The following is a 131266-nucleotide window of genomic DNA, read 5'->3' on the forward strand; positions in this document are numbered from 1 at the left end:
TCAAGCATTATTGAGTCTTTCAGTGGTTTCCTTTTGCCTGTTTGGACCTCTGGAAGAGAAGCCTGGAAATCGGTGCAAGCCAGGGTTTAGGGGCACACAACAGTTGTTTTCAGATTGTTGTTGTTCCCACGGCTCCTAAAAGTGGCTCTCCGTCTATCAGTATTACATCCGCACACTGGTTTTGTTTTTAGGTACTTCTATCTCACCACATGACCACCGGCCACAGCAACGAAGAGCGCTTGGAAAGCCCACGACCACACTACCTTCAGCAGCACTACTGCCCCCGGCCAAAGGGGAAGTGGCAGGACATCCGCCCGGCCCGAGCCAGTTCCGGAAGTGACGTAGGAGTGTCAACATGCAAGATGGCGGCCCATCACCGGCAGAACACGGCAGGGCGGAGGAAAGTGCAGGTATGGAAGCCTGGCTTCTCGGCCTTCCGGACGCAGCTGGCAGCTCCGGGCCTGCCTCCATCGAGCAGATGCCTCGGGCCGCGGCCGGGCCAGGGTAGCGACTTGGGGCGAGCGGGGCGGGACGCGACTGGCGGCGAGGGGTGGGGCCGCGGCGCTAACGGCTTGAGGAAGGGGAGGCGTGGGGGACGGCCGACTTGGCAGTTGGGGCCCAGTCCGGGAACCCTTGCGTGCGGCGTTCTGAGCCCGGGCTTGTTGGTTGCCGCTTTCCTACTGTAGGAAGGGGCTGGCGAGGTCGGGATGAGTTCGTTCCCCGCCCACCTTCCTCCCTCTTCCCCTTCCTTTCTTAAAAGCGCCGTGCCCCCGCCTCGTCGGAGCCGAGGCCTCCAAGCGCTTCCCGGCAGGTGGGCGGCGGCAAAATGGGTGGGCTTGTGCGGGGGCGTGGCGAGGCGGAGGAGAGCTGACTGCCCTAAGGGGTTTCTACGCCGGGTTCCGCACGTGGGAGCCCCCAGCCTTCACTTTTGTGAGAGCCATCTCCTGGGTGAGGTGGAAACGACGGTGTTCGTGGACAAATTATAATTTTAATTGTCTTGGAATTTAATTTCATTTTCACCATTTCTTCATCTGTGTGCATCATTGGATTTTTGTTCCTATGATTTGTCATCCAAGAGTCAAGAGTAATCTAAAATAAAGAGTGCCTTATGCCTTCTTGAATTCACTTTTGTTTGGGGTACATTTCAGAGTTATTGTCACTTATTGTTTTCGGAGAGTAGAAGCCCTATTACAGGTGTTTACCTGCAGGTATAGTGTATGTACTAGTGACAGTATGGTGCGTTTAATGAATAAACATTTACCGAACACTTGGATTAGCTCTAAAGGGGGAAAAGGATTGAGATGGTATAGGAGTAAGTAACACCCAGGCTTGCATTATAAAACACAGGATTATATATAGTTCTACAGCTTCACATCGACGAGTGTTTGATAGGTAGTCAGGACAAAGTAGTCCTTTACTGAGATAACCCCAGCAAAGGGCTGTAGGCCATAAAGTCTTTTGAGTAGTTCACATTTTTGATTTGTTGATGACATTGATCAGTGTCTTCAGCACTCACTAGACATTTGTTGGATTGAGTAAAATTAATAAAACTCTGAAATAACTTACCCTGTTAAATGATTTTTTAAATATATTAGTGACAGGATTTAAGTAACCCCAGTATCCAAGCCAGTTGGTAAGAATATCTCCTCAGGACTAAAATGTAACTCGAAGCTGTAAGGTAGTTGTATTGTGGACTATGTGGTAGTATATGCCTTATGGGAGTACGGGTAGTTAAAAAGCTGTCTCAATTCCTTACATTAAGACTTAAAAGGCAATTTTTAGAAAGTACAGGATGGGTAAATTAACGGTAGCAGGAGTGGAAAAACTGAGTGTTTTAATAAGCTGAATGTGAGCCAGGGCATGTAGAATGAGGGAGGTGATAATTCCACTCTACACTAGTCTGAGGACAAAACTGGAGTTTAGTTTTCAGCACTTAGCCCTTTTGTTCTTCATAGGTATGTCAGTCACATTGAAGAACTGGCTAAAAACTACTTCCTATGAGGAGCATTTGAAAGAGCTGTTTAAGATTAGCTTGCAGGCTGGGCATGGTGGCTCATGCCTGTAATCCTAGCCCTCTGGGAGGCTGAGGCGGGCAGGTTGCTCAAGGTCAGGAGTTGGAAACCAGCCTGAGCAAGAGAGAGACCCCGTTTCTACTAAAAATAGAAATAAACTAATTGGCCAACTAAAAATATATAGAAAATGTTAGCCGGGCATGGTGGTGCATGCCTGTAGTCCCAGCTACTCAGGAGGCTGAGGCAGAATGATAGCTTGAGCCCAGTAGTTTGAGGTTGCTGATGCCATGGCACTCTAGCCTGGGCAACAGAGTGAGATTCTGTCTCAAAAAAAAAAAAAAAGATTAGCTTGCTGAAGAGAAAATTCAGGGAGCTTTCCCTGAATATGTGGGGAATTTGTCCCCATATATAGAAGCAACATGAGAAGCCACAAGAATTGATTTCATCTCAGACGTCATTGTGTATGGACGTGTTTTAAACTACTGCGTGTTTGTTGCAAAAAAAAAAAAAATGCAAACAGTACAAAAGTATAAATTATGTTTGTCCTCCACTTCTCAAAGAAAGTTACTGTGGGCAGTGTGATGTATAATCCTAGACCAGGGCTTCTCAACTTGAGCACTGTTAACATTTTAGGCTGGATAATTCTTAATTTGTCAGAGGGCGGGGGCTGTCCCATGCATTGGCTTCTACTCGCTAGATAGATGTAAGTAGTGCCTTCCCAGTTGGTGACAACCAAAAATGTCTTCAGACATTTTCAAATGTCCCCTCAAGGGCAAAATTGCCACAGGTTGAGAACCACTGTTCTATATACCTCTTCCTGTTTGTATACCTGACTTGCATGATTTTTTACTATAAATAGAGCATGATTTTTTTACTATAAATATTAACTGTTTTGTATCTTGCTTAGTCAAAATTTTAAATAAGCATTCTTTTTGACCCAGCATTCCTTACCTAAAAATTTATTCTACAAAGTATGTATACATATATCTCTATTGGTGCGATGGTGTTTGTTGTAGCAATGTTGTCATTGTGAAACACAATATATAAATATCCATAATTGGAAATCTAAGTGTCTAATAATCTAAATTGTTAGACAAGTTACAGTGCATTCATGTAGTAGACTAATTTGTAGTTGTTAAAAAGATAAGCTAGATCTGTATTATTAAAAAGTAAATGTGTCCAGAAGTCAAAAAAGCAAGTCAACATAATATGGTCCATTTTCCACAAGGAAATAATGCATTTAAGTCTGGAAGGGTAGTTACAGTGATTATCCCTTTGGGATTAAATTATGTGATCATGGTAAAACAGGACATAGGATATCTTTTAACTTTATATGTACCTTTATATTTTTGAAAGGAAATTTTTATAACGTTATTTGCCTTTATAAGTAAAATCCTGCATTTTAGAAAAAGTTTATAATGGGTACTTGGGAGGAGTAAATATATTTTGCCTCTTGAATGTCTGTGTCTTGGAGCAAGAGACAGTTGCCCTCTGCTCCATTGTCAAGTTGTAGGCCAGGATGAACCCTTGAGACTTACAATAGTGCTAAAATAATCAGTGGGTCCAAACATACTGCTTATTAGTTAGAGACATAATGAAAAATGAGCACGTCTTAGCATCTTTAGCTTTTAAGGAAACTGGAGGTATGAGGAGGAAGGGATGGATTTGTAATTGTCAGAAACATCAGACAATCAAATATTTGAATTCAGATCTGATGCAGCTTTCTTCTTGGTAACAAAGATTTCAAAGCAAGTCTTTTTAGTCCTGGGCGGTCCCTTAGTGCTACAATTTTCCAGCAACCTGAGTCTGTTAATTGGCTCTCTCTGCCTCCGTCTTTCCTCTTGTTATGGTCTCTTCCTTCACTTGGTTCAAGAATATAAGTACTTGGCCTTCCATAACAAGAGGATTCTTTGGCTGGTAATGTCCCCAAATCCAACTTAACCAGGCTCACATAATAAAAGACATATATTGGCTCATGGAAATGAAAACTCAAGAATTAGTGCTAGATTCATGCAACTCTTGATCCAGCAGGCTCACCGTGACTCTCTACCCTAAGAAGTATTGTAAAGTCAGCTTTACCATGGACAACATACAAGTTGTCCTCTATTCCCAAACCCCAGTTCCAGGCCTTCCCTCTCAGTGGCATGGTGACTGCACCTGCCCCAGACCTCATATTCTTTCACCACACTATCTAATATAGCAGAGAGTTTCTGAAGTAGCCCCTATATATGTTCTGCTAGGATTTGTTTGCCTTGAGAGAAATTTTGGGAGCAGAGGTAGAGAATGGGGAGGCAACCAACAAATTTTTATTCTACCACTACTTACTCTCTTTCCCTGCCAAACATTTAGTCCTTTCAAAGCTTAAAGTGGTCTTTACTTCTGGTTTTGATCTGGGTTGATGATTTAATCTTTGAGACTTTTTTAAGGAAGTCGAATGCTGCCAACTACTGGTTTCTCAAGGAGAGACTCTTACAGAAATAGCCATATGTCCAAGGTGAATTACTTTTTATGTTAAGATAGGTAATAAAAAATATGCCAGTTTGGCATCTATTGGAACTGGTGACAGCAAACTTTTTCTGTAAGGGGTCAAATAGTAAATATTAGGCTTTACAGGTTATTCTTCTGTGTTATAACCACTCAAGTCAGTGTCCTTAGCATTCAGATCTGCCATTACAGCTTAAAACCAGCCATAGATAATACCTAAATGAATAGGTATGGCTGTGTTCCAATAACACTGGTTTACAAAAACAGGCTTTGAGCTTAATTTGGCCTATAGGCAGTTTTTTTTTTTTTTTTTTTTTTGCTAAACCCTGGTTTAAAAGAAGGCTGGTTTGAAGGTATCCTATTTTTATTTGCAAGACTGTTTTTTAGAATATTTTTAAAAATCAATAGTATTGAAATATAGTTACTAGCACAAAGTCATAGTTCACAAGGTTGGACAGGAAAAACAAATGTGGGAATTATTGATATTTAGCCAGATTTTCTTAGAATAGGCTAAACTAGCCTGATAGCTAGAAGTAGCCGTACATAAAAGAGCTATGTGACTACATTTATAGCAGTGGTCCCCAACCTTTTTGGCACCAGGGACTGGTTTCATGGAAGACAGTTTTTTCATGGACTGGGGGTGTAAGGTGGCAAATGATGGGGAGCAGCTGTAAATACAGATGAAGATTTGCTCACTTGCCCATGGCTCACCTCCTGCTTTGCAGCCCGGTTCCTAACAGGCCACGGACCAAGCACAGGGATTGGGGACTGCAGATTTATAGGATGTTGTAGAACAGACAGAACTAATCTTTAGTGAAAAAAGTCAGATCTAGATTGCCTGGGGGTGGGGTGTGGAGATTAACTGGGAAGAGAAGGAAGGACCTTTTTAGGGTGGTGATAATGTTCTATATATCTTGGTAGGGGGTTGTATTACACAGATGTATTCATTTGTCTGAAGTATCTGTGGTACACTTCAGATTTGTATTTTTCACTGTATACAAATTTTACCTTAAAAGAATTAATATAAACACATAACTCTAGTTAATAATATACGTGCAAAAGTATTTAGGAGGAAGTATTATTGATGATGTGCAATTTATTTTGAAAGGCATCAAAAAATAAGATGAATCAGGCCGGATACGGTGCTCATACCTGTAATCCTAGTACTCTGGGAGGCCGAGGTGGGAGGATCACTCAAGGTCAGGAGTTCGAAACCAGCCTGAGCAAGAGTGAGAGAGACCCGGTCTCTACTAAAAATAGAAAAATTCATCGGCCAACTAAAAATATACAGAAAAACTTAGCCGGGCATGGTGGCGCATGCTACTCGGGAGGCTGAGGCAGAAGGATCGCTTGAGCCCAGGAGTTTGAGATTGCTGTGAGCTAGCTAGGCTGACACTACGGCCCTCTAGCCGGGGCAGTAGAGTGAGACTCTGTCTCATAAATAAATAAGATGAATCAAATGAATGGTGTGTAATAAAGCAAATATAGAAAATGTTAATAAGAAACAAAAAATGAATGTTAATTGAATATAAAGGAATATATGTGGTGAGTATAGGCCTGTTGGCTATATAATTCTTACAATTTTTGTATGAGCGAAATTTTTCATAATAAAATGTTGGGGGGAAATAGGCTTTAAAGATTAAAAATAGTTAGATGGGAGGCCTAGGCAGGCATATTGCTAATGGTCAGAAGTTTGAAACCAGCCTGAGAAAGAGCGAGACCCCATTTCTACTAAAAATAGAAAGAAATTGGCCAACTAAAAATATATAGAAAAGTTTAGCCCAGCATGGTGGTGAATGCCTGTAGTCCCAGCTACTTTGGAGGCTGAGGCAGAAGGATTGCTTGAGCCCAGGAGTTTGAGGTTGCTGTGAGCTAGGCTGACACCACGGCACTCTAGCCTGGACAACAAACAGGGTGAGACTCTGTCTCAAAAAAAAAAAAAAAAAAAAAGGTTAGATGGTGATAAGCAGTAGAAAAAGGGGAAGTGAAATTTTAGTTGTGGTGGCTAGAGAAGGCCTTGCTGAGAAGCTGACTTTCGAGTAAGGATCTGATTGAAGGAAATGATAGCCACACAGGCATCTGGGGGAAGAGCATTCCAGTGAAGATAGCAAATGCAAAGGTCCTGAGGTGGGAATGTACCTGGCCTATTGGTTGAACAATAAAGAAGCCTTTGTGGCTGGCATATGATGAGTGAGTGAAGAGGAGTAGAAGATGAAATCAGACAGGTGACTGCAGGCCAGATCATATAGGGCCTTACAGGTCATAGTAAGCTCTGAATGAGATGGAAAGTAGTTGATATATTTTGAAGTAAGGAATGTTATATATGTGTTTTAATAGGATCTGCCTTGCTGCTTTATTCAGAACAGACTGCAGGGCAGAGCTGGGAGACCAGGTAGAAAGCTATTTTAAAAATCCAGATGCTATGTGATAGTCATTCCAACCAGAGTGGTGAGAAGTGCTTGAATTCTGGATGAGTCTTGAAGGTCAGGCTAACAGGCTTGCTGACAGGATGTGAGATGAAAGAGAAGTAAGGATAGCACCAAGGTTTTGGGCCTGAGCAACTTGAAGAATGGAGTTGCCAGTAACTGAGATAGGGAATGCTACAAGAAAAGTTAGTTTGGAGAGAGCTATCAGGAGCTCAGTTTTGGACTCGTTGTGGTTGTCAGTTAGACATCAAAGTGGAGGTGAGTTAATGTACATCCTGAAGGAGCCCAGAAGATAGCCCAGAGTGTCCTCTTTGTGAGCCTGATAGGCTTTGGAGTCTCTCTTATCTTTTATCTTTTTTTAAGTGAATTTTGTGCTTATTCCATAATATATCCACATTTGTTTTCATATAAAAAATTGTTTTGTTGCTGTGGTAAGCAGAGTGGAGTCCCCCTAAAAATGTTTATGCCCTAATCTCTAGAACTTGTGAATATGTTATGTTATATGATAAAAAGGATTTTGCAGCTGTAATAAGGTTACAGATTTTTTAATAGGATTATCCCTGTGGGCCCGTTCTAATCATATAAGGCCTTAAAAACAGAGTACTTTCTCAAGCTAGAGGCATTGAGTCTGAGAGATTGTGAATGGTGAAAGAGAGATTTGAGTTGTGAAAGGATCTCAACCATTCATTGCAGGAGAGGACCACTGGAAAGCATGAGAAGGAATGCAGGCACCCTCTGGAATCAAAGACAGACCCTTGGCTGACAGCCATCAAGGAAACAAAACAAGGACCTCAGGCCTACAACTGCAAGGAACTGAATTTGACCAATAACCTGAATGGGTTTGGAGGCAGACTCTAGCCTCTCATAAGGAGCACAGACCTGCTGACTCTTGTCAGTTTGGGCCTTATAAGACCCTAAGCAGAGGACCCACTTAAGCCCAGCCTGGACTTCTGACCTTCAGAACTGAAATAATAAATGGGAGTTGTTTAAGTCATTAAAGTTGTAATTTTTTACAGCAGCAATATAAAACCAATCTGATTACCTTCAAATAAAATGATCAAGGAAAGATAAGTTTTTCTCTTGATTGTTTCTACCTTATCACACTACCAGTAACTCAAGGGATGTTTAAGTTTGAAATGTAGAGACAGAGCATAAAAAGTGAGTGGATCATTCCTACCATCTGACTTCTTTGTTTTGGTTCCCAGATAGTTGCTGGAGACATCAATCAAACAATGCTTGCTGAACCAGCTATAAATGCTTACAATGTAACTTAACTGGATACTTGTGGCTAGGGAACTACCCTATTATTTTTCTCCCTGTTGGAGTCCCTTTAATTGGCTCTTCCAAAATGTTGTTTCCCACTAAAGGCCTGGCTTCCTATCCCCTTGATCCCCTTGCAAAGCTCATATAGTCCCCCACCCCATTTTTTAAGCAAATCAAGATAGTCTGATATGAATCCTCATCTTCTGTGCCTTAGCCTGTATTCTTGGCCATATAAATGTTTTTCCATGACATGTCACTCAGTTATTGCTTCTATCTCTAGCACCTTCTACTTTTATCTTTCCTTTACTTCCATTACTTCTGTTTGCAAAAGTTGCCTGTATCTTGGGAAAAAATATTAATACTTTACTTGACTTATTGTCCTGTCCAGTTATGCTCTTTCCTCAACTAGAGTGTAAGTTCCAGGAAGACTTTTTTGTTTTTGTTCTTGCTACTGTATCCTCAGCATTTAGAATAGTGTCTGGCAACTAGTGGGTGCTTAATCAATATTTGTTGAAAGAGTTAGATTCCGTTTTCTTCTATCTTTCTATAGCCAGACATTTTTTCTTTAACAAGTTTTTAATGCAATGTGTCTTTGAACATATCAGTGTATATAGTTTATTTTCATTCCTTAATGACCACATAGAAGGATGTACTTTAGTTTAACCATTTCCCTATTGAAGATACTGTCTCTGTTTTTTCTATCATACTATATAATTGGCTACAAAAAAGCTAATAGAGTTATTAAATAGTAAAGGAAGTCTTACAAAAGTAAACAAAAGGACAAACATAGATAACGTAGAATGGGTAAAAGATGAGGGATCAGTTTGAAAGTACCAACATCTGATTTATGGGAATTCAAGAAAGAACAAAGAAAACAGATGATTATTTATAATGGATACAAGAAAATTTCCCAAAGCTGAAGTACCACAAGTTACTAGATTGAAAGGGCTTTCTAAATGTACAGCAAAATTAATGATAAAAGGACCAAATCAAGAAATGTCTTAACACCAAGAACAAAAGAGAAGCTCCTAAAAGCTTGGGGAAGAGGGTGGCACAGTGGTTAGGAAGAGCAGGAGAAGGAAAATGGGATCACTTTAAAGTTGAATGGAACAGAATGGCACTGATTACAGTGGCAGCATTGGACACTAGAGGAAGTTAGAGCAATGCCTTCAAAAGCTGAGGGGATTTTTGTACATAGACTTCCTTATCCTGCTGAATGAAGTATAAAGGTAGAGGAAAAGGACCTTTCCTAACATACAAGGACTAAGTCACCTCCCATATACCTTTTCTTATGTTACTTTCTTAGGGTTCTGGGGATGTACTTCAGCAAAACTGGGGAGTGAACAAAGAAAGAAAGCAGCATTGGAATTCTGGAAACAATGGCTCTAACCCAGAAAAACAGTAAAGGGAAGCACCAAAGGTGATAGCTGTGCCAGGCAGACCTAGAGGGCAGCCAGCCCAGACTGCAGTGAGAAGATGGAGGGTTCCAAGGGGGAAACCGTATAGGAAGAGGGGGGCAGGTGAGTTCTGTGGTACAGCAACTGAAAAAAATTGAAGTTAAAGTAGAGGAAAACATTGAAGAAGGAAAGCAAGACACTGTAGGGAAAACAAAAAGCTCTCTGAGGAAGGAAATGTATTCGTAATATAGTACTTAGTAGACAGCCTTACAAAGTCACAACAATGTTGCACAGATTATTTATTCAACCCCCAAAATGAAGTATGTATGTTAGAAGAGTAGAGGGAGGAAATATTGAGGGTAATTTCAGAGCTACATCCTAATCTACAATAGCGTGAGTAAATCAGTAATGTCCAAAGGACTAAGTTGTAGGATAAGCATGATATTTAGAGAAATGCAGTGACTATCCAGGAGAAACAATGAAGAGTTGAAGTTTGTTACCTTTAAGGATGAAAACTGGGTATGGGAAGTCTTTTTTTTTCTTCTAAACATTATGCTGTAAGAAGTAAGAGTTATTTTTCATTATAATCTTCAGTACTATTTGATTTTCTAAATATAGGCAAGAATTACTAGGATAAAAATTAAATTATAAAATTCAAAAAACAATATATGCCCATTGCAAAACATTTACCATATAAAAAAGACATGAATGAGTGAACATCACAATAATCCCATCACTCAGGAATAATTCATGGTAGCTTTATACATGTGTATCCTTCCAAACTTGTATATTTATTCTAAAATATGTATTTAATATTTTGAAACATTTTTACAATAATGGTTATTGTATACTGCTGTGTTGGACCACTTATATTTCACTTAAAATATATGATGACTTTCTTTTTTTTTTTTTTTTTTTTTGAGACACAGTCTCACTCTGTTGCCTGGGCTATAGTGCTGTGCAGTCAGCTTAGCTCACAGCAACCTCAAACTCCTAGGCTCAAACTCCTAAGTGATTCACCTGCCTCATCCTCCTGAGTAGCTGGGCCTACAGGCATACACCACCATGCCCGGCTAATTTTTTCTATTTTTAGTAGAGCCAGGGTCTCACTCTTGTTCAGGCTGGTCTCGAACTCCTGAGTTCAAGCAATCCTCCCGCCTTGGCCTCCCAGTGTGCTAGGATTACAGGCAGGAGCCACCATGCCTGGCCTGTTGACTTTCTTCCTATGTCAGTCAGTCTAGATCTACATCAACATTTTTAATCATTGAATAATATTCTCTTTAATAGGTGTGTATGCCAAAATTTATCCTAGGATACTTCTAATTATTTTACATTTTTAAATGTGTATTACACATCTGTATTAGATACTCTTGAAGTTGGCCCAGACTTATTTTGCCAAGAATTACTTTACACCTAGAATGATGAGAACCGGACAGACATGTTATTCTATCACTCTTGCCTACCGGACCAGTCAGGTAATCTCCCAGAATCCTGGATATTGAGATTTAGTTATGCTACACAGTCTCAGTTAATGGAAATGTACTCCAGATAGGCAGCCTTGGAACCCCTGTGGAAAAAAAAATTGAGAGATGCTAAAGTGAACATTGAAGCCAACTTGGTTCCTGATGGCTTTCCAACGTCCAATTCATGCAACAAATGCATATGCCTTTTATATGCAGATACTATAATGGGGATACAGTGGTGGGAGGAACAAGGCAGACAAGTTCCTTACCTTCTTGGAGCTTTTATTCTAATGGAGATGATATAACAAAAAAGATTATACAGTGTGTGGTAAGAACTGTGAAATAAGTAGGGTAAGTGAGAGGATAATGCCAGTGAGGGAAATGGAATGAGGAAAGGCCTTTCAGAGAAGGTAGCCTTTCTACTGAGACTTGAAGAGTAAAAGCATGCAAAACAAGATAAAAGCTGGGGGGAGCATATTGCTGTGGGGGGTTGGAGGGGTGGGGATTCTTCTTGGCACAGGGAACAGTAAATGAAAAGGCCCTGGAATTAGGAAAGAGCTTGATGCGTTTGAGGGACAGAAAGGAGTTTGGGGTGACTGTCATAAAAAAAAAAGCTAGGGGCAGTTTGTGGGATGTTTGAGGAAGCAGAGTTGGAACCAAACAAAGTAATTAAGGAGTTTGGACTTAAAGTTGAAGAAAAGCCATTGGAAGATTTCCACAGAGAAGTGCCATGATTTGATTTTTAAAATGTCTCTTATGGCCGGGCGCGGTGGCTCACGCCTGTAATCCTAGCTCTCTGGGAGGCCGAGGCGGGCGGATTGCTCGAGGTCAGGAGTTCGAAACTAGCCTGAGCAAGAGCGAGACCCCGTCTCTACTATAAATAGAAAGAAATTAATTGGCCAACTAATATATATACAAAAAATTAGCCGGGCATGGTGGTGCATGCCTGTAGTCCCAGCTACTTGGGAGGCTGAGGCAGGAGGATCACTTGAGCCCAGGAGTTTGAGGTTGCTGTGAGCTAGGCTGACGCCACGGCACTCACTCTAGCCTGGGCAACAAAGCGAGACTCTGTCTCAAAAAAAAATAAATAAATAAAAATAAAATGTCTCTTATGAGTTATGGCCAGGCGTTGTGGCTCACACCTGTGATCCTAGCACTCTGAGAGGCCGAGGTGGGCGGATTGTTTAAGCTCAGGAGTTCAAGACCAGCCTGAGCAAGAGTGAGACCCCCGTCTCTACTGAAAAAAAAGAAAGAAAGAAATTAGCTGGACAACTAAATATATATAAGCCAAGCATGGTGGTGAGTGCCTGAAGTCCGAGCTACTTGGGAAGCTGAGGCAAGAGGATCGCTTGAGCCCAGGCAGGAGTTTGAGGTTGCTGTGAGCTAGGCTGACCCCACGACACTCTAGGCTGGACAACAAACAGTTGAGACTCTGTCTCAAAAAAAATGTCTCTTATGAGCTATGACTATATTTCCTGCCCTTAGGCTCTGTTAGATATCTTTGTATCCTTATGTTAAATTCTCCTTTAAAAAAAAATAACAAAACACTTAAGCTGGTTTGAGTAGATAGATCTCAGTTACAGTAACTTGCACCTAAAGCCTGACTTAAGACAACATCTTTGTAGCTATTTGTGTCTGTGGCCCTAACCCTTTTTAAAGGATAAATTTATTGAAGTAGAATTTCAAAGAGCATTTTCAAGAATTTTAAGCTTTTAATAGATATTTACAAGTTGTCTTCCAGAAAGGTAATTATTTATACTTGTATCAGTGACATATGAAAGTGTTCACTTACCCTCAGGGAAAAAATAATGGCAGTTATTTTTTTAAAAATCTTCCTGCGTGATAAGTAAATAATCTCATATTAGCATATCTTTGATTATTTATGTTTATCACCCATTTTCTTTTTAAAAAATTTCCTCTTTATGATCTTTGCTCCTCTTTCTGTTGGAGAATTTAACTTTTTCTTATTGTTTTATTTTTTTTTTTGAGGACTATTCATTGCAATTTCTTATTGTTTTATAAAGAATTTTTTTATGTTGAGTAAAATATCTTTCATATTATTTCATTTTCTTAGATGTTTGCCCTTTAACTTTGCTCGTTAGTTTTTGACATTCAGAAGGTTTTCTTTTTTTAAAATAACAGCTTTATTGAGAAAATTCACATACTATAAAACATACCCTTTCAAAGGGTACAGTTAATTAATTTTAGTATATTCACAAAGTTGTGCTTTGGTCACCTAACTCCAGAACATTTTAATTATCCCATATCCATTAGCATTCACTCCCCATTCCCCCTTCCTCCGAGCTTCTGGCAATCATTAATCTACTTTCTGTTTCTATTGATTTGCCTATTCTAGACATTTCACATAAATAGAATCATAAAATTATGTGACCTTTTATAGCTGACTTCTTTCACTTAACATAGTGTTTTCAGGGGTCATTCATATTGCAGCATGTATCAGAACTTCACTCCATTTTATGGCTGAATGATATTCCATTGTATGGGTATACCACATTTTGTTTATTCATTTCATTCATTGATGGACATTTGAGTTGTTTCTACTTTTTGTCTATTGTGAAAGCCACAGTGCTGTAGACATTCTTATACGTACAAAAGGTTTTGATCTATATTTGGTAAGATTACCATTGCTCTTTTCTTTTGCAAAGATTCCCATCTTATGTTAGAAGAGCCTTCTCTAACTAAAATCTATGTAAATATTCACCTGTCTTTGAAAAAATATTTTTAGAATTATTAAATTTCAATGTTTAGGCTGGGTGTAGTGACTCACACCTGTAATCCTAGCACTCTGGGAGGCTGAGGTGGGAGGATCACCTGAGGTCAGGAGACCAGTCTGAGCAAGAGCAAAACGCTGTCACTACTAAGCAAAAATTAGCTGGGCATGGTGGCGAGTGGCTTTAGTCCCAGCTACTTGGGAGGATGAAGCAGGAGGATCACTTGAGCCCTAGAGTTTGAGTTTGCAGTGAACTGTGATGACACCACTGCACTGTAGCTGAGACAACAGAGGGAGACTCTAGTCTCGAAAAAAATAAAAAGAAAAAAACTTTTCAATCTTTAATCAATATGAAAATTAATTTTGGTTTGAGATGTAGAGAAAGGATGTAATTTTGACTGATAGAAATACTAGGTGCTCCTAAATTATTTATTTATTATAAGTTGTCTCCATTGATTTAAAACACTATATTTGTATCAAATTAAAAAATTATAACAGAAAATGTTTCCAAATCTTATTTTATTCCATTGATGCTTTTATATATTTATTGTGGTACTCCAATGTAATTCTGGTAGGTTTATAATACCTTTTAAGATCTTTCAAGAATATCATCTCAGTTACCTTCATTTTAAAAAATGTCTGGGTATTCAAAAAAAATTATACCATTAACTTTTAGAAAGAACTGTGGTGGTATTCTCACCAAAGTTGGGTTAAATTTAGAGAGTTAGGAAAGAATTATCAATTTTGAATCTTCCTATGCTACAATATGGCATGTCTCCTTCAAGTTTTTCTTTTGTGTACCTATTCCTGTCAGTTACATATCTTCCTTGTGAAATGTATTTCTGGGTACTTTTTATTATTGCTTTGTAATTGGTTCTTCTCTCCCACTCTGCCATTATATTTTAAACTGGTTATTTCATTACATTAGAAAAGTTTTGCTTTGGGTTGCCTGCCAGCTTACTGACTTTTTCTTAGTTGTAATTGTTTTTTGTTGATCTTTGTGTGTTTTCATAAGGAACAGAGGTCACCAATAGTAACAAAGTAAAGTACCTAAAGAAAAAGTTTAGTATGTTATAGGAACTCAAAACCTCATTTCGCGTGACAAATCAGGGAAGGCCTTTTTGAGAAAGCATCATTTAAACAAAAACCTGAAGGTTGTAGTAGGAGTTAGCCAGACAGGTGGGAGGAGGAGCTTCCAAAGCGAGGGATTCCAGCATGTGTGATTGTCTGGAAGCACAGTGTAGGTAAGAAGCTGGAGCAGAGCTGAATGGCCAGAAAGGTGAACAAGTCCATGTTAAGGAGTTCATATCAAATCATGAGTCTAGTAGTAGTCAGCAATTGGAGGTTTTTGAGCAGAGGTGAGACATATTCCAGTTTACATTTTTAAAAGATTACCCTAGCTGCCTTATGAAAAATGGATGAAAGACAAACAGGAGTGGGCAAGAAGTCCAATTAGGAGGCAGTTGCAGGAGTTAAGCCGCAAACTTGCCCGTCTTGGACTAGGCTGTCATTAATATCATCCTTCTCTTCAGTCTTTAAATAGTAAAATAAAAATTGAATTTTTTTGGACTGGAAAATAAGTTTTATATTTGAAAACATAGGATTTTCAATTTCAGATTAGCCACTAGTAGACTACTTTCGTTATTGGATGGCTTGTAACTTCATAAAAAGAATATTTTGAAATATTTGTCAGGTTTCCTATGTTATTCGAGATGAAGTGGAGAAGTATAATCGAAATGGAGTCAATGCCCTGCAGCTGGATCCAGCACTAAATAGACTTTTCACAGCCGGTCGAGACTCCATCATAAGAATATGGAGTGTCAATCAGCACAAGGTAAGGCTGGGATTAAGTTTACAATTCAAATCTGTACTCTGTATATTTTAGACGAATGGTTTTCAGTGTCTAATAGGATGCCTTTGACAGTTTCAGATTTAATCCCTTTGAATACGGAGTTACTTGGTACACTCTATAAAGACATTGCAACCTGAATTCTGTAGACCCCTGAGAAAAACCATCCCTAGGAAAGTTTAAGAAAGTTTTAGCTAAGGCGGGAATTCCATAAACGTGGTTTGCTGGAAGAGCTCTCTGCCACAAAGGAACAGAGATTTGGCTGATAGGGGGATTATTTTCAACAATTTATTGTTTTGTTTTAAATGTTTCCCCCAAACCCTCTTGGCAACCCTATTAAAAAAGGCTGAATATACTTTTATATTTAATCTTGAAAAAATATTTGCTTTTCTTCATTTAAAAGTGATTAGGGCCCCCATAAAACCCATAAGGCCTTATTAAATAATATGGTTGGTATAAAACTGTGAAGACAATATGTTCTCATTCTTTAGGAGTTTAAAGTCTGCTTTTGTTTTTTGGGTTTTTTTGTGTGTTTTTTTGAGACAGACTTTCACTCTATTGCCCAAGCCGCAACCTCAAAGTCCTGGGCTCAAGTGATCCTCTGCCTCAGCCTCCTGGGTCGCTGGGCCTATAGACACGTGCCACCACACCCAGTTAATTTTTCTACTTTTTTATAGAGATAGGGTCTCACTCTTGCTCACACTGGTCTTGAACTCTGACCTCAAGCAGTCCTTCTGCCTCGGCCTCACAAAATGCTAGGATTACACATGTGAGCCAGTACTGTAAAGTCTACTTTCTTAAACAGAAAAGAAGATTTGAATGTATGTAAAACAAATGCCCAGTCAAATGAGAAGGACCTCTTTTGATATTTTGTTTCAATGCCTATTTGTGAATGACATAGAAAAGAAGATTCAGGGAAGGAAAAGAAGCATTTATTGAGCTCCTAACTATGTGCCAGACACTCTTGGAATTTTTATGTTCAACATGATTTTAATTCTCACAGTATCCCTCAAGGCAGCTGTTATGATCTAGACTCCAGACCTTTTTTTGGAGAGATAGCTATGTTGCCCGCCCAGGCTGGAGTGTGATGGCACAATAATAGCTCATTGCCACATCCTCAAACTCTTGGGCTCAAGCAGTCCTCCCGCCTCAGTCTCCCAAGGTGTTGGCATTATAGGTGTGAGTCACTGCACCCAGCCAGATCTTATATTTTTAAAAGGCTATGTCTTTATAAGTCTGATGTTCAATGCAGAAAAAGAAACACTCCTCTATATAGTTGCTAGATAACACTTTTTTTAAGTGGACTTTATTCCAGTGGGCTTTGAATTCTTTAGACAGTGAAAGTAGTGGTGGCCCAATGTCAAAAGCATGGAAATTAAAGACAACTATTTATATTTTGCTTTAAAATGCTTTTTGATACTTCTATTTAAATTAGAATGTCTTTCTGGGAATTCACAGTATTTAAAACTAAGGAAAATACAAGAACTAACCTGGAAGAATCTGGAAATCTGCCTGTCCTGCCCTAAAAATATTTTTTGTGGTCTTTGTTCTCTAACAATATTGAATAGCATTTCTCAAACAGACTTGTAGAGAGCTATTCTCTTTACCCATGACGTATCTCAAACTTGCCTGTTTTAGGTGTAAGATGTAACTAAATACTCTTCTTTAAAAGGCCTCTCCTGGTAACTAAGCCCTATGAGAGGAGTAAAACAATCTCAAGTTACCTCATTGAAATGGTTACACAGGTAGTACTCCCTCAGCTCTGGGTTCCATTTCTTCTCTGAAAGACTGTAGATATCATGAGGAAAACATTTAACTCCGAAGGTAAAGGCATCAGTAGGAAGCTAAAAGCAGAAGTGTTCTCTGCCATGAGGCCAGTCTCCTCACCACACGTCAGACTCATGCCTGCCCCTGCTGTCAGCTGTGAGCCTTCACCACCACTGACTGATCCCTCCAGCCTGCAGGTGCTGTCAAGTCTTATCCTTTCCAGTAAAGCCCTTTCTATAGTACTTCATGTCACACTTAGTGCCTAGCCTAGAGCATCTTGCCTTCACTACCACTACCACAAGGCCTAAAAATGAAGCATTTATCCTGGAAACCTTCATTAATAGTAAAACTATCCTGAAACAAAACTATTAACCTCTGTTATCTGGAAGTATTATCTATTGGTAAAATTCTACTCTGAATTCAGTTGTCAATTTAATACCTTTGAGCAGTATGTCACATTAATTGAAGAATTTAAACATATCTATAATTTGTAGTATTTTTCATCCTTGAATTTAAATTTTCATGATTTTTCTTTTAATTTCAGCAAGATCCATATATAGCGTCTATGGAACACCATACCGATTGGGTAAATGACATTGTACTCTGTTGTAATGGGAAAACATGTGAGTATTTCTTTGGATTATTGGGCTTCTGGAAATTTTTAATTCAATTTGATATATTTTTCATTTCTTTATATAAGCTTTTTTGTTGAAATATAACATACATATAGAAAAGTACGCAGTCCTTGTGATTGCAGTTCATTAAAATTTTATGCATTGATTACCCAAGTCAACAAACAGAATATTACCAGATGTTCCCTTGTGCCGATGTCTCCATCAGTACCCCTTACCCCAAGGTAACTGCTCTCCTGTCTTCTGAACACCATAGATTAGTTTTTCCTGCATTTGAACTGTATACAAATAGACTCATACGATACATATTCTTCTTTTGACCTTATTAATACCTCTTTTTGTTCTTATTTTGGTAAGATCCATTTCTTGGTTTATAGTTTGAGTTAGAGAAGTTTTTCTCAACCCAATTAGTTGAGCCTTCAACTGGAACATTAAAAAAGATTGCCCTTCCTATTTTAAAAAATATGAGGCAATATATAGTAGATTCTAGAAAGAGCTTTTAGGGGTGGGAGTGTGTGTGAGAGAGAGAGAAATAATGTTACATTGTTTTAATATGATACAAGTTTTCAAAGTTGTTAAAAGTCATACTACTAAGGGATTTGTTCATTCTTTGCCTCTTCTAGTAATATCTGCTTCTTCTGACACGACAGTAAAAGTATGGAATGCACATAAGGGATTTTGCATGTCAACATTAAGAACACATAAGGTAAAACAACTAATACAGTTCTCAGTGTCTTTAGTGTAATATTGGGATCTCAGTACATTGTGTGGCTCCTTTTCTTACTGATGTACAGAGTAGATCATAGTATATCCTTTCTGTTACAGGATTATGTAAAGGCCTTAGCATATGCCAAGGATAAAGAACTGGTAGCATCAGCTGGGTTGGACAGACAAATATTCCTTTGGGATGTGAATACTCTAACAGCATTGACTGCCTCAAACAACACTGTCACAAGTAAGGTGTTTGAAAACAATTTCTTTGAAAGTGATCCAAGTTGACATAAATAAAGAATGGTTTATAAAACATTTTTGATAGGTTTGCATCGAGACAGTGGTTCATATTTTGAGAGTGCTTCTACCTACAGCGTTCTAGTCCCCAAGAGTATGATTGAACAACAAGGAGCTAGTTCCTCACTGCAGTCTAAAAATGGTAACTTCTCCAGGTATAACCTGGTTATTTTTTGTACATGTGCATGTCTTAGCTCCCTAGCAAAAGTATAAGTCCCTGCAGGATAGGAGAGTCTGTCTTTATCACTACTTTCTATCTCCCACAGCATTGCCTGGCCTAAATCCATACATTCAGCAGGTATTATTGAAGGAGGTGATGATTACCTGACAAAGTAGGCAGTTTTAAAAGTGTTACTATATAATTTAAAAGCTTTTGAGTTAGTGGCCAAGACGAAAAATACCCAAGGGAAAGAAAGAAAAGGTTTTCTGTACCAATTTAATAGGACCCTTTCAGAACAGCCCTAAAGAATCAAGCCAAGTCCAGAAGAGCCCAGGGATTATAGGGTGCTTCTATAGGCAATTCAGAGACGTTCACAGCAGGTTAGTAGCATGGATGCTTCATACACTAAGAGATCTCAGACCACCAAGTCAAACTCCAATGAGTCTAGACTTGATATGCAGCCTCATGCTTGGCACAGCCTACTAGAGTCTTCTATACCAGGTGTCAGAAGGGACTCTTAGGAGCACATTTTTGGCTAAGCGTGGCCGGAAAGTCTGTGTTGAAGAGACATGGGCCTAAATTATTTAGATACTTACATTATACATCTAGTTCGTCATGACTCTATAGTGTTCACATTGACATAGATAAAACAGTTCTGCTAATATATGGTATGTGTCAAGAAGGGCAAATTGGGAGACTGGCATTTATAATCTTTTGAGTTTTGTTTTGCCCTGTTTGCTAAGAAATATGTGAGAGTCTAAACACTATGCTCCCCTTGTTCTTCTTGATTCTTCATCTATGTACACTATCTTGGTGATTCAGCAGCTGGTCCCTACTGGGGGCTGTCATCATCATTAGACTCTAATTCTCTAGATGTAAGGCCTGCTTCAAAGAGACACTAATGGGAGGGAACAAAGCAAAAAAAAAAAAAAAAGCAGATGCTTACAAAGTCAGAGACCAGGCTTAGTGGATACAGATTCTACTGTAGATACCTCTTGCTTAGAATTGTTTAGAGAAGTTGTCACACAAATTTTTTGTTACGATTATAGAAATAACACTAATAATAGCTAACATTTATTGAGTACTTACCACAAGCAGGCATTTTTCTAAACACTACATGTATTAACTCCTTTATCATAACTTTCAGTATGTTTGTGTATATTTATTTATTGTAAAATTAGGATTATGCCATATAGACGGTTCTATACACAGCTTTCTTCACTTCAGTGATACTGAGTTCTGAATCAAAAGGCATGAACATGATTTTTGCTACGCATTGTCTGATTTCCTTCCAGAAAGGTTGTACTAATTTATCTTCCCAAAAGTAATGTATTGAGAGTGCCATTTTACTGTATTCTTTTTAGAATTAAGTATTACCTTTTTTTTGTCTGATTTGGTATATGAATGTGGTATTTTTGTTTTGATTTGTGTTTCCTTGAAAATTAAGTGAGAGTGAACATTTTTTCATATTGGCACATGTGTATCTTTAAAAATACATTACTTATGTGGATTGTTTTTAAATGGCAGTACAATTCAATTTAGCAGATATTTATTGAGCACTTGTATATACTTAAATCCAAGAAAGATGTAAATTTTGATAATGATACTATTGTTCAGAATTATCTCCATTATAAGTAGAATTCTTCTAGTGTACTAATAAAGATAAGAATTTCTAAATGGAATAATTAATCTTATAGTTTTTGCTGACTAGTTACTTAAACGGCTCATGATTTTGTTAACATTTAGTTCCATTTATCCTCAATAGCTTCTTCTTTAAGTGGGAACAAAGATTCCATTTATAGCCTGGCCATGAATCAACTGGGAACAATCATCGTATCAGGGTCCACTGAGAAGGTAAGGGGGAGCTTAAAGAGTGTGTTTCAACACTAGAAAACAAACCAAAAATAACTTGATCTATATAATTTTTTAAAATATAGACAGTGGTTTTGCCTAGTGGATGATGCTAAAAGAGAAGTTTTATTTGAATAAATAAAAATATGACTATATAACTAGCGGATGTGTAGTGACAGGAGGGTGAGGGGTCTGTGCATTGTTGACGCTAGAAAGGCTTCTTCCCTAAGGGTTAGAGCTTTAGACAGTATCCATTGGCAGAAGCAGCATTTCCTTCTTAGAATTTAATGGTTGTCATTTGACTTATGAAGGTCATCTACTTAAATTTGATCATGTAAATATTCAGTTTGTATAATCTGTTAAATTGTATAATATTCTGTTAAAATATTGCAGGTATTAAGGGTATGGGATCCAAGAACATGTGCAAAACTAATGAAGCTTAAAGGGCACACGGATAATGTAAAAGCATTGCTGTTAAACAGAGACGGCACACAGGTATGCAGTTTCATTTGGACATTTACCTTATGACCTTGTCAGAAATTTATACCACTTTGTATACCATTGCATCGGTTGATTTGAAGTGAAAGCCAACATATATTATAAATTGTGGTCTAATTTTAAATCTTTTAAAACTAAATTGCAGGCCAGGTGCAGTGGCTCACACCTGTAATCCTAGCACTCCGGGAGGCCAAAGCAGTGGATCATTTGAGCTCAAGAGTTTGAGACCAGCCTGAGCAAGAGCGAGACCCCCGTCTCTACTAAAAATAGGAAGAAATTAGGCCGGGCGTGGTGGCTCACGCCTGTAATCCTAGCACTTTGGGAGGCCGAGGCGGGCAGATTGCTCAAGGTCAGGAGTTCGAAACCAGCCTGAGCGAGACCCCGTCTCTACCAAAAATAGAAAGAAATTAATTGACCAACTAAAAAAATATATACAAAAAATTAGCTGGGCATGGTGGCGCATGCCTGTAGTCCCAGCTACTCAGGAGGCTGAGGCAGTAGGATCGCTGAACCCCGGAGATTGAGGTTGCTGTGAGCCAGGCTAATGCCACGGCACTCACTCTAGCCTGGGCAACAAAGTGAGACTCTGTCTCAAAAAAAAAAAAAAAAATAGAAAGAAATTAATTGGCCAACTAAAAATATATAGATAAAATTAGCCGGGCATGGTGGCACATGCCTGTAGTCCTGGCTACTCAGGAGGCTGAGGCAGTAGGATCGCCTGAGCCCAGGAGTTTGAGGTTGTGTGAGCTAGGCTGATGCCGTGGCACTCTAGCCCAAGCAACAAAGTAGGACTGTCTCAAAAAAAAAAAAAAAAAAAACTAACTAAATTGCACATATAATAAGCCACGTTTTAAAACTATTCATTTGTATCACTTTTAAGTAAAGGCAAAACAAGAAACTTCCTTAGAATAATTCTAATACAGATGTGTAATATGCATTTATGGTTCAGAGAGGCTAAAATAACTGATGTTACCTGTGTAAAGCATAAGGAAGCTTTGGTATTGAATGCTTTTTGCCTGTATAGTAAGTGGAAAATTTCCTCACAATGGGTTTGACTTTGGGGCAGGTTTTGTAAGTTGTCTGTGTACATACTTTCTGTAAGTTTAGTTTTCTAACACAATGCTTAGAGGCAGCATTTAAAGAAGACCATTTTGGTAATATTCATTAACTCTGTTGCTACATCGTTTTTGCATTATAAATCACAATTCTGTTTATTCTGTAGCAGTGGAAAAATAATTTGTCATCCATGGGATAATAAAAAGCAAGAAAAACTGAGCACCATTTTATGATAAGACATACCTCTACCATATACCCTCCCTCCTCCAGCCTTTTTTTTTCCAGAAGGCAGTGATAAGTTCAGAGATAACTGGAATGACTATGATGGGGTTAGAAAAGCTGGAGTAGAAAGATGATAAGATGGGAAATAACCATCAGTCTGTTACTCTTGTGGAAATTATGACATAGAAACTGCCTCATGTTCACGCCTGTAATCCTAGCACTCTGGGAAGCCGAGGCAGGTGGATTGTTTGAGCTCAGGAGTTCGAGACCACCCTGAGCAAGAGTGAGACCCTGTCTCCTCTAAAAATAGAAAGAAATTAGCTAGACAACTAAAAATATATAGAAAAAGTTAGCCGGGCATGGTGATGCATGCCTGTAGTCCCAGCTACTCGGGAGGCTGAGGCAGGAGGATCACTTGAGCCTGGGAGTTTGAGGTTGCTGTGAGCGAGGCTGACGCCACGGCACTCTAGTCCGGGCAACAGTGAGACTCTGTCTCAAAAAAAAAGAAAGAAAGAAAGAAACTGCCTCACATGTAAATCAGAGAAACCTTTATCTCTAGGGGTGAAAGAGAGGTTTGAAAAACCAGCCAAAAGAAGGGAATCATTTTTTCAGAACCAGAAGAAAAGCTTGAAGGTACCTATGGAGGTCTTTGGAGATGTGGAAGGGTTTTGATTTACTTCATGGCCTTAAGGAGAGCACTTTACTAATTTTGTTCATCTACAAAGTGGGAATCATAATATGTAGTTTGTATGGTCGATGAGAGAGAGAGAGAGAAAGAAAATGAATGTGTGTGTTTGTGTATTTTCTTGCCCATAAGCCATGGCATTTTCTAGAGCTCCCAAGTTCCTTTTCAGCTCCATTTTCATGTGAGTCTAAAAGCCCAGTGCAGTCAGCTCCTCACTGTTTTGCAGTATAGCTGCAAGGCTGCGCTTGAGATGGTTGCTTATGCCTGTGCAGTTAGCTTTGTTCTAGGATCAGACTGGATTACATGGTCTCCATGGTTTCCAGAAGTGGGCTGTAGGCCTGGCAGACCTTCTGAAGCTCCTCCTATCTGCTACACTCTATGCCTTGTTTTCTGTCTATACAATAATTAATATGAATATGCTTCTTTATAAGAGGATTTAAATATCACATGTACAGTTACAAATGCACATCACCTGAAGTCAGCTACATTGGTTGTAAGCAGAGGCAGTGATCTGGCTCTAATTCAAAAACTGTCCGTCAGAGTGCAAAATTGATAGGTATCATTCTTTATCTAGTTTCTCTTCCATTCATTTTCCCTGTTGACAGCTGTAAACTAAATGTAAATCTAACTACCAACAACCCAACATATTTACATTAGTGAATTGATCAACAAGACTATGGTAACTACTTATTTGAGAAAAAGAAGAGGAGAAAAAAGAAACCTTTACTTGATACTTGAACTGTTGTAATATAGAAGAGATATTATCAGTTACTGAGCTAGAGTTTATATTACATTCTGCTGAAATGCCCTCTAAGCTTGTAATATAGGGTCTGTGGTAGCATTAAGTCAGGGGCTTGTGGTAAGAATATATTTCTAATAAGCCAGTGAATCCCATGAACCATCTGCCTATTGCCTCACCCCTTTGTTGTAGAGTAAGGTTCTTACTTACCAAATCTATTTGAGGTTCTGCTCAAGGGAGTTCTGCCTGTGAAGAGGTCTGTCAGATGGCAGTTGCTTTGATTATTGCCAACATTAATAGACAGAGCCACCCCTCTTCTCATTCCTTGTACGCAGGCAGTTAATTGCTTGAGGAGCTGGGACAACCTGCCATCTTAGTTTGAGTCATCCACATCCTTGTATAGTCCTTACAGGGTTTTTCTGGTAATATTAAATACAAGTCCAGCTGAACCCAGTTTATGAGTCTGGGGGTCTCAGAGCCACTCTTTGTCCCGACTTACCTTGCCCACTTGGCCTGCTCTCGATTGGCATTTGAGATTGTGTGTTAGTGACCATCCCAGGAATACTCCTGTTGGTCAGCAGCAAGTTGGCCCCAATAAACTGGCACTTTCCATCTTCATTGGCAAAAAACACAGAGCACTTGATGAAAGCTACAGAATCGGTGCCACTGAGTCTCACTTAGCAGAACCATTTGGGACCGTCTGTCCTAGTCCCAGGAGTCACCTCATAATGGACATCTTCATGTTTATCCAGTGGAAGAATGGAGGCAGTGGAAAATGTTCCGGTGACCCCTCCAGCTCCTACAAGATATCAGCACTAGAATTCCTATAAAATGGACATTATTTAATCATACTACCAAATGCTGCAAAGAAGTTGGCTAACATATACTTTCAAAGTGGTTGCTCTCTGCTTGGAGGCCTGCTTTTTTGTAGTGTTAGAATACCAACTGCCATCAGAGATTATTTTGTATTCTATATCAGGGTTGATACAACTCTGTGATTCCTTATCTGCTTCCAACTGTGCACTCTGGGTTTGGGACTCATCCCTTTCCTTTTGCAAGTTGCACCATCATCTTTACCTTTTTTATCTTCTTTAAGTTGTCAGACCTTTCTCTCTGTAGATGCACTGTCTGGAATCTAGGGATCAAAGCTTTACTAACAGCTTTGCTGCCTCAGTAGCATCTCTTCCTGGAATGGGGAGCCCCTGCTTGACCCATACCTCATCAGATTGCCACACTTTTCCCATACATGCTTGAAATCTTACCTCTGACCATTTCTTTATTGGACTAGTCTCTTGGTTCCCTTTTCAACTATTTGGTATAGGTAATTAAACCACTGATGCTTCTGGCAGCTTGCGAGGGAGTCTGTGTTCACTTCATTAAACATGCCTAGAGTTCCAAAGGTCCTTTAAAGTCACAGGGCAGGCCAGTAAACCCTTATTCCTGAAGGTCTCATATATTTGGATATCTTTAGAATCTTAAAGACCACAACTATCTTCCATTCTTTTAAGCTCTTTACTTACTTAACGTTACACTCCAGCACCAGCTGTTGCTTTCTCCTTAGAGCCATTCTTTTTCCCAAGGAAATGAAGTTTTTATTTTCTTCTGCAAGTCACCACATTGACATGTTGAGTGTGAATGGGGGGTGGCTAATTCAGCTTGTTTCTGTCAGACTCACAGTGTGCTCAGCCCTAATTTTTGTGCCAGCAATTTCTATGTAGTTGACTTTCCTGAGCCTTTGGAAATTGTCAGAATTGCAAATGTTAACTCACTTGAGGCTCATATGGAAGGTGTCCAAGGTTACAGAGAGTGAATGGTAAACCTGAGACTAGCTCTTGGCTTCTGACTCCCTTCGGTAGAATCCAAGGCTGGCAGGCCATCAGAAGTCCAGAGCCACGAGAGAGGGGATGAGACAGATGTGTAATCCAGTGCGACAAAAGGCCTAGTGTAATGCTTGTGTACCAACTTAGTGTACGTCTGAATCACCTGGAAAGCCTGTTAAAGCACTGATTGCTGGGCCCCACCAGAGCTAATGGGCCTCTCATTAGCTCTCGGTAAGACCCAAGAATTTACATTTTTAACAAGTTCCTAGAGGAGGGCTGATGCTGCTGGGACCACACTTTGAGAACCACAGGACTAGTACAGAGTGCTGTCTTAGTTTCAACCACTTACTTTCAAACTCCATCTCCCTTAGTAGATAGTCTGAATAGGACTTGCCTATAGGATTGATAATCAACAGGTGGCCAAGTAGGGAGAACAAAGTTTTACTGAGAAGTTTCCTCTGCTTAAGCATGCACTATTGACTTTGCTCCTTTCAGCCTGTGATGCATGCTTGTCAGAAGCCTTTATCAGAGGCAGAAACACAAGTTGTTAGAAGGTGTATGTTCAGCAGTATAGAATCAGAGGAGAAGCCAAGCACAAAGCACAGGAAAGCAGAAACTTTTTGGCAGGTTTCTAACCTGACCCTTCTTTGTCTGCAGTGTCTTTCCGGCAGTTCTGATGGGACAATTCGCCTTTGGTCCCTCGGCCAGCAGAGATGTATAGCAACATACCGAGTCCATGACGAAGGTGTTTGGGCCCTGCAAGTCAATGATGCCTTCACACACGTGTATTCTGGAGGAAGAGACAGGAAGATTTATTGTACAGACCTAAGAAACCCTGACATTCGGGTGCTAATTTGTGAAGAAAAAGCACCAGTTCTCAAGGTATGTCATATATTTTAGTTTTGTAATTAAGGTTGTTATATATGTTAGCCAAATAAAGCAAAATATATTTTAAAACAAGAATGAACTGTGGAGTTATAAAAAAGATATTTCATAATAGGTAGAACCTGATAGGATAAGGAATAATGGGCACCTGTCTGGTGGAAAAGTGTCAGTGTTAGATACTCAGGGTCAGTGCTGGGAGAGTTTGTGTTTGTGTTTTTCTTTTTTTCCCCCTTTGACAGTTTTGTAAGTCACGTGCAGAAGAAATTGTGACTTCTTAGGTATATCAGTGATACTCATCTTTCCCTCTGGTGAAATTGTCTCACACATGCTCCTGAGCTTGCGTGGGTTTCCTGCCTGTCCTTAGGAGGAGGAATACGAGGAGTCACAGTTAACTGTGAGCAGACAGCATAGCAGAGCGAGCTGTGGGAAATGTGTCTGTGGTCTCAGGAGTAAGGATATGGAAGAGCACTCCTGAAGGAGAAAAGGATGGGGAACCTGTGGCCTTTGATTTCAGGATTGTTCTTTTTTTATTTATTTGTTTATTTTTTTTGAGGCAGAGTCTCACTCTGTTACCCTGGCTAGGGTGCCGTGGCATCAGCCTAGCTCACAGCAACCTCAAACTCCTGGGCTCAAGCAATCCTCCTGCCTCAGCTTCCTGAGTAGCTGGGGCTACAGGCATGTGTGCCACCATGCCCGGCTAATTTTTTCTATATATTTTTAGTTATTCAGCTAATTTCTTTCTATTTTTAGTATAGACGGGGTCTCACTCTTGCTCAGGCTGGTCTCGAACTTCTCACCTTGAGCGATTCACCCACCTCAGCCTCCCAGAGTGCTAGGATTACAGGCGGGGAGCCACCTTGCCAGCCAGGATTGTTCTTTTTTAAGCAGCAAAGGAGGCCAGGAAAGCTTCATCTTTCTCTGCTGCATCCCTTTTAATAAAAGGATTTGTTATGTAAAATTTGGATTCAGTCAAAAGGCGGCACTTAAGGACCCAGAAATGCCACACGTTTCCTTGAGGCCACAGGTTTCCCACCCCACCGTGAAGCCTAGACTAAAAAATGGGCAGTCGGCATGCAACAAGATGTTCAGCCTCACTGGTAATCACAGAATTGCACATTAAAACAACTGTGAGGAAGTTTTAAAATTTAAAATGGAGACATAAAGACAGCACCACCCTCTTTTCTCAGAAATCATCTGAAAACAAGAAAAGCGAGGAACAGAATAACAAATACACATTATCTACAAAACTACGTGATATCTGACACCTCAGACCACTGTATACAGTGGAGGAAGGGCTGAAAAGGGAGCAGAGCTCAAAAGAGATAATTAAAAGGATCCCTATGACCTAGGAGCTCAGAAAAATAGTGTCCAAATATGGTTCTTTAAAATAGATAGCATAGGCTGGGCGCTGTGGCTCAAGCCTGTAATCCAAGCACAATGGGAGGCCATGGTGGGAGGATTGCTTGAGGTCAAAAGTTTGAGATCAGCCTGAGTAAGAGCTAGACCCCGTCTCTACAAAAAAATAGAAAAATTAGCCAGGTGTTGTGGCACATGCCTTAGTCCCAGCTTGGGAGGCTGAGGCAGGAGAATGACTTGAGCCTAGGAGTTAGAGGTTGCTATAAACTAGGCTGACACCATGGCACTCTACTCAGGGCAACAGAGTGAGACTATGTCTCAAAAAGTAAAAAAAATAATAAAATAGAATAAATCAACTAGATGGCATACCCTAATGGACCAAACCAGTAATCCTTTAGAGAAGAAAGCAGTTGAGGCTGCATTAGTAATCATATATACACAGCATGTATTCAGGCCACAGTCTGATGGAGAGAAACAAGCATGGAGGAGAAACACTCTGCATTGTGAATCCTGCAGCTGCCAGGATCACTTGACCATGAAGAAAAGACTGAAAGAACTTGGTGCAAATATAACCATGTGTTATAAAGGAACATCGTTTTGAACTGAGGAGGATTACTGCTGGCTGAGAGTCCAGCTCTGGCCCCATCACTCTAAATGGCAGTTTCCGGTACAAGAAGAATATTGGATGAATATAGAATGATTCCATTTGTATAATAGATACATGCATATAAATATATATTTTTATATATACAGTATTTTAAAAATACAGAAGAACATACAGTAAACTGTTCCCAGATATCCTGTCCTTAGGGAGAGGGATACTTTTTACTTTTGCTATGTTGTTAGAATGTTTCTTACCAGAAGCATTTTCAAAGAAAAAAGAAATTTATTTCCTTGTTATTCACAAAGAACATAAAAACTAGTATAGCAAAAACAAAAAATTAATGGAAAGTCTTCATCCTTTTGACTGTATCCATTTAGGTCCCTCAAGTTAACCACACTTAAGACTATTTTTGGTGAGAAATCACCCCTATATACTTTTTTTAGGGCACCGAATTCCTTTAGCAAAGAGACTCCCTCATTTTTCTATATATCCCTAATTTTTCACACATGCCCAGGTATAGTCAACACATAATTGTTGGATGAAGGAGCTGATATTTAATAATTTATAGCTAGTCCTGGCAGTTCAGAAAAGTTGACATTCCACAAAGCAATATTTTGTACTTTGTTTCCAGATGGAGCTTGATAGATCTGCTGATCCCTCCCCTGCAATCTGGATTGCAACAACTAAGTCTACAGTAAATAAATGGGTAAGTGAGCCACTGAATACCTGGCAAAAGCTTATAAACATGTGGTTTGTTATCATAGACCTACCAGATTCCGATAGCAAATGCTCAATGTGTTACTGACTCTAGCATGGTTTGAGGCAGTGGCAAAAACCTATGAACGCAGTTCTGATGCTAAAGATCATACTAAAATTAAGATAATAGTCAGAATGAAGCTTCTGACTTCTTTGTTAGGAGCCAAGATACGTATCTGATGTACCTAGAATAAGCACTGTTGCCAGGTTAAAACCAGCAAGTATAGCTTCTGACCTCATGAAGCTGCATCTGAAAATAGGCAGCCCAAGTACCAACAAGGCAGGGAAACTCATCAGGATTCTAATGTTTCTAAACATCACAGAAAGCAGAAAATTGTGTTTTCTAATTCATTTCCTTTTTCTTTGTAACATGAAGAACAGGGATAGAAATAGAAGATAAATAGAAGTCATCCAAAGCACTGTTGTTAGGATATTAAGTATGGAATGTCCGATTTCCTTAAGTACTAAGTTTGACAGTTGATATCTCTGACATTTCATTTTGACACTTGTTTTATTTATTTGTGTTGTGAAGGTACATCCTCATTCTTTCAAACGCACGTTTTGGCTTGTGATTATCTTTCAGATTTTTTTAAGAGCAATTTTTGTGAAACCATGGATAAGTCAAAAAGTTGTGTTACTTTTTAATATGGGTTCCGTTGCAGAACCAATGCAGCGCAGACAGATCAAAATAGCAACAAAGCCTGTCTGGGAAGGATATGGCTAATGCACGCACAGTATGTCAATGGTTGAAGTTCCATTCTGGTGATTTTAATCTTGAAAATGAGCCAGGTGAGCGACCTGAGACCAAGGTGATAGTGATGAGCTGAAAGCTATAGATGAAACGAATCCATGTCAATCTATGCGTGAATTAGCAAGGCTTGACATTACTATCCCAACAATATTGGACCATTTGAAACAAATCAGCAAGGTAAAGAAGCTGGATAGGCTCAGTGTGGTGGTTCACACCTGTAATCCTAGCACTCTGGGAGGACGAGGCAGGAGGATTGCTTGAGCTCAGGAGTTCGAAACCAGCATGAACAAGAGTGAAGACCCCATCTCTACTAAAAATAGAAAGAAATTAGCTGAATAACTAAAAATATATAGAAAAAATTAGCCAGGCATGGTGGCACATGCCTGTAGTTCCAGCTACTTGGGAGGCTGAGGCAGGATGCTCACTTGAGCCCAGGAGTAGGAGGTTGCTGTTAGCTAGGCTGACGCCACAGCACTCTAGCCCAGGCAACAGAGTGAGACTCTGTCTCAAAAAAAAAAAAAAAAAAAAGAAGCTGGATAGATGGATACTGCATGAATTAAAGAAGCATCAGAAGAGAAATCATCTCAAAGCTTGCCTTTCTTTGCTGTCATGACATAAGGGCAAACCATTTCTATACCATATTTTACATGTGATGAAAAATGGATTCTTTTTGACAGTTGCAGATGTTCAGCACAGTGGTTGGATAAAGATGAAGTGCTGAACATAGTCCAAAATCGAATATTCATTAAAAAAAAGCTAATGGTGTCTGCTTGGTGGTCCAGCACTGGTATTATCCACTATAGCTTCATGAAACCTGGTCAAGCGATTATAGCTTGACCAATTGGTTGAAATGATGGGGATACTTGTGATTAAGCAGCTGAGATTGGTCAATAGAGACAAGCCAATCCTTTTGCAAGCCCACATGTCACAAAAAACAATACTGTTTAAACTACAGAAGCTGGACCTGGAAACTCTCTATCATCTATCATATTCACCAAACCTTGCACCAACTGACTACCACTTCTTCCAGGCTTTGGGCCACTTCTTGCAAGGAAAAATACTCAATTCTCAACAAGTTGTGGAAAATGCCTTTCATGATTTCATTACCACTCGTGCACCTGCTCCAGATTTCTTCGCTGCTAGCATAAGCAAGCTACCGTTAAGATGGCAAAACCATGATGATAGTTTAGGCGCATACTTTAATTAATTATACTGCTTCTTGTTTGAGATACAATAAACTGAACTTTTGATTCGAAATCGGACTTTTCATATTTAGTAACCTAAAAATTCTTAAATCTTAATTAAAAAAGATTTAAGCTTTCTTGCTACCAGTCTATTTGTAGATAACAAAAGAGAAAGTGTTTGCCTTTATTCCTGTTTATATGTAGGTCAAGTTCTCTTTCTGTGTACTCATAAAAGAGTGTTATATATCTTGTCTAAATTTCATTGTGCCGACTTGGTAATCAACATATTTACATGGAAGAATATTCCTGCTTCTGTATCTAGTTTTCTCTCCCAAGGGACATTTCCTTCTTGATATTTGTTTTTTTTAATGATGGGAGATAATTATACTATAACGAAATATATGTTTTGGTTGATCTAGCAGTTGTTGAGATTTTCTTTTTCTTTGACTTTATTTTTCTTGCCACTTTAAACAGACTGGCAAAACTTACAGAACGTAAAATGATTCAGTAACAAATTTTGTTCCTTTAGACATTGAAGGGAATTCATAATTTCAGAGCCTCTGGAGATTATGACAATGACTGTACAAATCCTATAACACCCCTTTGTACACAGCCTGACCAGGTTATTAAAGGTAAGAAAATTGGAAGGAATTGTACCTTTTATCAAAATTAATTGCAGTTACTAAGAGATTGACAAAAATAAAGGCAATGACTTTTCTTTAAATGTAAATATGATGTAAACAAAAGACTAATATACTGGGTTATGATTAATACAAGAAAAAGTTATTTTTAAAAGTGCTATTTAGTGCTATTTAGACTTTAAAAAGTGAGCTTTCTTTAGTTAATTTTTTTGCCCAACATCCAGAATAGAACCAACAGCCACTGTAAAATATATAGGATTTAATGTTGTCTTTGGCACATGGCAGAAGAGGACAGATATAGTCCTTAAATTTGTAGCTGGTTGTGGCAAAAAAAAAACAAAAACAAAAAAATCCAGGGTGTGTTTGTCAGAGCTTGGAATTAGAATTCTTTGTGCCACATTCATCTGTAGTCCATAGATGTCCATGTTATAACCTTTAAAACAGAATATCCATTCAGGAGGCATAAAAGAGATGGATGATGGGAAGCAAAAGTTTATGCAAGGTGGAACTAATTGAGAGATTTCCTGTTATCATTTGGATTTTCCCTGTGGGTAAAACTGTTGCTTCTCAACAATTTTCCACTAGGAACTCTTTGAAGTGAAGAGCCCTTTAATCTATAATCTGTTATTAAGATCAGGTTTTGTTTGAATGTTTATAAATGAACATAAATAGTTGAATAGCCTTAAATTGTCTTAGATATAATTATATAGTCTTCTGGTTCACCTTCTCCTTTCTGGTGGCTGGTATGGTTTATGTTCCTGTTACATTCGAGTTAACAATTACTGGCACACTGTGAACTTTGACATAGAAGGATTGTTTTGCTAACTGTGTGTATTTTTTTTTTCTGTTAGGGGGTGCTAGTATTATTCAGTGCCACATTCTTAATGATAAGAGACATATATTAACCAAAGATACCAATAATAATGTGGCATATTGGGATATATTGAAGGTGAGTATCTTTTTTGGATTAAATATATAGGTTGTTGGATCATGCGCCCCTTTTATTTTTCATATATATATTTTATATATATTATAATCAAGATAATATATAAATAAAGATTTAATTACAGTAATACCTTTTTTGGGGATGGATGCTTTCTTATACAAATATTAGATAAGGCCATAGTTTATCTTTAAGCACCTAAACTGTTTGAATGGAACTATTTTCTCTGGTTACTACATTGCATACAGCGTTATATAGTGTCTTGCCTTAAATGAATACATCAGTGTTTCTCATCCTGGACTCTATTGACATTTTGGAGGAGAGTGGTGAGGGAGCTGTTCTGTGCATTGTAGGATGTTTAGCAGCATTCCTTTCCTCTACCCACTAGATGCTGGTACTACCCTCCTCCCCTCAGTTGTGAGAATCAAAAATATCTCCAGATATTGCCAAATGTTTAGAGAGAGGAAGGAAAAGAATGGTGCGAAATCACCCAAAGTTGAGACCCACTGGAGTGCACAGAATAAGTTTGGCTGTTTCTTGGGATTTATAACTCTCACTTTGAACATAAGTTACAACTATAGGTCATATTATGATGACCTCTTCTGTAACAGTTGCCTTATGCTATTTAACCACATTCTAAATAGCATTGAACACTCTGGAAGGCCGAGGCGGGCGGATTGCTCGAGGTCAGGAGTTCGAAACCAGCCTGAGCAAGGGCAAGACCCCGTCTCTACTATAAATACAAAGAAATTAATTGGCCAACTAATACATATAGAAAAAATTAGCCGGGCATAGTGGTTGCATGCCTGTAGTCCCAGCTACTCGGGAGGCTGAGGCAGCAGGATTGCTTGAGCCCAGGAGTTTGAGGTTGCTGTGAGCTAGGCTGACGCCATGGCACTCACTCTAGCCTAGGCAACAAAGCAAGACTGTCTCAAAATAAATAAATAAATAGCATTGAAGAATTTGTAGGCAGATAGAAAAAAGTAAGTCTGCTTTTATGATTCTCACCAGTGTCCATCCCCGTTAGTGTTGATGATGTATTTGTTCATTATTCTAACAAATATTTCCTGGATTGAATGAATATTGTATGCAGGGAACTACCTGTGTTTAAGGGTCATAAGTGATGGAAAAAATCTGTACCATACCATGATCCTTTCTGGTAGGAGGGACAAGAGTGCCTCTTGTGAAATGTGAGAACCTTGTAAAGAATAAACAGATCACAGGATAGCTCATGGACAGGGGCAGTTATTTACAACTGGAGAAGTCAGGAAGCTTCATGGTGGAGAAATTATTTGAACAAGGGCTTAAGAGTTTCCAGCAGGCTGGGCGCGGTGGCTCACGCCTGTAATCCCAGCACTCTGGGAGGCCAAGGCAGGAGGATTGTTCAAGGTCAGGAGTTCAGAACCAGCTTGAGCAAGAGCAAGACCCTGGCTCTACTAAATTAATTGGCCAACTAAAGATATATAGAAAAAATTAGCCAGGCATGGTGGTACATGCCTGTAGTCCCAGCTACTCAGGAGGCTGAGGCAGAAGGACTGCTTGAGTCCAGCAGTTTAAGGTTGCTGTGAGTTAGGCTGACGCCACGATACTCTAGCCTGGGAAACAGAGTGAGACTCTGTCTCAAAAAAAAAAAAAAAGTTTCCAGCAGATGGTAATGAGGAAGGGAAGAGGAAGTGAATGGCAAAGGCACAGACAAGGGATGGTATATTTGTATTTAGGGCAAGGTGAGCAGTTTTGTTTATTTGAAGACCAGACTAAATATAAGGGAGTGGTAGGGGTGAAAGGATGAAAAGATGACATTTATAGGTCATTTCCCAAAGAGTCTTAAATTGTAGGCCCCAGAGTTGGCCTTTCTTTGGTACTCCTAGAAGAATCATAGATAATTTTGAGCAGAAAAATCATACGTGTAGAGTAGTAATATTATATATAACGGGAAACCAGAAGTTGGAAGTCAGTTGTCTTAAGCATAGTGATTTCAGGATCTAAAGGAAGAGACAGATGTTGTGTATATCATAAAGGAAGAATTGAGAAGAGCTGGTGTTTTGGTTAAGATCCTGGTTATAAGAAAGAGAGATTGGCTTATGTTAACTTCATGATTGAAACAATAAGATAAGCAAGATTCTTGCTGGGAAAAAGGGATTCTCTCTCAATAGAAATCTTGGCCTGACCACCACTTTCCCTCCCTAGAGGGAAGCTATGTGAGAAGTCCATTATGAAACAGTTGCTTGGTGAGCATGGTTTCAGAACAAGACACTTTAGTTATTTGAGTAGAAGGTTTAATTGCAACAGGCTCCAAAAGTCTGATTAGTTTTTCTCTATAATACAAAGATGCCTTTCAGGGGGCTGGAAACTCACATTTATTTCAGAGAGGGGTCCCGTGGACACTAGGAGGATCCAGAGCAGCCCTAAGGAACTCATCAGCAGAAGTTTTTTATTCTTCACTTTGATGCCACTAATGTAGCCCTAGTTCTGTCCTGTGGCTGGACTTCATTCATTTCATGCTGCCCAGCACCTGATTGTCTCCAGAATACCCAAGAGAATCTGACCAGGCCAGCTATTCTTTGAGAGTTGACCTATTGATTTTCTGTGTATGGATCTGTTGTCCATGTCTTGACCTAGTTAGCTGAAGCCTGAATAGAGTCCTGCTATCTGAATGGGAGGTATAATAGTTTTACTGAGGTGTCTAGCATACACCACGATTGGCATTTCTGTGCACCTAGCAACTTCCTATATCCAAATACTAGACCTTGAAGTTTGCAGACCAAATGATCAGTGTTAATAGACACGAAATTAAACTGCTGGAAAGTCAGGAATGTTTAGGAACTAGGCTTATGGGTTGGACAGAGCTGCATTCTAGTCTTGGCTCTGTCATCTATTGGCTGAGTGGTTTAGGGCATATGCTGGACTTCTTTAAACCTGTTCTTCATTCCTAAAATGTTGGCGATACCTGTTTCTTGGTGATATTGAGAAGTATTTATCACAGTGTCTGGTACATAGCAGTTAGGAGGCTGTTGCACTAATACAGGTGAAAGATAATATTTGTCTAGACTAGAGTGGAAACAAGGGAGAAGGAGAAAATGAATGATTAGAAGACTATTTAGGCCTAGGAATAAAAGTGATACTTTAATGAAAGGAGTATGACAGAAAGAAGGAAACAAGAATCAGTCCCAGGTTCCTGGATTGGATAGTTTGGTGAATGGAAGTGATAAAGGGAATATAAAATGAAAAATGGGATATTAGGAGAAAGGAACATGCTGAGAAAGATGACAAATTTTGAGTTTATATAGGATATCTGGGTAGAGGTGTCTGGTAGGCAGACAGCTGTACAGTCTAATGCATAGATTAAAGAAGGTTGGAGAAAAAGGTTCTGCAGTCATCAGCTTATGAATTACAGTTGATGTCATGAGAAATGTCAGAGTCTCCAAGGGACATGTCTAGACTAAGAAGAAAAGAAACTGGGTCATCTTTCTTTTAGGGATGTTGGGAAAAGAAGAGGCCACAAAGGTATATGATAAAAATGGGTAAGAAAACCAAGAACCCACAACAGCTCAAGAACTAATTGAGTGTTTGAGAAAGGAGCCTATTGTTAATGGCATCAGCCTGCTGAGAGTTCATTTAAGATATGATTATAACATGCACATGGATTTAAACAATAAAGTCCTCAGGGCAAAAGCCAGATGGAGTGATGTTGAGTTGTGATTGGGAAATGAAGAAATGGAGGATTTGATTGGAGATAATCTTGAAGAAATTTGACTTTGCTGAGGTGTAACTGGAGAAGATTTGGGGATAATAGAGGGCTAAGGGAGTGTTTTGTTTTGGCATTTGGGTATTTTTTAAATGGAAGAAATTTGAGCATGTTTCACTGCTTAAGGGGGGAAGCCAGTAGAGACATGAGAGGGTACATGATAGTACAAGGTCCCAAGAAGCAAGAGGTGAGGGGAACCAGCGCACAGCCAGAAGGGACACCTTTTCCCTTGCACTAGGAAGAACAGTAGCAGAATGTTACAGGGATTTTGTCAATGCTTCTCGCTTTTCTTGAGAAGAGTCAGAGTCATGTGCTGATGTTGGTGGGGAGGTGGCAACTTCAAAAGTATGAGTAGAAATTTGACAAACTTCCTATGGAGAGCTGACTTTGGCAACAAAAGAAATCCCAGGTAGCATTAGTAATCCAGTTGAGGTTGGAGACCATGCATTTATAGTGGCAATATTATCAAGGAGTTGAGAGGCCAGTAAGTCATACATGTCATCCATGTAGACAATAATGTTGTCCAGGATGAAGGCAAGAACTTGAGGTGGACTGCAGGACAGTGAGCCAGGGCTCGTCTCCAGTAAATGAGGGAGAGTGACCATGAAGGTAGCTAGATGGCAATGAAGGAAAGTTTATAGCAGCTAAATGACATGAGCCTCAAAGAAATAGGAGTTTTTACATGGAGATGGTGGAGTAATGGTCTCCATGCGGCATTGGGGAGCAATGGGATATGGGAGAATAAGCACAGTCTCCCTTTGAAAAGATGCCTGACAAAGTGGGGCCCTCAGGAAAGAGCCAAGTTGCTGTTAGGATAAAGAGGAAGAGAGTGTTCTGTGATACATTTCAGAATTGAAGTGAGCTGCAATTAGAAATACCACTTGGCATCAGAGAATGTTCAAGACATACTTTTGGGTAGCACACATATTTAGGGAATGAGAGAAGGAATAAGGAAAGATTATAATAATCAAAAAGAGAAACTTCTAAAATACCACCTACTAGCACCCTGGGAGACCGAGGCGAGAGGATCACTTTAGGAGTTCGAGACCAATCTGAGCAAAAGCAAGACCCCATCTTTAGAAAAATAAAGCTGAGTGAGGTGGTGCATGCCTGTAGTCCCAGCTACTCAGGAGGCTGAGGTAGGAAGATCACTTGAGTCCAGGTGTTTGAGGCTGCAGTGAGCTATGATGATGCCACTGCACTCTACTTGGGACAACAGAGTGAGACACTGTCTTAAAAAAAAGCAAACACACACACACACAAGGGAATTAAAATACTGCCTGTAGCTGTTGTCTTCAGCTATAGAATAACTTCACAGTTCTCTTAAAGTAAGCCGTTAGTAGCTTATTTGTTTTTTGGAGGTTTTTTTTCCCCCTTACTTTTGAGTTTCATTGCTTCTAGGTAAGTGTGGTAATAAAATTAAATTATAATCCCCCCCAAAGTAATATTTGGGGGTTTCTTAATTTAAAATTTTAGTAGCAGCAAATAGTTACTTTTAAAGGCAAATACTTAAAGATTAAAAAAGAAATCGACCACTTTCTTTTGAATTGTAATTTAGACTTTTTCATTTAGGCAAATGTGAAAATGTGTAAACTTTTGAATAACAAAATCAGAATCAAATGAATTAACCACTTAATATTGATCGGTATACTTTCTTTTTGATGTATAGGCATGTAAAGTTGAAGATTTGGGCAAAGTAGATTTTGAAGATGAAATTAAGAAAAGATTTAAAATGGTATATGTGCCAAATTGGTTCTCAGTAGACTTAAAAACGGGGGTAAGTTAAGCAGTCGATATTTTTATAATTTGGGGTAGTTGAAGATTTCCCATATAGCTCATAATTATTATTGGTTGCAGAGTCCTTTGTTTTTAAGTATGAAAGAAAAAAATTTTTGTGTTGATACTTACAAAATGCAGTTTAAATGCCTTTGCTATCCCAATAAACTAAATTGTATTAATAGTTGCATTGAATCACATGAAACACATTTTGATCCCTGAATATATGGCTTAGCACTTCAGTCAAATAGTACAAATAAATAAAGGTGTAGAGACTTATTTGGAGAATATATTCAAAGGCATGTCACTAACAGCTTTTTCCTCTGACAGATGTTGACTATTACTTTGGATGAGAGTGACTGTTTTGCTGCTTGGGTTTCTGCAAAAGATGCTGGTTTCAACAGCCCTGATGGGTCGGATCCCAAATGTGAGTTTAAGTGTTCTTCCATTTTCTTCCTCCCTCTGAAAGAGAAGTGGATCTGTGCTGTTTTATTGCTATCATCTTTGTAAAAGTCCTTTAGATTTTGTTAGTTATACCCTTGGTAAGTATTCTTCTAAGAATATGGTATGTAGAAATACCTGATGTATATAAATACAATTTTAGTGGCTTCATATGGAAATAGCCCTTTAAAGAACGTAATTTTTGTTTTTGTTTGTTTTAAAGAATGACTGTATCTGAACAATCAAGTAGAATATCTGTTTGCTCTGTAATATCATTGCTTTAAACACACTAAGGTAAAATTTTAGCATACTTGGCAAAATCTCTAAAGTTTTGATTTTAAATATCATTGGCATTGGATTAAGATTTTAACATCAGAATATGTGGAAACTTAAAATTTTTATTTCTTTTCTTCTATTTTTAGGTTAAAGCTAATTAACTCTTTTCCTTTTTTTTTTAATCTTTTTAATTAAATTTTTTGCAGTAAATTTAGGAGGACTTTTACTCCAGGCACTCCTAGAATATTGGCCAAGAACACACATAAATCCAATGGATGAAGAAGAAAATGAAGTAAACCATGGTTAGTATTTTTAGATTCAGATAATTGGTTAAGAATTACTCAGAACTAAAAGATACTTAAACTGTTTGCTAAATTGTGACATAATAAATATTTGTGTTGTGCCCAATTTATTATCCTCCCTTCCACATCGCAAAGTTAAAGCATCCATCCAGTCTTAACTGAGACTGCGAATCCAAGAGAGCCGACTATCTTGTGTGGCTTTCACTTAGATTGCTCGCGATAGATAAAATAAACCCTATAGATACTCAAATTACCTTTCCCTTAAAATTAGGCACCTTAGCAGGCTTATTCCAAAAATATTCCTCAGAGTATCTGTGACCTTTTGGATTTACCTCCAAAGCTAGCTAATTAGCTGTCCCAGAAAGCCAGGTTTGTCATTACATGGTCATACTTCATGTTGGCTTGAAATGTTGGTATTTCCTTAGCTTGATAATCTACCTGATTTTTTGACTCTGAATGTTTAAAAAAAAGAGTGAAAAATCCCAACTCAGAAGTGGCAGGATACATGAACAAGTGTGTATAAAGAATTAATGTCATTGAGGACATTCAAAAGATGTGTGTGCTACAGGCAGTGGCAGTAACTTGCACTGGGCAGCAGAGGAGGACATGTTTTGAATGTATGTACTTGGCTCAGTTTTATTAAAGGAAGGGGGAAAGAAAAGAACTTAGAATTTCACATCTCATGTAACCTACAGCTGGTTGAGGAGTCATTGAGTCCCACCTACTGAGGCTTAATCTACTGAAGATTCTCTGCTGACCACCAGGAGTGAGCAACAATGGCGAGTACCTCCTGCCAGGGACTTTGTTCTGGCTGATAGATTCATTCATAATGATTTGTAGAATATAAATCTCTCACAAGAGGATGACATGCTTCCTTAAACACCAGTCTTCTGATGTCCCTGTCAGAGGGCACTGGCCCCATCCATGGTGGCTTTTCTTCTACATCACCCGAGCCCACTTTGCTCCCTGTCTGAATTGTACAGTGGACTGTGAGCCAGAGAAACTTATGGGAAATCTTTCCACCTAGGGTCAAGAAAGCTAGGTTTTGGTGTGGCTCTGTTGATTAACAGCTATGTTGCTGTGGGCAGGTCATTTCCAGTTAGGCAGGATGCCCTCAGAGGCCCAAATAAACAATAAAGATTAAGTAATCAAAAACAGTGGTAAAGTCAGCACCCCTTGGATCCAGGCTGGGAAAGGGTGGAGCGCAAGGAAGAAATCACCAAAAACCCCACATCATCCCCGTATATCAAACTGTCATGGGAAAGAAGGCAGGGCAGGGCTTGCCCACCTCCTCAGCCAGAGCTCAGGCTGTGGCATCTGCACCGTGCCTCAGTGGACACTCCACAACTGTTCACATGGTGTTTGGTTAGCAGCTCGAGTATTCAGACCCCTTAGCAAGCTGTAGGTGGGGGTACTAAGGACACATGGGCATGGCCCTTGTCCTTTAGGGGGCTTATGTTCTGGTAGGGCAGAGGGCTACTTACGGAGAGTATTCTGAGAGAGAGAGGGAGAGAAAGAAGTATTGGGTGCTAGGAGAGAGATTCCACAAGTGCTATAGGACTTTAGAAGGTGAGAATTGCTTCCAATTTCAATAGGGAAATGGTCATGAATGAGTTGGCGCTTGAGTCGAAGTCAGCTGCACTGGATCAAAAGATTACAAAGAATGCAGAGTGGAAATGAAATCCGCAGAGAACAATAAAAGTAAAATTGTGGCCTCTTTGAGGATTTTATTTTTCCCTCATACCTCTGTCATTAGCTGTGGCTGTCCTTAAACATGTTTTCTTTTCTCAGGAAATTTTTCTGAGTGTGACATTCTACAAAAGAAACCCAGATCATCATTTATAAACAGGCTGTCCTAGAATTCCTTGTGGCTGAAGTAGTTGTTTATGTTTTTGTTTTGAATCTCAAACATTAAACTCCTTTTATTAAAATCCTCCAAAATGTAGTCATTTCTCATGAAGTACACTATAAGTTGCCATGTTTCTTATTTTCAGGAATTTAACTTTTGCTTGTTTTTAACCTTTTTTTCTGACTGGCTGACTTATAGGACTTTTGACTTTAAAATCCCTGCAATTTTTGAAGCTTGTGGAAGTAACATGTCTGGAATCTGTGTTTTTAGTACTAATCTGGATACTAACATCACCTGCATCTTTTCCTAGTAAATGGGGAGCATGAGAACCGAGTACAGAAGGGAAATGGATATTTTCAAGTGCCCCCACACACACCCGTGATCTTTGGTGAAGCTGGAGGTCGCACACTGTTCAGGTATGGGTAGGAAGGGCCAGAGGCCCTGCCTGAGAAAGCTTCCCGTTTGCTAAGAAGTATTGACTCCAACAGATGTTAGAAGTTGTTTATTTGTTAACTTTTAGGGATGCCAGAGATTGGAAGCTTTCCCACGTCCATGAGATAGTGAAATGCTTGTTGCTATTAGACCACATTCTATTAATAATTCTATCTAATAATTGAGAGGACAACCTCTAGTGTTAAAATGAGATAGATACCTTGCCTGAAGGCAGCTCCTCTGGTGGTCTCTGCAGGAAACTCACTTTGTCTTACTCTGCCTGTGTGACTGCAAGGGTCAGGGAACAAATGGCCTCACCAGAAGTCCACAGATGAGCATCAGAGTAGGTTAATACTTTCCTTTGGGCTGGGCCAGCAAAGAAGAGCTGGGCAGCTCCTGGGAACTGTTGTGGTTGATGCTGGCCTGACCTGGGGTGCCAGGCAGTCATGTGTAGGGCCTTGCAGGGAAGGGCTGGACTGATTGACTTCCCAAGTTGCCACTAAAGCCTTGATAGAGCCAGGGGGAGAGCCTTCTAGTCTTCGATAGGTGGCAGAAGTAAGAAAAATGCTTGTCTTACCCTTGAATGCAGAATTCACTTTTTTTATAGTAGTTTCCTGAGAGTGGTTATCAGAAATATCCTGGCCCCCATTGCATGTGAAGGCCTTTGCCATGCACTGTAGCACTGGCAGGCAACCTTTCTTGAGTGCTTTGCTTGCACCCAGGTTTCCTGTCGTCACCCAAGGACTCAGAGAAGCAGCTATAGTGTAGATGTGTGGCCTTGTAATCTGGGGGCCTGAGTTTTAGGGCCTGCTTGCCCTTTTAGCTGAGTGAGTGATTCTGTTGGGCTGTACTTTATTTCCTCAGCTGTTGAGTGAGCATTATCCTAAATGAAATCCATGAGGGTTCCTGCCTCTAAAGTTTGTTAACAGTGATTTTGTCATCTGCATTTGTGCCACTTACTACCTGCTCTACCTGCTGGATTATGTTTAGGCTGCTGTGCCGGGATTCTGGGGGTGAGACTGAGTCAATGCTTCTTAATGAGACGGTGCCACAATGGGTAATTGACATCACTGTGGATGTAAGTGTCCTCCACTCTCGCTTTGTCCTTTTATTTTTTCCAACTTAATAAATTAACTGATTTAGACAATATAATCTTAAATCTTAAAAAACACTAGATTCCCAAGTGGAATCCCTATCTGCTTCCTTGTAGTTCCAGAGTTGCAGAAGTAGTATTGATAATTATTTATATAGTTATCTTTGTTGAGTTTTAATTATAAAAATAATAAATGATTTATCAGTAAATACTAAATGAATGAAGTAAAACTCCCATTTCTTCTGCATTCATTCTTGCCCATTCATTCCCTATCCTTCCTCTCAGAGGTAACAACTATTAATAAGTTAATGCATAGCCTTCAGTACTTTTTTCTTTGCATACACAAGCATATATTATTTGTTTACATATACGTATAGTTCATTTTATTTTGCACAAAATCTCTTATACATACTGCTCTGCAACTTTTTTCACTTAAAAATGTATCTTAGCCATCTTTTCATGTCTATACATATGGACCATTCCTTTTTAATGGCTGCATAATATTCCTTGTTATAAATGGTACCATAATTTATTTAATCAGTCCCCTATTAATGGACATTTAGGTTGTTTCCAATGTTTTCTATTACAAACAGTGCTTCAGTGAACATCCTTGTACATATATCTTTGTGTACTTTTTAGGATAAATTCCTAGAAGTGGAATTGCTGGATCAAAGGGTATGCACATTTTAAATTTTGATAGATATTGCCAAATTGCCCTCCACAAAGGCTAGACCAGTTTACACTCTCACTGTCAGTGTATGAGTGCCCATTCCCCCACACCTGCACCAACGCTGGATATTTTTAATCTTTGCTAAAAAATAGTCAAATGTTATCTCATTGTTTTAATACAGATTTTTAAAAAATTCATAGTGAGGTTAAGCATCTTTTCATATTGGCCATTTGTATTTCTTCTGTGAATTGCCTGTTTGTATTCTTTACTCATTTTTCTGTTGGGTCGTTTGTCTTTCTTATTGATTTATAAGAGTTCTTTATATTGAGTATTAACCCTTTGACTATTATCTGTCTCTCTCATTTACATTTTTGCTTTGTTCATAATGTCTTTTGCCAGGTGATAGGTTTTTATATAATCAAAAGTTTAATTAACCAAATTGATCCTTTATGACTCTGAGTTTGATGTCTTGTTTAGGTATTTCCCATTCTAAAGTAACAAAAATGTTCTCCTATATTCTGTTTAGTACCTTTATGATAATTTTTTTATGTCTAGATCTTTAACCTACTAGGAATTCATTCTTCTGCTTGGTGTGAGGTAGGATTTTAACTTTTCCCAAAAAGATAGCCAGTGTGCCAGCACAATTTATTAACTAATTTATCCTTTTTCTGCTAATATGAAATGCTATCTGTATCATGTACTAAATTTCTATATACACCTGGATCTGTTTCTAGACTCTGTTATGTACTATTGGCTAATTTTATATATTCCTAAAGCCGTATGAAAAGGAATTTAATCTCAAGAACCTTTAGAAAATATATTTTCTATCCCAGATATACCTCCAAGAACTTAAAGCCAGTATAACACCTGATGGGTATTCTGTGGTCTTCTCTGTGTCCGAGCTCCCCATAAACCACTACTTCCTTTGAGTATGAAACTCACCTGGGGTGCTTTGCTGACCTTAGACCTGTGGCCTGTTGCTGAGAAGAAACATCCAGATAGGATGTGACATGGAAGCTCGGAGGGGATTAATACCCTGAGAAAAGATGACCAGATAATTTTATCCTTCATTTAAGTGTGTGGTTTACCTTATGGTAGACATCTAGGTTCTTGGCTGACATTTCCACTCTTTCTTAAAACCTCAGACCTCATTCTGATGTCAGAGGGAAAGAAAATGGGAGGACCTGATTGGCCTTTTCAGTTGGATAATGGGCCTCACCAGCGTAGAGTGTGTGGCTTTGCTCAAAGGTGAATGTTGTGGGTTTCTCTCAAGACACTCAAGGTTTTGTTTGGGCCTTTAGGTGTTAGCCCCAATATTTTAATGCAGAATATTGATATTTTGGTTTTTATGGCTTGGAAAATTAAAGTTTGTTTCCCTTTAATACCTCCTTGTACTGTTATTGAAGAAGAGCCATGTTATAATTTGTTATTGCCACTAATACTAAATATAATTTGTCTTTACATATCTTTTATTACAAAACCAGATGTCATACTTTTCTGATAAATTTTTTCAAAGGTTGACTTATATCATTTGATTGCTTACTATAAACTTCATAGAACGTTACTTTTAATTATAAAATAATTATTACTTGTAAATCATATTTTCCTATTGAACATCATTTTAGTTTGTCAGCTAATAGAAACTATTATACCTTTTTAACTTTTGATATTTCAGAAAAATATGCCCAAATTCAACAAAATTCCTTTCTACCTCCAACCTCATGCATCTTCAGGAGCAAAAACCTTAAAAAAGTAAGTAAATGTAGTGTTGTGTGGTGCCTTAATCTAATTAATTACTGGAGAGAATTCTTTTTCCTTATGATTGCTTTTATGGTAAAGGAGGCAAATGCTAGATCTAAGGCTGAGTTTTATAATATTGTGTGTATATGTAAGTTTTAAGAACCTGAATTAATCTCATTTAGTTGCATATAGTCTGTCTTAGGAGTACACTATAGAAAATCTTGCAGGCGTGGGGAAGCTGTGGCCTTCTGATTTCAAGATTGTTCTTTGTTAAGCACCAAAGGAGTCAAGAAAAGCTTCGTCTTTCTCCACTGCTCCCCTTTTAATAAAAGCATTTGTTCTGTAAAATTTGGATTTAGTCAAAAGGCCACACTTAGGGATCTAGAAGGCCACATGTGGCCTTAAATCTGCAGGTTCCCCACCCCTGGAAGGCCTTGACATTTATTGGTTTATTTCTATGGTATGTTTTGTCTTTATAAGATGTTAACACCAAAGAAAAAATAATATGGTAGAGAAATCTAGTGATTTCCCTGATGTCACAATATGCTATTGCTTTTTATAGGGACAGACTCTCTGCTAGTGACATGCTTCAAGTCCGGAAAGTTATGGAACATGTTTATGAGAAAATTATCAACTTGGATAATGAATCTCAAACAACTAGCTCTTCTAATAATGAAAAATCAGGAGAACAGGAAAAAGAAGAGGATATTGCTGTAATGGCAGAGGAGAAAATTGAACTTTTGTGCCAGGACCAGGTAAGTGGACTTGAGGACCACATCCCCATTTTTTCCAGTGCTGGTGCTCAGAAAAAGTGACATAATATGGTGTGATTGTAGTTCTCAAATCTATTGCCTTTGAGGGGGCTTCTGCTTTTAGAAGGCTCTAAGGAGTCCTGGGTCTTTCTCTCACCTATTTGTGAGGCCCCTTCGGAATGGCTCTTCAGTCCACCCTGACGTTCCTGTTTACCCCCAGGAAGGTTTTCAGGAAAAGGACACATAGATTTAAATACACATATAGGCCAGGCGAGGTGGCTCACGCCTGTAATCCTAACACTCTGGGAGGCCTAGGCGGGCTGATTGCTCGAGGTCAGGAGTTCGAAACCAGCCTGAGCGAGACCCTGTCTCTACTAAAAATAGAAAGAAATTAATTGACCAACTAAAAATATATATAGAAAAAAAATTAGCCGGGCATGGTGGCGCATGCCTGTAGTTCCAGCTATTCGGGAGGCTGAGGCAATAGGATCGCTTGAGCCCAGGAGTTTGAGGTTGCTGTGAGCTAGGCTGATGCCATGGCACTCACTCTAGCCGGGGCAACAAAATGAGACTGTGTCTCAAAAAAATAAAAAATAAAATAAATAAATACACACATAGACAAATGTGGATGTGCTGGTAGCTTTTTTTTTTCTTTCTTTCCTGACAAGAAAATGACATACATTCTTTATGACTTGCAGAGCAGCATATGCCTTGTTAGTTTAAGATTTGGAGTGGAGGTAGGTGCAGAAATGGCAGAGCTATTTTTGTGCTCAAGGCATGCCTTCAGAGGAATGGTCGAAAGAGGGTTTGGTTTCTCTGGCATAGTCACAAAAGATGCACATCTCACTGTGCGCAGTTTCAGGCCTGCATGCATGGAAGCTGAGACAGCCAGAGCAGGCCATCGGGCATGGGAGAGGAATGAACAAGCTGGATCATCTGATGAAAGTCCCTGAGTTAATGGTAAAGTTTTAGATATTAGGGACTGAAATTTTTTTATTTTTCGCTATTCAGGTTTTGGATCCAAATATGGACCTTCGAACAGTGAAGCACTTCATATGGAAGAGTGGTGGTGACCTCACCCTCCACTACCGTCAGAAGTCCACGTGAAGGGTGGGCTAATGCTCCTGGGTATTCATTTACTACCTTCCTCTATGGCCCCAAGAGTAGTCCTAGGAAGCCCACTGAGCCCCAACGGGAGCAAGACTCCTAACGGCCGACTTGGTATGGACCGAGATTATCTTTCAATTGAAGTGACTAATTGAGATGTAATATAGAAACCAGTCTCCACGTGTAGATTAAGCTGTCCCCAGAGGAGCAGAGTGCAAGAGCAGAAGAGCCCCAAGCAGACACTGTCTTGCGAGATGTACAGAGAACTCACAACAGGCCAGTGCAGACTTTGCTTCCTCCTTTTGTTTCAAAGGACCTTATCTTTGTTAGCACTTGTTAGTGACACATTGATCAGGACGCATCTGTCACTGTGTTTCGACTTCAAACCCACACACTCTGTAGCTTTTCTAAGAGCGTACATTCCATTCATGCAGTAGCTATGAAGGCTTTTTCCAAGTTTGTCATAAAAAAAAATTGTTTTCACCATTTAAGATATTTTTAATGGGAATTTGCTGTTGCACAATTTGAGAACCAGCCCGTTTCATAATAAATGATCAATGTTGGGCTTGTTTTTAATATTGCATCTCAGATGTGTTCTTGTAGGAAGATGTGTTGAAATTCCAGGTGCTGGAATCACAGCACTTGGACTGCTGGGCCAGAGTTTGCGCAGCCCGTGCCTAGCGATGCTGCGCTCCCCCATGATGCCCTGGCTGTGCAGCAGCCCCGGGGAGGTGCAGCGGTCCCCCTTCCTCCACTGTGTCCAGTTTTATTTATAGGCAAAGCCAGCTGAGACCACAGGGTCTTGCTCTAGTGAGCAGCATGACATCATCAAAACCTAAGACCATGATGAAGTTTTAATTTCATTCAAATGTTACTTAAAACTTACAGTGTCAGAGTAAAGGGATATCATAGTGAGTTAATTTGATATTCATAACCTAGAAGTATACATATTTGTTTTTCCAAAGTTTTATATGCAGGTTTTTGTTGTACCTGTATCCTGATCTTCTTTTCACTGTTCTTTCTAACAATCTAAAGCTTTCATAGAATCATTTGGATCTTGTACAGAATATAACTTATTGGGGATAAACACTTCAACTTTTGGCAGAAAATACTTTGGATTTCCCCAAGGTCATTTGTATTCAGACTAGATCAATGGTCCACCCCCATAAAACTGCATAAGACAAGCCTCCTGTACGAAGCCAGAAGCACAAGTGCCTTCAGAGGGCAGTTTATTCCAGTCCAGTCGCCTCCCCAGCTTGTGTGTGGCTTGTCCCCACAATAGCAGGGACTGGGGAGGGGGTGGGGGAAGGTTTTTTTCTTTTCTATATCTTCACAGGTTCAGCTGGGGGCAGCTGATGGGCCCAGGTCCATACTTTACTTATGAGATATTCTGATCCGCACAACTACAGAGACAGGGTTCCCTCACTGCTGGCCAGCTTCCTTTGGAAAGTGGACAAGCCATTGTCTCCTACACTTTGAAGAAGTGAGCAAAGACGTGGCCACATTTCCAATGAACTGAAATGGTCATTTTCCCTTCCTCAGAGAGCAACCAGCTTCTTTTTTTTAAAAGTCCTTTCTATCTATCTGTTGGATACAACAGTGCACTTTTGGTGTACATTTTTTAGCAATAGTTGTGAATTAATGGCAAAAAAAAAAAATTACCAGCCCCAAGTTGTGTTTGCACGAGGGGCCTTTGAGCTGAAGAAATGGGTTTTGCTGGGTTATTTTGCCCTGTGTGCTGAGCCTTGGGTGGCTGCGCTCCCTTCCTGTCATAGATCTGACCCCTGGCATGATTGTACATTTTTCCCCCTCCAGTCAAACCAGTAAGTAATACAATTTCCAGAAAATTTGACAGTCTGCAATGCCAAAAGAGTAAAAATCTGTATTTCACAGTTGTATAGAATAAAGGCTTTAGTTAAAATATTTCAAAGTGTAGTACACATTTATTTTTTTTTCACTTGTCATTTTCCTTTATAGATTACAGAGATAAGAAAGAAACCTCTGGTTTCATGTTCACCCTGGAAAGTAGGATTATTACCCATTTTATCCTTCAGTTTACGGGGGAGGGAAAAGTACAAATGAGGGAGGGAAGAGCCAGAACCTTCAGGTGAGGGCAACTTTGGGTCAGACTGCCAGGCTACATAGTTAAGGGAAGCTGGCCCCAGAACAGTCCTGTGGCGATCCTGTTCTACTTCCTGCATTCCTGCAGACTTGACACTGGGCTCCCAGACAATCCAGGACACAATGGCTCACTGTTATACACACTTATTGGCTACTCTGGTAGGCTTGACAAGGGTTTGCTTTAAATGTAGTCACAGTGCCTAAAACTTAGGGGCCCTCTCTCCATATGGTCAGTCTGTGCCTGCCCACCCCGGGACAGCCCTTGTCCTGCAGACCTGCCAGAGCTCGTGTGTTCCCTATACATACACTGACATTACAAATCATGCTATAAAAGTGAGACTTTAAACTGGGAAGAAGCTGGAAGACAAAGCCAGAGGCAGCTTTCACAGTAATTAGCAAGGAGTGTGGGACGGTGAGGATCCAGTCAAAGCAGAATGAGACTGCAGTTGATAAGGGGCTGCAGGAACTGAGCAGAGTTCCTAGCCTTAGCCTCCAAAGGCACCTGGAGGTGGGCAGAACAGCTTTCTCCCATAGTACAGGAAAGAACAGAAGGGCCCTTACCCTCTTGTCTATGCCCCTAATTCCTCCTTGGGTTGGGGGCTGCTATATGTGAAGAGACCTAGTTGGCTTTGAGAGTCTGCTTAGGATGGTGAACTTTACTTTGCAACTTTAATTCACTATTGGGACTATTTGGATGCCTTGTATATTTAGAAGACATAGTAGTTTAAGTTTGGGAGCTAACAGGTGTCGCCACTGGGGATACTAGCTCTGTGGCATGTAGGCCCAAGGAAGAAGAAACATTGTGGTTTCTGGCACAAGTGGGTCTCTGCTAAAGGGCCTAGAACTTCCAACCCCCCCCCTCCCTCCAGGAGAGGTGGGCAAGTATACTGCCTCTCTCCTCTAACCATGACTGGCATGTTGGCTAACCTGAGCCAACTGTGGCAGTGTGTAGCATAGGGATGAGGGCACTTGACAGAGTGGTGTTTGGAGGCCCCTTCCAGTACAGACAGGGCTGACTGGGCTACGCAGGGATGATGAAAGCAATCAGGCCAACACTCAACACCAACCCTTTTCCTTCCTCACCCCATCTACATGCTAGATTATGACCTGACTCTGCTGCCTCCTGGGCAGCCCCAGTGACCGGAGCAGGAACAAGCACTGGACCTGAGGGTGGATGGCCGTAAGATGCCCTCCTCCCCGCGAGGCCCATGGCTTCCCCTTGACTACACACTAAGGCTTCATGCCCCACCTAAGCAGCAAATCCTTCCCCTTCCCCTAACTCATACAAACCATATTCAGTCCAGGGTTATATTCCCAGCCCTCTATCACCCCAGAAGGACTTGTTTGAAACCCCCAAAACCAGGACCATCAGTCAGGCTAAATGCTGAGAGGTCATCTCCTGGAAACCAGAAGTAGGGCCTGAGCAGACACACAAGCCCCCTGCCAGCAGAAGTCCCTGCACGTCACCTAGGGCTGCTGCCTAGGAAGCTGAACATACAGGGCCGGGCACGCAGGAGCTGGGCTGCCTGCCCACATCTGGGCCTCATGAAATGTCATTAAGAGCCCTGTCACAGCCCAGGGTATTATTCTGGGGTAGAGACTGGGGCCTGTTTGGCCAGCCCCTCAACCTCCACCCCGAAATCTGAGCTCTCTGTGCTTGCTGGCTCCTCCTCAGCCTGGGCTTCAAGCAGCTCGGCAGATAGCCCGTCTTCTGGTGAGGCTGCAGAGGTGAGACTGTCGGGAAGGGTCAGCTGAGGCAGGTGGTCCAGCTGGGCTTGGGCACTTGGGCTGTCCAGGAAGGAGACCTCAAACTCTGACCCAGACCAGGTGGTCTCACCTGGAACACAGAAGGTGAGGCTGAGGAGGAATACAGAACACAGGGCCACGTTCTGTCAGTAAACCCACTGACCCCCCCATTGCCACCTCAGGCCTTGATGGAGGATGGGAGACGGAGTGTATAGATGCTTTGATGTGGCTGTATTCAACCCAGATGGTCAGCCTCTAACCCAGCTGAGGAATTCATGGCAGCTTTCCCAGCAACCTGGAGTCCTTGCCAGAGGACTTCAGGAGATGCTAGCCACTCACCGCCCCGCTCGTGAGAACTGTTGCTAGAGCAGACGTCCTCTAGCCCTGAGGCTGAGACAGCTGTTGTGGAAGTCAGCACTGTGGAAGAGGGCAGGCTGGGCCACACACTGGCATTGCTGTTGTCCAAGAGCGAAATACCTGACACGTCCAGGAATCCTAGGGGAGGGGCACAGTTTTTTGCCAGCACAAAACCCTGACCACTGGAAAGCCAATACCCTGGGCTCACCCTGCCCTGTTCCTGGGGCATCTGGCCCAGCCTGTGAGACCGTCTTCTCAACCCTGGTGATACCTCTCGCCCAACCCCAGTGGTGCCCATTGCCTGTTTCTGAGGAAAGAAAGGGGTTGGTATCAAGGGAGTAGCGCAGTAGCAGTGGACCTAGACTCTGCTGTTTCCAGTTTGCTGTGTGACCTGAAGTAGGCCACCTCTCTTCTCTGGGTTACAGACTCCCCATCCCTGCACTGGACTGGATGATCTGCAACTATGTTGCTGTACATGAGACATGAGGGGTCAGCAGGCCCCAGGGAAAGTTTTGGCACTGCTGCCAAAGTCCAGCCCTGAGCCCAGCCCACTCCTCTCCAGGGCCTGCCCAATACCTGGGTCCATGACTCGCTGCACTGGAGGTGGAGGGTGAAGAGGAGTCTCCAAGGAATGTGGAAGTCCCCCAAGGTCTGGAGCACCATGGCTGACATTCCCAGGCCCAGGAAGTGGGCCTTTCATGGAGCAGTCAGGGGCCTGCAACAGGGCCTAGGGGAGCCAGACAAAGAGGAAACAGGGAGGGGGCAGTCAGGACAGGGCCTTGAAGTGAAGGATTTCACAGTCCAACTTAACCACCAACCCAACCTTGCCCTGTGAGCACCTCTGCCTGAAGGAAGGGAACAGCCCTACTTACCTCCCCTTCCTCTGTAGGCAACATGAAGTCGGCAGGCCTCCCCTACAGTGTGGACACAGGAGCACTCTCCTTACTGTGCGGAGAAGCCCCAGCTGCTCACCCAGCCCCGACACATTCCCTTTGCTGCTTGGGCCCCCATCAGTGACCCACAGAAGAGAGGGCCTTCCTTGAATTTAGGTGTACCTAGACAGCATCCTCAGATGCCCCCGCACAAACCCAGGCTCCAACCCAGTGCCCAAAGGCGCTCTCAGGACCAGCTCATCAGCCATGAAGGCAAGGCCAGTACTTCCCTGCCAACTCAGCCAGACAACCATCTCAGCTGGGACTCTGGAGGCCCAGCCCCTGGCCCAGCTTCACCACAGCCTCACTGAGGCACAAAACAAGCCCATCTCAGCCTCAGTTTCCCACTCATGAAATGAAGATGACAACTAGTGCCTCGTCTCCACCCTCACCTCTAGACCCAAGGGGTAGGAGAGCCAAAAGTGAATTTCACTGTCCCAGGCAGGGCCATCTGCTCCCACTGGGTCCCAGAAGCAGATGGGCCTCCCAGAGCACAAGGGCCCCACACAGACACCCCTGGTGAGGGTTGCTGATGGCTCCCCAAGAGCAGCCTCCAGAGTCTTCTCCCCTCCCAGCTGGCAGGCCCCTCTGCCCACACCAAACTCCCCTCTCCCCTGGTTGGCAGATGCTCCCCACATACCTCCACATACTCACTCTGCCTGGAACCTATCTCCAGGGCAGGAGAGTCCAGTGGGATGGGTCCAGGTGGTGGGGTAGCAGGTGGTGGGGCACCAGGTGGTGGGGCACTAGGTGGCGGGGCAGTAGGCGGCTTCTTGTGGTAGCTGGGGGACCGAGTTGGGATCCGGTGTAGATACCCGTAGCCGATGCCACACCCAAGACTGCCAAAGGCCAGAAACATTCAGTCCAGGGGCTTATCCCACACAGCCCTTCCTACCTTCACCCCACCCACTACCAGCAGTAAGAGGGCTGGAAAGGGCACTCCTGGACCAGTGGTCAGCCTCAGGATCTCCATGGGACTGTGTGGTACATGCCCACTGGTCAGACCTCACCCGCCTAGCCCTGCAGCCCTCCAACTCCAGGAAGTACCTGCCATCTCCACCCCAGGCTGCATTGGGAGTTAGAGTCACCTCCCGGCAGGAGTCAGTCTCAGTATTATAAATCATGAGCTTCAAGGGCCTCCCTTCATGGGACTCGATGAGCGAAAAGAAGTCTTCAGACTGTAAGAAACACACAGCACCTGAGGCCTGCTCCCAGGACCAGACTGGAAACCTCAACAAAACGAGACACTTCTCAGGGACAGCACCCATCTCTCCACACCTCATCCAGGGGTCCCAGGGAGGGGCGAGCCATGGGTTCCTCACCTCCTGGAGGAGCTGGTCTGCGCCGATCACATAGTCTGCGTAGGGCTGCAGGCCGGCAAGGGCGGCAGGTGAAGATGGTTCCACATTCTGGGGAAGAATCACAAACTATCGGCCTCGCTGCTGGCGAGGTGGGAGGTGGCAGGGTAAAGAAGGGGCAGGGGGAACCACCTCTGCAGGTAGTGAGTAGGACAGTTGTTCTCTGTCCCTAAGTAGGGCTTCAAGCCCAGACTCCCTCCTCCAGTCTACAGTCTGGCCAGCAGAGGGCAGCACCATGCCACAGCTCAGCAACGGACTCTGGAATCTGACCCTGGGCTCCATCCCTAGCTCTACCAACTGCTTGCTGTGTGTCTGAACAAATTACTGAACTCTCTCAGCCTCAGGTTCCCCACAATTAAGAGTAGGATACATACTTACCTACTCACAAGGTTGCTGAGAAGATTAAAGAAATATATGCAAAGAAAGAAAACCCACCCTGGCTACAGGAAATGTCCAACTGCTTTGCTGCTACTGCTGTAGGCATGCGGCTGAAGAGCCCTGGGGGTTGGAGGTGAGGGAAGTGAGCAAAACTGGAAACAAGCGAGGACTGCTCTCTCTCGGGGAAAGCTCTACCACTCCCAATCTCCCAGCCTCCCTGGGAAATGCAAAGGAGTCTGCATCATCAGTCCCATCTCACTCATGGGCAAATTGAGGCAGGCTGCAAAGATTGAGAAATTTGCCTGGGCTCCCCCAAGAAGTCAGTGAGCAATAGAAGGGGCTAGAGACCAAATTTCCAACTTCTAGCTCAGACACCCTCCTCACATTAAGCCATAGGGGCTGCACATCTGAGAACCTGAATACCACCGATAGGTGCAGGTGTCAGGTGTGCGTGGGTTAGAACAGACTCTAACATCTAGGACAGCTTAGTCACCGGGATTCATTAAGATATTGATTGATCATATATCAACGTCTCAGAAAAACCACTATATAGAGCGTCACGTAGCTTAATGACAGGGACACACTATGAGAAATGTGTCATTAGGTGATGTCATTATTGTGCGAATATCCTAAAGTGCTCAGATGGTGCGGCCTACTGCACACCTAGGCTATGTGTATGGCCCATTGCTCCTAGGCCACCAGCCTGTGCAGCATGTGATGTGACTGTAGGCAATTCTAACACAATGGTATCTATCTAAACATGGAAAAGACACAGTAAAAATACAGTATTATAATCTCACGGGACACAGACAGATAAGCCAGTTTGGCTGTATGTGGGGAGGGGGTGGGGAGGGGAGGGGAAGAGGGAGAGAAGGAGGAGGAGAAAGGGAGAGGGAGAGAGGGGAAGGGGGAGAGGGACAGACTAGCAGCAGCAGCATTCCACTAGATGGCATTCCCACCTTTCAAATTAAGTAACCTAGGTATGGAGGGTAAGGGTGCCCAACATCACATGGCTAACACGAAGCAGGTATCCTGTTCAGGTAGTAATGAGCTGCTTTCTCTGGGATGGACCAGACTCTGCCCTCAGAGAATCCTCTGGTAAACCCACTGGCTGTTGGCCTCTCTAGCCATCTGGCTCTGGTCCCACCCGCCTCCTGCACGCCCCCCACCACCCCCAGACCTGCTGGCCCCGCCTTCTCCCTCATGCTGGGCGGCCCCACACTCACCAGCACGTGCCACACGTACTCGTGGGCCCTGCTGAAGCTGCAGAAGCGCACGCTGGCGCCCAGCAGGCCCCGGCCGCCCCACATGTTGCTGGGCACCACCTCCACCTCACGCACCCTCATGGTCTTCGTACTGAACACCTCTAGCTTCACGGGCTTCTCCACATTGGCCTTCAGCAGCGCCATCAGTGTGTCATTGTCCTCGTTCTGTGGAGGCAATGGGGCTGGCTCCGAGGCTCCCCCATACTGGGGCTGGGATCCTCGTACAAGTCTGGGTCTGAGATGGGGCAATGGCCTTGGTGGCCCGCAGCCTGGTGGGGGGATGGGCTGGGCTGGCAGCTAGGCCCAGGATCACAGACCAGGCTTGGGCCTGCAGCCACTGTGACCCCACCTCCCACCACACCCAAACCTCCCTCCCTCAGCCTGCCAGAAAACGACAAAGCAAGCGAAAAGCCTCCTTGGTCCACAGCACTCCGGTGCTACCCCTCTGTGCGTCCCTTGGCCAGAGCCCTCACACGTGCCCCAAGAGGCAGGCCACCTCCAAGAGTCCATCTGTCCCTAGTCTATCCCAGAGAGCTCAGGAGCTGAGCTCTAGGTGGAGTCCCAATAAGGCTTTGAGTGTAGCCCAGGAGGAAGGGGAGACAGGGCTGGGCCTCCCCCTAGAAGGGAGGCAGGAGCAGGCTGGGGACATCTGTCGGACAGAGGGACAGACACACACAGACACAAGCAAAACAGAGACAAGGTAGGGAGCCTCACCAGCCTCGCATGCCCAATGGTGAGGATGAAGTCAAAGTAGGCCTCCAGGCCCGCCTTCTGGGCTGGCGAGTTCTCCTGCACCTGTCCCACAGCAGAGGCCACAGTCACTGCACCAACCCGATGGCTGTTCAAGGAGTCCCCACCCTCAGCCCACCCCCACTCTCAGTTTCAGAAACCATCACCACTCCCAGTGTCCCTGTGAGGACAGATGCCTGGCATGAACTGTTCTGGGAATTGTCAAGGTTCACTCCATCCATCCTTTCTCCCTACCTTCCCTGGTCACAAATACTCTTCTTAGGAAAATGGTTCTTTCCTGAATATGATGCACAGATGCTTCTAGAGATGCTTCACGACCCAGGGCAGCCGTGGGGACTACCAGGAGGCATCAGGGAGACAAGCCAACACAGGCCTGTGGAATGCTGCCCCAGAGCACTGGGCCGGGGCTGGCTGGCAAGCCAAGAGGGTTTACCAGAATGGTTTAGACTGGACAAAAACGGAGGGCCCCAGGAAGGATGCAACCAACGCTGTGCCCAAAAAGAGGGAGTGGGAAAGGCAACCTGTAGCCAGATTCCAGGGGACCCCAGACCCTGGGATGGCAGACCCAGGCTCAGTCTAGCAGGTGATGAGAGCCACTGAGCCATGCTGCACAGGAGAGCAGACCCCAGGGCAGGACTGGGCCTGAGCTGGGGAGCCTGGTGAGGAATCCCTGCAGCCTGGCTGTGGCCTGAGGAGCCTCCCCAGCAGCTCAGCTAGAGCACCAGCCTCAGTCTCGCCTCCATGCCCATGCGGAACGCCTTCTCCAGGAGGCATTCCCAGCCCCAGAATGCTCCCTGTGCCTCCCTGAACTCCCCAGCTCACTGCCATCTCTAAAAACACAACAACCAGGCCTTGCAGGCTGTGGCAGAAATTCATCTCAAAGGCCCCATTTTACAGAGCCTTGCTCAAACAATGTGGCCTTTGTCCCAAGGTCCTGGACCCTGAAGGTGGGCCCACACCCTCAGGGCTTTGGTTGTGGGCACTTGATGACCCATTGGTCAGGCCAGGCCCCAGCCAAGAGGGCACAGGGCTCATGTGGTCTCAGGTTCTTGCTGCCCCTTTGGGGGAAGGCCCTGTGGCTCCTGCTACCCCCACCAACAGCCCCTTCAGCCTTAGATTCCCCAAGCTGAAGGAGAGCTCATAGAGAACCAGCTGAGAACAAACTGCTGAGCCTTTGGATCAGGGCCAGTTGGTCCCCAGAATTAGGACTACCTTCTGGGAGTGTCACCAATTAAGCCCCTGCTTGCCACCTCCAGAAGCTGCATGGCTTCCAAAGAGAGTGAGCTCAGCAACCAACCCCAGCCCTAGCTGGCCTAGCCCAGAGGGTGAGCTGCTCCCAGTTGTAAGAAAGGGAGCTCTGGGCCCTGCCTTCTGTCTCTTCAGGGGTCTTTTGAAAACCACAGGACAAGCCTGGGCAACATAGTGAGACCTCACCTCTATAAAAAAAATAAAAATTAAAAAAATTAGCCAGTCATGGTGGCACTTGCCTGTAGTCCCAGGTACTCTGGAGGCTGAGGCAGGAGGATCACTTGAGCCCAGGAGTTTGAGGTTGCTGTGAGCTATGGTGGTGCTACTACACTTTAGCTTGGGTAACAGAACAAGACCCTCCCTGTCTCTGATCCCTCAGGTAAGGCCACTGCTCCCACTGCCTGCCTGTTCCCCTCCTCTGCATTTTGTGCCAGCTACCATCCACCATCAATGAGGTCCACAGGCCCCCTCCGCAGCCCTGGCCCACCCTTAGCCCACCCAGTCGGCCCACCCTCTCCTGTGGCCTTGTCCTCACCCCAGCTACAATCCCCTTCCCTCACGAGGACCTTATCCTTACTCACCATGGCTCCATAACTGAAATAATCTAAGCTGCTGCTACTGAACCCACTCCTACAAAACTACCGCCCTCCACCCAGCGCCCTTCACACCCCACAGCCCCACGAAGTGTGCTGCCTTTCATAAAACTTCCACCCCATTCCCCATCAGGGAGCCTAATGGAATTCACAATGATGGTGGCTTACATTCACTAAGGGGTTGGTTGACTGGGTGTGAGGGAAGGGTGCCACCTCCCCTGCTTTGTCCATCATTTAACCTTTTCTAACTCCAGATTACAGATGAAAACAAGTACTCAGTAATTCGATAATCTGGCCCCAGGAAATCTAACCCAGAGCCCTCCCCAACCACTGCTCTGTAACAGCAGTTTCCTGGTGAATCCTTTAAGCTTGCTGAGGGCAGGGACTTCTCCAACATGTGGGGCACACGATGAGAAGGCCAATATTTATACAATGCAGCACAGTTGTTCCCCCCCCCTTTTTTTTAAATGTAAATTGGTCATTTCACTCCTACAGTTAAAACCTTCCTTCCAATGGCTCCAGATCTCCAGATAAAATCCTAAATCTTCATGACAATATGCAAGGTTCCATGCAGTCCGGTCTCATCCTCTGCTAATCTCCTCCTCACACCCACCACATCACCCAAACACGCCAGCCTCACCTCCTGGCATTTCCTCAAACACAAGTACAACCCACCTCCGGGTCTCTGCACTTGCTGGTCCTTCTATCTGGACTAGTATTTCCCTAAATATCTGTACTGTCCACTCTTCCTTCGGAAGCATCTGTTCAAATGCGACTGGAGCAGAGACCATTCCTGACCACTCTATCCAAAATAGCACCCACCCATTTTTGTCCTTAGAGACAGGTCTCACTCTGTTTCCTGGGCTGGAGTACAGTGATGCGATCATAGCTCACTGTAGCTTTGAACTCCTGTGCTCAAGCAATCCTCCTGCCTCAACATCCCCCACTCATCACTCTTATCTCCTTAACCTGCTTTATTTTTCTTGCTAGTAGTTATTACCACCTACCATATATTTCTTTAGGGTCTCCCTGCTCTCCCTACCAGCATCCAAATGTAAGCTCCTGTTTTAACTCTGGTGCCTAGAACTCTGCCTGCCAGAATACTCAAAAATATCTGTTTATGTGAATGACAACCTCTGTTCCCTTGACCTATCTCCAATCTGTCCCTCTCCATCAGACCCCTCCTGTCTTCACTCCCACTATCACCTCACCACCCCATCTTGCCAAAATCCCCTATTCTTCTGCCTTCCATCAAACCTGTTGGAAGACACTCCTGGCTGGATGCATGCCACTGTCCACATTTTCTTACCGGTGCCTCACCATGAGAAAGCCCATTACCAAGCGCAAACCCCGTCAACTCTGGGTCCTCAGCGCCAGCTTGGCTTTCGCGTTAGAAAACGCCTTCTTTAGCCCTCCCATGTGGTAGCTGGTAACAGACACTTCCTTCAACACAGAGACCATCAACAGGCACCAAACCAAGAAACTTGTCTGTCTACACCCATTTCTGCGTCCATCTGCTTTTCACAAGGGAAGGGTGGGGGGCGTGCTACTTTTCTTCCCGGCTGCACTCAGGGGTCAGAGATCCTCCGGCCCCTTTCACCTTCACGACAGCGCCCCCCACCTCCCGCGCTGGCACAAGTCTCCACCCCCAATCCCCGTCTGGCTGCGGCCCCTCTTGTCACCTTCACAGCCCGTGCGGACTCTAGGAACCCCACTCCGTCTCTGATTCCCAGAAGCCTGACCGTCCAGACCTCCCGGCAGTGGCATCTAAAGGCCATCCTCCGCCCCTCTCCGTTTCACCCTGGGGCCCCTCCCCCAGCTGCAAACGCTCTCCCCAGGCTTCTGCTGCGTTCCCCTGGCCCTCCCGCTCCCCGCTTTCCCCCTGAAGCCCTTCCGAGCCCACGACTGGCGGCGCGCTTGCCGCCTGGCTCCGCGGCAGCAGGCGTCCGCTCGGCCACCCCGCCCCGGGGCTGTACGACCCGAGGCGGAGACCGCGGGGTCCTCAGCGCGGCGGCTCCCTCCGCAGGCCGGCACGGGGCGCGGCACACAGGGGGCGAGCGCGAGTGTGTGCGCAGCGCGTTCCGGCGAGGACTGGTGCCTTCTCCACCCGGGAAGAGCACCATTCCGGGCGGCCGCTCCGGGAAACGCTCCCGCTTCCGCACGGCCAGCACCCGGGACCGGCGCAGGGCCCGACCGCGGCCGCAGACGGGCCGGGGGCCAGGAGTCCCGCGAGGCCGCCTCTCCCAGGCGGTTCCCACCAGGCAGGGGCACCGCCCGCCACCCGGGTGACAACGCTCGTGCCGGAGCCCCGCCACAGCCGCCCAGCGGCCGGCCCCCAGACCTCCGGGCGCGTCGCCGCGGGCGGCCCGCCAAGGTCGCTGGCGCCGCGGGGGCGACTCACTTGGAACAGGTGGTAGCCCTCGGTGCCGCCCACGGTCTCCTCGGCGCTGTTGCCCAGGCCCATGACAGCGGCTCCGCTCGGCGCCCGCGGCCGGTACAGCTGAGCGGACGCCGCAGGCCGACCGGGCTTCCAGCACGGGCCGACTCTCTCGGCGCTCGATTGCCTGCGCCTCGTCACGTGCGGAGCGTGCCGCTCCCGTTCCACACGCTGACGCTCTAGCAACCGGCCGGCAGCGCCGTTTCCAAGGACGCTCGCGCCTCCACCTTTCGGCCGCGAGAGGCGTGCCTAGGACCCTGACTCCGGAATCCGGCTTCGCTCAGCCCAGCAGACCCGGACTCGGGGCCGCTAGCAGCCCGAGATGGGCAGCAATGACGCCTGCCTTATGGTGCGTGGACCGGAGCTGCCCGGCCGCTCCCCCCGGAGCACTCCGCCCCTGGCCCAGTGACCCCGCGCCCTGCTGCTCTCCTGCCGCCCCTCTGGCCGCCCTCCGCTGTCCCCAGCAGTCTCAGGCTGTCCTGCCCTTTCTTGCCTCACTCTCCCTGGCAAGTGCATCGCCTTCTGTGCCCTCTGTGCACCCGGAGCCCCAAGTTAGCACCCCGCACCCAGTCCTGTCCCCTGAGCATCCCCAAACCAACCCATCCATCTCCATCATCTTGCCATCATCCCTTCCACTTCCACCCACCCCACCCCCGCCTGCTCCTCCTCCGCATCCCCCACCTCAGTGGACGGCACCTCCATGTGATCTCCCAGGCTCCGTTCATACCTCTTCCCCATACCCGTTTTGCAATCCTTTCTATCAAGAAATGTCAGCTTCCAAATGTCTTCTGGGCTCATCCAGTTCTTTTTTTTTTTCCTAGCCCAGGACCACCCCCATCTCTTCCCTGGGCACCTGCCACAGCCTCCCTCCCATCTGCTTTCCCTGCTTCAGCATTCTTCGCCACTGCACACACACAGCAGCCAGAGTACTTTTTGCAAAAACATATGTCTGAACACATCCCTCTCCTTGAAACCATTCCAACTGCTTCCTATTATTACCCTTCGGATGATGTCTGGTCTCTTTCAAATGGCCCAACACCAACAAACTGTGGGGGAAGTGAGATTTAGGTTTAAAATCTCAGCCCCTATGGCTGCATGACCTTTGTCAAGCTGTAGTCTCCATGGGCTTCAGCTTTCTTAAGTGTGAAAGATATAGAGAGAGTCATTCACAAGCCCTCGATAACAGTTCTCAGTAGGTGGTTAGCCCACGATAACTTTTAACTACAACTATTGGTTGTAGTTAAATATTTTTTCTTATTATTGGTCTTCACTCTTTCCCCTTATTCCATTCATAACACAAAGCCTGAGTTGAATTCCCTATCACATTTGAACAAGATTCTGTTGATAATCCCCAAACACCTCCAAACTCCTTTCCAGGCAACTGCATGGAGTGGTTTCTAGGATTGCTAAAAGACAGGATGCAGCCTGAATGTTCTCTCTTTCTCCTCCCTTTGCATAACTGAGGAAGAGAAGGGGCTAGGGCAGGGAGCAGGTCTCATCCCATCTGGGACAGAACAGAGACAGAGAAGGGACAGGGGCTATTGCAACTGTGTCTTCCTCCATGCAGGCTAGGATCATTTACTATAGCCAGGAAAAGTACTTCCACCACATGCAGCAGGCTGTGGCTGTGGGCTTGGAGAAATATAGCAACGACCCTGTGTTGCAGTTCTTTAAAGCCTATGGAGTCCTCACGGAAGGTAAGTACTTGGCAGCGTTGCTCTTCTGACCCCAGGAGTTATGTTCCCATGGAAACAGTCTTATATCCAGTGGCCGAATTTCCACATTAATCCACAGAAGCCTATGTAATCCCTGTGGTTGACTTTTGAGACCTCAGAGTGCTCACAATCCCTGCTCTGCTGCCTCAGTTTCCCTATCTGTAAAATGAGTGGTTGGAGAGATGGCTGCATGACTGTTGAACTAATTCCAGGCTTGGATGCTGAGAGCTGGTAGTACAGGAAAAGGAAGAGGAAGTGGTAGGTGTGGGTACAGACAGGTATGGTACATGCACAGGGAGAGGAGAGGGGCCCATGCAGGCACGGACTTGCCAACATGCAAGAGGCAGTCCTGGGCTGAGGGCTGGCTGAGCTGCCCATGGCCAATGTTAGTGGACATGGTGGGACAAATGGAATCAGTAGCTCTTGAACACTAGCTGGGAATGCCTTGCCTAAGTTCCTTTTACAGAACTGACCCAGCCAATAATTCTAGCCTCACAAGTATCCCACAAGTACTCATAGATACACTTCTCAGCTAGAAGACCTCCAGCCCCTGGCAACCTGGGCCATGGTAGCAACAACCGTTTCAGGGAGCTCCATTCTTTGGGGAACTCAGGTCATTGGGCACCTTTCAAACCAGTTAGTTTTGTGATTCTGGGTAAAGCCAGGTGGTGGCAAGCCATGAGTCAGCTATGATAGAGATTGCTTGTGTCTGCTACAGAATCTCCTGGCTTCTGGGACTGGAGCCTGAGAGTATAAACACGTGGACTCTATTTGCAGAGCACATCCAGGATGCCATCAGCGACCTGGAGAACATCCAGAATCACCCAGACGTGTCCTTGTGCTCCACCATGGCCCTCATTTATGCTCACAAATGCTGTGAAACCATCGGTGAGTGCAGCCGTGCTCAGCCAGACCTGGCCCCACAGGGGAAAGAAAGCCCCACTCCAGAGACTCAAGGGCTGCCAAAGGAGATGTGTGCACTGGTGACTTTTGCAGATGCTGTTGGCCAGCAAGGAGTGGCTGCTGCTCCCCTCCCCTAGAGGCCTCAGAGAAAGCCCCATGACTGTGCCTGCCTGGTTGAGTGGGAGCAGGCAGAGAGAATGACAGTGGGAGAGGTCCTCCCTCCAGATCCCAAGAGTTGGGGAGACACTCTTCTTTTCTTTTCCAAGACCCTGTCAGAAAAATCAAGCCAATAATTCTACTCCTAATCTCCACCTCTCCAGATTCAGGAAAAGGTTCCCAGAAAGACTGTAAACTGCTATTTCCCCACCCAGCATGAGTTATGGGCCTGAGGCAGAGAATTCAGTTATGGTCTGTTTGCTCAGCACACTGCTGGGCACAGAGAAGAAAAGATATGTCTCAGACAATAAACCTGACTCCAGGCCTGTGCAGCCCCCTGGCATCTCAGGGGCAGGTACTGCTGGTCTTCAGGCCCTGCGGCACGCAGCAGGCTACGTGTGTTGAGAGACACCCACAGTGTCTAGAGGTGGTTCCCTGGGTCCTGGATCGCCCTGCAGAACCAGGGGCACCCTAACTCATCCTCTTCTTCTTCTCTTGGACTTACAGACCGAGAAGCAATCCAGGAGCTAGAGTGCAGCCTGAAGGAATTACGCAGGACAGCCAGTGATACTGCCCTGTACTATGCCAGCCTCTTCCTCTGGCTCGTAGGCCGCCATGACAAGGCCAGAGAGTACGTTGACCGCATACTGAAGGTCTCCTGTGGCTCCAGAGAAGTACCCACCACAAGCGTCATGAGGGTAACAGCTGAAGAAAGTAGTGTCCCAAAACATCGGAGCAGGGTAGCCCATTATGCTCACAAAGGGCCCTGAAACCAGGGGAGGGCCGCACCCAGGCACCGGCAGGACTGGGTCTCACACGTGCCCCACCCACGTTGTCTCAGGGCTTAGCGGAGATTACACGTTGGCATTTGTCCAGCGTCCAATCCGTAGATAGGTTTTCTGTGGCCTGTACTATTTTTTTTTAAAGCCTTTAGTTAGTTGCTGACATTTAGAAATCAGAAGATTTTTTTTTACCTAAGAAGTCCAGATTTTCTAATTCTTTTGAAAATCCAGCTGAGCTGCCACACTGGGCCACTCCCTCCCGTAGTGATCTGCTGGCTATGAGTGGTGGCTCAGCTCACAGGCCTGGGCTAGCAGGACTGATATCAGTGTTCAAGGGTATACAGATTGGTTCTTGGGGGAGGGGATGAAGAAAATCTTACTCTTTATGTATAAAACATAGATATACATACACAGATATGGTATATCTGGGATATTAAAATTTCTTAGAGGCCGGGTACGGTGGCTCACGCCTGTAATCCTAGCACTCTGGGATGCCGAGGCAGGTGGATTGCTCAAGGTCAGGAGTTCGAAACCAGCCTGAGGAAGAACAAGACCCCGTCTCTACTATAAATAAAAAGAAATTCATTGGCCAATAATATATATATAAAAAATTAGCCGGGCATGGTGGCTCATGCCCGTAGTCCCAGCTACTCAGGAGGCTGAGGCAGTAGGATTGCTTGAGCCCAGGAGTTTGAGGTTGCTGTGAGTTAGACTGATGCCACGGCACTCACTCTAGCCTGGGCAACAAAGCGAGACTCTGTCTCAAAAAAAAAAATGTCTTAGAGGGGGAGGAATTGGTTAGAAGGAAATATCAAAAAAGGCTCCTTCGGAGAGCAATACTAGAGAAAGAGAAACGCTGGTCTGGGCCACCGAGGGAAGCTTCAGGGCAGGGGTCTTCCAAGTGTCCTTTCAGCCCTACTCCCAGGCCTAGCCCTCCCCACCTGCCCAGACAGGCTGGAAGGAAGGGCTCCTGCTCACGCACTCAGAGGGCATCCCAGGCTTCGCAGGCAGGCCCAGGCCCCATGTTGGCCTACGGAGGGGAGAGGTCAAGAATGGCCCTGCCTGGGCCCTGTGCTGGCTCCTGACCCCAGAGTAAACAGGCAGGAACAGTAATGGAGAGCCACCTAAGGGGCCTCCTAGGCTGGGTTGTGAAGACTAGTAGTAGGTCAGCAGGTGAAGAGATGGGGGGGGGGTGCTGGGCAGGGCACTCCAGGCAAAGGAACAGTGGGAAACCTGGCCACGAGAGAGAGGACAGGGATGCCCCGGGATCTGCACGTGGTTGTGCCAAGCAGGGCCTCAGGGTGCAGGGTGGCAAAGGGTGGGTCATGAGCAGGCTACGTGGGGGCTGTGCAGGACCAAGGACTTCATCTTTCATCTTGCTCTCTTCCCAGGCCTTTGTGCTCCGAGGCTGGATGGACCTCACCTCAGACAAGCCCCACGTTATGAAGAAAGCCATCAGGTACCTAGAGCAAGGCATTCAGGACACCAAAGATGTGCTGGGGCTGATGGGAAAGGTGAGCAGTGGGGAGGGGACAGACGGGAGCATCGCTGGCTGGGCCACTGGAGCCAGAGGTGCACCAGGTGACCTAGGCCAGACCCTCAGTCTCCAGGTGCCTCATCTTGTAGATGAAGAGCAGAGGCCCAGAGGGGGCTAGCAACCAGCCCAGGTCACACAGCAGCCCAGGGCCCAGTCTACTTCTCACACTCCTTCCTGCTTGCTCTGAGTGTCTGTCTCATTCTGCATGGGGAGCGCTTCTCAGGGCTGCCTTGTCAGTGTCTGTCCCGCCTTGGCTCTCTCAGGCTTTCTTTCTTTGCCTCTTTCTTGGTTTTATTCATTGCTCCTTTCCTCCCTCCCTGCCTCCCTTCCCTCCTTCCTCCCTCCCTCCCTCCCTCCCTCCCTCCCTCCCTCCCTCCCTCCCTCCCTCCCTCCCTCCCTCCCTTCCTTCCTTCCTTCCTTCCTTCCTTCCTTCCTTCCTTCCCTTCTCCTTCCTTCCTTCCTTCCTTCCTTCCTTCCTTCCTTCCTTCCTTCCATTCCACCTCTTTTCACCTGTTAAATTTGCTTAGTGGGCCATAAAAGAAGGAAGGTATATTTTATATGTTCTGTTTGTTCTGACCTTAAGTTTCCTTTTCTCTCATGACCCTTTTCTCTCATGACCCTTTCTCTCATGACGGAAACAATCTTTGAGAGAAAAATCACATTCTCATTCTCTTCTGTCTGTGTTGTTTTTCTTATAAATATGAATACCTACTTATTAAAAAACAGACGTCTAAAACAGTCAAAAGACGAATTACAATGACAGCCTCAGTCCTGCCACTCTACAACAACTCAGGCTAACATTTGAGGGCAGGGTCTTCCAGCCTTTTTGCCGTGCTTGGGTTCAGTGCGTGCCTTTGGTTGGCTTTCTGGGCAGCAGCAGCAGCAATGGAGATTATTGTGAGGAGACTCGTCACGGAGCACATTTGGGGCCCACACCTGTGGGGAGAGAAGGTGGGCTGTGGACAGTCACAGCGAAGGCCTCGGCCAACTGCACAGGGAACGCTGGGGCCGGGACTGCCCTTCAGTGAGTGCCCCTCAGTGCCGAAGCACTGGGTGTGGCTGCTCCAGGGAGGCGTGTGACCTGGTGTGAGGCAGCTCCCTTCAATCACGGTGACCTCAGGAGGGAGACGCCACTGAGCGTCATCAGCTGCCAACTTCTGGGCCTGAAGAAGGGTCACACACAGCAGTCACTAGAGGGTGGGAGATAGAGTTGTTGTGTAATACAGTTTTAACCCTAGGGCATATTGTCATTTAGTTTCTTTTTCTTTGTGCAATATACTGTCATAAGCACATGTCAGTTTGGGCATCTCCATAAAGCCAATCACTCTTGCATGGGCATAATATAATTTAACAACCCAATCCCTGTTATTTAGATATTGGGGTTGTTTCCAGTTATATACTTTTTAAAAGAGTGATGCATTGAACACATTTATACATAAATCTTCATTATTTAGAATAATCCTCTTGTTTTTAATGAGAAGTCTCTTAATAGAGTGTTACTGCAGGTCTGACATAAGCCATCCTTTCAGAGTTCAATTTCAAGTCTTTTGGAAGCATTATGCTCTGGCCCTCAGGGCACCTGTGTCATGGCTCTCCCAGGAGAACCTGGTGGCTGGCGCTGGCCTGCAGAAGCCATGACCCCAGCCTAGTAGGCCCTGACAGGAAACAAAACAACTCCACAGTCTTGCTGTAGCAGGAGTTGCCCACAAACCCTAACTGACGCAGAGTTGCCAAACTGGGTTTCACTGAGCAGTTTCAGTGATGAAATTCAGGAAAGTGAATGGCAAATGAATGAGCAATTTGTGGTATTGGAACATGCCCAGTGACCCCAGTTCATCCCCTTGGAGTGACCCTCGCATAACCTTGCTATATCCCAGACCTACTGAGTTTCCCAAGCTCAAGGCTCAGCTATCTCCCTGGAGGCCCCTGGCCTGCCTGTCTAAGAGCCCAATTCTGTCATCAACCTTGATTTGTCGCTCTGAGTGATGACTCCTTCCTCCAGGATCTGTGAGGGGCTGCTTCCCTTGGCCTGATGGCTCCCTGGCCCAGCCGAGAGGACCCGCAGCACCCACGTGTCAGGTTCTGATCCTGTCTTGTAGAGACCCTGACACTGACGCCCCCACCTCCCTTCATGGGCGCTGAGGGAGGCTCTTCTCTCTGCCTCCCGACAGGCAACGTACTTCATGATACAGCAGAACTACTCAGAGGCCCTGGAGGTGGTTAACCAGATCACTGTGGCCTCAGGGACCTTCCTGCCAGCCTTGGTCCTGAAGATGCGGCTGCTCTTGGCTCGGCAGGACTGGGAGCAGACGGTAGAAGCAGGACACAGGTGAGCCACAGCACAAATGTCCTGCTCCCTCCCTTTCCAAGCCAAGGGTGCCAATACCTAAACTACCATCTTACAAAATGGGGAGGTAGGGAAAAAGACATAAAGGCAAATATTGCCAATAGAGGAGTTATGAATAGTGTTACATTGGGAGGAGGAGGGAAGGGAGGATCGATGGAAGCAAACTAAGTACCCATCGTAAATTGAGGCCAGGAGCTGTGGCCTACAATGGATAAATCAAGAAATAGAGGGATATGCTTGTTAGTACAGTGGTGAGTAAAATAAATATATAAGTTAATTAATTAAAGAAAGAAATAGAGGGGTAGGCGTATTGTGCAGAAGAGATATGCAGGGAACCCTCAAAGAACCCCCAGCAATGGGAGTGACCAGGAGGAAAGCAGCTGCCTCTGAGCAGCAGCAAGAGAGTGAAGGGAGGGTGGGACTAGGGACTTTTGCATTATTCAACTTTTCAAAACTTAAGGTATATACTTTAATAAAAACTTCCAAGGAAGCCAGGCCCGGTGGCCAAGCCTGTAGCTACTTGGGAGGCTGAGGTGGGAGGATTGCTTTGCTTGAGCCCAGGAATTCAAGTCTAGCCTGGACAACATGGTGAGACCCTGTGTGTCAAAAAAAAAAAAAAAAAAAAAAACCCTTCAGGGGGAAAAAGGTCACTGGTGACTTAGAGAGAAGAGATTTAGTAGCAGGCTGGGTACATAAGCTAGAGAGCAGAGAGTTCAGGAGCGACAGGGACATGTGAAAAACAGACACCAAGTGTAATCTTTTTTTTTTTTTTTTTGAGACAGAGTCTCGCTTTGTTGCCCAGGCTAGAGTGAGTGTCATGGCATCAGCCTAGCTCACAGCAACCTCAAACTCCTGGGCTTAAGCAATCCTTCTGCCTCAGCCTCCCAAGTAGCTGGGACTACAGGCATGTGCCATCATGCCCAGCTAATTTTATATATATATGTTAGTTTGGCCAATTAATTTCTTTCTATTAGTTGGCCAATTAATTTCTTTCTATTTATAGTAGAGACGGGGTCTCGCTCTTGCTCAGGCTGGTTTCAAACTCCTGACCTCGAGCAGTCCTCCCACCTCGGCATCCCAGAGTGCTAGGATTACAGGTGTGAGCCACCTCGCCAAGCCCACCAAGTGTAATCTTGAAGCATTTCTAGTAGGAATAGAAACACCTTGAGGAGGGAGGGATGTTTGATGGGAGGCTCTTTGAGGACAAAATCTCCTAGATCCTAGACCCCTGGAGCTTATCTCTCTAAACTCAAACACTTTAACTGTTGTTGTCACAGTAGTTGTAAAATGTAGCATCTTAATTTTCTTCCTAAAAAGAGTTAATGGCCCGTGAGCCATCACTATGAATTGCAGAAATAGTTATGTGGTAATATACAGGGCAGTTCTGGAAAAAAAAAAATACAAACCAACCTCTTCCTTCCCTGTGGAGAGATGCAGAGATGCTCATTCCTCGGATGGTAACTGGTATTTGACTCTTATAGAGAGGTGCCAGGAGCTAATCAAAAGTGCCTCCACCCTGCCCAGCCCACAGGTGCCACACCACATACGCAGTGCCTGTGTGGGCCCTCAGCTTCCCCGTCTTGTAGTGCAGACCTGGCCAGTGTCTTGGCAAGAGCTTGCTTTGGAGGCTTGGCCTTGGGCCAGCCACTTACCTGGCAGCACCTGGCTGAAGGCCGTAAATGGGTGTGTGCATGGCCCCTCCCTGCCCTGACCCTGCCATGCCCACGTGCAGGGAGGCAGTGTTCGGTGCCAGCAAATTGAGTCCAACACCTTGGTGCCTTCCATCGTAGATGCTTTCCCATGAAGTGGGATTCATAGAATTCCCTCATTGTTTTTCAAAACTCTGCTCTAAGGCCAGGCACAGTGGCTTACGCCTGTAATCCTAGCACTCCGGGAGGCCGAGGTGGGAGGATTGCTTGAGCTGAGGAGTTTGAGATCAGCCTGAGTAAGAGTGAGACCCCATCTCTACTGAAAATAGAAAAATTAGCCGGGCATGGTGGTGCATGCCTGTAGTCCCAGCTACTCAGGAGGCTGAGGCAGGAGGATCTCTTGAGCCCAGGAGTTTGAGGTTGCTGTGAGCTAGGCTGATGCCACAACACTCTACTCCTACTCTGAGCAACAGAGTGAGACTCTGTCTCCAAAAAAAATAAAAAAACCTCTGCTCTATATAGTTGTGTTTCTCTTTTCATCCCTAATATTACTTGTTTCTCTTTCTTTCTTGTTTTTCTTAAACAGTATTAAAGTTTGTCTCTCCTATTAGTCTGTTTAAAGAACTAGCTTCGAGTTTTATAGATCCTATTTTATCTTTGTTTTCTAATTTATTAATTTCTGTTCTTAACTTTGTTATGTCCCATCAACTCCTTCATTTGGAGTTATTCTATTGTTATTTTCTAACTCTTGAGTTAGATGCCTGCTCATCCATTCTCAATCTTATTCTATAATGTAAACATTTAAATCTATGATATCCCTCGAAGCACCATTTTAGCAGTATCTATACATTTGGATGTGTAGTGTTTTCAGTATCATTTAGTTCTAAGAATTTTCTAATATCAATCCTGATTCTTCTTTGGTCCTTAAGTTACTTAAAAATGTGTTTTGTTTTGTTTTTAATTTTCAAATGTATGAGGTTCACAGTGCTGTAGGAATCATCAGAAATGGTTAGAACTCTTTGAATGCTGATTGTGCCTAATCCTGCTGGCATTTTGTATGTTAACCAGAGTAGCCCTCTCCATTCCCTGACCAGGCTGAAAAATATTCCTTGACTTTTTCTATTATAAGAAAGAAAATATTGAAAATCTTATAGTATGATCACAAGCTGTGCCTTCGCAATGACACAGGATTGAACCAAGGTTCCCTTTCTATCTTATGGTCACAGGCTGTCCCCAAATGCCTTTCTGGCCACCCCCTAGCCCATGGTACCATGGTTATGTCTAGTTAGTTGGCTTATGAATAGGTTTCTGTGATGAAGACATCCCAAAACACATAACTTAAATAATATAAAATGTTATTCCTCTCTCAGATAAAGTTTGGGTGGTACTTCAGGGCTCAGATGGTGGCTTAACCCTGTGGGGTCGGTCCCAGGCCCCTTCTGTCTTGTTGTCCTACCATTCCTAGGATGTCACTCCTGTGGTCCACATTCCAAACAGCAGGAAGGAGGAAAGAGCAGAAAGGGAAGGCATACTGTTAGAGCACAACTGAACATCACACTCATCACTTTCACTTATATCTTTTTGACCAGACCGTAGTCACATGGCCACACCTAAGCTGCACAGGGAGGCTGGGAAATGTAGTCCTAATTCTGGGCAGCCATGTGCCTAGCTAATTTTGGAATTCTGTTATTGAAAAGAAGAAGGAAAGAATGAATATTAGAAGGCTATCAGAAGTTGCCAATACACTATCCTAGCCTTGTCTATCAATACTCTCAATTCATGTGCCTCCTTTTCCTATTTCAGAATCCTAGAAAAAGATGAAAGCAATATTGATGCCTACCAAATTCTAGCTGTGCATGAGCTTACAAGAGAAGGGAACATGGCTGCAGTAAGTTTTTTTCAAGACTCAGAAGTTGAGCCTTGAAATGGAGGCAAGGAGGAAGTCCTTGTAACCGTGGCCCCCACCCCCAACCCAAAGGCCTTGGCAGGTGCCCCCTGGATCTTGGTTTCCCTTTCCCCACCTACCCCCATATTCCCTACCAAGAAGGGCTGCTGTGGCTTGGCTTTTTGGGTGGCACAGCTTGAGAGTCAGGCAGCTTGGGCAGTAAGGTTGATGCTTGCTCTGCCACATGCTACCTGTGGGAGTCTGGGCAGATGTCTCCACCTGGATAAGCCTCAGGCTCCTCATCTGTAAAATGGACATAATTCCACACAGCTGTGAGGTTGTTATAAGGACTAAATGAGATGAGAATTGGAAAAGTTTGGAACAGTGCCTGGCATACTACAATAATTCAACCAATGTTAACTGACAGTAGAAGTCATAGTAGTGTCTCAGAATTCAGGAAATGCCTGTTTTGTTTTGTTTTTTAGCGAATGGGTGGAATTACTTATCCATTGGCCAGGTAGTACCTGGCCCCAGACTTGTCCCTAAGCCTTGTAATTTTCCAAAGAAACCTAAAATTGCCCTCAAGTGCAGTCAGAAACACCTAGAATTCTTCATGAAACCTCAATGCCCAGACAGGTTCCCATTTTCAAAAAGGCCAAACCATTGCCTTCTGCATAAACAAAACACATGGCCTTTGTGGAGAGTATGGCAAATCAAGAGTCTCTAAGGGGTCATGGTGGAAAGAGGAAGCTTCTGGTTCCTTCTGTGTAGCCATGAGACTGCGGGTTTGTGGTAGGGTGAGGTGAAGGGAATAGTCTGTATTTGGGTGGAATCCTTGAAAAGGGCCCAACACTGTCTCTGGATAGTAACAAGAAAACAAGCCGGTCTTCAGCTCCCTGTGCCCCTAGAGCCCTGGGCAGCACTTCCTGGGGCCTGGCCTGAGGGTTAATCCCAGGGGCAGAGTTAGCATTTAATGCCCCTCCTTCACCCCCACCTCAAACCCTGAGACCTATTCTCTGCCCCACCTGGCTGCCTAGTTCTAATCTTGCTGGTGCTTACTAACAGAGTGGACCCTCACCATCTAGGGTTGCTCTTTTGTCACTTTATAGCTGGAAGCTAAGAACTCCCTACTCCAATGGGAAAGAATCCAGGCTTTGGCATCAGTTAGTCACCTGGCTGCCTGGGTGACCTCAGACCAATTGCCTAACCCTTCTGACCTCTCCTCTGCTGTACTGGAAAGTTGACAGTTACACGGACTTAACAGGGCTGTTGGGAGGGCTCACTAGAAAGACAGAGAGGCACCAATGTGGTGACTCATATCAAAGTGGAGCAGAGGCTTCTGGGCCAACACAGGCAGTTTGCTGCTGGCCTGGCGGGCCACGGTGCAGACACAGCGAGGGCTGGCTCCTGGCACTGCCTGGGCGAGTCTAGAAAGGCAGCTCCTCTTCACAAACTCAGGAACAGTGGAGTAGTGTCAGCTCTGGGTGAATAATGTTCCCCAAAGCTCCACCTACAGGGCTTTGCAGTAATTCTGATGCCTGGGCCACCCCAGTCCAGTTAAATCCAAACCTCTGGGGGTGGTGCCCAGGCATCGGTATTTTAAAATCCCTCCCACCGATGCTAATGTGCAGCCAGGTTGAGAATAACGGCCCAACTCTGGCTTTGCATGTTGCCTTCAACGTTATCTGTTTTCTCCCTGCAGGCTGCCGATCACGTTAGAAATCTGATTAAGGCACTAGAAATGAGAGAGCCTCAAAATCCAAGCCTCCATCTTAAAAAAATTCTTGTGATTAGCAGACTGGTAAGCAGATTCTTTCCCAGCTTCTGAAACGATGCTTCTCTCTGCATTCCTCACGGGAGACCCTGCTCCCCCAGGAAGCCCCCTGAGCACCCTGCCCCTCCCCTTCTAGCCCAAGTTTGGCTTTCAGGCTGGTGACCCACACCCTGTGGCCCCCACCTGCCTCTGGCTGATAACTGTGACATGTGGGCTCTGTGTCCTTGCCCTAGGTGCCCCTCAGAGATGCTATGAAGATCAGGGAGTTGGGGTCTGAAAGTGCTTTTGGAGTGGGCGGTGCTGTATTTGGGGACAGCAGAGCCATGCCCAGCTGTGGCCTAGGGTGCCAGGCTACCCAGTTCCTTTTGCTTTTTTTTATAGAAGTAACCTGGGCAGGCTTGCCTGCCTAGGTCTCTTTGACATCAAGGAAGGTCACAATAGACTAGGTTGCTAAAGAATCTGTCTGTGTCAGACCGACCCTTCAGCCCCAAAGCAAGATTTACTAGAAGGAATCGCCATAAGAATGAGGGCAGCTCTGGGACCTCAGGGACCAGAACTGCGGAGTTGCATGCCACCAAGACACCATCTCTCCCTCCTTGTGTGTCTCTCGGCCTTGTTGTCCACACATGGCAGGGATCGCGGCTGATGGCAGCCCTCAGGGCCACTTCTCGTCAGGGGACACAACTTCTCTCACTTTGAAAAACCTCTTGCTTCAAATTTTGAAAACCTCTCGGTGACTCCTTGGACCAGTTACTGTGGCCAGACAGGGGATAGGCCCCTCAAAGGACCCTGTGGCTGGAGGCAGAATCCCCAGAGGTGGCCAGTGGGAAGTTCTTTGGGAGTTAGACAGCTCCACAGACCCAGCTGCCTAGGCACAGGGTGCCTCCTGGGCTCTCCTGAGCCTACCACGCCCAAATTGCCCCCCATTCCTGACAAGGCCTCGCTCAGACAGGTTGGACTGGCTGTTCTCCCCCCATTCCCATACGCCTGTTTCTTGCAGTGTGGCAGGCACCAGGCAGTTCTGCAGCAAGTGTGCAACTTCATCGAGCGCATCTTCATGGCCACACCGTCCTACACCTGTGCAGCCACGGAACTGGGCTATCTCTATGTCCTGCGGAACCAAGTAAAGGAGGCCTCCCTGTGGTACTCGGAGGGCGTGAAACTGAACCAGAACCAGAACAGAACGGCTGCTATGACAGGTCTATGCAGGCTGGGCAGGTAGGGGTGGGAGGCTGGGTGTTGGTAGCCAAGCGGGGTGGCTTTCATGGGTCCAGAAGAGAGGCAATGGGAAGCACTCTCTCTGAAAGGTGTGTGAGTTTGGAGGTACAGTGTATGATGGGGTGCCTTTTTGGAAATCCACAAGAATAGATGTAAGAGGCACAGGAATGCTCAGAGGTGTGATCAAAGCCACTCTGGCCCAGGCACAGAGGCTCACACCTATAATCCTAGCACTTTGGGAGGCTGAGGTGGGAGGATCACTCGAGACCAGGAGTTCGAGACCAGCCTAAGCAACACAGCGAACCTCCATCTCTACAAAAAATAGAAGAATTAGCTGGGCATGGTGGTGCTGAGGCAGGAGGATCACTTGAGCCCAGGAGTTTGAAGTTGCAGTGAGCTATGATGATGCCACCGCACTCTAGCCTGGGCAACAGAGCGAGACCCTGTTTTGTGTTTCAAAAAAAAAAAGTACTATGATCTCTGTCGGACCCCTGATGTCTACTTTCTGATTTTGCTGGAAGACTCACAGCCTCAACCTTATACTCCTCGGAGGCCCTGCCTCTTCCCAGTCCCCACAGGTGAATGTTGGAAATGTTCCCCAACTCCACACACACACAGCCTCTGGACTCCCCTCTGTCGACCTTCCTTCTGCAGGTCCCTGAGTGGAAAGCCACCAGAAAGAGTAATGTTGAGAGTTTTAGTTCCCCTATCTGTCCAGATGCTCTTTTTTTTTTTATCCTTTCTATAAATGTCAAATGAATTTTCTAGAGCTCCATTTTCATCGTACAATTTTTTTTTTTTTAAAGCTCCACAGTCTCTGGTGAATACCGAAGTGACAGTGTTTAGTTTGGGTTGAGGAAGTTGTGTGGTCCAGTGCTCAGGGTAGGCTGGTTCTTGTCCTGGCTCTGAGGAGCTGTGTGTTTGGGGGCAAGTCACTTCTCTTTTCTAAACTCCAGGCTCCTCATCGGTACAGCGCAGCTGTCAGAGTGGTTGACCTTGACTGGTTCAGCCTTCAGCATGTCAGGCTGACCTCCTCCAATCCATGCCTCTGCTCCACCACACCGAAATCCCATGAAAATGATGAAAGACATTTTTAAAAGGCAGTGAGTCCATTGCAGCCCTAGAAACAGGGAAAAGTGCCTTCAGTATGACCAGAAACTTTGAAGAATTTCACATTTCTAGGAGATATAAGGCAAATGGTATCAAATACATGGAAATTCCAAGCAGCTAGAAACCCATAAGCCAATGTAGGCAGAGATGGGTCAGTGAAAGAAATGAGTAGACCAGCTTTTCCCAAAGAGCTACAGAAAAAACAAAAACCGAAAACCCAAGCTCAGGGTCACCAGAGGCTAAGTGAAGAAGCGTGCGTGCCATGGAGCAATGAGCGAGATAGAGGAGGATTATTGGAACCTTGCCCAGACCAGAGACTAGAATCCAGGAGGCTGTTATTGGGCACTGGGGCAGGAGGGAGAGGAGCAGAGTCCCAGATGACTTCCCATCGTCACCAGGGACTTCAAGGACAAAAAGACCGGGCTGCTTGGCACATGCTTCCACCAGGCTGAGTCCTGCCCCACTTCCTCCAAGGGAGGGCCCCAGCGGTCAGCCAGAGGGAAGCCCAGTGGTCAGAATGCCTGTCCTGCCCATGTACGTCCCAGAGTCACCATATTATCTGGTCTGTCTGGGAAAATCAGCGACCTTAACAATGTGGGACATCTGCCCGGCTGTTAATACTCATCAGTCTAGTCCTTTGTCTATAAATCTGCTAGCAGTGTGAAAGGGCAGCCGGGTTGAACATGCAAAGCAGTGGCCCTCTGAGGAGGGAAGTTAAGGTCGGATACAGAAGAGAGTTTTCCCCCTGAAACACCTTCAGTGTTTGGAGAGGCTGTTATGTCAATGAGTGAATAATATGCTATCATGAAAAAGGTACAGAGAACAAAGACGAGTTGGTGAAAATTTAAAACGGTACTGTAAGGTAAAAATTCCATAAGATAGGTCAAACAGTGGGGTGGATAGAATTGAAAACCAAGCTGGTGATTAGGAAGACAGTCAGGAATAAATGCACCAAAATAGCCAAGAAATATCTGTAAAAGAATAGTAAGGGCAGAGATTTTATTTTCCTCCCAACATCAAAACATCATAAAACCACAGTGATTAAGTCAGCTTAAGGCCAGTGCTGGCTGCAGTAAACAAATAGGCCTTAGTGCAAATTGATAGGCTGTTCAATAACTACTCGTTAGGCACCTGGTTATCCATTATGAAAAACATAAAAGTAAGTCCCCATCTCCACTATACTCAAAAATAAATTCCAAGTGACTTAAGTATTTAAACATAAAAGTTAAATAGGACTTGGGTTTCTCTGGGGATTCTAAGCCTAACTGCAAACTCAGAACCTGAAAATATTTTACCTATTTGACTGCATAAAGATTTAAAATTATTAGATGGCAAAAGATACTATAGGCCGGGTGCAGTGGCTCACGCCTGTAATCCTAGCACTCTGGGAGGCCGAGGCGGGCGGATTGCTCGAAGTCAGGAGTTCAAAAACCAGCCTGAGCAAGAGCAAGACCCCATCTCTACTATAAATAGAAAGAAATTAATTGGCCAACTATTATATATAGAAAAAAAAATTAGCCAGGCATGGTGGTACATGCCTGTAGTACCAGCTACTTGGGAGGCTGAGGCAGCAGGATTGCTTGAGCCCAGGAGTTTGAGGTTGCTGTGAGCGAGGCTGACACCATGGCACTCACTCCAGCCTAGGCAACAAAGCGAGACTTTGTCCTCCCCCCGCCCCCAAAAAATGATGTCTTTCCATTTTTTTATTTTTATTTTTTTGTTTATTTTTTAAAATTTGTTTATTTAAATTTCAGAATATTATGGGGGTACAAACACTTTGGTTACACATATTGCCTTTGCACTGCCCAAGTCAGAGCTGCAAGCGTGCCCAAACCCCAGACATCATGCACCGTACCCCCGTACCACCGTACAGTTGGTTGTAAATTTACCCATCCCCTCCTCCTGCCTCCTACCTGCCTGACACCCTGTGAATGTTACTTCCATCTGGGTATGTAAGTATTGATCCATTAGTACCAGTATAATGATGAGTACATGTGGTACTTGTTTTTCCATTCTTGTGATACTTCACTTAGAAAAATGGGCTTAGGGATGTCTTGCTATAGTGCCTTATGATTTGAATTCTTTTCCATAAATGTCTAGAAGGATGTTAGAAAAGATCCCCTGCTGTGGAACACCTTCCTTCCACCGTCTCATCCATGCTTCTCGACCTGGTGAACTGCTGGCTCTGCATCCGAGCTGGCTGCTCATCCTTGCTTTGTCCCACTTACAGGGATGATCTGGTGCCAGATCTTAGAAGGCCAACTGGAAGAGGCTGAGAACCAGCTGGAGTTCCTGAAGGAAGTGCAGCAGTCCCTTGGGAAGTCTGAGGTCAGAGCTCCCTGGAGACACAGATTGCTCTAAGACTGGGTCTCCAGCCCTCCTCCCACTGCCACATTCCCATAGAAAGCAGCCAAGATGGCCTGGACCTCCACTTGCCCTCACCTACCAACGCTGTCCAGGCTGGCATTGGCTCTGAGACCCAGGCCTCTTTTCTACAGGTGCTGACCTTCCTCCAAGCCCTTCTGGCATCCAGGAAGCACAAGGGGGAACATGCTGCCACGGCGCTCCTGAAAGAGACAGTAGAGCTTCACTTCTCCAGCATGCAGGGCCTCCCCCTGGGCTCTGAGTACTTTGAAAAGCTGGACCCCTACTTCCTGGTCTACATTGCCAAGGAGTACTTGCTCTTCTGTCCCAAGCAGGTTAGGAGAAAGCCCATCGTCATGGCGGGGGTCTGGAGTATAGGATTGAATGGTGCCCACTCAAAGGACAGAGGCAGGGACCTCACTTGGTCAGTCGCCAGGTTGCTCTGAGTTTTGGGCGGTTGGGGAGCCCAGCACTTTTCACACTTTATTGTGCATCACAGGAATCACCTGGGAGGTTGTTCCAGTGCAGATTCTGACTATGTAGGTGGAGCCAAGGGCCCTGCGTATCTAACAAGCTCCCAAGTGATGCTGATGCTTTTAGTCCAGGGACCACACTTGGAGGAGCAGGGCACCAGCCCCTGCCTGTGCCTTTATCCTAAACAAGAACTTGGCTCCCTTTTTCCCAGAAGCCTTCTAAGAAACATGTTAGCCTTTACTTATTTGTCCTGCTTTCCCAGCCAGCCAAGATTCCTTGTGGGCAAGGATCATATTTTTACATGTCTTAATATCCCCCCCCCCAGTGCCTTGTAATGAGTCGTTCAACAAATATTTGAGTGCATTACTATGTGCCAGACACCATTCTAGGTACTGAGGACACAATAGTGAACAAAACAAAATCCCTATTTCCTGGAGCTCATGCTCTAGGACTAGATGGTGCACAGTGGATAATAAATAAGTGTGGAATAAAGTAAAATCCCTTCAAAGAGAGTGTTTTCTGAGAGCTCCGGGAGTCTCTCGTAGAGTAGGGCAAACCACACAGCCATCTCACCTCTTATTCCTACAGCCCCGGTCACCAGGCCAGATCGTGTCTCCACTTCTTAAACAAGTTACCGTGATCTTGAATCCTATAGTCAAAGTAGCACCAGCTCTGGTTGACCCCCTGTATGTGATGGCTCAGGTCAAGTATCTCTCAGGTGAGCCAATGGGTCCTGGAGGCCAGGTGGGGCCTTGCCTCTCTCACATCTGTTCATCTACTCAGTCACCTGTTAGGGCTTCTGCCCCTGGGTTTGTGTCCACAGGCTCCCTGCCTGCGATACTTTACACACACGCACACACACATGTACACGTGCCCCTCACCAAGCCTGTGCACTTTTCAGCCTCCAACCTGCCGGTAACCTTCCTGACGCCCTCACCAGCAGGAGTCTCTCCCACTTAGCCTTTTTCAGATTACTCACTTGATCTGTGCAGGTAACAGTCATTGAACTTCTTCTGGGATACTCAAAAAGAGTCAGGGGAAATTGACAAGCAATAAGCACACCGTATTGTTTGTTAGAACGCAGTCGCGCTGTGGCAGAAGCTAAAGCAGGGAAGGGGCTGCGGGGTAGTGGGCTGCAGTTTTAAAATGTGTCAGGAAAAGTCTCGTAGAGAGGTGAGGCCTGGTACCCTTAGGCTTTCAGAACCCCTGGGGGCCCTTCTACCTCCCATCCAAGGCCCAGACCCTGGAGAGAGAAGGAAAGAGAGGAAGAACCCTCGTGGGTGCCCTGTTGTCTTCTCTGGCACAGAGCCCTCCCCTGAAGTACTCTCTCCCTGCAGCTTTCATCCCATCCTGTCTGCCTGAAAACCAGGCCCATCTCTGGTGTCCTGGGGAATCTAGAGGATCCAGAATACTATGGCCCTGTGTCTGTCCTCTGGCCACTACATTGTGTTGGTCGCACTCTGCCGAGAGCCACTGTCTTCATCCTCGGTCCTCCCTGTGTTTATCTGGGTGCTAGGTTAACCCACAGCTTCAGTGTCTCCTTGGTACAAGGCCAGGATGGGAGGGCTCCCCCCAGGGTACTGGCAGCTGCCAACAGGTTTGAGGCCAAAGCAAGGTCTCCAGCTGCTTGGGTTGCCATAGTGACCTCTCCACATTTCCACAACACACAGGGAAAGAGCTGGGAGCTTGGGATCCAGAAGCAGGTGCTCCCACCCACCAGGTTATGGACCCCAAGAGGAGCTGTTGAGGGACCTGACAGCAGAGGGAGGAGGGCTCCCCTACCAACTCGCCACACACACCCCAGCCTGCCACTACCACCCTGTAAATGCCAGCCTGGCTACAAGAAGGCCGCTCAGCCCACCAGTGCCAGGGGCTTCCGAGCTGAGATTCAGGAGCCCAATGGGCCTGCATTTAAATGCCGACTTGGAACCTTCCAAGCTGAGTGGCTTACATCACTGGAGCTCTAGGTCCTATATTTATTTTTTATTTTATTTTTTATTTATTTATTGAGACAGAGTCTCGCTTTGTTGCCCAGGCTAGAGTGAGTGCCGTGGCGTCAGCCTAGCTCACAGCAACCTCAAACCCCTGGGCTCAAGCAATCCTGCTGCCTCAGCCTCCCAAGTGGCTGGGACTACAGGCATGCGCCACCATGCCCGGCTAATTTTTTCTATATATATAAGTTGGCCAATTATTTTCTTTCTATTTATAGTAGAGATGGGGTCTCGCTCTTGCTCAGGCTGATTTTGAACTCCTGACCTTGAGCAATCCGCCCACCTTGGCCTCCCAGAGTGCTAGGATTACAGGCGTGAGCCACCGCGCCCAGCCTTAGGTCCTATATTTAAAAGACAGTAATAATATCAGCCTTACAGCGCTGGGCAGATATTAAAGCAGACTTTCTAAAGTGCTTTGTGAGTGTTAAATGTAGAGTAGATGCTTCATAAATTGTGGCTGCTATCGTTGCTGTTATTATTAGGTTTTGTTCTGCTCTTAGGTGTGGGAATTGAGACTCACGTGCTCCCTTGAGCCTCCGGATGGAGCAGTGAAGTGACTTAGCTGTCTCCCTGCTGGTTATGAGACAAGGAGGTTACACTGAGGTTTGAGTTTCATGACTTTTGTCTGGGACAAGGCAAAAACTGTGCGGTTTTAACCTCAGAAAGGGACCTCTGAGTGCCGCAGAACAGAACTGGCTAAAATACCCACCTGGGTAACAGGACATGTAAACTTCATTCTGCCTTTACACATTGAGTCTCAGGAGTCCCCGAGGATCCCTGCATGTAGAGGTGTGCGTGTTATTTCTAGGAGAGCCAGAGAATGCCCAGAGCACCCTGCAGCGTTGCCTGGAGCTGGACCCCACCTCCGCGGACGCCCACCTCCTCATGGCCCAGATCTACCTGGCCCAGGGCAACTTTGCCATGTGCTCCCACAGCTTGGAGCTGGGTGTCAGCCACAATTTCCAGGTGGGGATCCTCTGCGCCCTGTCACACACTCAGCATCCCAAAGTCCAGCTAGCTGAAGCCCCCATTTGCCTTGAGAGAGTAGCCCCAGGGGCTACCTGTGTCCCTCAGACTCCTATCCTGGCCCAAAGGCAGGGGCAGGCTCAGTGAGCTCCCGGGGGCATTCTTGGGCCTGGCTGCCATGAGCAGCAGCAGCAGCAGCAGCAGCAACAGCAGCAGCGGTGAACTGGAGCCCCACACAGTCTGATGTGTCCTCCTAGGTTCGAGACCACCCCCTCTACCACTTCATCAAGGCCAGGGCCCTTAACAAGTCTGGTGACTATCCAGAGGCAATAAAGACACTGAAAATGATCGTGAAATTGCCAACTCTGAAGACGGAAGAAAGCAAGAAGTTCCGCAGGCCCTCTGTGCAGCCCAGCGAGCGGGTGTCCATCTTACTGGAACTGGTCGATGCCCTCCGGCTGAATGGGGAGCTGGTAAGAAATGCTGTGCTCTCTTCCCTGGGGACTGGGGCACGTTGGAGGGCCAGGGCAGGCAAGGGAGCCAGGCTCTTTGATTGCCTAATGTATACTTGCGCAGCAAATGGAGGGTCTGTTTGGGTCCCATGTTTTAGCACGAGGCCACCAAGGTCATGCAGGATGCCATCAACGAGTTCAGCGGCACACCAGAGGAGGTCCGCATCACCATCGCCAACGTGGACCTGGCCCTGAGCAAGGGCAACGTAGACATGGCTCTGAGTGTGCTGAGGGGCATCACACCCAAGCAGCCCTGCTACGTGGAAGCCATGGAGAAGATGGCCAACATCTACCTGCAGACCCGCAAAGACATCCGCCTCTACATCGGATGCTACCGGTAAGCCCCACAGGCAGCACAAGGGCAGCTGCTTCTCCGATGGCATCTTAGTGAATGTTTCCTTCAGCTCGTAGTTCTTCAACCTGGGTCTCCAGACCGTATCCTTGGGGTGTGTTTGATAAACGTATGGAATTCCCCATGGGTTAGAATTTGAGCATGGCAGGTCAGTAAGCCCTGCTGACGGATGAGTTCTGAGGGCACAGAACGGAATGGTCCCCAAGCACTGCTTGCCTCCCCCACTCCCCTGCACCCCTTGCATGGCTCACATTCTGGTGGGAGATTGTGGGCCTAGCCCCAGGAGCAGATGCCAAAGGAACCATGGAAACACACTTCTGCCCTGGCACCTAGCTCTGCCTGTCCTTGGATAATGTCCAGTGACTCGGATGTGGCCAAGGTAGGGTGGCTGAGGATGGAGAGCAGGCATCTGAAGCCCCAAGCTGCTGTCTCTGTATGATTTGGCATTGGGGCCTTGAGCGTGTCTTCCTACTCCTTTCTTCAGGCAGAACACCATCTAGGCAATTCCAGGTGGGGGTCGGGGTGCTGGGGGAGAAGGGGAGGCCATCCAGCAGAGGGATGGCACACGGTAGGGAGGTACAGTCAACTTGGGGTTTTAGAAAGAGCAGTGTGGCTGCCATAGGGAAGGGGTCTGGAAGGCTGGGGGTGGACCAAGAGGAACAGGCAGAGGCCCTGGCCATGGCCAGATGGTAGATGAGGACAGCCTATCTAAGGTAGCTAGCACAGTGGGCTTTCTATAAGCATTGGTTGATGAATGAATGAATGTCAGTCAGGATCAGTGGGAAAGAAGAGAAGGAGATGGCTTCAGGAATGTAGGGGGGTGCGCAGGCCTGAGCTAAGCTTTTGGTTACTCTTGCAGTGAGCTTTGTGAACAACTGCCTGGCCCCCACACTAGCCTCCTACTGGGCGATGCTTTCATGAACATTCAGGAGGTGAGTGAGGGGGCTCCTGGCCTTGCCAAATGGCACCCCCATTCTCACTTGTCTGGTGGGAGAGAAGAGAAAGACTCCTGGACACTTTCCCCTCCAGCCCGAGAAGGCCCTGGAGGTCTATGACGAGGCCTATAGGAAGAACCCGCACGACGCCTTTCTGGTCAGCAGGATCGGGCAAGCTTATGTGAAGACCCACCAGTACAGCAAGGTCAGGCTGGGCTGGGGTGGGAAGGGGTGGGAGGTCCAGCCCAGCAGGGACAGTGGAGGAGAATGCACGAGTGGGCGGGCATCTGGGTGAGAGGAGAGTAGTTGAGTTTCCACCCCAGCTCCCTGCTCAGTGGGGTGCCAAAGGGGGAACTCAGCAGCTCCCCACCACTGCCCATCCCTGCTTTAGCTGGGGCTTGAGCCCTGGGAGGGCCTTTTCGCCAGGCGTCTATGTTCTGGAGGTGGCCACTGTGTGGTGGCCACTGAGCGGAATGTGGTGTCAGGCACTTCAGTGCAGAACCAGACCAGAGGCCAATGTTTCTTGTTTGCACTAAGGCAATTAATTATTATGAGGCTGCCCAGAAGATTAGCGGACAGGACTTTCTGTGCTGTGACCTGGCTGAACTGCTCCTCAAATTAAAGAAGTTCAACAAGGCAGAAAAAGTTCTGAAACAAGCACTGGAACACGAATTTGGTAAGGCAGCATTTTAACTGGCTTCTCGCATTTGGAGCAGGCATACTGCCCACCCACCACTGTCCCCCTTAGCCGGAGTCCTGAACCCAGCCCTCCCCACCAACCCAGCTTCCCAGGGGGCCACAGAACACTAATTTGAGTTTCCATTTGCAGCCAAAGACATCCCATCCATGATGAATGATGTTAAGTGCTTGCTTTTGCTGGCAAAAGTTTACGAGAGCCAGAAAAAAGAAGATGTTATAGAGACTTTGAACAAGGTAATTGACAAGTAGACTCAAACTCTTCCTCTTCCTTTTGCTGATGGGGGCTGAAGGAGGAAGAAGGGTAGGGCTCCAGGCCTGGAGGGGCCCCAGACTCTACCTTAAAAGAGGACCTAGGTTACACCTCTGACCTCCCCCTGTCCTTGCTCATTCAGTGATGGCGCACTAAAATGCTCTGAGCTGGGCTACACCGGCCTGGGGAAGGCAAGAAGTAATACAATGCCTTTGCCCTAAAGATGATGACAATGACAGTAGCTCCCATGCATCGAATGCTCTGTGCTAGGTTCTATAATAGGTTTTTTGCTTTCTTATTTAATTCTCACAGTAGCCCTTTGAGATATGCACTGTGACATTCCCACCTAGGTTAAGGCTTTAGGAGGTTAAGAAATGTGCCCAGGCTGGTCTGAGGACAGTGGTGCTTACAACTAATTGATCACAACCAGTTACAGATTCCTTTGTTCCTTCTCTACTCCCACTGCTTCACTTGATCAAATTGTAAAAAATTAAAAAGAAAAAACGAAATGTGCCCAAAGTCAAATACAGTTGTATTACTCCGTTTTCTCTTGGCTTATAACAGAATATCCGAAACTAGGTAATTTATAAAGAAAAGGAACTTACTTCTTATGGTCATGGAGGCTAGGAAGGCCAAGGTTTAGGGGGCCCATCTGGTGAGTGTTGGTGGGCACTTTCTGAAGAGCCCTAAGGTAGCACCCGAGGTGGTACAGGCATCACATGGTGAGGGGGCTGAGCATGCTAACATGTTACCTAATTCTCTCTTCTTCTTCTCCCTATAAAGCTACCAGTTCCACTCTCATGATAACACTTTAATCCATTAACCCAAGAGTAGATTCAGCTATGATAGACTAATGAGTGCTGTGCTCTCATGATTCAAATCACCTCTTAAAGGCCCCACTTTTCAATATTGCCACACTGGAGACTAAGTTTCCAACACATGAAATTTGGGGGACAGATCCAAACCATAGCAACAGTCATGCATTGCTTAATGGCAGGGATATAATTTCATCCTTGTGTGAACATCATAGTGTCCTCATACAAACCTAGATGGTCTGGCCTACGACACACCTAAGCTATATGGTATAGTCTACTATACCACACTAGTCCTAGGCTACAAACCCATACAGCATGTTACTGTACTAAATGCTGTAGGCAATTCTTTTTTATTTTTTTATTTTATTTTATTTTTTTAGAGACAGAGGTCTTGCTCTTGCTCAGGCTGGTCTCAAACTCCTGAGCTCAAACAATCCGCCCTCCTCGGCCTCCTAGACTGCTAGGATTAACAGGCGTGAGCCACCATGCCTGGCCTGACTGTAGGCAGTTCTAACACAATGGCAAGTATTTGTGTATCTAAACATTTCTGAATATAGAAAAGATATAGTAAAAATACGGTATTATAATCCCATGGGAGCACCATTGTATATGCAGTCCGTGGTTGACCGAAAAGTCGTGGTGGCGCATGGCAGTTCTAGCAAGCAGTGGAGCTGAGATCGGAACCGGGTCTGGCTTCTCCCAACCCATACTCCTTCCACACTGGTCTGATCCGAGAGCCCCTGGCCATTCCTGTCACGCCTTTCTCACTTTTTCTCCCAGGGGTGTGGCCTCTCACTTGTTCCTGGGTTACACTCTGTGGTTATGGAGGAAGACTGCTTGAGATGCTTTATTCCTTTGTTTACCAGTGGATTTCCATTCCTCTGTTTGTCCCTTGGGAACCAAGTGCTGATTCGTGCCCACTTCCTACAACTTAACCCTGGCATCATCGTTTCCTCTTGCCCCCATGCTCTCTGGTTGCTCACCTGATCGTTTTGCCTTGGGAATATTTGTGGGCACTTCCACAAATTCCCAACAAGGCAATATATTCAGAACAAAACACAACCTGCGTTGGGCACCTACTGTGTGCTCCTTAGAAAAGCCAAAACAAATTACACATAGTGCCTCAAGGTGTGATGGAAGCAGGTAAACAGGTAAGTACAATGTTTTGTCTGTATGCCTCTGCTTCTGCTCCTGCCCCCAGAGGCAGTGCCGGCATTCCTACTGTGTACTCAGCCAGTGGCTTTGCCTGTCCAGAGTGACTCAGATTTGCTCAAGGGCACTTAAGATGCCCTTTCTAATACTACTGGCTTTCAAATAAGAGTTTGGGACTTTCTGTGAACTGACACGTAAGGCTCTGGGGTTCTGATCCTGGTTTTATTGGTTTCCCAAGGCCTTGGACCTCCAGTCTCGGATACTGAAGCGGGTTCCACTAGAGCAACCAGAAATGATCCCGTCCCAGAAGCAATTGGCTGCCTGTATCTGCACCCAGTTTGGAGAGCACTACCTGGCAGAGAAGGAGTATGCCAAGGCAGTGAAGGCTTATAAGGATGCTCTCTCCTACTCGCCCATTGACAACAAGGTGGGTGGCCCTCAAAGCAAGACACTGCTCCCTCTCCTGGGGCACAATGCCTTGCTAAGCTCCCTGAGCAGACTCAGGGTCAAGTTCCTTCTCCATCCCTCCCTAAGGAGCCGCAGATATGATAGGCATGGGAGGCCAGCCAGCAGTGGCCCCTGAGGCGAGGCATGTGCCCCTGCTGACCCTGGGCCCTCACTTGCTGCGGCCCTTGGAGCAAAGGCTCACTTTGGACAGCCATTTGTAGGGGGCAGAGTGGAGAAGACATTGCTGAAAGTCATGTTAGTCTGACCTTTTCAGGTCTCCCATGGAGGTGGGGAGATGATGAGGGTTGTGGCTACCAGGGCTCTTTGGGCATGAAACCAAAGCTGAGTTTCCAAGGGGGCTAGAGCTGTGAGGGAGGTGTGGCTCCAGATGAGGGAACGGTGATATTCACACTAGGAGAGTAGATGGAAGGCCAGGTGTGATGGCTCACGCCTATAATCCTAGCACTCTAGGAGGCCTAGGCGGGCGGATTGCTCGAGGGTCAGGAGTTCGAAACCAGCCTGAGCAAGAGTGAGACCCCGTCTCTACTATAAATTTAAAAAGAAATTAATTGGCCAACTAGTATATATAGAAAAAAATTAGCCGGGCCTGGTGGCGCATGCCTGTAGTCCCAGCTACTCGGGAGGCTGAGGCAGAAGGATTGCTTGAGCCCAGGAGTTTGAGGTTGCTGTGAGCTAGGCTGACGCCACGGCACTCACTCTAGCCTGGACAACAAAGTGAGACTCTGTCTCAAAAAAAAAAAAAAAAAAAAAAGAGAGTAGATGGAAAGCTTAGTGGCAGATCCATTCATGCAGCTAATATTCACTCATTTAACAGATACCTAATATGTGCCAGGTACTGTGCTGGGCCCTGGAGACAGTGGGGCAAGATGTGGTCCCTGCCCAGAGGGTACAGATGAGAGCATGGGCAGCTGTGATGCTGTATGATACAGGCCTGCGTGTGGGTACAGGGCACCATGGGAACTCGGAGGAAGGGTACCTTCCCCAGAGTCTGGGGCACAGAGGGCTCCCAGAGGAGAGAGGCCAGAGCTGAAGCTGAAGGCTGAGACTGGGCAGCCAGGCTCAACTTTCAGGAGTCAGTTGGTATGACATGTGGTTTGACTGGAGAACTGGGTGGGAAAAGGTAAGGGCCAGACACATGATCCCAGGGAATTTGAGACATATTTTGAAGGCAGAGCTAATGGGAGTGGGTATGAGGGAAAGAATTGTGGAGGACAATCCCCGGGTTTTCCCACAGTGTTCTGTGCTTAGTTTATTACGTCTGGCCTTGTCCCAGGTGGTGTTGGAGCTGGCGCAGCTCTACCTGCTCCAGGGGCACCTGGACCTGTGCGAGCAACACTGTGCCATCCTCCTGCAGACTGAGAAGAACCACGAGACCGCCTCTGTGGTAGGAGGCCCCAGGACCCCCTTCGCCCCCTCCCCAGGGTCCCTGTGACCAGATGCAGGCTGCTCCCTAGCCCATACCCTCAGATGGGCTGTCTGACACCTGCTCACTCTCACTCTTTGCTGCACCTGCTCACTCTTCAGCCAGGAGGGGTGGGCTGGCTGGCGGGGGCCACCATCATCCTCCTGGGCCAGCCTAAGGGGAGAGGTGAGGCTGATTCATTCCAGGGGAAACTGCATCCACTGTAAGTGAAGGCAAGGGTGGGACAGGTTCCTGGAGCTTCAGGAAGTATGTGGAATAACCCTCCCCATCCTCCCTCTCTCCTCCCTATCACCCAAACGTCCTCCAGAGCTGCCCCAGGAGCAGAGGCTAAGCCCCTACAGAGCAGAGGAGGGAGTCCCCATCTCTCCTTCTATTGTCTGGAATTGGCAGTGCTCAGACCTGGGTGGAAGGCCTGGCTCTGTAGGCCATCAAAAGGCCCCACTGGCCTCTACCTCTAGCCTTACCCTTCCATCCTCAACCCAGCTCCTCTTGAACTACTGCTCAGGCAGTTTCTACTTTCTGGTATCTTTTCCCAGGGCCTAGGAAGGCGTTTTGGAAGTTCTTTTCTACCTTCCTTCCTTATACCACCACCCCCTACCTCCCCACTCACACCCTGTCTCCCCCCCACGCCCATGCAAGCTGCTGTCAGGAATTCCAGAGCCTTATGTGTTTTCTGATAGATGATGGCCGACCTGCTGTTTAGAAAACAGAATTATGAAGCAGCCATCAATCTCTACCGCCAAGTCCTGGAGAAAGCACCAGGTAATTCTGCCGATTGAGACTGCATACATCAGTTCCCACTGAGCAAGGGCTGCTCTCCCGGAGAAGGGTGGGCCCTCTGCCCTCCTTCCTGACTGGGCAGAGGAAGCCCCTTCCTCTCTGATTGTTCCCAGAGAGGCAGGAAACTGATAAAGACCCAATGGAACGTGCCGGCCCTTCCCGAGTCCAAGGGGCCAGTTCCTGGTCTCAGGCACTTGGCACTGGACCCAGGACAGCCTGTCTGTCCCCAAGTCACAGCCCAACACGGTCCCCTTCTGTGGTCACAGCCACCTGGAGGGGACTAGAAATTCTCCCTTGATGTGTAGCTATTCATTGCAGCATAAAACTTCCCCTTCAGAGTCTGCCCATGGGCTCAGCAGGTTGCAGTGGTTAGGAGTCTACATCCTGGGGCCAGGTTGCCTGGGTCCTGGTCTACCACTTACTAGCTGGGTAACCTTAGGCAAATTACTTAACCTCTCTGTGTCTCACTGTCCCACCTGTAAAACAGGGATGATAGTAGTTAATATATAGGTAAAGCACTTAGTGCCAGGTACAATATGAGTACTATGTAAGTATTAGTTGCTATTATTGCTCTCTTTAAGCATTATTCTTCACTCAGCACCGGAGACCAAAGGAGACACTGGAGCTGTTGGAATGTCTCCACTCAGCCCAGATGGGCAATGTCTCCTGGCTCCTCCTAAAGACCTAGCCCCCACTGCTTCTCTCTCTGCCAGGCCACTGCACCCCTGCTTGACACAGCTATTGGCTATCCCAGCCTGGAGATTTCTGCTGTCTTATTTTAGATAATTTTTCGGTATTGAGGAAATTAATCGATCTGCTACGAAGAAGTGGCAAACTTGAAGACGCTCCTGCCTTCTTTGAATTGGCCGAGAAGGTGTCCAGCCGGGTGCCTTTGGAGCCCGGGTTCAACTACTGCCGAGGCATCTACCGCTGGTGAGTTGGGTGGGTTGCAGGGCAGCTATGTGCAGGAGGCTCAGCCTCCAGGACAGGGAACCAGGAGACCAGAGATCCAACCACTGCTTTGCGCAGATTCACAGAGTGGCTGCTGTGTATCCCTGCACTCTCCGAGCCTCAGTGTCCCTAACTAATTCTTGGTGTTTTCTCCACTACAGGCACATAGGGCAGCCCAACGAAGCCTTGAAGTTCTTAAACAAGGCGCGTAAGGACAGCACTTGGGGCCAGAGCGCCACCTACTACATGGTGCAGATCTGTCTGAACCCAGACAACGAGATTATGGGCGGAGAGGCTTTTGAGACCTTGGTGGCTGAGAGCAAGTAAGGACCAGTGGGGTCAGGGGTGGAACCCTGGGTAAGTCAGGGAGAGCCTGCGGCCTCTGGGTGGAGACCAGGTGAGGGCCGTGTGGCCAGGCTGCCTGCCAATGTCTTGTGCCTGCAGCTCCACCGACAGGAAGGAGACGGAGCAGCATGGCGTGCGCACAGCCGAGAAGCTGCTGCGTGAGTTCTACCCACACTCAGCCTTAGGCCACACGCAGCTGCGGCTGCTGCAGGGCCTGTGCCTGCTGGCCACCAGGGAGAAGGCTAACGTGGAGGCGGCGCTGGGCAACTTCATCGAGATGGCGCAGGCCGAGGTGAGCAGGGCAGGGACAGGCGGGAGGCAAGGCAGAGGCCGACCCACTGCCAAGGCGGCCAACACCTGCTTCCCACCCTCTGTGCAGAAGGACAGTGTCCCCGCCCTGCTGGCCTTGGCGCAGGCCTATGTGCTCCTGAAGCAGATCCCCAAGGCACGCACGCAGCTGAAGCGCCTGGCCAAGGCCCCGTGGATGCTGGCCGAGGCTGAGGACCTGGAGAAGAGCTGGCTCCTGCTGGCCGACATCTACTGCCAGGGCGGCAAGTTCGACCTCGCCTCGGAGCTGCTGCGGCGCTGCGTGCAGTACAACAAGGCGAGGGAGCGCAGTGACGGGGCGACCGGGCAGGGGAGGAGCGGGGGCGGGGATGAGGACGGGGATTGGGGGTATGGGAGGGTGGTTCCAGTGCTCCAGAAAGGGCGCGCAGGCTTTGGGGACGGAGACAGGAAACAGGGACTAGACGGGAAGAAGTAGAACCAGAAGGGCACATGGGCGATAGACGAGGACAGGAACTGCGAGCTCAGGCGTGCAGGGGTCGGGCTATGCCCAGAGGAGGGAACACAATGGCCGGGAGAGATGGGCCAGGTTCGCGGGGTCTGGCCGGGAAGGGCATTTGCAGGTGAAAGCGTGCCTCGAAGCGCGCGACAGAAGGGCTGCGTAGAAAGGGGTTATGCCCCCATTGGGGTAGCCGGGCTGAGGGCACACAGCTCGTCCCTTGCAAGGGCGGGGGTGCCCTTGGGGCTTTGTGGTTTGGTTTAATGCAGCTCACCGCCGTCCCTTGCCCCCTCCTGGTCCCGGTACCACCTCGGCCCCTGGACCGGCTGTGGCTAGCGCTCCACAGAGGCGCTGACCGCCTTTCCCTGCAGTCCTGCTGCAAGGCCTACGAGTACATGGGCTTCATCATGGAGAAGGAGCAGTCCTACAAGGACGCAGCCAGCAATTACGAGCTGGCCTGGAAGTACAGTCATCAGGCCAACCCTGCCATTGGTAAGGCAGCCAGCAAAGGTGCACATGGGTGGGCTGTGGGAGGGAGGTGGGCAGGAGGACCCCTCACCTGACCCCAGAACTCCAGGCCTGTACCCTGGCTGTTGTGGGAAGCAGAGGGGTTCTCAGATTATCAGGGTGCGACCATTTGTGTTTTCCATGTCCCTGGACAGGTTTCAAACTCGCTTTCAACTACTTGAAGGACAAGAAATTTGTGGAGGCCATCGAAGTCTGCCACAGCGTAAGCCACCAACATTGGCAGGGAAAGGGCCTGGCACAGTGGCGGAGACGCCTGTCTGATGCTGCACATCCATTCTGTCTCTGTTCCAGGTCCTCTCAGAACACCCCAACTATCCCAAGATAAGAGAGGAAATTTTGGAAAAGGCCCAGGGGTCCCTGAGGCCCTAGCTGTGGTTAGAGGGGCCCAAGCCAGCCGAAGCCATCAATCTACTGAAGTTGTATGGAGGAGCGAGAAGAGGGTGGGTAGAGAAGGGACTCAGAAAATGACATATTCTTCCCTGTTACTGTTTTTGGTTTATTTTAATTCATGTCTCATCTGGCCTAAAGGACATCCCAAAGCTTTATGTTTTTAAGGCACAGGAAGTAATTTTGCTCTGGAAAGAAAGATATCAACTGGCTTAACGTCTGCTGGGCTCATTGGATACTTTCTAATAGACCTCACTTTTATCCCAGGCTCTGTGAGGGGGCATCGGGGACAAAGATGGAGCTCCCAGTAGAATGGTGGTTAGAAAAATACCCTACAGCTATTTTTAAATTGTTGCCTTCCCTCTCTTGCCTGGTTCCCAGCATCCTAGAGCTAAAGAAGCAACTGTTCCCCCCTGCCATGCTACCCACCGAGTCTGCCTGGCAGTGGGCCCAGGCAGGAGGACCAGCTGCAGAAGGCCCTCACAGCAGAGGCCCTGTGTAAGAGGGACTACGGGTGGCAAGGGCCATTGTCCTTCACTGTCCATACATCTGTCTCCCCTTATCCACTCCCCAAGTCTTCAGCTGGCTTCTGCTGGTCTTTAACAGTTTGGGACAAGCCTGTTCACCCTTGCCTGGCACAGGAAAATACATACCCAGAAAAAGTAGTCTCCACTTAGCTTTTGTAAAGGACATTACCAACTAATTCATCCTCCAGAAACCCTTTTAATGCCTAAGGTGGCAAATGCAGTGGTCCCTATTTAGATGAATAATGTTAATTGCAACTAGCAAGAGGGTGACAGAGGTCACCTTTGCTGTGCTCCCAATACTGCTCTTCCTGTTTTTCAGGATGGCAATAATGGGCCAGTCTGGCCTCAGGGGAAGGAACTCTGAACTGGGAGTCAGGAGGCCTTCGGATCTCCCCATGTGATCTTCTCAAATCCCTTCCCCTCTCTGGGTCTCAGTGTCCCCATCTGTGGCAGGAAATTAGATTTGTTACCCAAATCATGGTACCACTCTCTGCCAGTGATATACAGCAAACATTTAAAGTTTAATAACTATGTGTCTATACATCATATTTATGTAATAGAGAAAAACTAGCACAACAAACTCAGGAATTCATGGGTGCTTTTCCATAAGGTAGGTAGGGTGGCTCTAACTTTTAAACATACTGATACAATTGATTTAAAGGAAAAATACTTAGGTCCAGGTGCAGTAGCTCACACCTATAATCCCAGCACTTTGGGAGGATTGCTTGAGCCCAGGAGTTTGAGGCTGCAGTGAGCTATGATTGTGCCACTCCACTCTAGCTTGGGCAACAAAGCAAGACCCTGTCTCCTAAAAAAAAAAAAAAAAAAAAAGAAAAAAACAAAGAAAAATACTTAGAATGGGTAGAATGCAGGAATGGGCAGTTTTCAAGAGAAGTCCAGTGACTAAGGTTTAGGAACAGTGAACGGATAAGGATGCCTTTAGAGCAGCGTGCATCGTCCGTGATGGCTGTGGAGCCTTGTTTTTATAACATACTACTGGTCACGTGCACGGCCTCTTGGTGTGAGTTGGTGATCTGGAATGCTTTCCCCAAGTTACTCCATCTTTCCTGCTGGAAAACCCAGTCCTCTTTCCTGTGATGTGCTTTACAACCCAGTTTTGTTGGGACAGGTTTATTGAGAGGCAGATCTGTCTGTATGGAGAATGATGCTGTAAAGGGATTGTACATTAATCATGTTTTTGTTGTCGTAAAACCTAAGTTGTCTTCATTTATCTTAAAAAAAAAAGTCAAGAATTGATCCTACTCTGGGAGGCCAAGGCGGGTGGATTGTTTGAGCTCAGGAGTTGGAGACCAGCCTGAGCAAGAGTAAGACCCCGTATCTACTAAAATTAGAAAGAAATTACTTGACAGCTAAAAATATATAGAAAAAGTTAGCCAGGCATGGTGGTGCATGCCTGCAGTCCCAGCTACTTGGGAGGCTGAGGCAAGATAGCTTAAGCCCAGGAGTTTGAGGTTGCTGTGAGCTAGGTTGACACCACGGCACTCTAGCCCGGGGAACAAAGTGAGACTGTCTCAAAAAAAAAAAGAATTGATCCTGTGGCCCTAGATGGGCACAGGTGGGACTCAGTCCAGCCATGGGCTGAATTCGTGGTGTAGAAGCCTGTGGAGGCTTCCTGCTGTGGCACTGGAGCTGCTGAGGGCTGCCACCCGGCCACCCGGACTGGTCAGAGCAGACCCTCACAGCCCTTGGAGAGACCCAGGTTTTGGATCATGCATGCTGAAGCAGTCTCTCCAAAAGGGTCTCCAGGCACCAGTGAAGGAGGAAGAGACGGGACAACTGAACATATCAGGGTACTCTACCCTAAGAAGCCTAAGGCCTAGCTATCCCTAGCTAAGCTGGTTATAGGGACATACTTCCCCGCCACCGGCCAGAATCAAAGCCACGAGTCCTCTAATGGCCACTGATATGGCCATGTGACCATGTCCATGCATGTCCAGAGTCAAGAGACAGATAATAAAAGGACAGGCAAAAATGAAAGGATTAGGCCGGGCGCGGTGGTTCATGCCTGTAATCCTAGCTCTCTGGGAGGCCTAGGCGGGCGGATTGCTCAAGGTCAGGAGTTCAAAACCAGCCTGAGCAAGAGCAAGACCCCGTCTCTACTATAAATAGAAAGAAATTAATTGGCCAACTGATATATATATATAAAAAATTAGCCGGGCATGGTGGCGCATGCCTGTAGTCCCAGCTACTCGGGAGGCTGAGGCAGAAGGATCGCTCGAGCCCAGGAATTTGAGGTTGCTGTGAGCTAGGCTGACGCCACGGCACTCACTCTAGCCTGGACAACAAAGCGAGACTCTGTCTCAAAAAAAAAAAATGAAAGGATTAAACATAGAAAAAGAGTGGCAGAAATGTGAAAATGGAGTGGAAGTTGCAAATGCAGGACTTGCATGCTCTAGGGCCTAGAATCTAGGTACTCTTCTAAGTGCTTTGTATGTATGAGCTAAATAAGCCTACGAGGGGAAGTGTTATTATTTGGACTGTATTGAGGACACCCAGGCACAGAGGGCACAAGTAATTTGCATGTCACTTCACTAGATAGTAGAAGAGCTACCATTCCAGCCCAGAGTCTGTGCTCTCACCAGTAAGCCAAAGAGGTGACTGAGCACAGCACATACCAACAGAGACAGAGAACTAGAGCAAGAAAAGGAGACCCAAATCTTATCTCCATCAGTGGTTTCTGATGGAGAAATCATTATCATTCCTAAGGGGGAGGTCGACCTTCCTCAGGCCCCCAGACTGGGGCTCCCCAGAGCAGGGTGCGGCCGCCTCCTCTGGCCTTCAGCCCAGACAGGTCAGACAGGTCTGGCTGGTGCAGAGAGATGAGGTTCTGCAGCTTCCAGTGCCCAAGTCCCCAGGGCCAACAGCTGCTGAGCCTGTGGCCTCCACCAGGTACATCCCCTTGCCCTGTCCGCACCCAGGTGGGCAACTTCACCCTCAGGGCCAGGCCCCAGCTCAGTGTGGGTGCATGGGAGGGAGGGTACCCTCACGTCAGAAGACCTCACTGCTGTTCCTCAGCACTACCCGAGAAGAATGAGTTTTAATCCAAAGAAAAACTGCTCCATCTGCCTCTCAGCTGGCTCCTGCCTCCAAGCTGACTGGCTCACCTGGAAGGTGGCCAAATGTGCTGTGTACCCCTACTCCCACCCCCAACACAGCTTCAGTGTCCACACTGCCCTGCAGGGCCTGTCTCCCCCTCCCTCCCCACTGCCCCTGAGAGTGTACCCTTGCTCCCCATCCCACAAACGCAGACCACACTATTAAAAATAGAGCCTCTTTATTGGTACCTGTAAGCTCAGGTACAAGGTGTTCCCACAAGCACGCAGGCTGGCAAGGCCTCCTAGGCAAGGGGGCATGTCTAGAGCCTGGGTTTCTTGGCACAGACACAGGGAAAAATTAATAAATTATAGTTCTGACACTCAGGGACAATATAGAAATTATGATGCAAAATTCAGTATCAGCAAACAAAAGCCCTAAAGAGCCACCCCTCACCAACTGGCCTCAGGGCACAGGCAGGTGTGCAAGACTGGAGTGCAGTGCCCAGAAAGCCCTGAGATAAGTAGTCTGGGCCACGCTTTGTGCCCCGACCAAGGTAAACCTCTTGACCTCTCTGGGCCTTCGACTTCCCCCTTCACCCTCCTATAGAAATGGGCCTGGAATAAAGGCTGTGGCCCTCAGGGAGAAGATGGGCAGAGGCAGGAAGTAGAGGGGTCTGGTGGCACAGAAGGGAGTTTGGGTCACAGCTGGTCAGCCCAGCCCCTCCCCTTGCCCAGACGGTGTCCTTGACTGGCCCCACCTGCTCAGCTATCCAGGAGCCAGGCAGTTGACACTGTAGATCACAGGGCTCAAATCCAGACCTGGTCTCCAAAGCTCAGGCAGGGCAGGGGGAAGAACTACAAGGCAAAAGGGACTCACAAGGGTCTGTGCCCACACCACCCTCGGCACTACCCACCAGCCACAGAGGAATAGCCAGAGCCGCCTCAGTCTCCAAATAAATTATGGAAATAAATTAGTCTTCACAGTCCAGAGGATTTAGCCACCCATGGGTCTAGGGCTCAAGGTGGCAGGAGAAGCCACCTGATTTCAGCCCTGTCTCACCATCTTTGGCTAAGGAACATCATACAATGACCAAAAAGTGGTCCGCCAAGCTCCAGGGGAGCCACGTTTTCTCCTCTTCCTGGCACACGTTATGGAGGTGGCAGATCAAGGAAGGGCGTGGGGGGCTGGGCAGCTGCAAAGGGAAGCCCCCTCCCCACCCTCTTTTTAGCACAGAAAAGTTTTAAAAAATAAATAAATAAATCGAGAGTGTTGCATGAAAACCTGGAGTGTGCACATGGCACCCATGAGTGAGCCAGCCAATGGGAGACTGTTACATACAGACCTTGGGGAGCCCCCAAATTACAAAAAAGCAGCAACGGGGCTCTTGGGGCTGGGAAAAGGCATTCTAGTCCTCACACCAGCATAGGCTCCATGAGAGATGCTGGGGCAGGGTCCTCAAACTGGCTGTCGATAAAGGGAGCCAGGGCTTCAGCCGCTGACTCGGACAAGCCCATGAGGGTCTCCAGGAAGCAAGTGCTGACGTCCCCAGGCGGAGAGAGGCCAGGCAAAGGGAAGTGGGGCGACTCAAGGTTGTCCAGGCTGTCAGACACCTTCTGGGAGGTGTAGTGAGGCCCCAGACTATAATCTGGCAGAGCCTGGAGCAACTCAAAGGAATCACAGGAAGACAAGCTGAGATCCACCGAGCTGCTCTGGCCAGCATCCACATTGAGCGGCACCGAGGTGCCAGGGAGGCTGCCTTCTCTCGACCCTTCAAGGCCACCGTTTAGGAAGCAGCTGGCATCCAGGTTGGCGTTTTCATCCAGAATGCCTGACGCGAGGCTGGAGCCAGAATAGCTGTGGGTCCAGCTGGCCAGGCCACCAGGGTCACCAGTACCAAAGATGTCAGCTGGGTGGAAGCAGCTGAAGTTGTCCAGGTTCCCCACGCCCCCTTCCTCCTTCTCCTCCTCCTCCCCGCCGAGCTCAGAGTCACTGAAACTCAGGATCCGTGCCAGGCTGTCATCATCCACGCCAGGCTGGAAGCCAGGACCAGGCAGGCCTGGGTGAGCGGGGCAGTCGGGGGCCTCGCTAGAGCCCGACGCCGAGGAAGATGCTGTGGAGGAATCGGTCATGTCGCTGCTGCAGCTGTTGTCCCCCAGCTCACTGCTCACGGGGGGCTTGGCCAGTGGGAAAGTGGGGACCAGGGCCTGCTCCCCAGGGCTTGGCGGGTTGCCCTGGGTGGGGCTCTCCAGCTCCCCAAAGCTCTCGGCCCCCTGCTCCAGCTGCAGGCGGGTGAGTGTGTGGATGAAATGGGTCTGAACTCGTGCCTGATTAAACTCCACGCGGCCCTTGGGATTCTCACAGCCCTCCTTGCAGCAGCCACAGGGGAAGCCTGTGTGGTCCATCTGCAGACAAAGTAGAGGCACAAGTGAGGATTTCATGGAGCACAAAGAAGCCCCCAGGTTCAGCTCCCCACCCCAGCTGGGTCCAACCACCGCACCTGGCACTTGATGCCCGCCAGGCTACAGCTGCAGGTCTCAGGGTCACAGACCCTATCGCAGCGACAGCCACAGTCCTCCCGGGATTGGCGCAGTGCCTGCAGCTCCCGCTTCTCCTCCCGGTCAATCCTTCGAATGCCCGCAGCCCGCAGTAGAGCCCGTCGTCGCCGGGCTGGGTAGGGCTGTAGGAAGTTGACTTCCTCCAACTGGCCGCCTGCCACGGCCACTGCCAAGTCCTCTTCCACGGAGGCGTCATCAATGGCATCCACTGCAAGTGGCAGGCCTGCCTCCTCCTTGGCTACCCCGGCGGCCGAAAGCTGCATCCATGGGAGAAGTAGGTGGATGTGAGAAGCACAGACAGGGCACAGACTTAGCCCCAGTCACAGGACAAAAGCTCCCCGGAATGCTTACTCTGTGCCGGGCACTGTGGATATGACAGTGAACAGGACAGTGAAGAGCGCTGCCCTCAGGGAATTTGCAGAGTGATGTCCTACACATGCCATTTCCCAGATCATGGACATACTTCCTCCCCAGCCAGCCAGACACGCACTGCCAATGTCAGGTGAACGCCACATCCCCTCCCCAGCAGGGTCAGACAGATTCAGGTACTATGCCCCCAGCCCCCGGGACAACTAGACAGGTCCCTCACGTGCCTCTCTGTCTGCAGAGAATGTAAGCAACAGACTCCAGTGGAGCCAATCGTGGGCCCATGGGGCCGTCTCCCCGTATACATAATGAGCAAGTCTGCACCCCGGCCCGGTGTGCCTGCCCCTCATGGTTAGGGCTCCAGGAGCCACCTGAGGGAGTGGGCCATGGAGAAGGGTCTCCCTACCTTCCACCGCAGCATCTCCAGCTTCTCCTCCTTCAAGCGCTGGCGGAGCTTCTCGCGCCGTGTCCGGGCTTGCTCCTGCGTAAACTCGGCCAAGGAGAAGCGGTGACAAGCGCTGTGGCGAGGGGCCATGCCCAGAGTACAGCCACCACGGCTGGGCACACTGGTGAAGCCCTGGCACCGGGGGAAGTAGAAGACGGTGATGCCATCAAAGGCTACGCGGCCTGGGCGCTCCCGGGGAGCCCGCTTCAAGATGGACAGGGCTGGAAAGCAGGCAGGGAAGGGCCAGGGGTTAGTTCTCTGCGAGGCACAGCATAACCTTCCAGAAAGATCTTGCCCAACCACCTCTCTCTCCCCATCCCTCCCTGCTCCGCCCACCTCAAAACAAGAAATGGATCTGAAATTAGGAGCCAGCCTGGCTGAGACTGGAGCTGCTAAAACTGAACACCACACCCGTGTCAACAATCTCTTACTGTTATTTACAGGCCAAATGGCAGTATTTGTAAAACTAAACATCTTTCCCATCCTTACCAGCTATTTATAGGCCCTCTGTACAATTTTCTAGTTTTAAAAATTGATTTTTATAGGAGCTCTTTATATATGATATTACCAACAATAATTATCTTTCTAGCCTATCTAAGGAGATATTTTAGTCTTTTTTTTTTTTTTGAGACAGAGTCTCACTCTGTTGCCTGGGCTAGAGTACCATGGCATCAGCCTAGCTCACAGCAACCTCAAACTCCTGGGCTCAAGCGATCCTACTGCCTCAGCCTCTCGAATAGCTGGGACTATAGGCATGCGCCACCATGCCCAGCTAATTTTTTCTATATATTTTTAGTTGGACAATTAATTTCTTTCTATTTTTACTGGAGATGGGGTCTCACTCTTGCTCAGGCTGGTTTCCAAATCCTGACCTTGAGCGAACCTCACGCCTCGGCCTCCCAGAGTGCTAGGATTAACAGGCAAGAGCCACAGTGCCCGACCTAGTCTTACATTTTTGTTTATGGCATTTTACAAAATAATTTTTAAGGTCTATATAATCAAAAGTATTAATCTCTTCCTTTAGAGCATCTATATCTTGCAATAGGCTTAGAAAGTCCTTCCCTTTACAAGTTATTGATTGTATATTGATTAGCAAGCTATGAATTGGTCTTTACATCAGGTCGAACCAAAAGAAATTACCATAAAATGGTTGAATATGGGCTATTGCATATTTCCACTTAATATTTTAATTCTGTACCAAGATGCCCCATGGAATTTTCTTTTAAAATGTTTTCTTTTTATATTGTTAGATTCTGCTAAAAATCATAGTTTTTACGTATAACGCGCACATACACATATAGTACATAAAAAGGTAAAGAGCACGTCTATGGTATTAAAATTTCATGGGGGTGGTGATCAGAGGGAAAATGTCTTTGGGGTTGAGGGGAGTGATAATGAAAAATAAGGTAGAAAAACACTGCTCTAGGGCCACCCTTGTCAGTTTGCAATCAGAATTCTACAAGTGTGAAAAATTAGGGGGAAGAAACCCTTTTGAGTTATGTCCAGGCAAAGCCCAACAGCATTTTGACAGGAGAGGCACCGGCCTGACAGGCCCTGTGGCAGAGCAGTGCGGGTGTGGGGCTCCGGCAGTTCCGTTTGCAGGAGGGCAGGGCGCGGGCTGGAGAATCGAAACTGGAACAGAAGGGAGGGGCTGCAGCGGGAAGGCCCCAAGGCCACTCTGGGGAGCTGCAACCTGGACATCATTACTCCCAAGGTCAAAGGTGAGTCAATCTGGGCTCAGGTGCCTCTGGACAGTGGACACTGAACGGCCACTCTGTCGTGGGACGTGGACACAGTGGGGAGGCAAGTAAGGGAGATAGATACAGCCATGGAGACAACCTCCAGAGGCCGAGAGGGGGTCGGGGGGCCTCTAAATCTCATTTTTCAGGAAGGAAGGAGTGGGGTGGGGTGCCCAGGGGAGGGAGGACTCACGGGTGAAACTACGGGGGCCACAGAAGTCACTGTCAGGCAGGAGCGTCCGATTCCTGAGGCCCTCCTCGTCCGAGTCCCAGGCGGGGGAGACGGAAGAGCTCGGGGAGCAGGAGCGAGAGTGGCAGGTGGAGGAGGAGGAGGAGGAGGAGGAGCAGAACGAGGAGTCGTCCTCATCCAGCTGGTCAAATTTCCTCTTCAGCAGCCCAGTCATGGTGGCGCAGGGGAGCTCCAGGGTCTGGGGGAGACAGCCTGCAATGGGAATGAGAAGGCGCTAAGTGGCAGGCTGACAGCAGCGGGCGGGCCACCGGCCAGGACTCCATCCCTCCCACCTACCCTCCAAGGCGTCTACACCCTCGCACTGCCCTCCAGCCCTGCCTGAGGTGCTCTGGCCTGCAGGGGACAGACACGGTTGCCAGGAATCTTCTCTGCACGAGACACCCCGCCTCCCTCCCTCCACACTAGTAACCTGCAAATCCACAGCCTGGTGCTTTCAAACTCCCACGACCTCTGCCCAAAGCCGTCCCAAGAAACCACCCAGCGCCTCCCCCACCACCTTCTACAACCCACCCACCCACGCACGCGCATCCGCACCAGCAAGGGCAGGAGGCAGACAGACCAACAGATGGACTGACAGACCTCAGCCCGGCTTCACTCATTCCCCGACAGGAATCCTGGGGGCTGACTCACCGGCTGGGTGATTCACACGGCTTGCATCTGTGTGCCTTTGTGTGTGTGTGTGTGTGTGTGTGTGTCCCCGTCTGCACACCCGACTGCCTGCACAGCCCTGGTGCGGTGGCTCTGCTTCCTTCCCCCTCCTCCAGCACACCCACACAGACTGGCCAGCCTGCACACAGACGAGGCCGCACGCCCTGGCTCTAGGGCCAGGCTGACCAGGCACTCTGGGGAACATGCTGGCCGTGACGCTGGTCCCTGTTCCCAGCCGGAGTACTTTCCCGAGCCCCTCCCCTCCCTGTGATGGAGCTTCTCAGACTTTCCCTCAGAAACCCCCGCCCTGCAGGAGAGAAGTCCCTGCCTCCAGGCCCGACTGTGTGACCAGAGCCGCTCAGTGGATCCTAATGTCCATTCTCTCCCGTCTATGGCTTTGCCATGTGGAACGCCCCAGGGTGTCTCGCCTTTGAGGGTCTCAGTCCTCAGCTGAGTGTAACCAGCGATTCCCACGGCCAGGCTGGCAGAGGGGAGGGGGCGTGGACTCCTGCCCCTGAATGCTTCAGCTAATAATAGCCCCTCTTCCAAGACCTGGGAACCCCCAGAGGACTCAATCCTAAGGGCAGAGTACAGCTACCTGGTCTCTGTTGCTCCGTCCTGCTGCACTCAGGGCTGGCCCCCAGGAGGTCACCAGGAAGGGAAACGAAGCTGAGGCCCCAGTGCCGGGGAACCCTCCCCCACTGCCATCACAGGAAATGAGAACAGGAAAAACCAACCAGAAGGCTGTCTTGGTCTCCTCTTCTCAGGTGTCCCTTCTTAACACCCCTTCCCCTTCTCCCAAGCCTCTCACTATGTCCCTGAATCCTGGAGGGCGTGCTGTCAACCTCCTAACTGGATAAAATTCATCCCAGGGACAGCCTCCCCCAGGCAGGCAGGAGAGAAACAAGAAAATCTCCCTCCCTGGCCAATCCCCCACCCTGGGCCTGGGGGAAGAGGACTCACAGATGTTTCCGGGGGCTTCTCAGCGGGTAGTTTCTCAGGCTTGGCACCCTCCTCCCAGGGTCAAACCACAAACAAAAACAACCCAGCTCCCAGCTGACCTGCAGGCCGTCCCAGGAGATGGGGGACTCGTGACCCAGAGGCAGGCATGCACACATATGAACACATGCACAGAGCACACAGAAACACACGTGAACTAACACCCACAGACCCTGTCCCCATCACAGTCGTGCCGGGGGACCCCATCCTTTCCCAAATTCCAGATGTTGTCTACAGGGTCCAGAATGCCTCCTTGATCACACTCCCAAAACTGAGACCCTCCCCCCTCAGGGCCAACGCCCCCCGCCTTGATATCTCTGCCTGGCCATCCCTTAGAAACAGAAAATTCCACAGGCCTCAAACTGAACCCCTTGTCTGTTCCCCACCCCCCACCCCATGCCATCTGTTCCTCTTCCTGTGTTCCCTATCTTAGTAACAGCACTGCCACCCACCCAGTTACTCAAGCCAGAAACCTGCATCATCCTCAACTGCTCCCCCCTCCCCCCCATCTACACCCAGGCACACAAGCCTGGAAGTTCACATAAATCCCTTTAATCCACACGAGGCCAGGCACAGGCTCAGTAGGCATCACGGAGGCTGCCTGGTGTTGGTGTTGCAAACTTCAGCTCCAGAATCCGACTGCCTGCGCTTGAACCCTGGCTGGGCCATCAGCTGGCTGGGTAATCCCTGGGCAAGCTCCCTAACCTCTCTGTGTCTCCAATTCTTTATCTTAAAACCCCGTGGAGTTGGGAGGTTTACAGGAATCAATAGACGTCAAGTTCTTAGAACAGTGATAAGTGCTCAGCGAATGTGTTATTCCACACTGTAAAAGAGTGAGCTCCTGGCTACACACAACACAGATGAATCTCACAGACATCATGTTAAGTGAAAGAAGCCAGACACAAAATGCATGCAAGTGAAGCTCAAGAAAAGGCCAAAACCAATCGGTGACACTACAAGTCAGAACAGTGGTTCCAGGGGGAGGGGCAGACACCCGGGAGAGTGAAGAGGGAATTTTCTGGGGGATTCTGGATGTGTTCTATGTTGATCTGGTTACATGAGTATCTAAAACTATAAAAAAATTCACCTAGCTCTACATGTAAGGTTTGTGTTCTGTATGCATTTTATGTGGGTCACTATCAATTTAAAAAGTTTATTGCCCTTACCATGTCTTTGTTTCCACTACTGCTACCCACGCCCCCTGCCTCTGTTCCTGCCTTCTCCCTCAGCCATTCTTTTTTTTTTTTTTTTTTTTTTTTTGAGACAGAGTCTCGCTTCCTCTGTTGCTAAGGCCTAGCTCACAGCAACCTCAAACTCCTGGGCTTAAGCGATCCTCCTGCCTCAGCCTCCCGAGTAGCTGGGACTACAGGCATGCACCACCATGCCTGCATAATTTTTTCTATATATATTAGTTGGCCAATTAATTTCTTTCTATTTATAGTAGAGATGGGGTCTTGCTCTTGCTCAGGCTGATTTCGAACTCCTGACCTCGAGCAATCCACCCGCCTCAGCCTCTCCCAGAGTGCTAGGATTAGCCACCGCACCCGGCCTCAGAATGATCTTTTTAAAACCACAGATTTTCCCACCATTGCATGCTTAGAAGTACTTCTCCCCTCAGGGAAACCTGCCCTCAGGATCAAGTCCGGAATTCCAGAGGCTGAAGCAGGCCTGGCCCTGGCTTCCCCTCCAACCTCATCATGCGGGCCTCTCCCTAAACCCCTCTCTATACTCCAGCTGAACTTGCAGTTGACCCAATGACCATGTCCCTGCTTACCTCCTGACCTTTGCACAAGATAGAGCCCCTCAGCCTCATTCCTTTTTAGACATCATCTCCAAAGGGGCCTTCTGAATCCCCCAACTCCTTCCCTATGCCTGTCTGGCTCCAGCTATGGACTGTGTATTTGTAACCTACCAAAATTCATATGTTGAGGAGGAATCTCCAGTGTGATGGGATTTGGGGGGGGGCCTTTGGGAGGTATTAATAATTAGGTTGTGAATGAGATCAGTACCATAAGAAGAGACACACAGAGAGATGATCTCTCTCTCCACCATGTGGGGACACAGCAAGAAGGTGTCTACCTACAAACCATGAGGGACCTTACCAGGCTGACTGGCGCCTTGATCTTGTACTTCCCAAGTATGAAAAGTAAATTTCTTTTGTTTAAGCTACCCAGTCAATATATATATATATATTTTTTTTTTTGTTGTTGTTGTTGTTGTTGTTAGAGTAGCCTGAACTAAGACAGCTCCCATAGGCCCTGGAATTTCCCCATCACAAGCCTTATCTGACCATACTGCAACGGCCTCATTGCTCATCTGTCTCACAGCAGGCTGAGGCCGTTCCTGCCTGGCCATCACTGTGCCCAGGCCTAGGACAGAGGCCGGTATAGAAAGGGCATCTGACAATGTCAAGGCTAGGCAGGCTGCCCCCACCTATCAGGTATAAACGCAGAAACAATCTTTATGCACATGAGGTCGCTGGGAGCAACCTCATGTGGGGAGGGGGTGAAGACAGTGTGACCTCCTCCTGCTCTTGTCACAGTTAATTTAAGAAAGGGGTCATATGCCCATCCCCCGGCCTGTGCCAGAAGGTTTAAGCAAGAATGCTGCTCAAAAGGGGTGGCTCTGAGGGCAGGAGAGGGAGGCTCAGGCTGCAGACAGGTGCCTGCGTAGGCATCTCAGGAGACTCCCTGTTCCCCAAGAGCAAACAGATGGAGAGAGAAGCCAAGGACACAGGCTCCAACCAGACACCAAGGCACTGCCCCAGGATGTCCACAGGAGAAGTTAAGGTGAGGGGCTTAGACCACCAAGGCTGCAGACAAGAGAAGCAGAGGCACAGGGAAGCTACTGGCAAGCTGCAGGTTCTAGTGAAGAACCCCTTGCAGGATCTGCAGACCTGGAATGAAATGATAAATTATCACCTCCTGCATACTCCTTCGGGGAGGCAGGAGGAAGGAAGCACCCCTGGATCTCGGGTTCCCTCTGTCCCACATGGGAATCCGGAGGCTGAGAGAGAGGCAGAGGCTGGAGATGAGACAAAAAGACTGAGCCAGAGACAAGGAGAGGCCAAGTCAGAAAAAGGAATGAAAGATAGTGAAAGAGTCCAAGAAAAGTGTCAGACAGTGAGTCAGAGGGTGGGGGAGGGGCCCTCAGCAGCTACCCAGGAATCAAGATCCTGACCATGGCACTGTTCCCAGGGTGAGCACAGCCCCCTCCTAGGGTCCTGGAGGAAGGAAAGGCAATTCCCAGGAGCTGGCTCAGACAGAAATACCACACCCCCGAGGAGCCCCAGAGACAGGCCCAGAATCAAAGAGAACCAGGCTTCTTCCGGATCTGACTGAGCCCTGAGAATCAGGAGGCCCTCCTGCCACCACACACAGGCAGGGGGGGAGGGGACCCGCCCTCAGTGTCCAGGCCACAGCAACCTACACACTCAGGCCTCACTACTATGAATCCAGGGAAGGTCACCTCACCACCCCCTCCACCATCCTCCAAGCAACCAAGGGCTATTTAGGGAAGGAGGGGGCATCTCTAGGCCTCTGAAAAGTCACACCAGCTCTTGTGCTCACCTCTGCAGTCCCACCAAAGCCCCAGCCCCCAGCAGGAGCCAGTCTTAAGGAGGGGTCACCTTTAGCAGCCTCTATGCCCCTCTAGGAATCTGAAGAATGTGTCCTTTAACCTCAGGGACCCAGGCCTTGGCCAGTCCCCCCAAAACACCTGGGGTCACATGACCCCAGGCCCTCAGGAACTACACTTCCTGGGAGAAAGGGAGGGCACCTCTAAGCACCTCTGGCCCCCACAGAAAAACCAGCCTGGGCAGCCCAGAGAAGGCAGACAGGAAGCCTTGGTACCCCTCCCCCACCCATCCCTCAGAAAGTGATCTCAGGGGAGGGGACAGTTCCTCAGCCTTGGCCTCCAGCACCTGGCACTGGGTAGGTGCCAAATGTTTGCTGGCTACATGAGGTACTTGCTCCTGCAGAAGGGAAATTGCACCTGGCAAGACTGCCTCCTCCACCTAAGCGGGGCCTCCTTTGCCCTTCATTCATTCATTCGACAAATATTTACCGAGCTCCCCCCGACGTGCCAGGCACAGTGCCAGGCACTCCGAGTACAGGAAGCAAGACCTACACAGACGCTGCCTGCCCTCCTGAAGCTGTGAGTCGAGCCAGGAGGAGAACAACCAGCGTAGGGTGCTGGGATGGAGGCTCCCAGGGGATGGGGAAGGAGGGGTGCAGCTGGGGGTGAGGACAGGTCTCTCAGAGAAAGCAATGCAGGGAGAGCTCCAGATGGGGGCTCAGCACAGGAGAAGGACTCGAGGAGGAAGAGCCAGAGTGGCCGGTGGGGGAGGGGCGGCCGGACAGGGGGCAGAGCCCGGGCGCCAGGATAGGCTTTAGCCTGAGGGCACGCGATGCCAAAGAAAGGTTTAAGTAGGAGTGACAATGCCAGATTTGCATTTTCAAAAGATGGCTCAGCACAGGGACTGGAGGGGGTGTGGCCGTTGGAGGTGCTGCCAGGGCCAGGTGAGTTGACAGGTCAAGGGCACAGGAGAAAGGCAGTGGACTTGGAGACGAGAAAGAAGAGGGCAGGGCTGCTAGGATTTGGGGGCGGGTGAGGCGATGAGTTACTCTCCCAAGGACTGTGAGACTCAGAGCGGAGGTGTTGGGTGGGCATGGGGAGCTGGGGAGGGACCCTCTAGTGTCAGAAGTGTGGGCTATAGCTGTGTGACTGTGCCGGGGAGCGGGAGTGACTAAGTGTGTGACTGCTGCTGTGATGTGGGCATCTCAACAGTGCGTGCCTGTGAAAGGGCCCCCCGGGAGGGGAAACTGAGGAAGGGGAGGAGTACATGCTGGGGAAGGGAGTAGAGTGCGTGGGAGACAGCCTACGTGTGCCCGCGGGTGGCCGGTGTAGCAGCGCCCGTGACTCACAGCGGTGGCCTCTGAGTGTGACGGTGACTGACAAACAGGTGAGCGTACGACACAATCCCTCCCCTCCCTCCCTCCCGGGGTTCGTGACTCACCGAGCCACACTCCTCGCTCATGCCTCCGCTCCCTCCCTGACCCCCGCCGGCCGGCACACGCCACGGCCCGTGCAGCCCCCCCCCCCCGGGGGAGGGTGCCCGAGAAGGAAGGCGACAAATGTCACCTGCTCTGGCCACGCGAGGAACTTCTGAAAAGTTCTTAGGCAACTGGGTCAAAAGGAAACTCACCCGCGGACGCGCGCACCCCGTCACCTAGCCACCCGCGCGCAACCCTAGCTCGGCCGTCACCCGCACTGAACTCGGGGCGCCGTGACTTCTTAGGGTAACCGCGGCAGGGCGGGGGAGGGGAGCGGAAGACCTGCGACTCCCGCCTCCCAGGCTCCCGGTCCCCGACTCCGGCCGCGGCGCGCAGTCTGCGGCTGAGCTAACTGGACAGCCCCAGCCCCGACGTCCGCTCAGGGTGCGGGGCAGCGACCGGCAGGGGCTGCAGCAGCGGTGCCACTCGCGCCGGACAATCCCTCCCCGAAGTCCCGTCCGGCCGGGCTCCGAGCCCCTCGGCGCTCACCTGCGATCCGGGCGCTCGCCAAGGACACCGACGCGATCCGCGTCCCAGCCGGGGACGGCCCCCGCGCGGCGACTGTGCGTGCGCTCGGCCGGGGAGCCGTCGGTCCAGCAGCCCCTCACTCTGCGCGTCCGGCGGCGGCGGCGGCAGCGGGAGACTGGCTGCGCCCGGCCCCGCCCGCTGCTCCGCCCTCCTCGTCAGTGGAAAACTCCGGGGCTCACGGCGCTGACGCACGCCGGGCCTCCCGCCAGGCCGGCCCGCAGCCCCGCCCCGGAGGCGCCGCCTCCTCCCCCGCCCCGAGCCAGGCGCTGCGGCCGCCCGCCCGGCCGCGCTGCGGACTCTGACCCCGCGCCGGCGCCTCGCCGCTCTCCGCCCCCACCCCGCCCTCCCCCGCCCCGCCTCCCGCACGCTTCCTGCGGTCGCACACGTCCAAACCGGCAGAGCGGGTCGTAAAGATCCCCACCTCGCCCCGCCGCCCCCGTTTACAGATGGGTAGACTGAGGCCGGGAGCAGCGCGGAACTCCGCTAGGGCACCGGGCTAAACAGTGGCAGAGCCGAGGTCCCCTGCACGCTCCCACCCCCACCCCGCCGGAGACAGGTTATTACAATCCAGTCTGAACGTTCCCCCCTCCGCCCCCAGCACACCACCCACTCCGAGATCCGCCGGAAAAGTAAACTATGACTGGAGATGAACCTGGGGTGTGTGGGGAGCGGGGAGACATGTCATTCGTGGGCCTGACCTTCATCTCTGCCATGGACCACAGATCCTTGCCCTGCATTACTTCTGAACTGGGGGTTGTAGGAACCAGCTTCCCCACCCCCATCCCATCCTTTCTGGAAAAAAAAAAAAAAAAGTCTGGTTTCTTCCGGGCCAGACCCTGGCCACTTAAAATGGCCCACTGCCTTCTTCGCTCCCGCCAAGGCCTTTCCTGACTCGGGGCCAACGCTCCCTGTACCGCATGCCCCGAGTCCACCCTCGGCCCCTCTTCCCAGCCGCAGGTCCGATGCTACCCATCACCTTGAGCGGTTCCACCCGCACACCTTCGCTGCAGCCTGGAACGCCTCGTGGCCCTCTCCGCTCATCGGAATCCCAGCGCCTTTAAGGGCTCAGCTTGCACTGCCTCCTCCAGGGAGCCTTCGAGGGCGCCTGACCCTCCCCCTCCCAGTCCTGCTCCCGCTGCATTCTGGGTTCTTCTGCCTGTCCTAGATGAATGCTGTCAGCGGCTAGCCCAGCCCTCGGGATTCCATTCCACCTCCCTCCAGGTGGGGGATGGGGGGGCCTCCTGTCCTGGGTGGCATCTGGGGTGGAGGTGACGGTGGGGGCCCCTCTTCAGCCACAGGTATGAATGTGGAGTGGCCAGGCAGGGGTCTGCCCACCCTTTACCTTTCCATGGAAGAACAATAGGAGGACAGCAGGTCGGGAGAAGATAAAGCCCCTGTCCCTCCTGAGGCCTTGAGTATGTGTATCTGGGGGCCTGCAGCGGGGGTGCCCAGGCAGCTGGAGCCAAGCTTCCAGTGGCTTCCCAGTGCCCTCGGGATGAAGTCTCAACTCTGTGGGGCCTACAAAGCCAGATAAATCTGGCCCGCGCCCACCTTTGCAGTCTCACCTCTCTTTTCACAGTGACTGTCCCCACTCCTTTCCCTGCCTGTCCATTTCAATGTCATTAGTATATATATATATATATATATATATATATATATATATATATATGTCTTTTTGTTCATTCATGTGCTTTTTTTTTTGAGACAGAGTGTCACTCTGTTGCCTGGGCTAGAGTGCCGTGGCATCAGCCTAGCTCACAGCAACCTCCAACTCCTGGGCTCAAGCAGTCCTCCTGCCTCAGCCTCCCGAGTAGCGCCCGGCTAATTTTTTCTATGTTGTTTGGCTAATTTCTTTCTATTTATAGTAGAGACGGGGTCTCACTCTCCTGAGGTCTGGTCTCAAACTCCTGAGCTCAAGCAATCCTCCCGCCTTGGCCTCCCAAAGTGCTAGGATTACAGGCGTGAGCCACCGCGCCGGGCCCATTCATGTGCTTTTAACATTGAGTCCTGCTGCACGTAGTTTATTTTACATACGAGGCATTATCTGTTTCAGCCTCACCTCTACACTGCCACCTCATACCCTTGATAACTGCAGCCCTGTTTGCCAGCGATCTGTTCTCAGGGTGTGTCCTGGTTCAAACTTTCAGGGATGCTGTTTTCCACCTGCACCTGCCTTGCACCTACCCACTCAGTTGTGTGGTTTCCGTGCATTTCCTGGTATGTTGTCTGTGTTGGACTTGATCACTCCTCTGTCCCCAGTCCTTGGTAAGAACTTCTGGAATAAATTAAATGTATCTGGTAGATGGGTAAAAATTGCTAGGGCTCAAGGTGATGGCAGGGCTGGAGATGGCATTGGAGGGATCCTCAACACACGGCAGCTTAAAGTTATGGTGTAGCTGAGACTGCTCAGGAAGGGGTTTAAAGCCTGCATAGCTGGGTGTCAGTTGCTAGAGGTGACTAAGCTCTCAGAGCTTTAAGGGGCAGCCCCCTAGGCCACCCACCCACTACAACTACCCTTAGGCACTCAGCCACACTCTCCCCGAGGCTGAGCTGTGGGCTGCAGACCTCAATTGTCCGTGAGTGCGTGGCATCAGCCTAGCTCACAGCAACCTCAAACTCCTGGGCTCTAGCAATCCTCCTGCCTCAGCCTCCCAAGTAGCTGGGACTACAGGCATGTGCCACCATGCCCGGCTAACTTTTTCTATATGTATTAGTTGGCCAATTAATTTCTTTCTATTTATAGTAGAGATGAGGTCTCGCTCTTGCTCAGGCTGGTTTCGAACTCCTGACCTTGAGCAATCCGCCCGCCTCGGCCTCCCAGAGTGCTAGGATTATAGGCGTGAGCCACCGCGTGCCCAGCCTCAAAGAATCCTTTCCACTGCCTGCCTTCCTGCTCACCTCTAATCCCCAGGCCAGGTCTTAAACAGAAAGGATGTTTCTATGATACCTAGAAGTAAAGTTCTAGTTAGATTTCTGTCCCTGATTGCCTCTCTCTCTCTCTCTCTCTCTCTCCCTCTCTCAGCTTCAGTTTCCAAATCTGTAAAATGGGGGCATCCTACCAGAGAACTCCACCAGCTTCAGCATTCCTTGATTCAATTTCTAGAAGATGCTGCCTGCTACTGGGCAGGGAACTGGGCAGGGTTGGGCACTACTCAGGCCACCTCGCTTTGCATCCTGCTGGGCTGTGTTTTGAGAAAACTAGATGAGACAGGAATCAGGGCAGGGAGTTGGCAAGGACTAGGGTGCTGGCTTAGAGCAGGGAGCCCAGTAGGTGATGAAGTTTAGGGAGCAGGAGGACAGAATGAGGGAAATATGGGAGAATCGAATAAAGCGATGTGTTTTCTCCAGAAAAGCATCTCCTTGTCCTGGGATGGGTTCACCAGATGTTCCCCAGATGTGGCTGGTGATGGGAAACATCTCCCTCTGGGATCCCAACTGAGGTCTTCCTGTTCGTGGGGAAATGAAGGGTCTGTTCCAAGGCACTGAGGGTGGGATCTGGAGCAGCATCCATCTGTGACTATGGCACATATATAAGCAGAAACACACCCACACGTCTTCAGGGAATTTCTGAATACTTGGAAGAGTCCTACAAGTTTCTCAAATATTCAGCAGCCCTGGACCACCCATCTTAGGTAAATAAAAATCATCACAAGTATTAAATAAATATTTTAAAAGTTAAAAACTAATGTTATATTCCCATCAGTAAGGCTAAAGTCAAAAGGACTAACAATACCAAATCTGACAAGATTGGGAATTAACCATATCTGTCACACATTGTTGACGGAAGGGTGAATGGACACAGTAAGTTTGGAAAATAATTTGGCAGTACCCACTAAGGCTAAACATAGGTAAACTATGATCTTGAGAAACAAGGCACTTATATCCACCAAAAGACATTTACAAGAATGTTATAGTAGTTTTATGTATAATAGCCCCAAACTGAAAACAACCCAAATGTCCACTAATAGGTAAGAGGAAATTAACTGTGATTTCTCATATAATGGGTTATTATATAGCAATGAAAAAGGATAACTAGTGTATCATACAATGGTATGGTTTGAATATCCCAAAACTCATGTTGAAATTTATTTATTTATTTATTTATTTTGAGTCAGAGTCTCGCTCTGTTGCCCAGGCTAGAGTGCTGTGGCATCAGCCTAGCTCACAGCAACCTCAAACTCCTGGGCTCAAGCAATCCTTCTGCCTTAGCCTCCCAAGTAGCTGGGACTACAGGCATGCACCAACATGCCTGGCTAAATTTTTCTGTATATTTTAAGTTGTCCAGCTACTTTCTTTTAACTTTTTAGTAGAGGTGGAGTCTCACTCTTGCTCAGGCTGGTCTCGAACGCCTGAGCTCAAATGATCTGCCTGCTTTGGCCTCCCAGAGTGCTAGGATTACAGAAGTGAGCCACCTCACCCAGCCTGTTGTTGAAATTTAACTGCCATGTTACAGTGTTGGATGGTGGGACCTTTAACAGGCGATTAGGTTCTGAGGGCTCTTCCTTCATGAATGGATTAATGCTATTATCTGGAGAGTGGGTTAGTTATCATGGGAGTGGGCTCTTGATAAAAAGATAAGTTGCACACCCATTTCTCTCTGTCTCATGCACCTGCCTGCCATGTAATGCCTACCACCATGGACAAAAACCCTCACTAGATGTTTGCACCTGCTCTTGGACTTCCCAGCCTCCAGAACTGTGAGCAAAATAAATCTCTTTTCTTTGTACATTACCCAGTCTGTGGTATTCTGTTACAGCAGAAAAAAATGGACTAATACTTACATCTTAAAATCTTAAAAACATGGTATTGAATAAAAGAAGCCAGGCACCAAAAAAATAACTATAATTCCATTTATTTATATGAAATTTAAAAATGGATGAACTAAAGCATGGTAATAGATAATGTCGCCTTTAGGGTGTTGATGAGGAAGGGGCCTAAGAGCCTTCTGGGGTGCTGGAGAGGTTCTATGTCTTGATCTAGGTAGTGGTCGGACAGGTAGGTATGTACATATGTAAACATTTAAGTCCTTTATTAATGTCTTATTAACTTTACTATAAGTTTTACCCTGATTACAAAAGAAAAAGAGGGAGGAGGAATGATAATATAGTGCCATAATTGTAAAAAGGAAGCCAGTGTTTTCAGCCTTCCACTAACAAGCCTACATCTGGACCAGTGAGGGATATCTGGGGTCCGCTGGTCAGATCTAGCTGTTTGACTGTTTCTCTCCATCTGAATTAGTGTGATGATGGTCTGGAGAGTTTTCCAGTACCTACAACCAATTCTCTGATTCTCTGGGCACAACAATTCAGTTCAACTCTGACAACTCACTACCTGGGGTTAGTGCAGACCCCACAGCTTAGGGCTCAGTCCCACAAGACTGACCCTCCCAAACTGACACCAATCACAAGTCCAGGCCTCTAGTACTTCTGACAAGCTATAAATCAGGGTTCCCATAAGCCCCTCCTAAGATTCAATAAATTTGCTAGAATGGTTACCAGACTCAGGAAGACACTTTACTTATCTTTTTATTGCAAAGGATACAAATGAACAGCCAGATGCAGAGGTACTGTCATGGTCCATTTGTGTTGTCAATAAAGGAATACCTGAGGCTGGGTAATTGATTTATAAAGAAAAGAAGGTTATTTGGCTCATGGTTCTGTGGGCTGTACAAGAAGCATGGCGCCACTACTACTTGGCTTCTGGTGAAGGCTTCCAGCTGCTTCCACTCATGGCAGAAGGCAACAGGGGAGCCAGCTGTGCAGAGATCACATGATGAGAGAGGAGGCAAGAGAAAGGGGGGAGGTGCCAGGCTCCTTTTAACAACCAGCTCCCTGGGGGACCTGGGCATTCTCAGGGTATCTGCCCCCATGGATACAAACATCTCCCGCCTCCAACATTGGGGATCAAATTTCAACATTTGGGGATTTGGAGGGGACAACATCAGAACTATAGCAGGCACATAGGGCAAAGTTCGGAAGTGTCCTGAGCATAGAAGTTTCTGCCCCAATGGAGCTGGGGTGTGCTCCCCTCTCGGTATGTGGTTGTGGACATGGATGTGTTCACAGATCTGGAAGCTCATCCAACCTTGTTCAAGAATTTTTATAGAGCTCAATCTCTAGCCCTCTTTCCCTTCCAGGCGGTCAGTGGGTAGGCTTGAAAGCTCCAACCCTGTAATCACTTAGTCTTTCTGGTGACCAGCCCCATTCCCAGGCAAAGGAGCCCACCCAAGTCACCTGATTACCATAAAGTTGGTGTGATGGACAGGGGCTCCTTAGGAATAACAAAAGATACTCCTATCACTCAGGAAATTCCAAAGATTTTAGGAATTCTGAGCAAGGAACAGGGGACAAAAACCAAATAGATTTCTTATTTTGCCATAAATGGGTAAGAATTATATTCCATTATGGCTCTCATGTGCAAGGAGCTTCATGTTATTTTTCATCTAAGAGTTTCATAGTTTTAGTTCTTTTTTTTTTTTTTTTTTTGACACAGTCTCACTCTGTTCCCTGGGCTAGAGTGTCGTGGTGTCAGCCTAGCTCACAGCAACCTCAAACTCCTGGGCTCAAGCAGGAGGCTTGACTTCTGTCTCAGCCTCCCAAGTAGCTGGGACTACAGGCACGCGCCACCATGCCTGGCTAATTTTTTCTATATATTTTTTAATTGGCCAATTAATTTATTTATATTTTTAGTAGAGACAGGGTCAGGCTGGTTTCAAACTCCTGACCTTGATTGATACTCCTGCCTCAGCCTCCCAGAGTGCTAGGATTACAGGCGTGAGCCACCGCACCCGGCCATAGTTTTAGTTCTTTTTTTTTTTTTTTTTTTTTTTTGAGACAGAGTCTCACTTTGTTACCCAGGCTAGAGTGAGTGCCGTGGCATCAGCCTAGCTTACAGCAACCTCAAACTCCTGGGCTCAAGCGATTCTGCTGCCTCAGCCTCCTGAGTAGCTGGGACTACAGGCATGCACCACCATGCCCGGCTAATTTTTTCTATATATATTAGTTGGCCAATTAATTTCTTTCTGTTTATAGTAGAGACGGGGTCTCGCTCTTGCTCAGGCTGGTTTCGAACTCCTGACCTTGAGCAATCCGCCCGCCTCGGCCTCCCAGAGAGCTGGGATTACAGGCGTGAGCCACCGCGCCCGGCCCATAGTTTTAGTTCTTAATGTTTAGGTCTTGGATCCACTTATAGTTAAGTTTCATACGGTATAAGTTAAGGATCACAACTATGTTCTTTTGCATGTGGATATCCAGTTTTCCCATACCATTTGTTGAAAAGAAGTTGTTTTTTTCCCCCTTTCTTCAAAATCAAATCCAAGTAGCTGAGTTTCAAGAACATCCACCTCAGTTCTGCAAGAATACTTTCCCATGTGCCATCAGCCCCACTCCCTCCAAGGCTTATCTGAGGAATGGGGCTGCCTTCCCCTGCCTAGGATGGCCTGGCTCTCTGATCGCCAGTCCGTACTGTCTGCTGGTGGCCAGTGTGCCCCTTATCCAAACCTGGGGATTCCCTGAGAGTATATGGTGGACCCTGCTGTTTCTGAGCCACCCTTGGTTGTAGGGCGAGAAGGAAGGACTCTGGTAAGGCTGGGAACAGGGACTAAGGTCCCGTCTCCTTTGGAGGCTCAAACATTCCTCTCTGGGCAGCCCCACCCCAACTACCTCCTCACCTGCCCAATCCTCTCTCCACTTGCCTCCTTTGCTCCCTGTCCGCTCTCAGCCTCCATCCCAGGTGGATGTGACATCGAGAGGGGACAGACTTCTCCCCAGCTCTCTCAGTGGGCTAAGGCAGTGAGTGGTTCTTGGGTCGTATCTCCTGACCTGCAGCATCAGCCATCACCTGAGAACTTGTCAGAAACCCAGATACTTGGGTGCTCCCTACACCTACCGGATCAGAAATTCTGCAATCGGGGGCCCTCAGCAACCTGTGTTTTAATAAGCCCTCCCGTCGATTCGGATGCACATCAAAGTTTGAGAGCCACGGAGGAGCTAAGGCACCGGAAAACAAAAACCGGGAGAGGAGACTGAACATTCTCACTTACCTAAATCGGAAGACTTTCGTGTGTAGATCTGTGGATTAAAATTCTGAGCAGTTGAGTTCTGGGTCAAAGGATCTTGAGAGATATTGCCAAATCCCCCAAAATGCGCCAATTTCACTTTCAACCAATAGTGTCTGAGGGTGACTGTTTCCCAACACCCTCCCTGGCACTAGGTGTTATCAAACTGTGGATTTCTGCCAATCAGATAGGAGAAACAAAGAAATCCTATTTTTTAAATTGCTGTTTCTCTTATTACCAGTGAAGTTGACAATTTTATACACCATTTGCATTTCTGTCTAAACTGCTAGTTTATATTCTTTACTCATTTTGTATCCAGTTGCCTTCTGCCTTTGTGAAGGAAATGAGCTCTTCTGCCTTCACATAGTAACATTTATTCCTGGTTGTCTTTCACCTGGGTTTACAGAATGTTTTACCATCAGAAGTTTTAAATTTTTATATAGTCCAATTTCTTTTCCTTTTCTTTATTTTTTATTTTTATTTTTTTGAGACAGAGTCTCACTCTGTTGCCCAGGCTAGAGTGCCGTGGCATCAGCCTAGCTCACAGCAACCTCAAACTCCTGGGCTCAAGCAATCCTCCTGCCTCAGCCTCCCGAGTTGCTGGGACTACAGGCATGCGCCACCATGCCCGGCTAATTTTTTCTATATATTTTTAGTTGGCCAATTAATTTCTTTCTATTTTTAGTAGAGACAGGGTCTTGCTCTTGCTTAGGCTGGTTTCGAACTCCTGACCTTGAGTGATCCGCCTGCCTCGGCCTCCCAGAGTGCTAGGATGACAGGCGTGAGCCACTGTGCCCCACCTATAGTCCAATTTCTTAAATATTTACTTTAGGGTGCCTGGGTTTTGTATGCTGCATTCTCTATTGTAATATTTTAAATAAATTCACCTATTCTTTTCTCTACAGTTTCATGGTCTTATTTTTAATATAATACATATTTTGTTCATTTGGAACTATTTTGATTTAGGGAATGGAGTAGTGTTCCCACTTTATTTTTCCCCCAATGACTAGCTAATTTGTTACCACTTTCGCTACTAATTGAAAATGTTGCCTTAGGCCTGCATGGTGGCTCATGCCTATAACCCTAGCACTCTGGGAGGCCTAGGTGGGCAGTGTTGCTCAAGGTCAGGAGTTCGAAACCAGCCTGAGCAAGAGGGAGACCCCGACTCTACTGTAAATAGAAAGAAATTAATTGACCAACTAAAAATATATAGAAAAAATTAGCCGAGCATGGTGGCACATGCCTGTAGTCCCAGCTACTCGGGAGGCTGAGGCAGGAGGATTGCTTGAGCCCAGGAGTTTGAGGTTGCCGTTAGCTAGGCGGATGCCACGGCACTCTAGCCTGGGCAACAGAGTGAGACTCTGTCTCAAAAAAAATTAAAATAAAATAAAATAAAATGTTGCCTTAAATATGAACTAAATTCTCATTTGTGTTGGGTCTATTTCTGGTTTTCTATTTAGGTCCACTGAGTTATCTATATCATCTTTGGGTACCAAATTGCTTTACAAATTATAATTTCATAATATGTTTTATCATCTGATAGTCCCATCTTGTTGCTTTTCTTTTTCAGTGCTTTCTTGGCTCTTACTTATTTATTTTCCCATTTGGAATTTCATATCATTTTTTGGCAAGTTCCCTACCAGCTAAACAAATAAACAAAATTTATGGGTATGTTAATTTGAATCACAGTGAAATAATAAATTAATTGATAAAGCACGGAAATTTTTATAATATTGACTCTTTCTATTCCAAAAGCACAGAATAGAATGTTCTTTGTATACTTTTAATATTCTTTGTAAAGGCCCTTAAATGTCTTTTACACATTTTTCTAAATATTTTATTTTTTTGAGTGCTATTGTAACTGCATTTTCTTTCTATTATATTTTTGATAGATTTTATATATATATATTTTAATGTAAAGGAGGGCTACTGAGCTTTGTATATTAACTTTGCAGACAGCCATCATCCTGAATTCTCTTATTGTCTCTAATAATTGTGCATTTTTCAACCACATCATTTTTCTACACATAATTTTGCTTCCTCTTTCCAATGTTTATATCTCATATTTCTTTTTTGGTTCATTACATTGGTTTGAACTGCCAAAGCCATAGTAAATGATAATGATGATGGTGGTCACTCTCACCTTGCTCTTAACATTGATAGGGATGTATTTCCTCTTTCACTCTTAAGCATCATGCTGGCTTTTTTTCTTTGAAACATGTACCTATCCCCCCATATGTATGTATAAAACCATGTTAAGGACACACTCAGTCTACCCCTAACCCCTATTCTGTTATGGTTTTATTTGTTTTAAGCAGGAAAGAATGTGGGATTTTTTATTTTATTTTTTTTTTTTTTGAGGCAGTCTCACTCTGTCACCCAGGCTAGAGTGCCCTGGTGTCAGCCTAGGTCACAGCAACCTCAAACTCCTGGGCTGAAGCGATTCTCCTGCCTCAGCCTCCCGAGTAGCTGGGACTACAAGTATGCACCATCATGCCTGGCTAATTTTTTCTGTTTTGGGTAGAGATGGGGTCTCGCTCTTGCTCAGGTTGGTCTCAAACTCCTGAGTTCAAGCAATCCTCCCACCTTGACCTCCCAGAGTGCTAGGATTACAGGCGTGAGCCACCACACCTGGCCTCTTTTGTTTTCTTGCTATGTCATGAGCTAATGGGATCTATTAAAAACTACTCTTGAGTTTCATCCAATTTCTACTTGCATTTTCTGTATATTATTGTTCTTAACTACCATATCTTATTCTTGATTTTGAAGGTATGTATGTTATTTTGTGCAGAGAGATTTCTTTATATATATACACACACACACACACACATATATATTTAGTCGTCCAGATAATTTCTTTCTATTTTTAGTAGAGATGGGGTCTCACTCTTGCTCAGGCCTGGTCTCAAACTCCTGAGCTCAAATGATGCACCCGCCTTAGCCTCCCAGAGTGCTAGGATTACAGGCGTGAGCCACCGGTGACGCCTGGCTACAGAGAGATTTCTGAAAATTAGATTCTTAATGTGGATACTGAATTCTCTCCTGTTTAACTTCCTTTTGTCCCACTTAACATTTTTATTTCTAATTTAACTTTGGCTGAGGGTAACGTTGTAGCCTCAGCTTAGTATATTCTGGTATACATTGGTACGTGTGTATATATATATATATATAATTTTTATATTACATATTATATATATAAAACATATATATAATTTTTTTGAGAGGCGGATCTCACTCTGTTGCCCGGGCTAGAATGCAGTGGCATCATCATTGTTCACAGCAATGTCAAATTCTCGGGCTCAAGCAATCCTCCTGCCTCATCCTCTTGCCTCAGCCTCCTGAGGAGCTGAGGCCAGAGGCACATGCCACCAAGCCTGGCTAATTTTTCTATTTTTTTGTAGAGACAGGGTCTCACTCTTGCACAGGCTAGTCTCGAACTCCCAGCCTCAAGCAATCCTCCTGCATTGGCCTCCCAAAGTGCTAGGATTATAGGCGTGAGCCACTACACCCAGCCTGTATTTTATTTTTAACCTTTCTGAGCTATTTTGGCAAAGATACATCTCTTGCACACAACATACAATAGGACACTGTTTTATCATCCAATGTGAGAATCTTTTTTCAGTTATAAGAGTAGGTTTATCCCATTTGCATTGTTGATATTCCTGATATATTAGTCTTAATTCTGTCATCTTATGCTATGTTTTCTCTCTTAATGCTTCCTCTGTTTTCTATGTTTTATTATTAATATGTGTATTTTTTTTGTTTTCTTTGGTATGCATATGTGTGTGCACATGTGTTTGTAATTTTGTCTGATGTTTTGAAGAGTTATGGTCTGTTTTTAATTTTTCTAGTAGTTGCATTTATATCAATTTCTTTCTCTGCCAAGAGAAAAAAAATCTTCAAATGTAGAGAAAGAGTTGTATTCTCAAAGGCTTAGCTTTGGCACCACAGTTCTGTCTTCACCATCTTGGTGTTTTTCCTCAGCATGAAAGATGATGATGGTCTCGCCCTGAAGCCAAAGCTTCAGAGTAATCAAGGTACTCAGTGTGCCACCAAGATGCTGCCGGAGCCAGCCACCTACTTCAAAGAGCTATCGGTGCCACAAAGCTGTGTGTATCGCATCTCTTCTTTCAAAACTCTATGTGAATATCTTTCCCTCTGCAGCCAGCATTTGTTCCAGCATCTTTGACGTGCTGTCCATTTCTACCTACACACAGTATTCTGAGAAGACATAGGAGGAGATGCCATGAATTGAAAGCGTCGACTCTTCTTGCTGTTTGTTTCTGTACATATCAAGATTAGAGGCCAGGTTGTCACCTGAGAGCCGGTCTTTGTGAATGCAATGGTGTGAGTGGTTAACATTCACATGCAAGCTTTTTTGGTTTTAGTTTTAAATCTGTGAATTGATGCTGGTTGATCAGTCAGCATACCAAAAGATAATGGCACACTCAAAAACAGGATGAGGCCGGGCGCAGTGGCTCACGCCTGTAATCCTAGCACTCTGGGAGGCCGAGGCGGGCGGATTGCTCGAGGTCAGGAGTTCGAGACCAGCCTGAGCAAGAGCGAGACTCCGTCTCTACTATAAATAGAAAGAATTTAATTGGCCAACTAATATATATAGAAAAAACTAGCCGGGCATGGTGGCGCATGCCTGTAGTCCCAGTTACTTGGGAGGCTGAGGCAGGAGGATTGCTTGAGCCCGGGAGTTTGAGGTTGCTGTGAGCTAGGCTGATGCCACGGCACTCACTCTAGCCAGGGCAACAAAGCGAGATTCTGTCTCAAAAAAAAAAACCAAAAAAAAAAAAAACAGGATGAACAGGATGATTTTAGGAAGGCTTCTTTTTTTTTTTTTTTGAGACAGAGTCTCACTTTGTTGCCCCGGCTAGAGTGAGTGCCATGGCATCAGCCTAGCTCACAGCAGCCTCAAACTCCTGGGCTCAAGCAATCTTATTACCTCAGCCTCCCGAGTTGCTGGAACTACAGGCATGTGCCACCATGCCCGGCTAATTTTTTGAATATATATTTTTAGTTGGTCAATTAATTTATTTCTATTTTTAGTAGAGACAGGGTCTCGCTCAGGCTGGTTTCGAACTCCTACCTCGAGCAATCCGCCCACCCCGGCTTCCCTGAGTGCTAGGATTACAGGCGTGAGCCACCCCGCCCGGCCTTAGGAAGGCTTCTTTACAGAGGGACTCTTTACAGACATGTGGAAGTAGAAGCACCCCCAGGAATAGTGCAATAACCTGGGTAAGCAGTAGCAAAGCTACTACCACCAATAGGCCTGAAGAAAAAAGGGGAGAGAGTGGGGTCAGGGTCATTAAAAGAGAGAGAACTAGCAGAGTGGGCTCCCCTGGGAGGACCAGTGCACCCTCCTATTGAAGGAGGCATCCAACCCATGGTGACTCACAGGCAGGAAACCAGGGGATTAAGTGCCCTGATCTCACTCTCTTCCTTCTCCGTTTCCTGCTGGGGATCCCCATTACTGAACCCAATTGGAAGCTAGAAACTCATTCATCTAATTTTGCAAAGAACTCCAGTGATAAACAAAACAAAAACCCATCAAGCATGTTTCCCTGCATGCATCTTTTGAAAATCTGTGGAGAGCTGACTCATACCCTACACACCGGTGGTGCACCCATTAGAAGTACTTTCAACTACCAGGAATAAAGAACAAGTTACAGTGGCTTTAAACATAGAGGAATTGGCTTCTGTGCTGTAACCTGACGTCTTAAAGTAAGCAGCCACTGACATTCATTCAGTGGCTCAGGAATGTCAGTGCTGGTGTCTCTAGAATTCTCTCAGCCTTTTACCTGGTGCTGGTTGGTTCACATTTGCAAGATGGCTGCCAAGTTAGGAGAAAGAAGCAGGGAGGGGCGCGACCATATGCACCTATTTTATTAAGAAAAATTTTCAACAAGTACCCTCAACAGACTTCGCATTATGTTTCATTGGCCGGAACTGGGTTTCATGGTCTCCTACAGGAACAAGGGAGACTGGAAAAGTGGGAAATGGGCTGATCATGCTTGATTTAGACCACCTGTAATTAATTGCCTGAGACTAGAAGCTTTGGTGCATGGATCAACATGAGGGATCTGTTATCAAGAAGGAAGGGATGAAATGAATCTTTGATCAACAATGAATGAGGCTTGCCACAAGTGGTTTTTTTTTTTTCTTTTTTCTTTCTTTGAGACAGAGCCTCGCTCTGTTGCCCAGGCTACAGTGCCATGGCGTCAGCCTAGCTCACAGCAACCTCAAACTCCTGGGCTCAAGCAATCCTACTGCCTCAGCCTCCCTAGTAGCTGGGACTACAGGGATGTGCCACCATGCCTGTAGTCCTAATTTTTTCTATATATGTAGGCTAATTTTTTCTATATATTTTTAGGTGGCCAATTAACTTCTTTCTATTTTTTTAGTAGAGACAGGGTCTTGCTCTTGCTCAGGCTGGTTTCGAACTCCTGACCTAGAGCGATCTGCCTGCCTCGGCCTTCCAGAGTGCTAGGATTACAGGCGTGAGCCATCATGCCCAGCCCACAAGTGGTTTTATTCAACAATAAAGCCAATTGTCTGTTAGTGTTCATTTAGGACAGCAATTGCTCTTTCACATTGTGTGCCACTGATTTTATGTGACATCCCAAAGTGTCATTTGATCAAGTAATTTTGCCAAGAGCTTGCCTTGCTTTTCCTCTGATCATCATATTTCCCAGCAGCCTATGACTCAATTTACAAGTCATAGGGTGAATTGTGTTGGTTTTCACTATAAGTTAGACAAGTTTAATGATTTTGTTTCAAAACCATTAAATTCAAAGATCAAAGGTTTTGATCTTTTCTCTGTCTTTAGTGAGAAAATGCATCCTTATTACGCTGGACTTTATTTTACCCATAATCTAGAAAAACTTGATTATAGGGTAGGATGTGAACTTGATTATAGGGTCTGATGTGAATATGATGTGAATGGGCTTCAATGCCACTATTTGTTTCAATGCCACAAAGTTTCATGATGGATGATGCCTTGGGGGGACTAGAGGAAATGCATTACTAGCTAACAAAATCCCATTTTTGGCTATTCATTCCCATACCGTGTCTTTCTGATTCACATTTTCTTCCCTACTTGTATAAAATCATCTCATTCTACATACTTATCTGCCTTAGTATATATAATAGATTTTATATTGCAGTATTTTTGTTACTATTTGCAATACTATTCTTATTCTTTAATGAACCTCTTTCGAGCTGTAGATCCATCTTTATGATTTGGGGCCATGCTGTCATTATTACATATAACATAATATAATAATAATAGTAATGATAAAACGGAACTATAACAAATGTAAACAATAATATTAAAATGGTGTGAGAAACATTTTAGCAAGGTGAGCTACAGTTAATGACATTCTCTCTACTAAATATGAGCTGAGCTGAACTGGTCAACTCAGATCTGGTGGCACAGGTACATACCACAAGACCGTCATAATTGTTACAAAGGTAATGCGATTTCTATGGAAATTATCATTGATCTCACATTTATGAAATGTATGTGAACAAAATTGCTTGTCTGTGTAGCAAGCCCTGCCTGTCCCCTGCTCATATCCTCTTTGCACTCATAATTCTCACATGAGGCTTCTCATTGCAAACACAGGCAACTCAGCCTGGGGGATGTCTCTGGCCACAGGCCCATGCTCCATGGGCACACAGGGCAGGCTGGAAGTGCCCCTACATGCAGCCCTTAGCCTGTAATGGGCTAGGGTAGACACCGAAGCATGGTCCAGACAGTATGCAGAGGTGCCAGTAAAATTGAGCCGCAGTTACCCACCATAGCATCATCACACCTGTGCTAATGTCCTTCCCTCCCCCATCCACCTTCTTCTTTCTCCATGAGTGCTTCCTGGGATCACCCAGGAAACACGTGCACTCAAATCTTTGTCTCTGGGGTTGTTTCTGGGAAAAATGAACTCAAGGCAGTTTTTTTCTCTGAAAGATCCCTGCTGGCCATGAGAGTTCACTTTAGGAAAAACTGCTCTAGACAACGCTGCTTATTTCACAAATGAACAGACTGTGGCCCAGAGCGGGGTCCCCAATGTGCCTGGGGTTACTCTGTGGTCAGAGGCAGGCCCGGTTGGCCCTGGCATTCCTTGTGATGGAACCAGCATAGGCCAAGGTTCTGATGCCCCTTGGCAGGTGCCGTGGAGGGTCTGACCAGATCTCCCCTACCTAGGCATGCATGCAGGTGCTTCCCCTTCTAAGACTTACCTGGAAGACCCACAGGAACCTGCTGGCATAAGTTGGGGCAGGAGGGGAATAAGAAGGGGCAGCTAAGGCTAGAAGGGGTCTCTGGCCAGTTGAGGGGCTGGTCTGACCACTCTGTACCCCCCATCTCATGGGCCATCCAGCTTGCACTGCCAGCTCTTATGTGGTACTACTGCTCCCTGTCCCCACCGCTGAAATGAAGGATTTTCTGGGTCTTTCTTTCCCTGGTCACTTCTAAAGAAGTCCTCACTTAAACATCCCGTATACAGATGCTTTTCCACTTACAATGGGGTTACTATGTTCATCATAAGTTGAAAATATAATAAGTCAAAAATACATTTAATACATCTAACTATATTAGCCTACAGCTGGGCAAAATCATTTCTAACACAAAGCCTATTTCACAATAACGTGTTGAATATCTCATGTAATGTATTGAATACTATACTGAAAGTGAAAAACAGAATGGTTGTATGGGTACACAAAGTATACATTCTATAGAATGTGTACTGCTTTTGCACCAACACAAAGTCGAAAAATCATAAGTCGAACAATCATAAGTCAGGGACCATCTGTATACACATGCATGCTTCTCTCTGGGATTAGGCCCTAGGTCTGTGGATCTCAAGGAAACTATGAGATGGATTCATGTCCCATAGAAGAAAGCAGGTTTTTTTCTACTTTAGCTTTTCCTGTTTCCTATGAGAGAAGCTTTTGACCCTGTCAAACCATTTCCAGAAGAAGAAATTGGCTTCTGACCCAGCTTTCTAAATAATGTAATGATCTGTTCCAAACGTCCAATCCATGGACCTTTTCTTATTTCTATTTGACAGCCTGGGAACCCTAAGGCCAAGAAAGAAGATACATCATGAACCCCGGGCCTGACTCCCAGACAGTGATCTTGCCCTCCCAACTTCAGAGCAGGCTTTGGAGGGAGTTTGTTTAAACCACAAGCTTACCCTCACAATCACCCACCACCCCAAGATGAGCAGGGCCTGTTGAAGTCATGGTCCTGCTGGTAAAGCCACCTGCCCTCTTGGCTGTGTCCTGCCCATGTCCCACCACCTCAGTTTTTATGGGGCCAACTGGATGTCATTCAAGGGAACTGGAGCATGAGAGTCCAAGGCCAGCTCCTGGGTGAGGAGATGCATTTTTATAACATTGACTGAATTCTGCAGTAGGCAGGGCCCTAGGCTCACTTGGGGACCTGATGGTGGGGGAGGACAGATCGCAGTGAATCTCATGGATCCCTCCCTCCTGCAGGAAGCTCACAGGCTGACAAGGGGGATGATTCACTTGTTAGGAAATAGAGTATACTAACGGCAACAATGATAATACCTGTGATGGTTTAAAAACACGCCTACCCGTTCCTTTCATGCTCTTCTTATCAAAAGTGGGGATCTAATTTCCCTCCCTTTGAAAATGGGCCAGCCTTAGTGACTTGCTTCTAATAGACAGAATATGAAAGAAGTGATAGTGTATGAGTTCTGAGGCTAGGTTAGAAATGATGATACAGCTTCTACCTAGCTTTTTGGGGGGATACTCACCCTTGAAACCCAGCCACCATATTGTAAGGAGGCTCAGACCAGATGGAGAAGCCATGTACAGGTGTTCTGGTCAATAGCCCCAGATTGACAGCCAGACTCAATTGCCAGATGTGTGAGCGAACATACTTTCAAATGGTTCCCACCTCAAACCTTGTGTCTTTCCATTGATGGGCTATCCTTGCTAAGTTCTGCCCCAAATTATAGATTCATGAGCAAAATAAATGCTGCAGTATGCCCCTAAATTTGGGGGTTGGTTTATTATGCAGCAACAGATAACTAGAACCAAACTTAGGTGTACTGAGTATTTACTAGGAGCTAAATATGTTACATGATTCTAATCATATATATATATTTTTTGAGACAGAGTCTCACTCTGTTGCCCAGGCTAGAGAGCTGTGGCATTAGCCTAGCTCACAGCAACCTCAAACTCCTAGGCTCAAGCAATCCTTCTGCCTCAGCCTCCCAAGTAGCTGGGACTACAGGCAAGCGCCACCATGCCTGGCTAATTTTTTCTATATATTTTTTTTTAGTTGGCCAATTAATTTCTTTCTATTTTTAGTAGAGATGGGGTCTCGCTCTTGCTCAGGCTGGTTTCAAACTCCTGACCTTGAGTGATCCTCCTGCCTTGGCCTCCCAGAGTGCTAGGATTACAGGCGTGAGCCACCTCGCTCGGTCTTGAAATAATCTTATTAGGTAGATATTATGGGACCGCCATCTTATGGAGAACTGAAGCTGAGAGCAATTGAGTGACTTGACTGACCATATAGCTCGTAAGTGGCAGAAACAGGACTGGAGGCAGCAGTGTGCTGGTAAACGTGTAACAACCAGTTCTCTGGTCGTGGTGGGGAAGCCATGGTTTGTAGTGCTTTCCAATTTCCATGGTGTAAATTCTCCCACCATGGCTGACTGCAAGCTACTGGAGTGGTAAGTGAAATTGGGAGGAGATGTGCACAATCAGCTCTCCAAGCTTCTAGTATACCACTGAATGGAGGCTGCTAGAACCCAACCGTATAGTCCTCTAAAAACAGGTGGTTGGAAGAGCTCTGAGGAGATGACGGAGATGGTATGGGTGGTGAGGGTTGCTCAGGCGGTTCTCCTTTGAAATACACTCTCAGCTGTGGAAAAGTCATTTTGGGCATTCATTCATCCTATTTACTGAAAACTAAGTGCCAAACATTATTCTAGTCATTGATCATTAACAGAAAGAATACGGACAAGCTGCTCTCATGGAGTTTTCTTTTTATCCTAGCAGAGGCGGGGTGACTCAAAGGCACAGGTTAAATTGAGAAGTTGGAGTTATTCTGGGAGTGGGCGCTAGAAAGGGAAGTGGAGCTCACACTGACCTTAGCATGCCACAGGCAGGCTTCCTGAAGGGAGATGGCTTGGGCCGCAGCTCCCTTCTGTCTTCTGGCCCCTCCCTTTTGGGAAACCCCTGTCAGAAAAGTCTCAAGTCTCTTAGATTGGGAGTCCCCCTCCTAGCTCAAGGAAGCCACTGCCCACTGCCGCAGGAGCAGAGGGCACATAGGTTCCTGAAGCTACCTCCCACCACTCCCCTGCCCCATTCCCACCCCTCCATCTGTTGGTGAGATGCCTCCTGAAGTTGGCCTGAGGCTCCTGGGAGGCTGATTCTACTAGAAACTTTAACTGGGACCCTATCCTCGGGACCTGCAATACAGATAAGAATCAGAGCACAATCCCCAAATAATATCTTTTTTATTTATTTTATTTTTTTAGAGACAGAGTCTCACTTTGTTGCCCAGGCTAGAGTGAGTGCTGTGGCATCAGCCTAGCTCACAGCAACCTCAATCTCCTGGGCTTAAGCAATCCTGCTGCCTCAACCTTCTGAGTAGCTGGGACTACAGGCATGCGCCACCATGCCTAGCTGATTTTTTGTATGTATATTTTTAGTTGGTCAATTAATTTCTTTCTATTTTTAGTAGAGACGGGGTCTCGCTCTTGCTCAGGCTGGTTTCGAACTCCTGACCTCGAGCAATCCGCCTGCCTCGGCCTCCCAGAGTGCTGGGATTACAGGCGTGAGCCACCACACCCGGCCTCCAGATAATATCTTCAAATTTGGAGCTGACTCTTAACTGGGGTGTGTGGGGGGGATGAAAAAAGACAACACAAAAACCTTTCCATCCAAAAATTTCTGTGCTCTTCAGGAAAGAAACACCTTGTCTAAGGCACAGCCTCATCAGAAAGAGAATTATGAGGAATCTCTCTTTTTCCAACATCATCCCAACTTGTGTGGTTTCATCTAAGGAAGGGAATTTATTTTTGATATACAAGATTTAAAACACTTAAAGCATGACATGCAAAAATTTTTAAAATATATGACAATGTAAAGAATTAAGGTTTCTTGAAATCTTGGGTTTGGCAGAGTTGGGGGCAAGTCATGAAGGGTGATGACACACGTAGCAGGACATAGTTGAAACCAGACTTCAGAGGTCTCTGCTCCTAAAGCTACTGGCTAGACCAACACAGGGAGGAGATCCTGCCAGCAGCAACCTTCTCCACCCTGCCCCTCCCAGACTCCATCAGCTCTCTTCCTCAACTCCCAAGGCTACCCTAGGCTGTCTTCCAGTCGATTAAAGAAAACTGTGGCTCTGCTTTTTCTATAAAATTATCTCTCTCTTGCCATGGGAATATCTTTTTTTTTTTTGAAACAGAGTCTCGCTTTGTTGCCCAGGCTAGAGTGAGTGCCATGCCATCAGCCTAGCTCACAGCAACCTCAAACTCCTGGCCTCAAGCAATCCTGCTGCCTCAGTCTCCCGAGTAGCTGGGACTACAGGCATGCGCCACCATGCCCAGCTAAGATTTTTTTCTCTATATATTAGTTGGCCAATTAATTTCTTTCTATTTATAGTAGAGATGGGGGTCTCACTCTTGCTCAGGCTGGTTTTGAACTCCTGACCTTGAGCAATCTGCCCGCCTAGGCCTCCCAGAGTGCTAGAATTACAGGTGTGAGCCACCGTGCCTGGCCAACCATGGGAATATCTTTTAAAAAAAACCCACATTTTCTTCCCTTTGCTAAAATTTATACATGTACATGATTAAAAACATCCAAAATGGAAGAAAATGAAAAGTTGAGTCTCCTTCCTTCCGTTTACCCCTGGGTGTCTCTGCTATAGGCACTATTAATAGTTTTTGTGTGTTACTTTCCAGAAAAAGTCTATTAATATGTACATTATATACACACACACACCCCTCATCCTACTAGACCTGTCTGGAGTCTTTGTCCCAGCCCTTCCTCCCTCCCTCTCTCCCAGACATATTTGCTTCAGCCTCAGGCATGGCTCTCTTTGTTCTCCTGTCTCACTGACTGCTCCTTTGGCTTATCCTTTCTTGGTTCCATTTTATCTCTCAATCTCTAAATAATGGAGGGCCTCAGGGAAGGGACTGGGTCCCCTTTTCTATCTGCTTCACTGCCTAAGAGATCCCTGCTCTAGCCTATGGCTTTGCCTGTCATCTTCAGGCCCCTGTGCCAGGTGGCCTCCATGCATAGCTCCAGACCCGCTTGCCATCCTTCTTCTCCCTCCTGTGGGCAGGGGACTGACCCCTACAGGCTCCATTAATGGGCTCCCTTTTTTTCCAGCTTCCCACTTTGGAAGAAGAGAGGAGAGTGAGGTCAGGATACAGGTTCTCCCTGCAGCGTTGCCATGGACTGGCCCCATTCTTCCTCCCAATAGCTCAGCTCCTGTCCGCTGGCCACGTACAAACTTACAGATCGAAAAATAAATCCTCTTCCTTGGGTGAAATCACACAAGTTTAGGTGTTGTCTGCTCCTCTCAGCTCTCTCTGTCCCCAGGTTCCAGTAACTAACTCCCTCTTCTCACACCTTCAGAGCTATGGATGGCTAAGTGTCTCTAGCCCTCAGGGCCTGCGCTGTCCTCGAGGTTTTTCTACACCCCTTTACTCTTTTGTAAAGACTCCTTTCATGAAACCCTCCTCAAATTTCTCCATTCCAGCGTGCCAGCTGTCTCTCCCTGGGACCCTCTCTACCACAAATTCCAAACAGCTCTCAGGTTTCTATTACCCATGAACTCCTGACCCATGTGAGCAGCTCAGACTGCTGATTCTTCACCCCGGCCCCTAAAAATCTCCTCCCACCGTCTGCTCTGTCCTGATAAAAGATAATCCCCCATGCTCACAGTTACGCAGTCCCTCCTTGAGGCTTTCTTCCACACCCGCATCTGGTCTATCAGCAAATTCTATCAGCTCCACTATGAAAATACACCCAGAAGCAGATCACTGTGTGATATGTCCTACCACCCTGGCCCAGCCACCGCTGTCGCTCACATGGGTCACTGCAGCAGGCTTGCCCCTTTGTAGTGTCTCCACTCAGCAGCCAGAGGGATCTTTCTAAACCTAAGTCAGGTCCTGTCATTTCTTTGTGCAAGAGCCTCCAAAGGCTTCTCATCTGACTATAAAAGCCAAACCCCCACAAAAGCCAACAAGATCCTACCTGACCCCCTTCTTCCCTCCACCCCCCACTTCCTCCTACCATTCTGTCCCCTGAGCTGTGCTTCAGCCACCCTGGCCTCGACGCTGGGCTTCAGGTGCCACGTAAAATCCTACCTTTGTACTGCCTATGCCCTCTACCAGGCAGGTATGTGAAGTTCTCTCCCCTCATTCTAGTCTCTTCTCCAACATCAACTTGTCCAAGAAGCCTTCCCTGACAGTCCAATCTAACAGCACGACCCTGACATTTCCTACACCCCTTGCTCCATCTGACTCTGCTCCACAGCCCTTAGCACGACCAGCTTTATTTTATTTGTTTACGCCCCCCCCCAGCTCCCATAAGCTGCACAAATCACAGCCTTCATCTGTTTTGTTCACTGCTATATTTCCAGTGTCTGCAATGGGCTGTGCACAATGCATTTTTGTTGAATGAATATGTACCTTTAAAAAATGGCCATAATTAGGGGGTCAGGCATGGTGGAACAAGCTTGTAGTCCCAGCTACTCAAGGCTGAGGCAGGATAGCTTGAGTTCGAAGTTGAGGTGAGCTATGCTTGTGCCACTGCACTCCAGCTTGGGCAACAGAGTGAGACATTGTCTCTTAAAAAAAAAAAAAAGATTGTAAAGGGGGAATAGATCTGGCCCATAATCATCTGCCTCATGCTTTTTTTTTCTTTTGAGACAGAGTCTCACTCTGTTTTCCAGGCTAGAGTGCCGTGGTGTCAGCCTAGCTCAGGGCAACTTCAAACTCCTGGGCTCAAGCAATCCTCCTGCCTCAGCCTCCCAAGCAGCTGGGACTACAGGCATGCGCCACCATGCCCAGTTAATTTTTTCTATATATATATTTTAGTTGGCCAATTAATTTCTTCCTTTTTTTAGTAGAGATGGGGTCTTGCTCTTGCTCAGGCTGGTCTTGAACTCCTGACCTCAAATGATGCTCCCACCTCAGCCTCTCAGAGTGCTAGGATTACAGGCGTGAGCCACCGTG

At 46.6% G+C, this 131266-nt stretch overlaps 4 protein-coding genes across 11 annotated transcripts; 2 read left to right on the forward strand and 2 right to left on the reverse strand.

Annotated features, from left to right (window-relative positions):
• The first annotated feature begins 332 nt into the window (after window positions 1–332).
• On the forward strand, window positions 333–49296 carry WDR48 (WD repeat domain 48). 4 transcript variants are annotated; one of them, XM_076006450.1, is made up of 21 exons: window positions 333–410; window positions 15470–15610; window positions 17937–18015; window positions 18648–18730; window positions 18850–18979; window positions 19061–19174; window positions 20958–21046; window positions 21437–21538; window positions 26721–26945; window positions 29540–29614; window positions 32129–32231; window positions 33092–33189; window positions 38598–38705; window positions 39035–39131; window positions 39628–39723; window positions 41883–41988; window positions 42995–43082; window positions 43737–43772; window positions 45443–45519; window positions 46070–46262; window positions 47271–49296. In XM_076006450.1, exons 1-21 carry the CDS (start codon window positions 363–365, stop codon window positions 47364–47366), a joined length of 2184 nt encoding a protein of 727 aa, XP_075862565.1. In that variant the 5' UTR covers window positions 333–362; the 3' UTR covers window positions 47367–49296. The 4 variants fall into 4 exon arrangements, with proteins under 4 accessions (XP_075862565.1, XP_075862569.1, XP_075862572.1 ...); XM_076006454.1 differs by lacking the exon at window positions 43737–43772; XM_076006457.1 differs by lacking the exon at window positions 19061–19174.
• Window positions 49297–49564: 268 nt separating this feature from the next.
• GORASP1 (golgi reassembly stacking protein 1) lies at window positions 49565–60646 on the reverse strand. 2 transcript variants are annotated; one of them, XM_012742165.2, is made up of 10 exons: window positions 60516–60646; window positions 56238–56318; window positions 55485–55688; window positions 53845–53931; window positions 53570–53700; window positions 53163–53361; window positions 52463–52504; window positions 52167–52317; window positions 51573–51728; window positions 49565–51324 (listed from the first exon to the last, which is right to left on the reverse strand). In XM_012742165.2, the coding sequence occupies exons 1-10, from the start codon at window positions 60576–60578 to the stop codon at window positions 51071–51073; spliced, it is 1368 nt and encodes a 455-aa protein (XP_012597619.1). In that variant the 5' UTR covers window positions 60579–60646; the 3' UTR covers window positions 49565–51070. The 2 variants fall into 2 exon arrangements, with proteins under 2 accessions (XP_012597619.1, XP_012597620.1); XM_012742166.2 differs by lacking the exon at window positions 52463–52504.
• A 5-nt stretch (window positions 60647–60651) lies between these two features.
• On the forward strand, window positions 60652–93542 carry TTC21A (tetratricopeptide repeat domain 21A). Of its 2 annotated transcripts, XM_020285420.2 has the most exons (29): window positions 60652–60900; window positions 62119–62248; window positions 63044–63154; window positions 63833–64023; window positions 65499–65621; window positions 67816–67973; window positions 71444–71528; window positions 73228–73326; window positions 74300–74498; window positions 77858–77955; window positions 78126–78326; window positions 79054–79183; window positions 81265–81422; window positions 81680–81895; window positions 82033–82271; window positions 83146–83218; window positions 83316–83426; window positions 83759–83897; window positions 84051–84154; window positions 86376–86564; window positions 87879–87989; window positions 88709–88790; window positions 89591–89741; window positions 89921–90082; window positions 90204–90396; window positions 90484–90708; window positions 91260–91380; window positions 91551–91618; window positions 91708–93542. In XM_020285420.2, exons 1-29 carry the CDS (start codon window positions 60874–60876, stop codon window positions 91783–91785), a joined length of 3972 nt encoding a protein of 1323 aa, XP_020141009.2. In that variant the 5' UTR covers window positions 60652–60873; the 3' UTR covers window positions 91786–93542. The 2 variants fall into 2 exon arrangements, with proteins under 2 accessions (XP_020141009.2, XP_020141014.2); XM_020285425.2 differs by lacking the exons at window positions 60652–60900; window positions 62119–62248; window positions 63044–63154; ... (1 more) ...; window positions 91551–91618; window positions 91708–93542 and having other exon boundaries at window positions 63851–63956; window positions 90484–91151.
• A 2066-nt stretch (window positions 93543–95608) lies between these two features.
• CSRNP1 (cysteine and serine rich nuclear protein 1) lies at window positions 95609–109078 on the reverse strand. 3 transcript variants are annotated; one of them, XM_076006466.1, is made up of 5 exons: window positions 108948–109078; window positions 100686–100934; window positions 98715–98974; window positions 97885–98199; window positions 95609–97789 (listed from the first exon to the last, which is right to left on the reverse strand). In XM_076006466.1, exons 2-5 carry the CDS (start codon window positions 100894–100896, stop codon window positions 96800–96802), a joined length of 1776 nt encoding a protein of 591 aa, XP_075862581.1. In that variant the 5' UTR covers window positions 100897–100934; window positions 108948–109078; the 3' UTR covers window positions 95609–96799. The 3 variants fall into 3 exon arrangements, with proteins under 3 accessions (XP_075862581.1, XP_012597625.2, XP_075862584.1); XM_012742171.2 differs by lacking the exon at window positions 108948–109078 and adding an exon at window positions 107933–108115; XM_076006469.1 differs by lacking the exon at window positions 108948–109078 and adding an exon at window positions 107315–107330.
• Between the last annotated feature and the right edge of the window lie 22188 nt (window positions 109079–131266).

Source organism: Microcebus murinus, chromosome 1 (assembly GCF_040939455.1).
Source record: "Microcebus murinus isolate Inina chromosome 1, M.murinus_Inina_mat1.0, whole genome shotgun sequence".
Classification (NCBI taxonomy): domain Eukaryota; kingdom Metazoa; phylum Chordata; class Mammalia; order Primates; family Cheirogaleidae; genus Microcebus; species Microcebus murinus.

Excerpts from the sequence above, each read along its gene's own strand:
- WDR48 (XM_076006450.1), top strand. The coding sequence starts at position 363 with ATGGCGGCCCATCACCGGCAGAACACGGCAGGGCGGAGGAAAGTGCAG. Across the intron at positions 19,175-20,957 it reads CTCACTGCAGTCTAAAAATG|CTTCTTCTTTAAGTGGGAAC; the intron begins GTAACTTCTCCA and ends TATCCTCAATAG. Across the intron at positions 39,724-41,882 it reads AGAAAATGAAGTAAACCATG|TAAATGGGGAGCATGAGAAC; the intron begins GTTAGTATTTTT and ends ATCTTTTCCTAG.
- GORASP1 (XM_012742165.2), bottom strand. The coding sequence starts at position 60,578 with ATGGGCCTGGGCAACAGCGCCGAGGAGACCGTGGGCGGCACCGAGGGC. Across the intron at positions 53,362-53,569 it reads GCCTGGGGTGGAGATGGCAG|TCTTGGGTGTGGCATCGGCT; the intron begins GTACTTCCTGGA and ends GGCCTTTGGCAG. Across the intron at positions 51,325-51,572 it reads CAGTTCTCACGAGCGGGGCG|GTGAGACCACCTGGTCTGGG; the intron begins GTGAGTGGCTAG and ends TCTGTGTTCCAG.
- TTC21A (XM_020285420.2), top strand. The coding sequence starts at position 60,874 with ATGGGCAGCAATGACGCCTGCCTTATG. Across the intron at positions 78,327-79,053 it reads TGCTCTTCTGTCCCAAGCAG|CCCCGGTCACCAGGCCAGAT; the intron begins GTTAGGAGAAAG and ends TTATTCCTACAG. Across the intron at positions 91,619-91,707 it reads CCATCGAAGTCTGCCACAGC|GTCCTCTCAGAACACCCCAA; the intron begins GTAAGCCACCAA and ends TCTCTGTTCCAG.
- CSRNP1 (XM_076006466.1), bottom strand. The coding sequence starts at position 100,896 with ATGACTGGGCTGCTGAAGAGGAAATTTGACCAGCTGGATGAGGACGAC. Across the intron at positions 98,975-100,685 it reads TGGCCCCCGTAGTTTCACCC|CCCTGTCCATCTTGAAGCGG; the intron begins GTGAGTCCTCCC and ends CCTGCTTTCCAG. Across the intron at positions 97,790-97,884 it reads TGGCGGGCATCAAGTGCCAG|ATGGACCACACAGGCTTCCC; the intron begins GTGCGGTGGTTG and ends CTTTGTCTGCAG.